This window comes from Nuphar pumila, chromosome 1 (assembly GCF_984573655.1).
Source record: "Nuphar pumila chromosome 1, dmNupPumi1.hap1.1, whole genome shotgun sequence".
Taxonomy (NCBI): domain Eukaryota; kingdom Viridiplantae; phylum Streptophyta; class Magnoliopsida; order Nymphaeales; family Nymphaeaceae; genus Nuphar; species Nuphar pumila.
The window spans coordinates 167,849,345-167,993,523 of record NC_143249.1 but is presented as its reverse complement, the minus strand read 5'-3'; the positions used below and the strand labels follow the sequence as shown (position 1 = coordinate 167,993,523).

The window sequence follows — 144,179 nt, the reverse complement described above, 5'->3', positions numbered from 1 at the left end:
AGATTAAAGGCATATAGACACAAAGTAGAAGGATTGTTAGACAGAAAGATCAAGATCATTAGATCTGATCGATGAGGAGTACACCTATGATGAGTTTAAAGCCTTTTGCTATGATGACTATATTACTCGTAATACTATAATGCCTGACGCACCTCAGCATAATGGTATAGCAGAAAGACGTAATCAAACCCTGATGGACATGACTTGGTCCAGGTTGGCACATGTGAACCTTCTAAAGATATTTGAGAGAGAGGCTATTTGCATTGTTTGTTAAGCTAACATCTTATGAGTTATGGACTAGTAAAAAATCATATTTGACTCACCTACATAAGTGGAGGGCCGATATAAGCTAGACAACAAAACACTAAGGTATATTTTTGTTGGTTATCTAGAAGGTTCAAAGGAGTATTGATTGTATAACCCTAAAAAAGGCTTTATAAAGAGTATGGATGTTAAATTCCTAAAAGAAAATGAATGAAGATTTGATCCTCATGGAGATGATGTCCAATTCGACATCTTAAATGGTGATGGTGAGTTATTGAATGAACCAAAAGTCTTTGTGTCATTTACAGAGGATTTAGAGTCAACTATAGATGACGAGCAGTCTTCATAGCGTATAACTAGACATAAAAGGTCTAAAGTTCTTTCATCCTATTTGAATGATTACTATGTGTACTTGGCTGAGAAACTATGTTACTCTATTGTTTTAGATAGATCTATTGATAATTTCAACTTTCAGGATGCGATTAGTTCGCATGAATCCAATGAATTTATTAAAGTAATGCAAAATTAAGATGATTCAATAAAAAAAATAAAGTATGAGAACTAGTAACATTGCTTGATAATCACAAGACAAATAGTTTCAATTGTCTTAAGAAAGAAATATAAAGTTGATGAGACTATTGATAAATTTAAAGAAATATTAGTTGCAAAAGAATATACTCAAGGTGAGGGCATCAATTATGAAAAATCTTACTCTTTGATGGTGAAATTTGCTTTCATTTGAATTATATTGACCTTAGTGTCATTCTTTAACCTTCAATTACATCAAATGAATGTAAAAACAACCTTTTTGAATGATGAGTTAAAAGAAACTATATATGCAACAACCAGAGGACTTTGTTATAAAAGGTCGAGAGGATAAAGTATATAGGTTGAAGAAATCCTTTTACGAGCTTAAGCAATCACACAATGGTATATGACATTTTATAAGGCAGATACCAAATTGGGTTACGTGACAAATATGTTGGACCATTGTATATATGTCAGAAAAAGTGAAAGTAAGTTTACCATTATGTTCTTATATGTTGATGATATTCTCATAGCAAAGCATGACATGAAAATAGTTATCGAAACCAAGACTTGACTATCTTCTTAGTTTGAGTGGGTGAAGCATTGCACATACTTGGAATTAAAATCACAAGAGACAAATAATTTAGATTGTTGTACCTAAGTCAAAAAATATATCTTGACTATATTTTGAAGAAATTCAAAATAGACACTTGTAAAGCCAAGTTAACTCATGTTGTGAATGAAATGAAATTAAGTAAGAATAATTATCCAAAAGATGAACAAGAAAAATTTGAAGGGCATCGGGGCAACCTGGGCCCATTTAAAGCTCAGCCCATCAGGCTTTAAGTGCGACTCGACCCAAAGATGGCCTGACCCATTTATTAACAAGCTAAACTTCGGCCCAGTTCTTAATGAGCTCGAGTTTGAAGAGTAGCCCATGACCCGACCAAAACCCCACTAATTAGATAAATAATAAATAATTAACAAGTTCCTATATACCCAACTAATTACCTTTCTTGTTTTCATAAAATTAATACAACTAATTAGGTAAATAATAATGGTTACCAAGTTACTATGTAATTAATTTTTAAAAAAAAATTATATTATTAAAAAGTAATAAATAGCTTAGGCTCGTTGGGTTGGCATGATTGTCTGCGGGCTGGCCTAGGCCTGGTCCACATATATAATAGGTTAGGTTTCAACATGATATCTAATGAACTCGGGCCTAAAACTTTGACCGAAACCCGGTCCATGGCGGATTGGGTCGGCTTGGCCCATCGGGCTGTCCAGCCAGTTTCCCACCCCTATGATCAGATGGTTGGTAGCCTAATATATGCTATTTTGTGCACTAGACCAATCATTAGTTTTGTTGTGAGTTTAGTAAGTAAATACCAAAGTAATACAAACAATTCTCGTTGGTAAGCAGTGAGAAGAATCTTTAAGTATCTTAAGAGAACTAAGGGACTTAAGTTATTTTACCAAGCAAAAAGTGACTTTGCAAGAAGCATTGATGATGAAAAATCTCCTTAATATGTCTTTACTTTGGGAGGTGGAGTTGTTTCTTGGTCATGCATGTAATACCCGAAAGAAATAGGTATATTTAATTGAATTGGATCTGGGACCGATATCCGGATCCGTGAAGGAATCAATAAATGGGTGTTAAACTATGCTTATAATAATAATTTTTAATTTAGTAAATAATTAAGCATTAGAAAAAAAAAGAGAGTCTTTGATCTTAGGGTCGGACCCACAGTTGGACCCACAAGGATCCAACTGAGGATCTGTTAGTTCAGAAAGACCCAGATCCATGCATATGCTGGATTGGGTATTGTGGGTCGCGGGGTTTGGACCCGGACCCAAGTACAAGTTTTAATGTAAATGAGAACAAGAATCGTGCCTTAAGCATGATTCTTGCCTTCAAGAACTAGAGAGGGTGAAAGGGGGGTTACACAAAACGTAACCAACCCCTCGTTTCTCGAAAGGAGGAGGGAAGGGGGAGCTCGGCATAAAAGGGCGGGGGGGGGGGGGGGATCCCCTCAGTCAGCCTTTTATTCTTTCCCACTCAATCTCCCTCCCTCTCACGATTGGTGCGCACATTAGAGGAAGGAGCCCATCAACAGCAGAGCTTCGGCCATCCGCTCCTGTCACGGGTCTTGCGAGTGTCTCCCTTCATGGCAGTAGGGGGGAAGCGCTATTATTCTGCATCTCTTCACGACAGCAGCCTCCAGCCACCGGAAAATCACCGTAAAAAGGTACGGCTATTCTTAGATATGGGTGAGGGATCGAACATGGGTTCGATCTTGTATGAGGGTTTGAGAAGAGAGAGGTCACGGGAATAAGATTTTAGGTTATTACTAGTGTTTTTTTTCAAGAAATCATGGAGGAAGGGGTGTTTAGGGGTAGCGATCTGGGTTGAGGAACAATGTCAGTCCAACCCTAAACCCTAAGGTTCCCAAATTAGGCCGACATGGGGTCAGTGAAGGGTGTAGACAACCGGTCATGGAAGCCTCAGTTTTCTTGCTTGGAATACCCAGGATTTGGGGGTTCTCTAGCTGTTAATCAATGAACACCGACTGAGTGAGTATGGAGTGTTTTGAACTCTTGTACCTTGATTAGTAGTAGATTACGGTATACATACCATGATATTTCTCTGGTTTATCTGAAATTGTCTATTTTTGAATATAACGTGGAAATGGTAATTTAAAATCAGGAAACTCGATGATCTTGCGAGTGGATTTAGATCTTGATTCTTGCTATTCACTTGAAAAAAAAGAACGTGGTTGTGGGATTGAATCTTCTTATTGCTACATGCATGAAATCTTGTTGTTTCTGAACTTAAATATTGAATTCTTGAAATCAGAGAACCAATGGAAGATTGTGGTTGCTGTTTCAATCTGTGTATCATATTGTAGAAAAATAAAAGGGGTAGGTGCAGGGGCTGCACAAATATGGTAACAGGCATAACAGCAGCCTGACTCGTTGGATACATTCACTGAGTACCTATGGTTGCCATCATCAACATTATTCCTAATGTTGTTACTGTTCCTTCATAATCGGTTGCTAGAGGTGTCTTTCTTTTGCTGTATAGACCATCAGTCGTAGGTGAACAGAGTGTTTGTTTCTTTTCTCTCTTTTTATGAAGGTGTATGTAGTTTAACATGATTGGTGGATGTGCTGGATGATCCATTCTAGCTAGTCCAGCCGGCAGTCTAAGTAGTATGGACTATTTAGACAATAGGATGAAGGTCCAGGATTGGCAAGCCCGACCACTCCTCCTAGTAGGTGTTGGAATTTACACATTTGCCGGTGATGGATGAATGATAACATTGCATTTCATGATACTTAAATGTGAGCATGATTAGAATATTGATTGTTCGTGTTAATCATGAATGTTTGTTGAACATGTGGAATGTTACATGAAGACATGCATTGGTTAACGTTCTCATGTGCATATATGGGATCAATGTGTGTTTAAAATGTGGTATCATGCATGGATTGTTGTCATGAACTTATGAATGATGGATGAATGCATAAGCGGTAGGTGGTGTCATGGAAACACTTGTACATGGATGGTACATGCATATGTGTGTGATAACTCATGCACATTGTTAAGAAGGTTGGTTTTGTTTCCACATTGACTGCATCACTTACACAACGTAAGATGGTATGACACACTACTACACTGTTCATATGGTACTCGTGGGCGGGAGTCCCATACGAGTTCTCGCAGGGGTGTATGCGAGCTTTGCACTTCACTTTTGCATAGGGTGTTGCAAACTTAAAAAACTGAATTTAATAAAAACATAATAAAGAATAATGTAACTTTTGATCTGGGGTCTTCCATCTGGAGAATGGAGATATTAGAATTCCAGTCCTGGGGAGGCTGTGAGGATACAAAAACTCCGTGTGCGCAAATTTGGTCCCCAGAACTCGATATGAAGGTTCTTTTTCCTGACCACGGTTTTAGGGAGAGTCTGCCACTTTACCCGGGAGTGGTGTGTTGGTTACAACTGTGAGTTTGTTTGGTACCAAGAAAGTGGCACTTGTGGGCGTGGGGTGTCTCTTGTGTCCCCGACATTAGATGTGGAGGTCTAATGTTCCGAGGGTGACTCGGTCGAGGGCTATGTTGAAACCCAGTAATAAAATACAAATTGTGTGTTAAGCTACCCTGAGAACCTACTTGACCTCAGAGATTTTACCCGTCTGGTGTATCCGCGGGCGATGAAAATTAAAAAGAGAAACTTAAAGATGTATGCATTAAATAAGGGCATGCATATGGAAAGGAAAAAAAATCAAACTTAAAGGTAAGATAATAAGGAAGTCATGCATTTTCCTTCTTTGCACTAGGTCATGCATAATTTGAAATGATCTCTAGTTCATGATATGGTAAAGGTATGTAATTCATTTCTTAAAAGCATGTTGAAAGGTTTTGTTATTGCTATGTGTTACTGTTTTACTGTTTTTTAGCTGTGAGTATACACAACCTGTCACATATATGCATGGTCAGATTTTGCACGTTTGTTGTATCTGCACTCACTCAAGTCAACATATGAAATCTTATTCATGTTCTTTATCTCACCTAATTTCCTTGAAATAGCAGTGCTCAGAATTTTTGTTCTGACCCCTTTACTTCGTTGGTTTTACAAGAAATGGTGAGCAGTGAGGGATGGGTTGTTCACTAAGGATGGATGAGGGTCACATTTTGGGTTAGACAGCTTCGACAGTGGCAGAGTGGTTTTGTTTTTTTTTGTTCTTGGTTCCATTGTTATCTTTCGGTTCATAAATAAAGGGTTGGTGTTACTACTCATGGATGGTGATTGTGAGTACATTTGTGGTGATGGGCTATCCAATGGAAAGTGGAACTGTGAGGACCCCAGATCCTTGGGAAGGTTTCTGCATTGAAAAAAAAAATTGCATTTTAAAAGAAGAAGGAGTTGGGGTCGTTATAATGCAAGAAACATAGTTGTGTGGCATTAAATACTCAAGAAGCCGAATATATAGCTAGTATGACATTCAGGAGTCTGGATTGGTCGCTTTTGGAGTGAGTTGAGACTAAATATCTCGAATGAACCAGTCCAAATATTTTGTGATAATAAAGTTGCAATAAACCTTATGAACTCTAGAATTGATAGCTTTGAATAAACATACTGAGGTAAAAATATTAGTATTCCATGATATGATAAAGAAAATAAAATCTCAGTTAGTTATTTACCTTAGTCAGACATGGCATCCGATTTATTGGCGAAGGCTATTAGTGAGGATGTCTTTGCAAGACACATGAGTCAAATGAGACTATGATATCTCTAAATTATCACGAATGACTAGTTTTCTTAGTGTGAAAGAAATCATCATGATAATCATATTAAGGTCCGCAACATGCGTGAAGGTGAGTGTACAAATGCAAAGCATATAAAAGTGGGTGTAGGATTTGTGACATTGAATGGCCCTACTTGACTTATGGCAAGTGGGTGATGTACGGATGTGTGTCCATAAAAAAGAAAACTGATCCTGGGTTAAGGAAGGGATAAATCCTTCTTAATGGGGGGATTCAGGACGGTTGATCTCAACAGCCTGAAATTCTAAATGGTCGGTCCAGATTTCATGTACATATATAGAAACTGACAAACTCATGACATTAAATTTAGAAATTAAATCAAATACATTTAATTTATTATAATTAAAAAAATTATTGTGACATGCATGACAGTTGATAAATAAGAGGATCAAGGGGTTCATTTCACTAAGATAGGGAAACAGATTCCAGCCCCTGGTCGTTAAAATGAGATCTCACTTGTTCTCAAAAGATATCCACATACACAGAAAAATGAGAACACACAGAGAGAGATTTCAATAACTGTATAGGTTGTCACTAGTTGAACTGGGTCTGGACCTCGTATCAATACCTTACATTCAGATCTGAGTTTGGACACACTTGTGTCTAGTATAGGTCCGAACCATTAACACCATTACATGAGAGTGGACTGCAATAACCCTGTGATATAGCCATTGACCAGGCTTGGTATTGTGAAAATTGGTTTCATGTGCCACACAATTTCAATGATGCAACTTGATTGCCTTAAGAGATTAGAGGTGTAAATGGATCGAATAAGGTCCAGAACTTGGATGATCCAAATCCAAAAACTGATGCTTAAATGAAAAGACTGAATTTGGATATGGATATAAATCAATTCCATAAGATACAGTTTAATCTGGAATGTATATGGTAACACAAAATTGTATAAAACTGAGTCCAACGTTTTTTTTTTTATGGGGTTAGGCAGACCCCTACCAGTTATACAACTATAACATTGGGTTTTGAACCTGCAATGTCCCAACACAAGGTGACGTGAACTAGCTGCTCCTACCAGACAACCGGAGCCCCCCGTTGATAACACATGCATTTTTTATATATAATAAACGGCACATATACCTTGGATTTGATATGGATGCAAAGACAGAAACAAATGTTGACTTGACCCTGAGCCTATATCCAAACACAATCATGTTAAATAAATTCAAATCTGGTCCTAAATATGGAGTCAGACCCTATTTAAAGATCCATGTTAAAATAAATAAAAAAATAAAAGAAGGGGGGGGGGGGGGAGGAGTTTGGTTGTTGAGGGATTGGTTGAATATGGATTGAAGGTCCAATAAACCTAATCCATTTTCTACCCTAGGCTACAATAAAGGCATTCCATGGATCCAATCGACCTTAAATGGAACCAAGTAACCGGGTGGCCCACCCTAGGGGAAAACGGGGCCTCACCCCGCCTCGCCCCGTTTGGACCGAGGATGAAGGACATGAAATGGTGATAGAGGCAGGGATAAAGGTTAAAATCAAAACCCGTGAGGGGATATACTTACGCTTTCTGCTTTCTGCTGCCCCGCCCCATCCCCGATCCCCGTTAGTAAAATAACTAAAATACCTGTAGGGATAGCAGTGGACCAGAGAGAAACGGGACCTCACTCCACCTCACCCCGTTTGGACCGGGGATGGAGGACATGAAACAGGGATGGAGGTTAGAATCAAAACCTGTGCGGGGATGAAAGCGAAAATGGAGGACAAAATTTTGAGACGAGGCAGGGGTGGAGACTTTGTCTCTCGCCTTCGCCCCGGTCCACTGTCATCCTTATGTTAGTCAAGCGAATCGTGGGAATCAGGTGAATGAACTGATCTGGACCATTGCAAAAGGATCTGTTCCAAAACAACCAGCACCGGTACTAAAGCATTGGGAGTAGCATCTCAGTTGGGTTCCACTCATCTCCTATGTCACCCCCATCATCATACCTCATCCAGGATCTCATTGTTACTAGTTCTTTTGATCAAATCTGACCCCATAGATGGATTCAGCCGAGGTCAATTTGAGATAAACCCCCCTTGAATTGCATTTCTTATTTTTGAAAAAAAAAGTCTTTTAAAATAACAAATGTTTGGCCATTTTAATAGCTAATGATTTTTTAATCGCCTGAAAATCCTACATAGGTTAGATTTTGGTGATTCAAATGTTGATATTCACTAAATGGGATGATATTTATGTGGTCAGATTTGATCAAAACAACTATCAATAAGGATGACACAGGGGGTGAGTTGAACGCAACTGATGATTTGCAAGTGGGTGAGGGGGCCTATCCCGAAGTGGGGCTTTGAAACCACCTGAAACACTCTCAATAGATTTTCTTGAAAAAGAAAAAAAATCCTTTTGATGCAAGACATTCAATTAGCATTAGGAAATGTGTGTGTGTGTGTGTTTAGTTTTTTATGTCGAAGTTCTCAGTCTAAGCAGGTGGAGTCACCGTCACCAAAACCCTTGAGGAGCACACCAGTGAAAGGCACCTACACACCCGATAAGAGTCGAACCTGAGACGAAAAGGTTAGCACCTTCTCCTCAGGCGTGCTATCACTCAGGCGGCACTCTCACCCTTACCAGTAAGAATATGAATTCCAACTTGTTTGAACTTTGGGGCCTGTTTGGAATCTAGGAACTGGGATAAGAGTTGATGCATTTGACAAAAAGTTGGTCAAACTACCACCTGGTGGCTGTTTGAAAAGTGGTAGCTGAGATGGGAGTTAATGCATTTGGGATGAGAAGTGGCATTGTATTTAAGCTAAAGCATGTACATAAGGCCACTTCCTCTAGGAGGTAGCAGCTGCCAAATCCACTTTTTGAAAAGCCACTTCCCATCCTAGATACTAGTTTCCAAACAGGGCCTTGAAATTTCTGAATTCTGTCATGTTTCAGACCAAACATGGCCAACTATAGTAAACCCTAATTTTGGTTTGTCCAAGGAAAGAATTTCCAGATTTTGGCTGTCCGTTCTGTGTAGCGTGTCCTTGTGAGATTGATTAAGAACAATTCGTACATGACATATCAAGTACAATGATGTTCTCACATAGACATCGCTGAAGTTGTTAGTGGGGGCCCATGCAACTAAACCACTAACTCCACAGATGGACGGTCCAAACTCAACCTGTCTCCTACTCAATTTATTCTGCATTCTATAATCCACAGAGGCACAGACGGCAGTGCATTTCACCATTAGTGGGTCCCACGTCTTGCATCAGATGCGGGACATGAAAGTTCCGCCAAAGCGGACAGTAGTAACACGTGTCCCGCTTTGATGGGAGAGGCGCGACAATTAATCGGGTACACAGTTGTTCGGTGGGTGGGCAGTTGGGGTGTCAACGGGTTGGGTTTGGTTCGGACCCAGATAGAACCAATCTTAGATCAGATTTTAGGGTATGGTATAGGATCCGAACTCAGGTCTGATCGGGTATACTATAAGATAAACCATACCCGGATCTGATAAGAATTACATGAACCATACCCAGCAAAATAATTTTTTATTTTTATTTTTACATTGAAAATTTGCAGGTCCCAATTTGAGCTCAGGTCAGGTCCGGGTCCTGTGTAAAATTTCACAAACTATACCCTAGACCATGTATTAATCGAACCTTCAGGTCTAGACTTGGGTCTTCTTATTTGTCACCATATCAGAACCCTATAGGTCAGGTCCGGGTCCGGTGTTTTATTTTTCACATGCACTGTCCAATATGTTACATGTAAATAGAGTTTGGTTGGGAGCCAGACTGAACCAAATTTAGATCAGATTTTCAGGTATGGTATCGGCTTCGAACTCAGGTCTAATAGGGCATACTATAAGAGAAACCATACCCGGATCTGATAAGAACTACATGAACCAGACTTGAACCATACCCAGTAAAATAATTTTTTTATCATTTTTACATTGAAAATTTGTGAGTCTTAATCAAAACTTGGGTCAGGTTCGGGTCTGGTCTAAAATTTTACAAACTATACCCTAGTCCATGTAATAATTGGACCTTTGGGTCTGGACCCAGGTCTTATTTGTCACCATATTCCGACTCTATAGGGTTTGGTCCGGGTCGGGTCTGAATAAACCCGACCCTTTGACACCCTAATGGGCATGGATCCCCTATTCTTTCTGACGTCACATATCGTGTAGGACGTGTAGGTCTTTTAAGAGCTTTACGGTACATTTTTGAGCATCACAGACACGAACGTGAACATCACAACGCAGGTGGAATCATTGTTCTTCACTGTTTTATTTTTCACATGTTACATGTAAATAGAGTTTGGTTGGGACCCAGACAGAACCAAATTTAGATCAGATTTTCAGGTATGGTATCGGCTCCGAACTCAGGTCTAATAGGGTATGCTATAAGAGAAACCATACCCGGATCTGATAAGAAGTACATGAACCAGACCCAGTAAAATATTTTTTTTTATCATTTTTACATTGAAAATTTGCGAGTCTTAATTGAAACTTGGGTCAGGTTCGGGTCTGGTGTAAAATTTTACAAACTATACCCTAGTCCATGTATTAATTGGACCTTTGGGTCTGGACCCAGGTCAAACTAACCATGGCAATGCTGTTAAAATCAGTCTGAATCGGCATTGAATCAGCTCAACAACGACTCTAAAAGGGTCGACTCAATTCGGTTTTTTAATATTCTTTTGAGGAGGTTAACACATTTTTAATATATTTTAATAGTTTTTATTTTTAAATGACATGTGTCATTTGATGATGAAAGTTGATCGATTCCACTCTTTTTTTTTCTTTTTTTTTAAGAAACTGATTCACTTAGTGGACCAATTTTAACCTCAAAGGAGGAGTGCTTTTGCAAACTATTTTGCAATCCTACCAACTGGGCTCGGCTTGTCTGGTAGGAGCAGCTGGTGCACGTCACCTTGTGTTGGGATGTTGCAGGTTCAAAACCCAATGGTATAGTTGTATAAATGGAATGGTTCTGCCTAACCCCAGCATGCATTTAAAAAAAACAAAACAAACTATTTTGCAATCCATCTTGACCATGAAAGGGATGAGGTGAGCGATACACCTAACCATACCATTTGTTCACGCAATGATAGTAGCCACGAGGGCTGTGCACTTATGGTTGGAGGGGGCTTGTGGAAGCCCCCAAGTGCTAGGATGTCACAGCTTCGACACCTACATGTATACAACTCGTTGTATGACTGGTAGTTGTTTGTGTAACCCCAGATCGCCGATCAAAAGAAAATTGTAAATAAGTCTAGCAAGCTTTTAAAGCTGTTAATGATCTAAAAAGCTTTTTAAAGCTTTTGAAATGGCTTTCATGTAGGGCTAGAAAATGAGATGATCAGCTTGTTCCGAAATTAGGCTTGAAGAGCTGAGCTATGAGCCAAATTGTTTAGGTATTTGTGTTGAGTATAATAGGGAAAACTCAACTTGTATAGACTTTGTGTGTGTGTGTGTCTATATATATATATATATATTATTGAAAAACATTGTGAAACGACATTAAAAAATAACCTATAAACTTTTATGAAATTCAAATAATATAATAAATATTATCACTCGAGTATGATATATCCATATATAATAGCAAGTATAGAATTTCATTACTTTATTTTATGATAAATAAACACATTCATCTTTTTTTATTTAAAATAATCATAATAATGAGATTAACTATACACTTTTATACATGATCCATATAACATGTCAATTTAAATATGCAAATAAAATCTTGATGATTAAATCAATGTTATCAATTAGAATATATAATTATAAAAATAATCAATTGAAATATCTAAGCTTATCTAGATGGATCAAATTTCAAATAATATACACTTGCAATTAAAAAAAAATATAATCATAAATAAGATCAAGTTTATTTAAATAAGCAATCAAAAGTACAAAATGAAATCATTTGATTATTATTCAATTTTAAATATAATAGAGAAAAAATTACAGAATTTAGAGAATTGAATAGGCTTTTTAACACATCAAAAATAACTGAATTAGGATATATAATTGTGAAGTTATGACTTCCGCAAGCTGACTATGTCATGTGTTACATGATTTTGGGTATGATCCATCCCAAATATATGGGGAGGATCCAAATATGAATTCGAATAAATAATATACATAAATTAACAATAACATCAAGAAAGAGAGAAAGAGAAAATGTACATTTCATTAGTGAAAGCTTTCAAAACCATGTTGATTGAAAAAAAATAAGACACAAGGCTAGATCAACCTATTTTAACTTGATTCATCATCAAAATAGAATCAAACTCAAGCTTTTGTGTTAACCATATGATTAGGAGCACACCAAAATGGGTTGGACCTGGGCTTTCCTTTTGACTACATGACATGATGCTACCTAGAAGGATTTTTAAATTGCTCATCCCTAGGGTGAGACCCACTATTTATAGAATATGGGGACTCCAGTCTTCCATTAAAAAAAAAAAGAGTCCCAGATGAAGCTAACCTCTAACCATATATTTCTAATTGACTCTAAAAGTTGTACTTATTTTAGGAAAATAAAAAATAAAATTTAACAAATATAATAATTATAAAATATACAAAAAACAAGATTTACAAAATTTTTGTTTAGCAAATCATGACTTTTGATACAGACTAAGTTGTGAAAGTGCTCGATCCAAATCCAAAGGCCTAATCTCCTCATATGGATCCAAGAGTGACAAGTATGAATCCAGGATCCAAGCTCTATGTGCTCCAAGTTTGGGACCCACTCATAGGATCCCACCTCAGCACTCCAACTAAGTAGGACAAGTGAGATCCATGCCTAGGGTGCACTCCCTTATTAATGCGGAGTCTAATACAAGTAGGACCCACATGTGGGACATCCCTCTTAAAAAAGGCCGCCCAAACCATTTTAATGCCCTAGGAGACTCATGCAGCCCACTTGAAGTCCCTCCCTAAATGGTCTTGGGAAAGATCAAGTGCTATCTTGTGAATTGAGCCCTATATTAAGTAAGTCCAAAAAGGTTCCATCTAGGATGAGGATAGGTTTATCTATGTTTTGGTTTTTTTCTATTTAATTTGTTTTGCATGATATCTTGCCTTAATGAGACCCCATTGGCCTATATAAGAGGTTCATTTTGTGTATTATGAAAATGAGAATGAAATTAAAACTTACTCTCTCTCTCTCTCTCTAAGGATGCCTCTCGCTTTTCTCTCTCTTTTCCTTTGCAAGTCCCAATCCCTTGACTCGTCTCTCTCTCTCTCACACACACACACATAGAGTCCCTATTCCTTACTCATATCTCTCTAAGGCTTTAACCCTCTAGTGCTGAGGTGTTTAGAACCCTTATGGGTATAGGCATCTTACTAAGACCGAGCAGCTACCTAGTTCAACTTGGTACAGTGGAGTCAACCTCAACAACATGGTGGACTCGATCATCTCAAGCATCATCAGTGAATCCATGGACTTCTTCAGCATATCCCAAGCCTTGGCATACCTCAAGACACCAAGCCCAAAGCCTGTGAGTCGTTTGAACCCCTGCCTTAACCCCTTTCCAAGTCAGAACCCTCCTTAGTCCAAATCTACCCAAACCCTATTTGCTGACGAAACCTAATTTTTTTCAGACTTCACTAAGCCACCTAGCCCAAACCGTGAATCCTCTAGGTCTAAAATTTTGATCCAACCTTCCTTAGAATATCTAGTTTAACCCCTAAAAAAATCTTGATTTATAAGGTCCATGTGCGAAGATATTAATTTTCCAAATCGGGTTTGTTTGAACCTAACCCAGTTCAGTCTGTAAAAACCCTAACCCTAACCCAACTTTTCACTTGCCTGAGCTCATAATTTTTGGTATATACCTTTCTTAGGGTGTCTAGTTAAATCCCTCAAAATTTTGGGATTTTCTATGGTACCATTTGAGCGTACTATTTTTTCAATCAAACTTTGTCAGAAAGCTCAGACCTTCTTCACCCATTTTGATCATTGACTTAATTCTATTCCTAACTGAGCCTACTCGCTGCTTAAAATTCGTAATCTGAGCCCAGGAATGCATCAAGTTATATCAGATCAAATAATCCTAATTCCTCTATTTTTTTAAAATAAGTTTTCCCTTCGTCAACAAATCTACAAAAAAATAAGCAACCCCAAGCCGGTTCATGTGGGAAACCACATGTCTGGGCTCATGGTGAGCTTCCAACACATGTCAAGCTTGTTGCAACAAATCCAGTGTGTTTCCAAGATGCACAACAACTCCTATCAGTAGCTCAAGGTGAAGAAGTTCTCAAAGTGCGTGTTAATTTTTTAACATGAGAATTAGCCTCGTTGCTGCAACATGTCGACCAAATCGGCGAGAGTGATCGTGTTGTCGCCCCCAAGATCGATACGATTCCTAAAGAGGAGGCACAATTAGACCCAAGAATGCAAGATCTTAGTGTTCCTCGCCAACAAGCAGTACAAGCTCATAATGTTGAGATCATCTCTGATCTTCTCCACTAATACCAGTCACCCCTTTCGGGTGTTCGCGAAGAGATTCCCAAGAACCTATAAGGAACCAATGGCAAGTTTTGTTGTCCCAAGAAGAAGGGAAACATGATGAAGGTGATATGGGTCACTGAACCCACCCCAAATTGTCATGAGTTGGACAAGCGTGAGAACTTATCCCTAGTTGATACATAAAAGATCATTAAGGGCCTTGTGATGGTGAATGTGTCCAAAGCTCAAAAAAGCTTGAAGAGAGTAATGGACAATACAAGGAGTGACTAAAAAATGTGAAAAAATAAAGATAAGAGGATAGTTCAACCACGGCCTCACTCCTCCACTAGGGTAGGCACACATCAAAGCACTGAGTTTGTATATCAATAAAAGCACCAACAAAGGGTTATCTAGATGATAGAGAAAAATGTGAGAATGCAACTCCTAGTGTTTAGAATTGATCAATTTACTATTTTTTATCATGACAAAAGCCAACAACAGATCCATCACTAGCGAAGTGAATTCCCTCTTCTAAAAGCTCAAATATGCAGATGGCTTGTGCGTTGAAAAGGCGCATGGGTGCCAACTGGTGCTAAGGGTTGAAAGATAGTCTGTCGAATAATACAAAGGGACACACCAACATTGGAGATCAACTACAACCTTCAATGACATCCTCTAGGATTCTTGCCTAAGGGACTAGAAAAATTTTAAGAGCGAGGGGATAATGCAGACCAAGTTGTGAAAGAGCTCGATCCAAATTCAAAGACTCAATCTCCTCATATAGATCTAAGAGTGATCCACCCATAGGAAGCTCCATGTGCTCCAAGTTGGGAGTACCACCCATAAGAAGCCACCTCAACACTCCAACCAAGTAGGACAGGTGGGACCTATGCCTAGGGCGCCCTCCCTTATTAATAAGGAGTTTAATACAAGTAGGACCCACATGTGGGACATCCTTCTTAAAGAAGGCCAAAGGATGTTAACTGGTGCATCAGCCATTTGAATGCCCCAGGGGACTCATGTAGCCTTCTTAAAGTGTAAGGACCAAATTGAAAATTCAAGCCATTTTTTTATATATAATAAGATTTGGCTATTTCAAAACATAGCAAAAGGAATACTATTCAAAAGGGGTTTTCTTTTGAAACCAACTAAATGGTAAAAAACTTATCCATAACAAGAGAATTCTTTGCACAACGGAAAAATACAAAACTATTTCATTCATTGAATATGCAAAGTTTCATACAAAAGTTCAATGAAGTATAAGTTGTTTACAAAGTCCAACGTTTGTTCACCTGAACAAAAACTTGGTGAACAACCAATATTGTTTACTAAAAATATACCTAACATGGGGTAACAGTACAAAAAGAATACAAGGGTCTAAACACACAATTGATCCATTATACAAAATAGTCTAAAATACAACTATGGTCCTAGAAAGAAGAGTCCAGAATCAGCTCCAAGGGTGTCTGAATCCTCAACATCCATCATCTTCGATGCAACCACATGTCTCAACAGGAACAAGACCACCCATCCCGCAATAGTGGATACAAATAGGTCACTAGCCGAATCAGACTCTAACTAAGTTTGTGGTTGAACACGGGTTTTGAACTCTTGACTCCCTGCAGGATCAACTCGACTCAACCTCTCACTAAGAGATTGAAACCACACATACATGTCTTAAATGCATGAACATATTTTATTGATCTTTCATTTATCTTATTTTTTTGCTCTCTACATGATGCATTACATTTATTATTCCAATTTATTTTCTTCTTCTCTATGGGGGCACCACGGCCTGGGATGCTATAGGCTCACTGATATACTTGGGAGTGTATTTTCATATACTCGTGTTTTCTTTATATTTTATTATTATCGTCCAAGAGCATTCAAGTTCACCAACACCAAGAGTCAATGATCCTTCGTCAAGTCATTTCTTAGAAAAATTGTAGTGCACTACCGTTAGTGTACATAGCTAGAACCTCCAACAACAAAAAAGTCTTCATCCCTAAGCCACTGTGGTTGGGGACTGATACATCCTCAGTGACCAGAATGGGACCTGCCAGAAATTGACACTGCCTCCAACTCAATATCCACGGGGTTGGTGCTAACTTGCACAATGAGCTGAGTCAATTTATAGGTTACCCCAACTTTTTGGGCATGACTTTCAATTATGTGAAACTTGTTTCATCTTTAATTAATATGCATTATTAATTTAATTCTCATAGTACCCCTTAGGTACATAGGGTTTTTCCCTAACAAGTTATATTAGTTCTTAACTTATAAGAGTATTTATTTCATATGCCAACTCACCGTTGCACACTTGGGTTCACCATCACGTCCCAACAACATCATGCCATTCTAAGCCTTATTTCGATTTATTATACTATATATGTCATCATTAATTCTAATAACTAAATAGAAAGTACAAAACAACACGATTCAAAACAAGATGAGGTAAAAAAATATTAAATTTCCAACATACATATATACACATCTTCATGCATTAAAGATTACATAAATCATTCTAAAATATACATAAATCTGCAAGTTCTCTAGATTTAGAAAAAACCTTTGAAAAACACACTAATATGGCAATTATTCTAAATCCCAAAGATTTTCTCAAGAACACATATACATATGTAAGGCTATAAGATTTTAGAAAGCATTTCTAAAAGTATATGTAAATTTGTAACCTTCAAGAATACAAAATCACTTCTGAAGTATTAAAAAATCCAATCTTTTAAGAATACCAAAATCATTTCCACAACACTAGCTTTGGCAAAACTTTAAAGGAAATATGGGTTTCTTTTTCTAAAATCACATGCTCATATATTGACAAGCAAAAACTCAAATACATTTTATCCAAAACTGGGTCAAAGAGTTGAAGAAATACTATTTAAGACATTAAAAATCCACTTACACAGTGCAAGGATAGACTCTTGTTCAACAAGAATCAACCTGTACACTTTAGGGTCAACAAAATTGAGCAACAGTAGACTCCTAGAACCAGAGGTTGACCCTCGTGGGTCTGGATCAACACCATAGCCTAGCAAAAGTCGACTTTTGAATCACAAGGGTTGACTCTCGTGGGTCTGCACAACAAACATTCAATTCTTTAAAGCAAGGGTCGACTTCTGAAAAGCATGGATCAACTCTTGGGTCTTAGAAACTCAAATAGAATAGCAAGGGTCAACTCTTTAAAGCAAGGGTCGACTCTTACTGACTTCAGTTCTTTCAACACACCCTGAGAGTCGTCTCTTCAAACTGAGGGTCAACCCTCGGGCTGCCTTATAACACTTGAACATGCAGGGGTTGACTCATGCAGATTGACTCCTGTGTTCACAGAACCCAAACCAAATGCTTAATACACATGGGGTCAACTCTTGTGCATTCCAAAACCCTCAACAACATATCAAAACCTGTTTTTTTTTTAATAAACACAATGCCCAAAAATCGCTCATAACATTCTTACAAAACATTCATGCCTTCATTCAACATGCATAGCATGCAAAAATAACATTTTCTAGCATGAATATTCATACAAAATGAATCCTTTCAGTATGTAAATGAATACATAATGATTCATATTTTCTGAAACATTTCAACATACAAATTTCAGAAAAATAATGGTTCAATCATGAGCATGCTTTACTGATATCATGTATGCATAACAAAAATTAATATGATACACATTTCATGTTTTCACAACAAATTCACATACAATAGAACATAGTTTGTGCCTATGCATGCCATTATCGCAAGAGGAAAGTCAAGCTTCTACCTTTGCTCGCTATTCCGACAGGTATAGGACCACAAACATAATAAATTGGACACTCTCGATCCATGCAACACCCACTAAGCTGCAACACGTCCTCCGCCCCGAGGACACCCAAAAAAGGAAAAACAAAGGAGAAAGATGAGAAGAGAAAAGAGAAAAGGAGTGGAGGAAGACAAAAATAAAGAAGGAGAGGACCGACCTACCTTGGTTGATCCTTCCTTGTGAATCCTCCACGCAGTTCCACTCTACCAACTGCAGCTCTACTAACTACAACGTCCTCCACCATGTAGTTCTATAAAGAATATGGGTGGAGGAGGAAGAAGCACTCCAACAATGGAGGAAGAGTAAGAGGGAGAGAGTTTGAATGAGAAAGAGAAGGGAGAGAGATGAAAAATTGCAGATTCGTGAAATGGGTTGAGAGACATTGGGTCAATTAAAAAGAGGTGAATTGAGTTAGCCCCTCTCTAAGGATGTATATAAGAGGCTCATTTTGTATATTATGGAAAGGAGAATGAAATTGGAATTTGCTCTCTTTTGCCCTCTCAAGGTCGTCCCTCTCTAAGGATGCCTCTCTCTCTTCTATCTCTTTCCATTTGTGAGTCCCTGCCCCTTTTCTCTCTCTACGAGTCCCTACCCCTTGATCCATCTCTCTCTCTAAGGGTTTAACCCTCTGATACTAAGGTGTTTAGAACCCTTGTAGGTCCAGACTTCTCACTAAGACTGAGCTACTACCTAGTTTAACTTGGTGTAGTGTGGTCAACCTCAATAACTTGGTGATCTCAAGCATCATCAGTGAATCCCTGGCCTTCCTCAACATAACCCAATCCTTGGGAAACCACAAGACACCTATCCCAAATCCTCTGAGTCGTTTAAACCCCTGCCTTAACCCTATTTCAAGTCAGAACCCTCCTTAGTCTAAATCTACCCAAACCCTATTTGCAAACAGAACCTGATTTTTCAGACTTCACTAAGCCGCCTAGCCCAAACCATGAATCTCTTGAGTCTAAAATTTTACTCAACCTTCCTTAAAATATCTTGTTTTATACCTAAAAAAATATCAATTTATTAAGGCCCCTATGTAGAGATATTAAGTTTCCAAATCAAGTCTGCCTGAACCTAATTCAATTTAGTCTACAGAAATCCTAACTCGACCAGCCACTTTCTCAAACCAGTTCTTCCAAAATACTGAGCCTCTGACCCTGATTTTTGGTTTGTACCTTCCTTAAGGTGTCTAGTTAAATTTTGGGATTTTTATGAGGCACCATTTGGGCATACTATTTTTTCTACTGAATCCTGTCAGAAAGACTAGACCCTATGCATTAGTTTTGACCATTGACTTAGACTTAGACCTAATCGAGCCTATCCATTGCCTAAAATTCTTAACTCAGGCCCAAGAATGCATCAACTTTGACTCAATATATGCATATTTACTACTATACCAACAGGGATCACATTAAAAGACATACTAGAGGTGTGGCCTTAATATAATGTGCTCACACTAGTTACCATTATGAGCATCAGAAAAGCTTTGTCACCCAATACATAGACCCGCGATACCAATATAGGATACACTGATTGTCTAAGACCAAAGTTCATGTATCCAATCCTATCTCTAAGGATACTAATGAGTGTGGTTATTAACCATTGCCTCTCAATAGGGCTACTTGCTATCATGTATATCAAATTTCTTAACTAACAGAGGGACAATGTTGGGTCTATTACAAGCATGTGTGATGCATGCTCTACGATCTCTGTCAGGTTCTCGAGTGATTTTTCCATACTGACATCGTATGTAGGTTTATCTCTTGAAGGTCCCATATTTAAGAGACCCTATTGCAGTAAAAGAATAAGTTACACTGCATCACCTCAATTCACTCAGTTATAACCCTAACCTGATTTATGAGAAATCAAAGATGGTGTATCTAAAGTTCTAAGGCTGGGGTTTTTTCTCCTATCCAAATTGACACAACTTATATAAGTTTTCAGATGAATTCATCCTGTAACCAAAACTGGTAAAACCATGATAAGATCTTGCATAAATCATGGTTGCATGCAGTACCAGAACAATAGTTCATAAACATAATCATGGTAATATTTGAATATCCATGGATTTCATTTAAAGTTATACAAGGTCATATAAATTTTCAACATCTCTCACTTGGCCTAATTAACTTTTTCAACACAACATAATTTCACATACATGTAAAATATATATCAATTGCTATAATTAACAAAATTTTAAGCATTGCTTTTGTACCCAAAGAAAGTAAGGCAACTTATCCCTTATATGTTTTGACATGCAACCACAACTCCTTATTATCTATATGAGGATTAGTAGTTGTGCACCCTCCAGATTAATTAAGGTGTGTACTAGCATGCACTCAGATCGACATGTTTCTTAGTCAATTACTATAGATATGTTTAATTTGTTTCATTTGCTAAGGATCACACCTTGGTTCATGTTTTTTTAATGCAAATTATGATTTTGTGATCTAATTGCAATATATTGTAGACTGTTAATTTTAGAGCTCTTGAAAAGTGTCATTTTCACATTGCAATCAAGTGATCCAAAACTTTTTTGCTGTTAATACATAAACCATATAGATCAAATCTGTGAGACTTTGGGACGAGCTGATCATTTGGTTTGACGGTCTAATATGGGGTACACAGCTACACCCCAAAACCTGTTGCAAACCTATCAATAGTAGATACTATAACCCAATATTAATTGTTTGGTAGAAATATGAGATCTAGATTATGTGATTGTGATCACGTGCATGTTGGTAGTTGAAATTAATTACATTTGATAATTTTTCCAATCTTCTCAGTGGATTTCCACTATTATTATTTGTGATGTTAGTAAGTGTTACAAATAAAGCCCTAGATGAAACCATTCACATCACTTGTTTTTCTTTCTCGATTTATAACCCTAAGAAAAGACCTGGTTGCACTGGTTATACCCAACTTTAGTGTCACAATAAGAAACTTTCACTTGTAAGTTTCAAACTTATGACATCCTTTAAACTTGATGATGTTCACATATTTTCCTTTCGAGGGCAAATCTCATATGAATCATCATAAAAGAATGATACATATAAATACATCTCATAGATATTCATGTCAATCATGCGATTCTAAATTCATGCTTGTAGATGCTTTTATAATTTCAAGTATGTATAATTTTTTGCTCTTATGGTGGATTAAACAATAATAGATTGCAAGAACATGTGGCTCCACCACAAAAATATCTATAATAAACAAAAGGATATAAAACTTATTTCAATAACTTTACCACTGTCATTTATATAATCCATGGATTTCAGGCCTTATATCTTTAATGCATTGTTATTTGGTTGTAGTCAAATGTTATAACTTTACATTACTTTAATATTGAATGATGATTAATCTACAAACTCTCATTTCATAGAAAAATTTTTGCATGTGAAAAATGTATAGAACCGATCAACTTAGTCCATTGACATTCTTTTTCCTTATAGCTAGAATCATCTAAAGGTCTTCGACACCCTTTTAGGTGTGTCTTACCTATCTTTGGTGCCCACTGTGGATGTGTTGCATCACATTTCATTGTGCGCACCTAGCGCATCACAATAGGGTCTCATCGTGTTCTATTGAGCCATCATCTTATGCGTGATACTTGGGTAGTGGGCCTAGGCTTGTTACAATTGTCATGGCGACTACAGAAGAGCCTATTAGCTAACAACACTCAGTCTCATTAAAATATATAACATACATGAGTTAACATACAATATTGACATATGAAACTTATGTTCATGATTATCTTTGATTTTTTGTCTTATCTCATCATTAGGATTCAAACTTTTATTGTTATTGCATTATGAGATTTTCAAAATGGTTATACCATATTTGTTTAATCCTAGCCCAATGAGCTTCTTTGAGATAAAAACAAAGAACTCAATAATTTTAACACAAGAAAACAATAAGCTCTATCAATTTTTTTATAAAATAAATAATAAATAGAAATTCTTTTTTTGTATTATTAATAGAGATCAAATGACTAATCATAATTCATCTACATAAAGACGAAGATAGATGATACTGCTCTAACTAAACTTGTTGTATATACAATATAATGATTCACAAAAGACATATGTTAATGTTTGCTTTATCCAAAAGAATTAAGTTGCATACCTTGTGTGTTTGTTGACAATTTTTGACAACTTTTAGTTTTGGCATATAATTTTTTAAAAATTATCCATAGAAAAAATAATTTCAACATGCATTGTATGCTACTCAAGATCACATAACAATAAAATTTGAAGTGATGTAAATTTTACATCTCAAAGAATATCACATTATAATCACTGGCTTACTAAACGAAATTTTTACATTTTTTAAATTTTAATAATTATCTTTATGTTGCATGGTGACTACTTGGGGGAAAGGGGTAAGCCCATGGAGTTTTACACTACTAGAACAATGACCATAGGTACGACAGATTGAGTCAATGCAGTTAGGTATCTCACTCTAGGAACAATTTTTTCGTGTAAATATTACAAAAAAATTACTTTTATGTTTCAACACATTTAAGCCAAAATATATCTTTTTAATACATCAAATAATTTTATATTATTATATTAATGTGGTTACAAATATTATTCATTGCATCCAACTGCTCTTTGCCATTAAGTAAATTCATAAACTTGTCATATATAGCAGACACATAATTAAACTTATCAATGATCATAAAATAATCTGTAGATCAATACAAGCTCCCACTAACTCCTGTATAGATTCTTACACATCCAACTAAATATTTTGCCTCCTAAAATCATAAATATCATTCTCAAAAATAAATTACTCTAAATTCAAATAATTCAAAATATTCTATATAATAAACTTATAAAATTTATAAATCTCTAATTTTCCTTTAATGAGATTAAATTAAATATAATCATGACATCTTTAAACCCTCAAATTCTTAACATGGAGCTTTTTGTAATTTTATAATTTAAGAGAAAATATTAGTGCATATTTTTATATGTAAGGGATTATTTCAAAATTTAAGATAAATAAAATTATCCAAATCACCTCATGATCTTGATAAAGATATGCATGGAAACATTATAAGAATATAAACAATTGATTATCTTGTTACTATACAACACGATTTAATTTCTTATATTATCATATTTGCACAAAACTTTGCACTAACAAACTTTTATGTAATATAATCATTCGATGATTTACAACTAACCAACACAATTCTAAGTAATGTAAGAATTTTAAAGTTGTGAATCTGCTATATTTGATATCTAATCTATTTCTTAAAAAAATATTAATTTATTATTTAAGACAATATCCATTTTTATCTTATCATGCATATGCAAGAACATCAATGAGGGTGAGAATTTTTTTTTTGCATAAAAATCATTTGTAATCAAATGCAAATAATTCATTATTTTTTCTCATGAATAAGAAAACGATATGTCACCCAGGACTGTCTTGAATAAATTGCTAGTGTTACTTATAATAGAAAACACATGTTAATTTTAATGATATGTAGGTTTTGAATCCTAAACCTTTAACAAGATCAAAAAATGAAAAAACCTAATTAAGATTAAATAAATAATTATTTAATTAGATCTAAATACATGATCAATTTGTGTCTTTATAAGATATCATAACATATAAAGCATAATTGAGAGATAAAAAATCTACTTGGACAATTATCCAATTTACTTTACATAAATTTTGCATTAGTACTGATCTAACTGCAGTTGCAACCAAAATGGGTTATCTCAAAATATCTTACTTGTATATAATATAAAAATGAAATAATTTACATCAATAATTAAATAAGTTGATAAATATTTTGTTTCAATAATAGATCATCAAATCATAAACTTGATCATGTCATATCACTCATTCGTATAATATGCAAAAACATTTGATATAAATTTAATAATCAATATGTTTATTATTGAATTATTATCATTGATGCAGAAGTCAAAAATATCTTCATAATTGCATCATTTGACAAATTTGAGTGAAATAACACACACATCATGCTCTAGAATTCAATGGGATGCAAAAATCATTTAATAAAACTTAATAATAAAATGTCTCTTTCTCGAAGACATGTTTGAAAAATAAACAACTATGCATATGCATCTTGTGTATAACCAAGTTTAATATGATATTTATTATTAACTTTAATGATAAAGTAAAAATATTAATAATCACACTATTGTAGCCAAACCACTGCTAGGAGAGGTTGCTCAAACCAATTGCAATAACTCTAAGATGATTCAAATAACTAATAAAAAAAACCTTAGATACATGCACACAATAGTACCGAGAAAATAAGAGAGCACAAATCTGTAGCTTATATTATTTTTTATTTTCATATTCATAATTCAATAAATATTATGGTGACAAACAATATAAAAATATAGCACATGCCATAGAAAACTGATGTAGAAAAGTTTACAAAAAAAACTTTAAGCATTAGGCTGACTCATATTTTCTTTATAATGATAATGAAGTCTCAACAAGATATTCTTTTTTAATAACTAAAAAAAAAATCCATTAACCTTAACAGATAAAAGATGGTGATTTCATCCATCACGCATTACATGACATGGTCAATGAAGCACACTAAAACATTGCCTCTTATAACTTGCCTTCTCGATAAATGACATATGCTAATTTTAATCACTATAAAATATCATTAAAGTTTTTTATAGTTTATTAAATAAATCTCTGATACTAATGTTGGAAAATGTGGTAGGACATAATCTAAAAATAATCTATAAACTTTTTGAAATTCAAATACTATAATGAATATTATTAATCGAGTATGACATATTCATATCTATAATGCATGCTCCAAAGTCTTTGTCGGGTCCTCGAGTGATTTTTCCATACTGGCATTATGTGTATGTCTATCTTTTGAAGGTCTCATCTTCAAGAGACCCTACTGCAGTAAAAGAATAAGATATATTGTATAACCCCAACTCACTCAGGATTATACCCCTAACCTGATTTGTGAGACATCAAAGATAGTGTATCTAAAGTTCTAAGGCTGGAGTTTTTTCCCATATCCAAATTGACACAACTTATATAAGTTTTCAACTCATCGTGCAACCCAAACTGGTTAGATCATGATAAGATCTTGCATGTCATAGTTACATGCAATACCATAATAGTTCATGAATATAATCACAACCATATTTGAATATCTAGGGATTTTATCAAAAGTTATGTAAGGTCATATAAAAATTTCAACCCACATATAGGGTAGGGAGACCGTTCAACCAAAGGAAGGTCCAAAATCTACAACTATTGACATACTGCTTCCCTTCTCCAATGTTTGAGTGTTTTATTGATCATAACTTATATATTTGTTCTTTATAATCTATTTAGTAAGAAATTTGCTTTACACGAACTTTACGACATCTAGACATATTTTTCGAAATGTGAAAATCTACAGCTCACAATGCATTTAATACTTTACAATACAAAGTATTGCAGACAATTTTTAATGCTTTAAAAAATACATCTAGATATAACAATTTCATAATCTAAAACATGTCACAGATAAAAATCTAATATGCAATATCCAAATATGGTCAGATCCAAGATAAATATGTTCCATTAAAGTATTTAATTTTTTTTCACACTAATTGAGACTAAAGAAGGGCATTTTTGTATTTTAAATTATTTCATTATTTAATGAGTTAAGTAGGGGAGCGTAAAGGTAGGTTAGATCATGTCCTTATTTGACCATAGAACTGTATTAGGGATTGCAGAAATAGTGGTACCTGACATGGAATTTCAGATAAATGACAGGCCTTTATCAGGAAAGCACCTTACAAAAGTAAATTATGTAGTACATGCCAAGCAGAACAAGTTTTTTTATTCTTTTTGTTGAGAGTAAAGAGAAATTGTATTAATCCGAAAAAAGTAGTATACAGCTTGAGATGCCAGATAAAGAGATTTCATCTGCAACAATGTTGTCACAAAACAGAGCTCTCTACACCAGACTGCACAGAGCCCTGAAACTGAAATATCGTGTATTTGTATCGAATCCCTGTCATGTGTGTGTGTTGTTCAACAAAGCCATCATTCATTGAGAGTTGAGACCAACAACACAGATCAACTATTAAACCCCAACCTTAGGACGAAACAATGCAACAAGGCCCAAAAAATTGACAAAAAAAAACTGCATAGTAAAGACCATGGATCACACTCTGGGTTACCAAAAACTCTACTTAAATGTGGGAAACTCGTTTCCTGGAAAACTGTTTTCAAAACTTAAAACCTAGTGTTTTAGGTTAGCCATAGAAGGAGAAACTTGTTTCACATCACATGAGAAATCTACTTTATGTGGGAAGCTTGTTTCCCTTGTTTGGAAAGCATGTTCCTATACATTTCTTTCAAGTTTTTCTTAAATAAGACATTATTTTTCAATAAAGGGTTGAGATACATGTGTTATTCAAAAATTTAATAACTTATTTAAAAATTAAATTTTATATCTATTAATATTAAAAGAATGTAATGTATTGGATGAAATTGAAAATTTCAAAAATTTAATGTAACTACATTATTTTTTCTTATTTCTTGAATTGATCTAAACCTATGTTGCATTTAAATGCTTTATTTATGAAATTTGATATTTTATTAAAAGCTAAAGATGCACTCGTTTATACAAAATATAGATAGCTTTACAATATTTTTATAGTTGTGGTCAATGTATTCATATATTTTATTAAAAAATTATTAATTCTTAGTATATATATATATATATATATATATATATATATATATATATATATATATATATATATATATATATATATATATATATATATATATATATATATAGGGTAAACATTGGCTACTAATGAAGGTAAGAAACTGATGAGTAGAAATCACTCTTTTCTTCAAAATTTTCTATTTTTTTGTCAATCAAATGTTGCAGATGTGATCTATGTAGTTTGATTAGTAGGAAACTTGTTTTGAATCATGTGATTATGACAAACAGTTAGGTTTTTAAAGGGAAAAAAAAATCATTGGCCCACAATGTGCCAAAATTTTATAACTCAAAAGATCACATTTTTACATCAGAACATGATCCAAGGCTTGATCCTTAGCAAAAAAAACATGTTGGATACATCTATGTGGTTAGATTGAGTCGATACAACTAGCACCTATGATTTCTAGCCCATTAGTTTCTTACCTACATTAGCAACAAATATTTTCTCATATATATATATATATATATATATATATATATATATATATATATATATATATATATATATATATATATATATATATATATATAGAGAGAGAGAGAGAGAGAGAGAGAGTAATACTTGGCATCTTTCAAAAAATTAATTTAGTGGTCATTTTAATAAGAATTCATTAATAATTAATTAATTAATATAATTTAATTAATAATATAGATTAGTGTATCACATTGGATCATGGAATGGATCCTATATTGGATCATGGACCCTTTAGATAGGATCCATAGTTCATGTAGGGTTCTATTATCCATAATAATAATTTAATTTTTTAGATAATTAAAAAATAGAAAATGTCAGTATTGTACGATAAATATGATGTATTTTCTGAAATGCCTCACAATTTCTGTTATTCTCTCCATGTCCAAAATCACAAATATCTGATTTTAAAAAGATTGTTTTACCCTTCACATATGCAATTTTCTAAATATATGCAAATTTCCTTTCAAATATGACTTTTTTTCAAAACATTTTCTATTTTCAGATTTGTATCTCTGACCCGACATCAAAAACTTGAGTTTTTACAATTGTTGGAAAGTTGAGAATAGGCCTATAACTTTCCTACTTTGAGTCATAGAAGGAAATCCATTTAGGGTTTCCTTTTTTAATCTCCAAAACTGAAATATAAGCATGCTTTGCAGACAGAAACAAGCGATGTTTTTATCTTTTTATGCTATTTTTCAGCCACATGCGTTGAAAATCTTGAAAAATAGAAAAAGTAACAGAAATAGTTCAAGGCGTTAGCTTTATAATGCCACTAAGATCACCTTAATCTGATAAGCAATTGAGGAGAAATGTCCTCTGGAACATAGATTATTTGATTGTTCTAGTTTGTATATCATGCTTCTATTAAGATATTTGAACTCAAAAAATGAAAACCCTACGTGGGTTTTGGGCTCAAACTCAAAACAAGAAAGTTATAGGTCTATGTCTCAGCTTTCCAACGACTATAAAAATGTAGGTTTTTAATATTGAAGCAGAGAGATACAAACTCGAGAATATAGATTGTTCTGTAAAAAATATATATACATTTTTTGCATATATTTTCTGCGATTTTCTCTTAAATATATGTGATTTTTCTCCTATATATGTGATTTTCCTCCCAAACATGCATTTTTTGCATATATTTTTTGCAATTTTTTCTTAAATATATGTGATTTTCTTCCTATATGCAATTTCCCTCCTATATATGTGATTTTTCTTCTACATATGCAATTTTCCTCCTATATATGTGATTTTTGCATATATTTTCTATGATTTCCTCTTAAATATATGTGATTTTCCTCTTATATATGCGATTTTCTCCAAAATATATGTGATTTTCTCCTACATATGCAATTTTTTGTTCATGAAAATCATATATATTTAGGAGAAAAATCACATATTTAAGCAAAAATCACATATAAAGGAGAAAAATTACATATATTTAAGAATAAAATCATATATATAGGAGAAAAATCACATATATTTAGGATAAAATCACATGTTTAGGAGAAAAATTGCATATATAGGAGAAAAATTGCATATATTTAGGACAAAATCACATATTTAGGAGAAAAATCGCATATATAGGAGAAAAATTGCATATATAGAAGAAAAATTGCACATATTTTAAGAGAAAACCGCAGAAAATATATGCGAAAACTACATACATATTTTTTGCAGAATAGTCTATGTTCTTAGGTTTGTATCTCTCTGCTTCAATGCTGAAAATCTACATTTTTATAGTCATTGAGAAGCTTAGACATAGGCCTATAACTTTTTTGTTTTGAGTCAGAGCCGAAAACTCCTCTACGATTCCTCTTTTTGAGCTCCAAAACTGAAATAGAAGCATGCTTTGCAGACTGAAACAACTGAATAGTCTATGTTCTAGATGATGTTTTTCCCAAACCACTCATCAGATCAAGGTGATCTTAGTAGAATTGGAAAGCTAATCTCTTGATTTATTTCTATTTTTTTTCTACTTCATCAAATTTTAGCCCATATAGCTAGAAAATAGCATAAAACAGACAAAAAAGGCGCAACCACGACTGTTTCAGTCTATAGAATATGTTTATATTTTAGTTTTGGAGCTTAAAAACAGGAACTCTAAATGGGTTTTTGACTTTGACTCAAAACAAGAAAGTTATATGTCTGTCTTAACTCTTCAACAACTATAAAAATGCAAGTTTTTGACATCGGATCAGAGAGATACAAATTTGAGAACATAGACTATTATGTAAAAGAAAATCACATATTTGAGAAAAAAATGCATATATTTTGGAAATCACATGTGCAAATGATAAAAAGGTCTTTTTAAAATTCTATATATGATTTTGAACATGTGATAAATAGCAAAAATTATAGGGCATTTCGGGAAATACATCATATTTGCCATATAGTACAATTATTTTTTTGATTAAAAAACCTAATTAGGGATTTAACTAATTAAGATTAGAATGAATATCTGTATCCATTGTGTAGAGTATTCTAGAGAGAGGAGGGGTGGACGTCCCCTAGGAAGATCTCTCTAAAAGAGTTGGGTACCACCTAAGATGTGGATAATTAGGAAGGTTAGATTCCAAATTTGATTAGGAAATAAATTAGGTAGTTAGTAGATTTTTTTTAACTTTTTCTTTTTTTAGAGTCCAACTAGGAAACTCTACCCAAGGTGGGGTGTTCCTAGTGGATCTCTCTAGGAAAGAGACAAAAAAAAATAGGAGACATAAGGGTGGGGCATCTCATAGAGGAATCCTCTAGAAAAGAGAAAGAAAAAAAGAGGAAGAAAAAAAGAGGAAAGTGTAGTTAGATCCAAGTAGGAGACCCAATCCTTGCTACTTAAGGGTGGATTTCTCTATAGAGAAAACACAATTCACATTTTTTCTAAGGGAGAGAGAGAGAGAAAAAAACCCAAATCACGTTTTTGGGAGAGGAAGAGAGAAAGGAAGGAGAGGAACCAACTAATGCTTATGTGAGTTTTTCTGTTATTTTTTTGGTGACCGATCGTAGGAGCCGATCACGTCCGTTTTCTTTTCTTTTTATTTGTTTTGGTTTGATACATGGTCTGTACCTTGGCCTTGGATAACAACCTTGCTTTAGAGAAGAGATTTAAGATCTCTTTCAGTTATTTGAAAGTTTTTCGTGGAGTTTCAATTTTCATTCGTGTGTCCGGTGTTTTATTTTTTCATATTTGCAACAAGGTACGAGATTTCTATATTATTCATCATGTTTAGGATTTAGTATAAGACGATTCAAGCATGAAACCAAGTTTTTGCAATTCAATTTAGGTTGGATTTGTTTTAAAAACCTTATTTCACTTTTGGAATAATCATTTTAGTTCATGAAAATAATTTAACTCATTTTTCAGTGAAAAATGATTTAGATTTGTGTTGAAATTCATATTATAAATTAGATTTGATATTTGCAGCATGCTAGATATATCCATGCCTAGATTTAATATAATTTTAATGTATTAGAAATTTGTTTGGAGGTTTTCATAAACTCGAAACCTTTTTTAAAAAATCGGTTTTGTGAAAAATGTGTTATGTAAACATGTTGAATATTATGTTTGATTTATGTTATAAATTAGATCTCTATATTTACAACATATTTAGATGTGTGTATGCATGATTATGATGCGTTTATAATGAATTAAATTTGTTGTATGCATGATCTTAAAGTTTTTGAGGAAAAACCTAAAGTTCTTGATATGTTTCATTAGAAACTATATTCTATCCTGTATTTTTATTCTGACCTGATGTAAAAAAAAATATGGTTCTCCAAATGAGTGAACCCATAAATCCTAAAAAAAATTGAAGATGTTTCAGACATATGGAAGCAATTCCTAAAAAAAATTGGGCTCAATTGAGTTTTAGGTTGGGAGATATAACTTTCGCAAGTCGACATATAAATTTTGTCTCGACATAAAATCTATGTAGGCAACATGTTTTTATAAAATTCATTGTTCCCAATATGTTCAAGATTTATAATTAAGATTTTTATGTATGTTAGTAGTTCATATATTAAAGAACACATGACAAAAACATTACATGCTGACTCATTTTGGTTTAAAAATTAAAAAACATGCAATATCATTTCAAAACCTATAATTTCTAGAACATAGTCTGTCAAAGAACAAAAATAACCTTAATTTTTAAAATTTTAATTCGCTACTAGGAAGGAGTGTTGTTCTGATTTTTTTTGAAACTTGTGTCAGACATACAAAGCTAGCTATAATAAAAGTTTCAAAATTTATTTCATTATGTATAATTATTAGCTGATGTTTCTTTGAAAGGACTGAACTAAACAAGACTATTCTGTGAACAAAAAACAATCAATAGTTTCAAAAATTTTATTTCCAGATCTTGAATGAGTTTAAATCAGAGTTTCTTTTTGCAGACAACTAACATGTATACGAATCTATATTAAAAATCTTAGAATTTATTTTATTTAGTGTGATGCATGACAAAATTTACATTGAGAGAAAAAAATCTATTTTTATAGTTTTTCATGTAAACTGTTTTGGATTGTTTGCATGTAATGTGTGAAATTACATGCATGTGATGGTTACAAATTTGAACAATGTATATTATGTGCAACATGTTGATAAGGTATAGCATGATGTGATGATTTATGTGCTCATGATAATAATGTACAACGTGTTGCCATGGTATATAGCTTGTGAGCATAATATGCCACATAATGTATAATGCTTATTTGAATGCATAAGACAGTTTGAAAGGTGAACCAAATTGTATCGTGGCTTATACGTAAGCTATATGTGTGTTAGTGCAATATAAATGTATTAATCATGTGAATGCATTGTTTGTATTATATTATGATGCATATGATTAATTACACTTGTTGGCACACAATAATACATTGTTATAATCGGGCGGATGATAGCCCAATCAGATGATGCATGATGAGGTGCATGTTATGGATATGTGAATCCATTTTGTTCTTGTAGTAAGAACATTTGATAATTTAAAAGTGATAAAAGAGACCTAAACAATGTTGTGGGATCCTTGGATGGCGGTCATGGGGGATCGTGAAGATATTGAACGTCGTGTACATTGTTTACCCCAAGAACCCAATATGGAGGTTCTTGTTCTTAGCCATGGTTGTAGGAATATTTCCACCATTTTGCCTGAGGATGGTAATGTTGGCTCAATCATAGCTTATTGGTATATAAAAAAAGTGAGGTGAAGATGTCCTTGTCGTTCTGGCATTGGTTGAGGATGCCCCTTGTCATACCAGCATTGGATGAGGATGCCCGATATTTTGGCCTAGGGTGAGGATGCTTAGCGGTGGTCGAGGAACATGTATGGGATTCCAGTTAATAATAAAATACAATTATATGATTAAAATATGTCTGAGATTTACCTTGAACCTCAGGGTTTAGTCATTTCAGTATTTGCGAAAACTGGTCAAGATGAGAACTTAAAGTTGATTTGCATTAAATATGTACATGCATTAAAAAACAATTTGTTAATAAAGGAGATAAAAACTATTCATGCAATTTGTGTTAGTTCATACATCATATATGCATTGATACATGTATGATATACATATTGGTCATATGATATTACAAGTATGATTAAATTTGTTCATATGATAAGCACATCTGAATTGTTATGTATGCATAAATATTTTTTAAACTTGATGTTTGGTTGACTTATGCTTTATTCTCTAATGTTGAATAATGTAAGATTTTGTATGAGAGATGTGAGCTCTCACCCGTTATTTAATATTTTTATATGGTGAGGCTCAAGTTTAACTTAACAACGTGATGGCAGAACTGACATGATTTATAATTGATTGAGGGGTTCTAAACATTGGGATTGATTTAAACTTTGCCAACTTAATGTTAGATTTTATTAAGTTAAATTATGGTTTAAATTATTTTATTTTAAATTATGGTTTGAAATGGATAGTTGGTGTGGTGGATGTAAATCTGTGATGTACCCCATATCCGTGGGATGTTTTCTGCATTAAAAAAATTATATTTTATTTTCGTTTTGACAAAAAAATCTTGTCTTTGGTATCTCTTTTTTGAACTAAGTTCTAATGAGCTATTAAACACTAGTGTTTGCGCACAAACTAGCTCTTTAAAGCTTAGTTCGGTTGGAGCAGGACCATAGATCAGTCCTGTTATCATTCACTTAAAAAAAACATTTATTTTTTTAAGTGAATTTGGAGGCATTACATAGTGTGCCTCTACGGTGGAACAATACCACCATAACTTATTGTGGTATACACTTGATTTATATAAATCTAAGATCCAAAAGCAAAATCTAACAATTAAATGATGTTTAACATGTTTTATTTTGTATTTTCATGTGTCAAAGTTGACTCAAATATGATATTTTGTGCCATTTTTGAACTACCTTTATTTTCATGAACGGTTTGCCATTGATTTTTCTAACATCTCAAAATGAACCTTGTGGTGTATTAGACATGATAAAACCTTCTAACATAGTAAATAAGTCATGTTACACATATTTATGGCTAGGAAAATGAAAACCTACATAATGAGTACAATGGTAAATGACTCATGCTAATGGATTTTCGATGTCTTTTTTTTCAAAATTCTGACCCTATAGACATGTTCAGCATGATTGATTTACTCAAAATTAACACTTGGATCATGCATTTTTTATGAAATAAATGATAATTTGAGCCTCAAAAATTTATGAAAATTGGCCATTGATTTTTGAAACCTATTCATGCATTGAAATCAAATGCTCTAAGAAGTGATTCCTATAAAAACAAGTACGCGGGTGCACACACACACACACACACACACACACACACACACACACACACACACATATATATATATATATATATATATATATATATATAACATGTACGGTCAAAATTTTGTAAAAACACAGCAAATCTAATAGCATGTTTCATTTAGTAGCCCCAAGGGGAGTTGGCATAGTGGGGGTGGGGCCTTGGTGGATAGACGGGCAGTCAAGGTTCGATTCCCATGGGCATCACCCCTTTGCGCAAGCCAACGCATAGCATAAGCCCCGAAGGCAGGGGTCCTAGCCTCAAAGTTTTACGCTGCTGGCACGACAACCGTAGGTATAGCAGGCTGAGCCTGCACGACTAGGTCTTCATGCTGGCTGCGGTTTCTTCAGGTTATAAATAAAAAAAAAAGTTTCATTTAGTATCGTGCCTATTTTGTAGGTTTTCATTTCCTTGTTCGACTAGAAATATATATAGAAAAACCTGTAATGTTGAACGGGTTTTCCATCGAATGAAAGTCAGACACTAATTCCCGCTTTAACTAGATTTTTTTCTGCCTCTGATCCAAGCACAATCAGCGACAGAAAAGCATCCTATAACAATGGATACTTTGTGGGCTTCTCTCTCTCTATATATATATAACATTTCCTATTTCACATGAACTTTAGAAATCTCGTTTCCCAACATGTTTCTCGTTTTCATTGCTCTTCCTGGCAACCTTGATCACACCATTGGTAGGACATGAAAAAACACAGCAATTCACTAATGCTAGTAGGAAGTACAACTCATGTAAAGCCACACCAGAAATGGTGCATTGTGTTACAAAACAGATGCATGCTATGAGAGATTTCAGGAATAAGCCCTTTCATGCAAACATGGTTGGTCATCTTTCTTTGCTACGACACATTATACGGATCGCAAGGTTCTGCAGACCTTCATCCCAAACGGGTCATGTAGATGCATGCTGAATTGCAAACTAAGTGGTGTGACTCTCCAGATTTAGAAAATATGCTTCCGAGGATGTCAAAGAAAAGTTTTTCTTCACCAAAGTGAGAGTCCGAAGCATCTGGACTGACCTATGATGAGTCTTTTACATGCGATCGATGTCCATCTGAACACAGTTCCTCCAGGTTTATAGAAAATACTTTGCCAGGCATTCTTAGCAAGCTCTCCTGAGTACAGTAAGGTGAACTCCCTACTTTTTATGCAAAAGCCAAAGCTAGTAAAAGATGAGGAATATTGGCAACATGAAGTAAGATGCGAATTCCTCATTCAAGAATTTCTTCATAGCAATTCTGATGAACTCTTTTCCCAAAGAACCTGCTTGTCAATCTGGCTCATTCTATCATCATCAAGTCGCTTCCATGTCCTGATTCTTTGCACTCCCATCCATCCTCTCTTTCCTTTCTCAAGTTCTACAGAGATAATCCTAGCCCGCCTTGGCCAACCAGCTTTACCATACGCATGATAACCAAGTCCACCTCCATAGCAAAACCAGATACCATTGATTGTTCCGCAGAAGTCATTGGTGTGGTCATGGCCTATAAATACTCCCTTCACATCTCCCATTGCAACCAGTGTACTCAAGACTCCAGAATTCACGGAAGAACAGGTGACACCCTCCTGAAACTGACCCAGGAAGCCAGAGTACCAGAGATGCCGGACTTCAGGAATTGGAATATGAAAGAATGCAAGGGCAGGTGCCATATCATCCCAGGAATCTTTCCTCTGCCTCCCCTGTTAGTAATAGAAAGTGAATTTATATTTGTACATAAGCATTAGAATAAAAACCAGGATGACACTCCAGCATTGCATTTGTATAGTGATGTCAAGCACAGAATCAAAGTCCAGTTATGTTGGTGGCATAGATATCAAAAAGGGGCAGCAAAATGATAAGTTCCAAACCAACATGGACATCTGTGCCAACCACTTTCAAATTCTCATGCTTAGACGTGGTGGAACAAAAATCACCAACATATACTTTGCCTGCCTGCCCAAATACAACTGTCACTGATGATTTCTGAGACTCCACAACAAATTAAGACTGTCTAGTCCATCAATATCCCAGTTTAGACATGAATTTTCCTCAATGGTCTGAGACCATATACGAGGCTTGATTAGAAAGTCACCATGATTTCATCACCATTAAGTTGGGTTAAGTTGGTAGCTACTAGTCAGAAACTAGTCAAACTTTTGACATCATGAAGAAATTCAATGCAGTGAGACAACAACTAGATAAACTGTGTTCAGAGTCTTCAGACTTCACTTATACAAGTTTCATTTATCAATATCCAGGTCCTACCAGTCATTTTGAGTTTAAAACATGAAAAACATATCTACCAAATATATAATCTAATTTCTCCAGGTTCAGGAGTTCAAGCTGATGCCTTGCAATTCCAAGATCTCAGATGATTAGAAGTAGTTGAAAGATGAAACCACATTTAATTTAAGATACAATTCAACCAAATCAGTTTAAGGATGTAACGACCCCAAATTATACCCTTTGAAAATGCGGATTTTTTTTTTCAATCAATGCATAAACCTTCCCAGAGATCCGGGGTCTTCACAGTTCCAATTAGGGATGGCAGTGGACCGGGGGAAAGCGGGGCCTCGCCCCGTTTGGACCGGGGATGAAGGGTATGAAACGGGGATGGAGGCGGGGGTGGAGGATAAAATCCATCCCCGCCGCGGAGGCGGGGCGGGGGTGGACGTGCACTTTTCCCCGCCCCGCCACGATCCCCGCCCCGACCACTTTTCCCCGCAATATCCCCGCCCCGCCTCATCCCCGTTTGGACCGGGGATGAAGGGTATGAAACGGGGATGGAGGCGGGGGTGGAGGATAAAATCCATCCCCGCCGCGGAGGCGGGGCGGGGGTGGAGGATAAAATTTTGAGGCGGGGCGGGGGTGGCAACCTTGTCCCCCGCCCCACTGCCATCCCTAGTTCCAATTTCCATTGGATAGCCCAAACACCACAAACGAACTTGCAACCATCATCCATAAGAACCAGAACAATTCCTTAATTTATGAATAAGAGTAAATTTCAGAGACAATTTTTATTCGATTGAAAATAAAGCAACTAAAAAAGCAAGAAGAACTGAAACAAAAGAAAGAGTCACTTTGTCCCATGCTGAAGCTGTCAAGCCCAAGTATGACTCTCATTCATTCTCAGTAGCCAGTCCAACCTCACTGTTCACCATTTTCTGTGAAAAACCAACAAAGTAGGGTGTCAGAACCGAAATTCTGAGCACATCTACTTCTAAAGAAACCAGGTGAGGTAAAGAACATTGATAAGATCCCGTATAATAATTTGAGTGAGTGCAAATATAACAATTTGCAGAATTTAAATAACCATACATGCAACCAGTTACCTATGCTAAGCAGGAAGAAGCGGTAACGCATGCGCATATACAAGAACTAAGTAACATGATCTTTCAGTATGCTTTTTAGGAAGTAAATAACATACCACCACCATATCATGTCATGATATAGAGAACAATTCAAATATGCATGATCTAGTACATACCAGGAAAATGCATGATCATGTGCAATACATGATTCCCTTTGTTATCTTTCATTTAAGTTTCTCTTTTTCCATATACATACCTTATTAAATGCACACAACTTTAAGTTCCTCTTTTTAATTTTCATCGCCCGCGGATACACCAAACGGGTAAAATCCCCGAGGTCAAGTAGAGGTTCCCAGGGTAGCTTAGCACACAATTTGTATTTTATTACTGGGTTCCAACTTAGCCCTCGACCGAATCACCTTCGGAACATTAGACCTCCGCATCTAATGTCGGGGACACAAGGGACACCCCATACCCAAAAGTGTCACTTCCTTGGTACCATAAACAACAGCTGTGTCAAACACACCACTTCTGGGTAAAGTAACGGACTCTCCCTAAAACCGTGGACAGGAGAAAGAACCTCAATATCGGGTTCAGGGGACAAAAATGACAGCACACGGAGTTTTTGTATCCTCATAGTCTCCCTAAGACCGGAACTCTAAGATTCTCATATTCCAGATGAGATATCCCAGAACGTATATTACACTGTTCTTATCCATTATATTTTTATTTAAGTCAATTCTTTAGGTTTGCAACACCACATGCAAAAGTAAAGTGAAAACCTGCATCCTCCCTTACGGGACTCCAGCCCGTGAGAACAACTAAAACAGTGTAGTAGTGTGTCATACAATCTTATGCGGTTTAAGTGATGCAGTTCAAAAATATATATGAAAGAAACCCAACCCACGGCTCTCCAGACCGGTGATGGTCCATTTAGGTCATCGATGCATCACATAATAAAACAAAGTAGTGTTTATTCATAACACTAGGCCAATAGTGCCAAAAGCATGTGTATTCATGCAAACATAACCCAACCATATGCATGTAATTACTCAATCATATGCATTTTCACTATGTGTGGTAACTACATTATATACGTGTATTAACCAATGCACATTTCTTTTGAGTGTGTGAGAGTACATGTAAAGTTTCATATATCCATAAAGCATACATGCTCAAGAAGAAACATTAACTAAGTCATACTCACAATCAAGATTACACAACTAGTATCATGAAATGCAAAAACAATATTTACAAAATTTCTAGGCAGAAGTGTAAGCTTGGACATATGCTAAGTCGGGTTTACCAATCCCAGACCCCATCCCCCTAGGTGAACAATCATTTTGACCCAGCCGACTACAAATCCACCGATCATACTGAAACTACACGGTCAATGTCATCAATGACTTCCCAATAGTTGCAGATCAGAGATATAAAGATGATCCCAACGACAATGGTGTTGGGGATAACACCACTACTTATAACCCTCAAGCTACAGGATATTAGATTGAGGTGCAACATTCTGTCAATGTGAAAGTGAAAAGTAAAGTGAAGAAATTCCAACTTCTATCAATAGATTGCCTAACAGAAAAACACTAATGAACCCATTCAAGATTCTGTTAATGAACAACCTGAAATATCAGCGCGGATGACCAATACTTCTGTAAATGGGTAACTTAGAACACATTAATGAAAACAGTCAAACTCACAATAAGATTTTGCAAACAAACAAAAATCCAGTGAGCTAATGATAACAAATGTGCCCAGTTTACATGTTATACCGAATATGAATGGGACTGAAAAAAAAGAAAAATATAAAGTTCACTCGCGTGTGCAGTTTACTGTTACACCCTCATTGCCTTATTATTCTAGAAGCACTGGTAAATCAACAATTCTTATGTAAATCTGGTGGTAACCCAAATTAGGTTTCCAGAATCTCATACTGCATCTCTTTCGTACCTTACACTATCATGTGTACAGGCTGCACACAAGGGTATGCTTGTGCACCTAATACGTCGGCCTTCACAGTTGACATATCATAGTATGAAACTTCAAAATAATTGACACAGATTTCTGAAATCATACATTCGGTCATGAATACGATACCCAAATTTCAGAAATAGCAAATTTCATGTAAGTCCAAAAGAAAACCAAGATTTCAACAAGAAAACAATCAGTTTCCCTCTTTTGTAAATTCATTTACATGCACAATAATCCCCTTTTTATCATAAATCAACCCCACTCTTCCGCATTTGGTTTATCGAGTCCCAAATAGGAAACCCCCAAAACCTGGGGTTGTCCACTTCAAGAAATCGGAAACCCCACGACTGGGGCTATCTGATACCTCAGCCGAACCCCAGATCGATTTGATTTAGGGATTTTGCAGGGTAGGGTTAGACAAGAAAATCCCCAAATCGATTAGGTTTGGATTTTTCGGTTTAGGGTTAGGCACAGAAAAACTCCGCCTGTGTATAACTGTTTAGTTATACACTGCCGGTCCCAAGCCCGGATAAAGGAGGAGGGTTGCGGTAGGCCTGTGACAGCCAGCATAAAAACTTTGTCATATCCTATGAAAATGAACCAATATGAGAATTTCGTTGGGGCGTTCCCTACTGAGCGACGCACTGTACTCTCTAGGCCCGGAGGCAGTGATAAATGGGCAAGGGTTGCTAGGTCGTCGCCCAGAAGCGACGTGTCACACCGGCGCCCGGGTGTGGTGTCAAATAGGCAAGGGTTCCCTCACTTTGTTGGACGGGTGGGGGTAAAGAAGTTAGTCCAAGACCATAAAATTAGGTTAGCCACTTGGAACATAGGGTCTTTAACTGGTATGTTGGTAGAGTTAGTAGATGTTATGTGTAGGAGAAAGATTGATATTTTATGTCTTCAAGAGACCAAATGGGTAGGTGAGAAAGCTAAAGTGATAGAACCTTGGGGATATAAGATTTGGTATACAGGAATAAATAGGAATAGGAATGGAGTAGGGATTGTTATGAGTCGTCAGTTTATAGATAATGTAGTTGAGGTCCGTAGGAAGGGTGATAGAATTTTACTTTTTAAATTAGTATTAGGTACAGATATTATTAATATTATTAGTGTTTATGCACCTCAAGTAGGTTTAGATGATTCCATTAAGCATCAATTTTGGGAAGATTTAGATGGAGTAGTACAAGGGATATCTTATGGAGAAAAGCTTTTTATCGGCGGTGACCTTAATGGACATGTAGGCATTAGTAGAGATGGATTTGAGAGTATCCATGGAGGCTATGGTATAGGAGAAAGAAATGAAAGTGGGGAAAGGATTTTAGATTTTTGTTTGTCCTATGATATGATCTTAGCAAACACTTGGTTTAGGAAGAGGGAGTCTCACCTAGTAACATTTAAAAATGGGGTTAATACGAGTCAGATAGATTTTTTCCTACTTAGAAAGAGAGATAGGGGTTGTTGCATCGATTGTAAGGTTATACCGGGAGAAAGTGTAGCTACACAACATAGAGTCTTAATTTTAGATCTTAGAATTAGACAATGCCGCAAAAGGGATAGACATAGGATAGATCCTAGAATTAAGTGGTGGGCACTGAAATGAGCTAAACAAGGAATGTTTGTAGAACAGGTAGTTAAGGAAGTTGATTGGTGTCTCGAGGAGGATTCAGAATCAATGTAGAATAAGATAGCGGGTGGCATGAGAAAAATGGCTAAGGAGGTATTGGGTGAGTCTAAAGGCGGTGCACCACTAGGTAAGGATACATCATGGTGGAACGAGCATGTCAAATTAGCTATTAAGGTTAAAAGAGAGTGTTATAGAAATCTAAGAGTCGTGATAATGAGAATTTGGAGAAGTATATGATAGCAAAGAAGGAAGCTAAAAAAGTTGTTCGAAACGCGAGGGCTAAGGTATATAAGGAGGTTTATGACAAGTTGGATACCAAAGAAGGCGAGAAGAATATTTATAGGCTTGCAAAGATGAGAGATAGGAAATCGAAGGATTTGGGTATGGTTAGATGTATCAAAGATGAAACGCAAAGGGTTTTAGTCATAGATGAGGAGATTAAGGAGAGATGGAAAGATTATTTTGATAAGCTATTTAATGATAGTCATACTCAAGATCTTGGAGACTTCTCCATTCCTTTTCATGAGATAAATCGTGACTTCATGCGCAAGATTCAAAAGAAAGAAATTGCAGAAGCTTTGAAGAAAATGAAATCAAGAAGGGCAGTTGGCCCAAATGGTATACCTATCGAGGCTTGGAAATGCTTGAAAGAGAAAGGTTTAGAATGGTTGACAAATCTTTTTAACTTGATTTGGCGAACAAATAAGATGCCTAATGAGTGGAAGAAGAGTACTTTGGTGCCTTTATATAAGAATAAGGGTGATATACAAGATTGCACAAACTATCGTGGTATAAAACTCATGAGTCATACTATGAAACTTTGGGAGAGGGTGATTGAGTCTAGGTTGAGGAAGATTGTCATGATATCGGAGAATCAGTTTGGTTTTATGCCTGGAAGATCAACTATGGAAGCTATACATCTTCTTAGACAACTTATTGAAAGATATAGAGAGAGGAACAAAGATTTGCATATGGTTTTTATTGATTTAGAAAAGGCATACGATAGAGTACCTAGGGACGTTCTCTGGTGGACAATGATGAAGAAAGGTGTTTCTCTCAAGTACATTAGTATAATTAAAGATATGTATGAAGGAGTAGTAACCAATGTCCGCACTTGTGGAGGGGTGACAACCAATTTTCCGATAACGGTTGGGTTACATCAAGGATCTGCTTTAAGCCCTTTCCTATTTGCAATAGTGATGGATGAGCTTACGAGATCAATTCAAGAAAATGTACCGTGGTGTATGTTGTTTGCTGATGATATTGTTTTGATTGAAGAGTCTAGAGCTGGGGTTAATGCTAAGTTAGAATTATGGAGACAGACATTGGAAGCTAGAGGTTTTAAGTTGAGTAAGAGTAAGACTGAATATATGGAATGTCGGTTTAGTAAGCAACGAAGTAGTGATGGGAGTGTAGTGAAGCTTGGTGAGCAAGAAATACCGGTGAATGATTATTTCAAATATTTGGGATCCATCATTCAAAAGTATGGAGAAATTGATGGAGATGTAAATCATAGGATAAAGGTTGGGTGGATGAAATGGAAAAGTGCAACTGGAGTGTTGTGCGATCGTAGAATGCCATTGCGGTTGAAGGGAAAGTTTTATAGGACGACTATTAGACCCGCTTTACTATATGGTACGGAATGTTGGGCTGCCAAGAGACATCATATTCAAAAAATGAGTGTAGCTGAGATGCGGATGCTTAGATGGATGTGTGGAAATACAATAAAAGATAAGATTCGGAACGAGGAGATACGTAAGAAGGTAGGTGTTGCACCCATTGAAAATAAGATGCGAGAGAATCGTTTACGGTGGTTTGGACATATTCGGCGAAGGCCTAATGATGCTCCAGTTAGAAGGTTGGAGAAATGGGAAAATATATTAGTTAAAAGAGGTCGGGGTAGGCCTAGGAAGACTTGGATGGAGATGATAGGAAAGGATATGAATGCTTTGAACCTCACCGAGGACATGGCATTGGATAGAAATGATTGGAGGAAAAGGATTCATGTGGAAGACCCAAAATGAATTTCTTTTTTGGTTCATATCGCTGACCCCAATTGTTTTGGGATGAAGGCGTAGTTGTTGTTGTTGTTGTAGGGTTAGGCACATAAACCCCAACCATTAAGTTGGGTTTCCGAAATGGGGTTGCCAGCAAAATCCCCAAATCGATTGTCGTTGCTACTGGAACCCCCGGGCTTTCTCATCTCGAAACCATACACGGAATCAAACCCCTGTTCGATCCCTCACCAAGATCCAATGAAGAACCGTACCTTTTTGGTGATTTTCCGGTGATCGGAGGCTACCGTGGCGGGAGTACCGAGCCAGCTGAAGTCGCCCCTCACTGCTGCCGTGACAGGGATGCTCGTCGTGGCCTTCAATGACAGCCGATAGCCCACGCTATCTGACGATGGCGTTTTGCCCTCCGACGTGCGCACACACACACACACAGGGAGAGAGAGAGAGAGCAAGGGTACCGACCTCTTACGAAGAAGGAGGAGGCCCTCCGAAAGTGGCGGAGGCCGTTACCACAACTCCGGCGGTTGCGGCTCATCCACCCCCTCTCTTCCTTGCGATCGGGGTTAGGGCTCTCTCTGAACCCTAACACCTGTAAAAAAAATATCGGGCAACCCTTATTGGGTTGCCTTATAAAAACCTACCCCCCCTTTTTTATCGTTTTAATGAGAGGGCCGGGTCCGTGACCTGTGACTCGGGATCCAAACCCGGTCGCGATTCTGGACCCGTGCCTCCCACTTGGTATGGATCCATGGATTGGATCCAAATGGATCCAATCGTGGGTCCCCTAAAAATACTTGTATAATATATATATATATATATATATATATATATATATATATATATATATATATATATATATACATACAATCATTTATATTCGTATATAGGGTATTTTACCCATATCCGTAAGAATCCTATCTGTTAAAATATATCTCCAAAACCTTGTTGTAAGTATAAATATATATACTTATATACTTAGAGATACATATACATATAATATATTATATGTATATGTATCTCTACATATATATATTTATACATATTTTATTTTCTTACCCGAAAAGGGTATTCTTGTAATCTTGCACATATTCCATTTTGTAATATGTTGTAATTTAGTTTTGTATTTTGCATTTCTTTATTTTTTATTTTTCATTTTTAATATTTTTCATAAAGGTGCATTGAGGGTCCCCCAATAGAGTCGTTGGGGGTCCCCAACGGTCACAAATGTGACCGTTAGGGGCTCCCCAACAACTCCTTTGGGAGCCCCCTTTGCACCCTTTTTGCTTTGTATAAATAGGGGTGTTCCTCCTTGTAATTTCCTAAGCTTGAGAGTCTCAAGCATTTGCTCCTTTTTATGAAATACATGCATTGTTGCATGTTTATTATTTTTACGCTTTTTGCGTATTTTGTTTAAGTGTTGTGAGAGTGTTTTCGTGCACTTCCTTTATAAAGTATTTATGCTTGTATGTGTATTGTCTCTTCATAGACAATTTCACATGGTATCAGAGCTTGGTTGGTGATAGAGGATCGTGGGATTCTCTTCCTTTCAAGTACCTCGAAAAGCGTGCCTTCGGATCTTTAGAAGTTGGAGTGGTGGATCTTGCTTCTCAAATATTTTAGAAGAATCTTGCGCAAGCTAGCATTTGAAAAATTGTGTTGGTACGCCATTTCTCCCTTTCTCTTTACTTCATAATGGGCGAAAAAGAGTCTCATTTTACTCTTGGCTTCAAATTAAATGGGTCAAACTATCATATTTGGGCCGGAAACACGGAGGCTCACATAAAAGGAAATGGGCTATGGGGTTATGTGCAAGGCAGAATTCCGGAACCAGAACCCAAAATAACTGTGGTTAACGGAAGTGAAATCAAGATTCTTGAAGGAGAAAAAAGGGTTAAAGCTCTTGAAGAGTATTCTAAGAAGCACGATGAATGGGAAATGAAGAATTTCAAGATTCTTTCTTGGTTCTTTTCATCCGTTGAAACTAAGATTAATGCCAACATTATTAAATTCAAAAAGGCATCGGAAGCTTGACATTATCTTCAGAAAATGTATACATCAAGGGATCTATCTCATAAGTATTATCTTCAAAAGAAGGCTCTCTCTCTTACTCAAGGGGGGAATATTTTGCCGATCTTTCCTCCATTTGGGATGAGCTTGCCATGCTTGAACCAAAATGGAGTGGAGAGGCAATTGAACTCCGTCACAAGCAACTTGAAGAAGATCGATTCTTCAATTTTTTGAATGGGCTAAGACCCGAATTTGAACAAATAAGGTCTTCTCTTCTATCCTCATTTACTCCTCCCTCTCTTGAAGATGTATTCACCAAATTGAGTGGTGAGGAGACTCGTATGAGCTTATGTAAGCAAGGATCAAGTGTTTTTGTGGTTCTTTGTAATCATGAAGAAAGCAATGAGGTCAATGCCGTATCAAGACCCGGGAACAATGTTAAAACGTATCGTCCCCCTCATTTTAAACCATAAAATCAAGGTGAAAATGGTGGACAAAGAGGAAAAATGGACTATAGCAAAATTATTTATCATTTTTGTAAAGAACCTGGACATATCAAACTCATATGTCACAAATGGAAAAAGCTTCTTGCAATGGCTACCACCGGTGTTCCACAAAAGGAGGAGGCATCATCAAGTGGGTCACTCTCTTTAAATCAAATAGTGGAAGCCCTTCAACCTCTTCTCAAGGGAGCTACCTCCGGTGCCGCCGTGTCTACTTCATCCTTTCCAGGTAAAGTCTCTTGGCTTTTGAACTCCGGTGCATCCTTTCATATGTCCCCAAACATGTTTTCACTTTCCGATTACTCAAAAAATGTTTCTCCCTCTTTTGTTTCCACTACGGATGGAACCTCTCTTGAAATTAAAGGAATAGGTAATTTTGAAACTCAAGATTTTTTTATTCCAAAAATTAGATTTATACCTAAACTAAACTTAAACCTTCTCTCTGTTTCTCAACTCTCGGACCATGGTTGCGATATTAAATTCTCTTATGATAAATGTTTAATACAGGATCGCCGGTCCGGGAAATTGATTGGGGAAGGCTTTAGAAAAAGAGACTTATACTATATGGAATCTCTTCAAGTTCCAAAATCTTTTTGTAATGTGGCCCCATAACAAAGATATAAATGTATGGCACAAGAGACTTGGTCATCCTAATATCACCAAGTTGTCTTATTTACATTTTGCAAAAAACCTATGTAAAAGTTCTTTTTCTTGTAATGATTGTATTCTAGGAAAAATACAAAGTTTGCCTTTTGAGCAAAGAACTATGTTCTCTTCTAAAACTTTCGAAATTATTCATTCGGATGTTTGGGGACCCACACCTGTTGCTTCAAAAGGAGGCTTTTCTTATTATGTCATTTTTGTGGATGATTTTTCCAGATATTCGTGGATTTATTTTCTTAAGTTCAAACATGAAGTTTTTTCGTGTTTTAAAACCTTCCATTCTATGATCAAGAATCAATTAACAGTAATATAAAGATATTTAAAAGTGATTCTGGAGGGGAATATCTCTCCAATCAATTTAAAGTATATCTTGAGGATCATGGAATTGTTCACCAAAGGTCTTGTCTTAAAACTCCTCAACAGAATGGGTTGGCCGAAAAAAAACATAGGCACATCATTGAGACTACTAGGACCCTTCTTATTTCCCAAAACATTCCTAAAAACTTTTGGGCAGTAACAACTCTTGCTTCTGTTTATCTGATAAATCGCTTACCATCTAGAATATTAGGAAAAATATCCTCTTTTGAGATTTTGTATAAGCTTGAACCTGATTATAGTAGATTACGAGTTTTTGGGTGTAAGTGTTTTAAACTTACGAATAAAAATGACAAACTCTCTCTCAAGGCTATCCCTTGCGCCTTTCTTGGATATTCCGAAACTCAAAAAGGGTTTCGTTGTTATGATCTTCGAGATGATAAGTTATATGTCTCTAGAAATGTGACCTTTTTAGAAAATGGAAGTGGCTTTGAAAAAAATGTTTCTCAACAAGAAAATTTTGATTATTCCTTCCTATTTGACTTATTGTCTAATAATGATGATATATCTAGTGATGATGATGTATCATCAAATCATGAGGAAAATGATGGTGATGTTGGTGAACATAACTCACTCAATGAACAAGAAAGTAGAATTTCAAGTGATCCAATAACCTACTCTCGTAGAAATCAAGACACCTTTAGAAGTGCTATGGACCAATATAGTGAGCTTGTTCCTACTCCCGATCACCGAAGATCTGAGAGAAATAGGAGACCTCCAACTCGCTTTGTTTCTTTTGATTCTTTCTCACCCCAGTATAGGGCTTGTCTTAGTACCATTCACTTTTATTTTGAGCCAAGGAATTTTGAAGAAGCTAAAAAATGTTTAGAATGGCAAGAAGCTATGCAAAATGAACTAAATGCTCTTAAAAAGGCTGAAACTTGGGATTTCCAAACTCTACCCATAGGAAAGAAAACTATAGGCTGTCGATGGGTTTTTAAGGTTAAAACTAAGAGCGACGGATCTCTGAAAAGGTATAAAGCTCGCTTAGTTGCTAAAGGGTATGGGCAAGTGTATGGAATTGATTATGAAGAAACTTTTGTTCCTGTAGCCCGAATGGTTACAGTTAGATGTCTTATTACTATTGCATCTATTAAAAATTGGAACATTTTTCAAATGGATGTGAAAAATGTTTTTTTAAATGGTGATCTTAATGAAGAAGTGTATATGGATGCTCCACCAGGCATGAAGATTCTTAAAGATAAAGTCATTCGTCTTCGAAAGACTCTCTATGGTTTAAAACAGGCCCCCAAAGCCTGGTATGACAGATTTACCAGTGTAATGCTGGAAAATGGTTTCTCCTCATGTTATACTGACACTGCCCTATTTACTAGAAAATCTAATGCAGGGATTATGATATTATTACTCTATGTTGATGATATGTTAATTACAGGTGACGATGTTCAAGGAGTCAAGGGTATTAAGTCCGTCTTGACTTCAAAATTTGAGATGTCAGACTTGGGTTTTCTGACATATTTTCTTGGAATTGAGGTTGCCTATTCGCAACGTGGTTATTTTCTATCTTAGTCTAAACTTGCTTGTGAGATTATTGACAGATCAGGAATTTCTGATGACAAAGTATGCGAAACTCCTGAAGTTGTGGGAGCAAAAATGAAGATTGACGACGGTGTCCCTCTAACCAATCCTATTCCTTACAATAAGTTGGTAGGTTCTTTAATGTATCTTAGCATTACTCGACCTGATTTGTCACATGCTATACACATCGCCAGTCAGTTTCAACACGCTCCTACGACCGTTCATATGAGTGTTGTGCTTCGCATCATCAGATATTTGAAGGGAACAATGAATAAGGGAGTATTTCTATCTTCTTCTTCTGAATTAAAATTACTTGCTTATACTGACTCAGATTGGGGAGGTGACCCTAGTAACCGTCACTCCACCACTGGTTTTGTATTTTCTTAGTTGAGTCTTTGATCTCATGGCGATGCAAAAAACAACAGAAGGTCTCTCTGTCATCCACTGAAGCCGAATATAGAGCCATGACATCTACCACCATGAAAATTGTATGGATTCGACGCCTTTTAGAAGATATGGGAGTGTTTATCAGAGAACCAACAAAGCTATGTTGTGACAATAAAAGTGCAATTTATATTGCCAAGAATCACACCTTTCACGAGCGAACAAAGCATATAGAAATGGACTGCCATTATGTCAGAGAAGAATATTTGAAGAAGGTCATTGATCTACCATACGTGACGTCTGAGTATCAACTTGCAGACTTCTTCACAAAAGCACTATGTTCGCCCAAATTTCATTTCCTTCTTGACAAACTTGCGGTTATCGCACCGTAAGTTTGAGGGGGGGTGTTAAAATGTTTCTCCAAAACCTTGTTGTAAGTATAAATATATATACTTATATACTTAGAGATACATATACATATAATATATTATATGTATATGTATCTCTACATATATAAATATATATTTTTATACATATTTTATTTTCTTACCCGAAAAGGGTATTCTTGTAATCTTGCGCATATTCCATTTTGGAATATGTTGTAATTTATTTTTGTATTTTGCATTTCTTTATTTTTTATTTTTCATTTTTAATATTTTTCATAAAGATGCATTGGGGGTCCCCCAATAGAGTCGTTGGGGGCTCCCCAACGACTCCTTTGGGAGCCCCCCTTTGCACCCTTTTTGCTTTGTATAAATAGGGGTGTTCCCCCTTGTAATTTCCTAAGCTTGAGAGTCTCAAGCATTTGCTCTTTTTATAAAATACATGCATTGTTGCATGTTTATTATTTTTACGCTTTTTGCGTATTTTGTTCAAGTGTTGTGAGAGTGTTTTCGTGCACTTCCTTTATAAAGTATTTATGCTTGTATGTATATTGTCTCTTCATAAACAATTTCACACTATCTGGGTCTTGGATCCGGAATGTGGATCCCAAGCCCATATGCCTCATATACATGGCTATCACATTGAATAATTCGCTTAATAAAAATTTTGCACTTATATATGTACATATAAGTTTATACGAGGTAAATTTATTTGTAAAAATCCCTTTATGGGTCCTGGATCCCAGGCCCAAATCACATAGAATCACTTAAATTTTTCGGGTATTACAAAGGATGCATCACAGCTCTAATAAATACCATGCTAGAATTTGATTTCTGTTCAAGACATGCTCGTTGTGAGAAGTACCAGGGACACAAACATGCAACCTCACACACACACAAGGAAAAGGTCAAGCAGTCTATGATATTACATAAAGATGAATCCCATGAGGAGCATATATAGAGGAAAGTTTACCCGCAATATTTTTGACAGATTCTGAAGCCAATTAAGTTGGGATTCTTTGATCCATCCATAACCACGAATTCCTGGAATAGTTGATCTGTCTCCACTGTCAAGAAAATAAAGATTAAGGATGCTTGTGTTTGATAATTCTGAACCAGCAGCACCATTTATTTGTACATGATAATTCCCAAACCCATCAATTTGAGAGAACCTTCCGTCCAAATTGGGTAAGTTGTCCATAAGTGGGTTAACCTGCGAGACAGAGAAGTCCATGGAAGATAGGAATGCCATAACCTCTTCACGCGTCATGGTGGATTCCTGGTCATGGTTGCCCAAAATTGCTGCCCATGGAATCTCGGATGCAATAGCAGGAGCAAAGGCTTCAATCATGGATTCTGCTGCATCTGTACTGCTTGGTCCAAATATATTGTCTCCTATTTTAAACAATAAACAAACACAGGTTATTCAAGTATTCAAAGTTAATTTTCTTGGTAACACAGAACGGAAAAGATGCCTCGACTTTTTATTCTTAAACATCATTATTTTCAAGGACTCAACCTCATCATAGACACCTACTATTGATAATATAGCTATACTATGTTAATCAAGCAGTCAAATGTATTGAAATAGCTGAAGATAAAGTCAAATTCTAATGCTCATAACATATAGTTACTGGCCAAGAATCATATTTTCAAAGGCATGGAATTTCGATAGCAGATGAATATGTTTGCTTTCATTAACAAAAACAGAAAGGTAGTTTCCTTGGATTGTTCATGTAACTCATCTGCAAGTACACATTTTAAATTAATGCAGTCTACAATAGCCTTTACACAAAAAATAATTTATTGACAACTTTTTCTTTTTTGCTTTCAACAATTTAGTCTCCCTAGAAATCAATGTGAAACTTTTGTCTACTTTAATGAGGCTCCATTACCTATTATAATTTAAGCAGCCAAAACACTATTTGAGAATGGGGCTTCATCTATCATAATGTTCCTACAATAAGTATTCTTCCATGTAGCAAGTACAAGAGAGCTACTTTTTTACTTTAATAATTGTCGACCAACTTTCGTTACTCCATTTTCCAGGGGCTTCAACCAAGGTCATGCAATTCTCTGAAGCTAAACAAATTGTCTTTTAGGTTAGGAACTTAAATAATTAAAAAAGTTTGACGTAGGTGCCAAAAAATCTTAATTAGGTGCTACCAATTATGCCAACCAGATAAAAGGTATTACTTTCATTAGAGTATTTCTGCACTTTGATTGTTCAAATATGAAGAACTAAACTTTGTTCAATAACATGCAAGAGACATCATAGTTGAGATAAATGGATATCATTATGAAGGTTGACAGGGAAAATGCTGAATTGTCCTCCTCTTTAGTAATCCATGCTTTTGGTGCCAAGCTAGTGTCAACACAAGCTTTTGTTTTTTTAATATGCATTAATGGATACAATGAATGTGCTCTCACTCAAGTAACCCATGCATTTGGTGTTAAGCTCGTTTTAGCTCTGACTTTTATTTCTTAAATATGCATTAACAGATACATGAATGTGCTTTCACTTTGGCGATAGATCCTTTTCTTCTATAAATCACAGCATTGACCTTCCTTGCTCATAAATGGGCATGGACATCTGGGTCCTTCTATTTACTTTATCCATCTCTCATCATGTATGCTACCAAACATACATTGCCTGGTGGAGCCCATGAGTACATTCTATTCCCTTCACTTGTCCTAGAAGATTGCAGCCTTCATTAATCAGGCATATTGTCTCATTCCAAAACATGCATCACCATGCATCTAGATGATCCAGAGCATAGGCAAAGAAGAAGAGAAGACATTGAGGCTGGGGCTGCTGCTCCTTTTATTCCATAATTCCCAATGAGGGAACGTGGGTCTATTGATTTCAATATATAGAAAATGTTACATGTTTGTGTAGCATACAAACTCTACAAGATAAAGTTTACAAGTAGACCCAATAAAATAAGGAAAAGAAAAACAAAGAGTCTCAACACAACAGGGAATCTCAGCACAGCAGGACAACAAGATGTCATGTCAGGTTGGGTCTCATGCCAGGTATATTGGATCGTTATTTGGATCCAGGTCCAGGTCCAAACCTAGATCCAAATAACGTCAACTTGGACTTCAAATAGCAAAATCTTTGCTTTGCCAAACCCTTGGTAAAGAGATCTACAATTTGATTTTCTGAACCAATGAATTTGGCCTCAAGTTCACTATCTTTAATTTTGCTTCTGATGAAGTCAGAAGTGCTGATCAATTTCTATATGCTTGGTCTTTGCATGATAAACATGATTTAATGAAATTTTGATGGCACTCTGATTGTCACAAAATAAAATTGATTTAGGGACTCACGTCTAGTTCAAGTAACAAACTTCTAATCTACATCAACTCTGAGGTTGTTGTTGTCATGGCTCGATATTCAACTTCTGTGCTTGATCGTGCTAAAGCCCATTGTTTAAGACCATACCAAAAAACTAGATTACCTCCAACAAATATACAATAGCTTGAAATTGATCTTCTTTCATCCGAATCCCCTGCTCAGTTAGCATCCGAATAGGTCATAACTATGAAAACATCTTCCCTACGATCTCTCTTCTTATAGAACAAATCATCCCCCAAGGTACCTTTTAAATACATGAGAATTCGTTTTATTACCTTCCATATGGGCAGTTCTTGGTTGATGCATGAACTGAGATACATGGTTTACTGCATGTACAACATCTGGTTGTGAAGGTTAGATACTGCAACATGCCAATAACACTCTTTTATTCAGGGGGATCACTATGCAGTTCTCCATCATTAACACTCAACTATTGGTGGTTTACAATAAGACATGCTTGCTTTGTGCAATAGATCCATAGTATACTTATGCTGAGTTAATATCAGAGTATCTTTTCCTTTATCAAATTCAACTCCCAATAAGTACTTCAACTAACCAAGATCCTTCATTTTGAAACGTTTATCAACACTTCTTTTATTTTTTGGATATGTTCATCTAAGCTCACTGTAAAAATGATGTGATCCACATAATATTAACAAAACAGTCATATATCTCTTACCTTTATAGATGAACAAAGAATGATTAAGGGAAGAAGCCATGTCTTTGTATTTCCAAAGAAAAGCTCTCGAACCAAGAACGAAAAGCTTGCTTTAAGCCATATATGGCCCTGTTAAGTTTACACATGTATTTAATTGAATCATTTTCAATGTATCCCTGTGGTTGTTTCATATAAACTTCATCTTTCAAGTCTCTATGTAAGAAAGCATTCTTAACATTGAGTTGATTTAACGTCCAGCCATAATCCACAGATATAGTCAAGATGATACCTATTGTCCTCATTTTTATCACAGAGTTGAACGTCTCATCATAATCCATGCCATATTCTTGCGTAAAACCCTTTGCAACAAGTCAAACCTTATACCTTTCAATAGTCCCATCTTATTTATATTTAATCTTATAAACCCACTTTGATCATTTCACATTCTTGTTTGGAGGCCTTTTAACAATTCCTCATGTTTGCCATTCATGTAATGCTTTCATTTCATCATTCATAGCTTCAATATACCTTTAATTTCGAATAGCTTAAGAATAAGAAACCGGTTCTTCTATTTGCACAAGGAAAGCCTAATGATCTACGCTAAAATTTTCATAACCTACCCATCTTTCAACAGGATGCCTAACCCTGTTTTATGTTCTGAACTCTAGCAACATTATAATTTCATCACACGGGCTGATGGTGTCACCATGATTGCCTACGTTTCCTGATTCCTGTTCTACTTCATTATTAGTTGTTCTTTGTATTCCAGTTTCAACATTAGTTGTCCTTGTACCTCTTCTAGTATATACATGTAAAACCCACGTTTCAAAAAAAAAATTGTAGCGGATCCGGGCCGGGTCGGGTCCGGACCCGACCCAGGCCCGTCATAGATAGGGTTTTAATAACTCGACACAGGAGAAAGGGGTTTGAGAAAACCCTTTCCCCTATGCGCCACAACCCTTCCCGCGCCTGTGACCCGATAAGGGAAGCCAATCGAGGCTTCCCCGATTTTTCGCCCCTCGAGCTCTTTAAGAGCACTGTAGGAAGGGCGAGGGGAGGCACGCCTCCCTCTCGAAGCCTTCGATCCCCTCGCGACGACCCCCCTCCTCCTTTGCTGCGCAAGTCGCCGACCACCGCCTCCCAGGTACGTCGTTCTCCTCCCTCTTCTCCTTACCCCCCCCCCCTCTCTGTCACCTCGCCGGGAGACCGACAGGCAGCTCACAGCCCCTGCTGCGGCCTCCCACCTCCCCTGTGCCCATCGGGGGCCCGACAGGTGGCCTACGGGGCCCCTGTCGTTCCCTTCTCCCTCTGGGATTCGCCGGAGTGCCGACAGGGGACCAATGGCCCCTGCGACACCCCCTCTCCCCTGTGGATGATAAGGCGACCGACGGGAGGTCGGTTTCCCTCCCTGTCACCCCCGTCCCAATCTCTTTCTCTCTGTCGGCAGGGGTTGGCCCCCTGCCGCCTCTCGGTTGTCGGCAGGGGCTGGCCCCTGCCACCTTCGTGCTGTCGGCAAGGGCTCAACCCCTGCCGTCTCGTGGCTGTCGGCAAAGGCTCAGCCCCTGCCGCTTCGATGCCGTCGACAAGGGCTGGCCCCCCTGCTGTCTTGTGCTTTCAGCAGAGGCTGCCGCCCCTACCGCTTCGATGCTGTCGGCAGGGGCTGGGCCCCTGCCGTCTCGTGCTGTCGACAGGGGCTGGCTCCCCTGCCACTTCGATGCTGTCGGCAGGGGCTGGCTCCCCTGCCGTCTCATGGCTGTCGGCAGGGGCTCAGCCCCTACCGCTTCGTGGCTGTCGGTAGGGGCTCAGCCCCTGCTGCTTCGTTGTTGTCGGCAGGGGTTGCCCCCTGCCGCCTCGCTGTTTTCGACAGAGGCTCATCCTCTGTCGCCCCGCTGTTGTCGGCAGGCAGGGGCTCGCCCCCTGTCGCTTGTCTGTTTTCGGCCAACAGGGGCACACCCCTGCTGCCTCTCTTTTTTTTCGATCGACAGGCCTGACTTTCTTTTCTTCGCATGATAAATATTCTAGCGCTGAATACTCACACTTTTGCAGACTTCGCATCGAACCCCGCTCTGGCTCCGCGGCCTGAGTCTCGTGTCATCTACACCCGTAGACGCACGCAGTTGCACGACATCCCGAGGTAGGGGAAAGTTGCACGAGGATTTTGGATGAATAAAATAAAATAAGACTCCTGAGATAGAATAGTTATTTTACATACTTGCTTATCTGAAGAAGTATTTAATTTATGAATTGCTAGTCAGTGTTTTACTCGTTCTGATTCTTTTGAAACTACATGCTTAGAGTAAATTTTATGGGTAAACTCATTCTAGAGAGAATCGAGTAGTTTAATTGGTATACCTGCTTACCTGTAGGATTACTTAACTTGTGATTGTCTGTTCTGCATGCTTATTCGTTTGAAATTGCATACTTAATGTAAACTTTGTGAATAGACTCATTTCTGGAGAGAAACCCACTGCAATTGCTATTGTAACCAAACCTTAAGGCATGTATGGTATAAATTTGACGAGAGGTCATGGAGTACCTTGAAGTGGGAAATCAACACTTTATTGATATAGATGAGATAATGTCGGCCTCCACAGGCCAATTGCTCAAAGAGCAATACATGTCATGTGTGAACCAAAAGAATTATAAAACATTATATTGTTACCCTCTCATCGTAGTCGTACCTCTAGGAAGGTACGATCGTACTTTTGGACAAGTACGTCTCATGTGTGTTACGATGGTTGGATGAGGAGGTTGTAGCAACCTCGATGCGTGCATTTAGCATAATGCTGAGATCACATAAATGGTGACAACTCGCCTTCACAGGCAAGATGCTTGAGTGGGTCTAATAGACCAGAGCATGTAGGATGGGGCGGCGGTTAAGAAACCCCCGTCGTACCCATTCGACCTTCACGGTTCATCAAGGAAGATGATGGATGGTACAAAAACTCTGATGGACAGGTTGTTAACAACCACCCCACGGGCAAAAGACTCGGCTTCCCCAGTCATCGGAGTTAGGGGAATTGAGATTACCATAAATTATCCTAGGTGGTAACTCTCAAGTACTTCTGCAGAAGTTGGATGCATCCATGGGCCACGAATGCCTTTGCGGATTTACTCGCTTGATCACTGACCATCCCCTTAGGAGCGGACTCAGTCAGCCATCCAGGTTAATGAAAACACCTGACATAATATACCCTCGGATCGGTCTCGGTTGTTTCTACGTTTCGCCTATGTGCATACCCACAGGCCAGTTAATATCAGAACTTAAAGAATATCTTTTTGAATAGTTGTAAATAGTTGAGACTTACACTGCTTGAAATGCTTCAAACAATAGCTCTTTGCACATAGTACACTTGTTAGAAAAGATTACAATTGTATTGATTGTTTTAATATAATAACTGTTTATCTCATGAATATCCACGTATGGCTTGGTGCTCAAGGTAGAATAAGTGGGTAGGGTATCCAATGCCCACGTTTGACTTGTAGAGCACTCAAAGCCCATGTAATTTCAGTTTCCTAGTTTATAGGATTTGCTTTTTGTTAGTAGGGTAAAAAGGTTGTGTACGTGTGTTTTTTATTTCCTACCTTTTAGCTAAAGTTTCTATTTTCATGTAAAGGCTTTGTCTTCTATAAATAGTTGTACCTCTCATGTTAAAAGTGGGTGCAGAGAGAGGAAAGGAAATTCGTGAATAGCAATATTTGAGGTTTTTACTTTTCAAGTCTTGTATTTTGTGTTATTTCATGTGTTGCACCTTTTGCCTTTTACCTCTATTTTCATCAATTCTTGGTATCAAAGCATAGATTCGAATCAGAGCTCGGCGTTCGAGAAAAAACGCAATAGGAGCATTGCAGAAGCAAGGAGTTCCTATAGATTGGAAATTTCTTTTGAAGGATAATTGTTGAGTAAGTTCGGTATGGCAAATAATTTTGACTCTCTCAATTTGTCACAATCATTAGTGCCAATTTTTAATGGTGAAAATTATGAATTCTGGAATATTAAGATGAAGACTTTCTTTATCTCACAAGACCTCTGGGAGTTGGTCGAAAATAGTTATACAGATGTTGAAGGATCAAAGGCAGCAGAAAAAATTGATGTCAAAGAAGCTCGAAAGAGATATGCAAAGGCATTGTTAGTACTACAGCAGGCTGTATCTGAAACCATTTTTTCAACTATTGTTGGTGCTACTAAGTCAAAAGAAGCCTGACAACTTCTGAAGCAAAAATTTCATGGTGATAAGATCACTACGGTTAAACTTCAAACTTTAAGAAGAGAGTTTGAAACGTTTTCTATGAAAACCAGTGAGTCAATTCAAACCTTCTTTTCTAGGCTCTCTACTATTGTAAATCAAATGAAGACCTTTGGTGAAATTTTAAATGATCAAAAAATAGTAGAAAAATTTTTAAGGTGTCTACCTTCTAAATTTGATCATGTTGTTATTGCAATTGAAGAGTTCAAGGATTTATCTGTGTATTCTATTGATGAACTAATGGGGTATCTTTTAGCCCATGAGCATCGCATAAACAGGTCTTCAAAAAAAAAAAATTTGATATTCAGAGAATCCATAGGCATGCAAGGCCTTTCACATTAAGGGGAAAAAATGTTGGTTAATGAAGGAGTTCTCATGGGCCCGCATATATCAGCATGAACTAATTCAAGAAGTTCTTTAGCTCTCCATGCTTTTCCAACTGGGAATGATAATTGGTGTTGTTTACCATAAACACACCCTTCACATATCTCATTTGTACAATTAATGGCTGGCAAACCAACTACCATATTTTTTTGATGCAAGAGTTTCAAACCATTAAAATAAAGATACCCAAACCTCAAATGTCACACTTTGGATTGATCAAGACCATTTGCCATAAAGGCACAATCATCTATCTTGATCATTTCAAGTGGAAACATTTTATTTTGAACCATATCTATTTTTACAAGAACTGTACCATTCTTGTTTTTAATCTCACAGATGTCGTTTTCAAATAAAAGAGTGTAACCCTTTTTAACCAATTGCCCTACACTCAATAAGTTCTGAGCCAAACCAGGAACATAATACACATCTTGAATGTATCGTTCATTACCTGATTTTGTCTTGATTGCAACTGTTCCTTTGCCATTGACGTCTACTTTATTGTTGTCCCCAAGCCACACATTCAACTTCACAGTCTCATCAATATTCTTAAAAAGACTTCTATCACCGGTCATATGATTACTGCAACCACTGTCTACAAACCACATTTCACTTTTGCAACTGTTAGTATTCATGCTTGCAAGAAACAAATTTTCATTTTCATCTGCAAAATTTGCTTGTTGCTTTGCCTTTTCAAAACATCGGGCTTCAATATGACCAAATTTCTTACAAAAATGACATTGTTTCCCTCTAAAGAACATATTTTGATTACCTTTTTCTGTTCCATCATTCCTTTGAGAGGAATCATAAAACCTTCCTCGACCTCTTCCACGTCCACGAAAGGATCCTCTAAAACCTCCTCGTCCTCGACCTCTACCTTCACCCTTTTGATCAAACTGAGTATTCTTTTCTTTTGGAATTTCAACTTTCGATTGAAAGCCTTTTTCCAATGTTTTTTCTGAAGACCTGTTTATGCGATGCTCATGGGCTAAAAGAGACCCCATTAGTTCATCAATAGAATACACAGATAAATCCTTGGACTCTTCAATTGCAATAACAACATGATCAAATTTAGAAGGTAGACACCTTAAAACTTTTTCTACTATTTTTTGATCATCTAAAATTCCACCAAAGGTCTTCATTTGATTTACAATAGTAGAGAGCCTAGAAAAGAAGGTTTGAATTGACTCACTTGTTTTCATAGAAAACGTTTCAAACTCTTTTCTTAAAGTTTGAAGTTTAACCGTAGTGATCTTCTTATCACCATGAAATTTTTGCTTCAGAAGTTGCCAGGCTTCTTTTGACTTAGTAGCACCGGCAATAGTTGAAAAAATGGTTTCAGATACAGCCTGCTGTAGTACTAACAATGCATTTGCATCTCTCTTTCGAGCTTCTTTGACATCAATTTTTTTTGCTGTCTTTAATCCTTCAACATCTGCATAACCATTTTCGACCAACTCCTAGAGGTCTTGTGAGATAAAGAAGTTCTTCATCTTAATATTCCAGAATTCATAATTTTCACCATTAAAAATTGACACTAATGATTGTGACAAATTGAAAGAGTTAGAATTATTTACCATACCGAACTTACTCAACAATTATCCTTCAAAAGAAATTTCGAATCTATAGGAACTCCTTGCTTCGGCAATGCTCCTATTGCGTTTTTCTCGAACGCCCAGCTCTGATTCGAACATGTGCTCTGATACCAAGAATTGAGGAAAATAGAGGTAAAAGGCAAAAGAAACATCAAAAATAGAATTTCATGTAAAGGAAAAACACACGTACACTACCTTGAGCATTAACCAACATTTTTCCCCCTTAATGTGAAAGGCCTTGCACGCCTATGGATTCTCTGAACATCAAAAATTTTTTAGATGACAAGGCTTTTGTGAAACCATCAGCAACTTGATCATTTATAGAGCAATGCTTTAGCACTACTTCACCTTTTTCCACTGCATCCCTTATAAAATGATATCTAAGCTCAATGTGCTTTGTCCTACCATGAAAAGTAGGATTTTTAGCAATAGAAATTGTAGACTGATTATCACAATAGAGCTTAGTTGGGAGATTTTGCTCTACATGCAGGTCCTTCATAACACGCCTCATCCACATTGCTTGACAGGTAGCAGATGTAGCCGCAATATATTTCGCTTCTGAAGATGATAGCGCTATTGAATTTTGTTTCTTTGAACACCACAACACAATGCCTGAACCAAAACTGAAAGCAAACCCGCTTGTGCTTTTTCGATCATCCATTGAACATGCCCAATCACTGTCAGTAAATCCAATCAAATTAAAGTCAGTAACATGATTATAAAAAATTTCATAATTGATTGTTGCCCGTATATAGCAGAGAATCCTTTTTGATGCGCCTAGATGTTGCACAGATGGATTGTGCATAAACCTTGAAATCATACTGACTGAGAATACAATGTCTGGCCGAGTGTGAGTTAAATACATTAATCCACCGACCAAGCTTCTAAAACATCTTTCATTTGCTTTTGCCATTCCATCTTCCAAACTCAATTTTTCATTCGCATTCATCGGAGTTTCACAAACTTTGCAATTCAACATCTTTGATTTTTTGAGCAGTTCCAAAGCATACTTTTCTTGAGACACGAAAATTCCTTCTTCAGATTGCACAACGTGAAGACCAAGAAAAAAACATAGCATCCCCAAATCTGACATTTCAAATTCCTTCATCATACTATGTTTAAATTCTGCAATAAGCTTAAATGAAGAACCAGTGTAGATAATATCATCTACATAGACACTTACAATGAGCAATTCATTCCCATTTACTTTGACATAGAGTGTAGGTTCACTATCACTTCTTTGAAAACCATTTTGGTGGGAGAATTTATCAAGGCAACTATACCATGCACGCGGGGCTTGTTTTAGCCCGTATAATGCCTTTTTTAACTTATAAACTTTTTCTTCCTTTCCTTTAACAACAAATCCAGGTGGTTGGTCAACATACACAACTTCATTTAGAAAACCATTTAAAAATGCAGCCTTAACGTCAAATTGATAAACTTTCCATTTGAATTGAGCTGCAATCGCAAGGATCATTCTCACAGTTTCAAATCTTGCAACAGGTGAAAACGTTTCAGTAAAATCAATTTCATACTTTTGCACAAACCCTTTAGCAACTAACCTTGCCTTATATTTTTTCACATTTCCACCAGCATCATACTTGACCTTATAAACCCACTTTACTCCAATTGATTCCTTTCCAGGTGGCAAGTTGGAAAGCTCCCATGTGTCATTCTTCTTAATGACCTCCATTTCTTCTTTCATTGTATCTATTCATTTCTTATCTGTGCATGCTTCATCATATGATGATGGTTCTAGAACAACAAAAGCAAAATCACATTTATAAATATCCTCTAGAGACCGTATCTTTTTCGGAGGAGTGTCCACATCAAGTGTGGACTCAATATTTTCTGTGAATTCATCTCCCATACTTGACGTTTCTGGAGATAATGCTTCAGTAGTATGATTTGATTGCGATGCCACTTCATCAATTTGCAACTTCACACTTTCATTGTTGGTCGATTCCCAACATGCTTTTTCATCAAAAATAACATCCCTTCTTATAATCAATTTTTTAGAAGAAGGATTATAAAGACGATATCTCTTAGTTTCATTACTATAACCAACAAAGATACACTTTTCACTTTTCTTATTTAACTTGGTTCTTTCTGAAGAGTCAATCAAAGCATATGCTATACTGCCAAATACCTTCAACATACTTACATTTGGCTTTCGATTCCACCAGACCTCATAAGGTGTTTTGTTTCGAACTGCCTTTGTTGGAGAAATATTCAAGATATGAACTGCAGTGTTAACGGCTTCTGCCCAAAACTCATTTGGCACCTTCTTTTCACTTAGCATGCTGCGTGTCATTTCTACCACAGTACGATTTTTCCTTTCTGTCACTCCATTCTGTTGTGGTATCTTTTTTACTGTCAGTTGCCTGCGAATACCATGATCTTTGCAAAACAAACCAAACTCATCAGATAAAAATTCTCATCCTCTATCTGTGCGTAATATTTTTATAATTTTTCTTCTCTCATTTTCAACAAGGAACTTAAATTCCTTAAATCTATCAAATGCATGAGATTTATGAGTAAGAAAGTACACCCAACTCATTCTAGTAAAATCGTCAGTTAAAAGCAAAAAGTATTTGCTATTGTTTGTTCTCATGGGCCCGCATATATCAGCATGAACTAATTCAAGAGGTTCTTTAGCTCTCCATGCTTTTCCAACTGGGAATGATAATTGGTGTTGTTTACCATAAACACACCCTTCACATATCTCATTTGTACAATTAATGGCTGGCAAACCAACTACCATATTTTTTTGATGCAAGAGTTTCAAACCATTAAAATAAAGATGCCCAAACCTCAAATGCCACAGTTTGGATTGATCAAGACCATTTGCCATAAAGGCACAATCATCTATCTTGATCATTTCAAGTGGAAACATTTTATTTTGAACCATATCTATTTTTACAAGAACTGTACCATTCTTGTTTTTAATCTCACAGATGTCATTTTCAAATAAAAGAGTGTAACCCTTTTTAACCAATTGCCCTACACTCAATAAGTTCTGAGCCAAACCGGGAACATAATACACATCTTGAATGCATCGTTCATTACCTGATTTTGTCTTGATTGCAACTGTTCATTTGCCATTGACGTCTACTTTATTGTTGTCCCCAAGCCACACATTCAACTTCACAGTCTCATCAACATTCTTAAAAAGAGTTCTATCACCAATCATATGATTACTGCAACCACTGTCTACAAACCACATTTCACTTTTGCAACTGTTAGTATTCATGCTTGCAAGAAACAAATTTTCATTTTCATCTGCAAAATTTGCTTGTTGCTTTGCCTTTTCAAAACATCGGGCTTCAATATGACCAAATTTCTTACAAAAATGACATTGTTTCCCTCTAAAGAACATATTTTGATTACCTTTTTCTGTTCCATCATTCCTTTGAGAGGAATCATAAAACCTTCCTCGACCTCTTCCACGTCCACGAAAGGATCATCTAAAACCTCCTCGACCTCTACCTTCACCCTTTTGATCAAACTGAGTATTCTTTTCTTTTGGAATTTCAACTTTCGATTGAAAGCCCTGTTCTAATGTTTTTTCTGAAGACCTGTTTATGCGATGCTCATGGGCTAAAAGATACCCCATTAGTTCATCAATAGAATACACAGATAAATCCTTGGACTCTTCAATTGCAATAACAACATGATCAAATTTAGAAGGTAGACACCTTAAAACTTTTTCTACTATTTTTTGATCATCTAAAATTTCACCAAAGGTCTTCATTTGATTTACAATAGTAGAGAGCCTAGAAAAGAAGGTTTGAATTGACTCACTTGTTTTCATAGAAAACGTTTCAAACTCTCTTCTTAAAGTTTGAAGTTTAACCGTAGTGATCTTCTTATCACCATGAAATTTTTGCTTCAGAAGTTGCCAGGCTTCTTTTGACTTAGTAGCACCGGCAATAGTTGAAAAAATGGTTTCAGATACAGCCTGCTGTAGTACTAACAATGCATTTGCATCTCTCTTTCGAGCTTCTTTGACATCAATTTTTTTTGCTGCCTTTAATCCTTCAACATCTGCATAACCATTTTCGACCAACTCCCAGAGGTCTTGTGAGATAAAGAAGTTCTTCATCTTAATATTCCAGAATTCATAATTTTCACCATTAAAAATTGACACTAATGATTGTGACAAATTGAAAGAGTTAGAATTATTTACCATACCGAACTTACTCAACAATTATCCTTCAAAAGAAATTTCGAATCTATAGGAACTCCTTGCTTCGGCAATGCTCCTATTGCGTTTTTCTCAAACGCCCAGCTCTGATTCGAACCTGTGCTCTGATACCAAGAATTGAGGAAAATAGAGGTAAAAGGCAAAAGGTACAACACATGAAGTAGCACAAAATACAAGACTTGAAAAGGTTTTTTACATTTAGGAACATTTTTGCAGAACAGTGAGGGAATTCATGAATGTCATTGAGGCACAGTTTGTGAGTTCAAACAAGGTCAGAGCCAGTACCCTGATGTCAAAACTGATATCTATGAAATATACTGGAGGGAGAAACATTCGCCAGCACATTTTGGAGATGAGAAACATAGCATCTCAGCTGAATGACATGAAGCTCACCATCTTTGATTCTTTCCTAGTGCATTTAGTCCTAACATCCTTACCCTTAGAATACGGACCTTTCAAAATCTCGTACAACACACATAATGATGAATGGACATTGAATAAACTTATGTTCAAGTGTGTTGAAGAAGAAGAGAGGATGAAAGGTGAGAAGGTGCAGAGTGCACATATGGCTTCTTATACGTCTAAGGTAGGACCAAGGAAGAATGCATTTAAGAGAAATGCTAGGAAGAAGCCAATTGGGGATAAGTCATCCCAAGACAAGCAATCTAACTCTGCTCCCATAAAGTGTTTATTTTGCAAGAAGAAGGGACACATAAAGGCAGATTGCATAAAGTACAAAAGGTGGTTGGAAAAAAGAGGTAATTTATCATTTGTTTCTCATAAATGTAATTTATTACAAATTCTTGAAAATAGCTGGTGGATTGATTCTGGTGCTATTATTCATATTTTCAACTGTCTACAGTTGTTCCTGAGCAGAAGGGAACCAACAATACATGAGAAAAGCATCTATTCGGGAAACAAGATGCGTTCACATGTGAAGGGTGTTGGAACCTGCAGGATTACTCTGGATACAGGCGTAGTTTTAGATGTTCATGATGTCTTTTATATTCCATCGTATAGTAGAAACTTAATTTCAATTTCAAAGTTGGATAAATTTGGATATTGTTTTAAGTTTGAAAATTTCAAATTGTTCATATATTCAGAAATTCAATTGAAATTGGTTCTGCATCAGTTTATGATGGTTTATATAGATTGAATGTGAAGATCCAAACTCAGGAATCTTTGACTTCTGAATACGCATTGGTTGGAAATAAACGTAGCATGACAGATGATAAATCTCATATGCTTTGGCATCGAAGGTTGGGTCATATCTCTGAAAAGAGAATAAAGAGACTGGTAAATGAAGGGATCTTGCAATCTCTAGATTTTACTGACAATGACCCATGTGTTGATTGCATAAAGGCTAAGCATACAAACACATATAGAGAGGGTGCCAAACGCAGTAGTGAGATATTAGAAATAGTCCATACGGATGTATGTGGACCGTTTTCTTTCTGTTACACAGGCGAAAAATATTTCGTCACATTTATTGATGACTATTCTCGGTATATGTATCTCTACTTGATTTTCGAAAAAACTGATGTTTTTCAGATGTTTAAGGAATTTAAGAAAGAAGTAGAGAAACAAACCGATAAGGTTATTAAAATAGTCAGGTCTGATAGAGGTGGCGAATATTATGGTAGGTTTACTGAGATGGGGCAAAAGAAAGGACCATTAGCGCGATTTCTTAAAGAGGAAGGCATTGTGCCTCAATATACCATGTCTGATAGTGCATATCAGAATGGTGTAGCGCAAAGAAGAAATCGTACGCTTAAAGAAATGGTCAGGGCCATGTTGAATTATTCAACATTTCTCATAAAGTTGTGGGGTGAAGCCTTAAGGACAGCTGTGCATATTTTGAATAAGGTTCCTACGAAATCTGTGTCTAAAACTCCTTACGAGTTGTGGACAGGTAGGAAACCATCACTGTCTTATATGCACATATGGGGATGTCCTGCAGAGGCTAAACTATATAACCCCCACATTAAAGCCTTTGATCCAAGAACAACCAGTGGATATTTCATTGGTTATCCAGAAAGATCAAAAGGGTACAGGTTTTATTGCCCATCTCACTCACCACAGATTATTGAAACGGATAAGGCTAAATTCCTAGAAGATGGTTCAGTAGGATTGAGTGCACTTCAAAGCATTGGTTTTGAGGAAATACAGGATCCAGTTTCATCACCTGTTAAGGAAAACATCGAAAGATACCACATTATTATTCCTAATGATGGTGTGGTTGATCATTCGATTGTTAATGCACAAATCCAAAGTGACCCTATTGTGGACAATGCGAAAGAGCACGAACAGGATGATCAGGTTCAATCTGAGCCTGAGGAACGACCTGTTTGGAGATCCACAAGGATTAGGAGATCTGCCATACATCATGATTATGTGGTGTACCTTCAGGAGCCTGGTGATTTCATAGATATGGATGATGACCCGTTGACTTTTATGGAAGCTGTTGAAAGCAAACAATCTTCACACTGGATAGAAGTCATGAAAGAAGAGTTAGACTCTATGGCTAAAAATCAAGTGTGGGATCTTGTCACGTTACCTAAAGGAGTAAAGCTCGTAGGGTGTAAATGGGTCTTTAAGACCAAGAAGGACTTCAAAGGTAACATAGAGAGACATAAAGCAAGATTGGTTGCTAAAGGATTCACCCAGATGAAAAGCATTGACTATAATGAGACATTTTCTCTTGTCTCAACTAAAGAGTCAATGAGGATTATTCTGGCCTTCGTAGCTCATTATGACTTAGAGCTACATCAGATGGGTGTGAAAACAACGTTCCTCAACGGGGATCTGAATGAAGAGGTATACATAGAACAACATCTTGGTTTCTCTAAAAATGATCGTTTGGTTTGTAAGCTTAACAAATCAATATATGGACTTAAACAGGCCTCCCGACAGTGGTATATTAAATTTTCCCAAGTCATTGTGACTTTCGGGTTTACAGAAAACATTATTGATCAATGTATATACCCTAAGAAAAGTGGGAGTAAGTTCATTATATTGATGTTGTATGTGGATGACATCTTACTTGCAACCAACGATATGAAGTTACTTTCAGAGACAAAACAGTTTCTTGCATCACATTTTGATATGAAAGATATGGGTGAGGCTGCTTACGTTCTTGGCATTGAGATTCATCGAGACCGAGCAAAAGGTTTTTTAGGCCTCTCCCAAAGATCCTATATAGAAAAGGTGTTAAAGCGATATGGGATGGAGAATTGTTCTCCTACTTCTACACCCATATCAAAAGGTGACAAGCTGAGCCTAAAGGATTGTCCACAGAACGATATTGACAAAACACAGATGAGTGCTTATCCATATGCATCAGTTGTTGGCAGCTTGCAGTACGCGCAGACATGTTCTCGACCAGATATTTCTTTTGCAGTAGGGGTACTTGGCAGATTTCAGTCTAACCCAGGTTTACCCCATTGGAAGGCTGCCAAGAAAGTCTTGCGGTACTTGCAAGGGACAAAAGACTACATGCTAACGTATCATAAAGTTGATCACCTCGAGGTCATTGGCTACTCAGATGCGGATTTAAGAGGATGCCTTGATAGTAGAAAGTCTACTACTGGGTATGTCTTCTTACTTACTGGGGGAGCGATCTCTTGGAGGAGTGGAAAGCAGACGACCATTGCTGCCCACACCATGGAGGCAGAATTCATTGCATTATACGAAACTACTTCGCAGGCTATATGGTTAAAGAACTTCATATCACAGTTAAAGGTGGTTGATTCCATTGGGAAGCCACTGAAGGTCTACTGTGATAATGAAGTTGCGGTGTCCTTTTCAAACAACAACAAAAGTACTACGTCATGCAAGCATATGGAATTGAAGTATTTTGTTGTTAAAGAAAGGACGGAGAATCATTTAGTGCATATTGTCAATATTGGTACCAAAGAGATGATCGTTGATCCTCTTACTAAAGGGCTAGCACCAGGATTATATTCCGAACATGTAATGAAGATGGGATTGTTAAACTATTTTTGACATATGTATATAAATAAAGTGATCACTTTCAGTTTTTTATTCTCATTATGGTTGTTGTCAATCTCCTAAGGATTAGAGATTCAACTAAGGACCTTTAAAATAGATTATAAAGGTCAATATATTCATCAAGTTATTTTGATAAGGTTTTCTGGTTAAAAAGATTTATCGTCGGATCAAGTGGGAGAATGTTGGATTAACCACCACGATTAACGTGGTGGTTATCCACAATGTGGATACATACCCATTGAGGGATGATCCTGTCAATAAATCAGCATAAGATAAAGGGGAACGGTGCGTAACCGTTCCCACCTTATGCTTATAAGAACAGGGTATCATGAGCGACCCTGTGTGACGGGAAATCGAAGGTCTACTCACCGACTGCATCTGGTAGCCGGGGCTCGTGAAGGGCTGCAGTCCAGCTGAGCAGAAAAACTCCGGCGACCACAGTAGCTCCATCAATGGCGGGATCAGGTACGCCTGCTGTTTTTTTTCTTTTTATGCAGGGCCATCGCCACGCTGCGGAACGCCGATTGAGGCTTTGCCGGAAAAACCCCCAGCCGTCCCAACATAACACTGATTCGATCACCACAACGATAGGATGGTATCTAAGGATAACAGAGGCGAAAATCCTGACCTGTAAAAGCTATGAAATCGGGCCGTTCCTCCCGAATCAGCCTTTTCACAAACTGGGTCGTGTTCAAATCAGAGCAGAAAGGGAACTCCGACGGCAAAACATCCATGCACCTCGTCTTAAAGCCATGCGCATAATGCATATCCGCAATCTGCAATACACCATCAATCCGAATCGATCGAACTCACATCCTAGAGAGAGAGAGAGAGTACCTGAAGGATCTTGAATGTACCATCGTAGCCGAATCGAAGGGGGAGATCTGCTGTCTTCTTGATTCTAACGGTGTGGTTTCCGACCATCAATCTTCCGAAGAGGCATTGAAGGAACGTGAGAGATATGCAGATGAAAAAACAATAAACGAGAAGATGAATGCAGGCTTTCAGATTCCATTGGTCTCTCGATTGCAGATCGTTCGGTGGCTGCTTATTCAGTGTCTCCATTAAAGGTGATTCAGAGTTCTTCCAGGCTCGACCTTGCCTCTCTTCTTCCCTCTTTCCTTTTCGATGGTATTATTTGTTACGATAGTGTCTGTTAGGCCGAGAATAGAGGAGAATGATTGCCTCACACACAGCAAGGTTAGTCTTACCAGCAGTTCAGGTGCTGAATGCTTACTGCCACTTGTAAAGTTGAGGTCGGATCTGGTGAAGTAATTTTGTTTAAGCATATTGGCCTTCTATTACACATGCTTGAGCCAGAGTGTTTTAGTTTTTTAATTTAGTAGAACCCAAACATTTGGCATCAATCAAATTAGGGTTATCAAGGAGTCAAAGATAACTTTAAAAAAATTCAAATCTTTGTAAGAATAATTTTTTAATCTTCTCCCACAAGGGCTTAGCTCATCTTCTAGAAGCAAACATATCAATGTCATCACCAACGGGGCTCCGGGTGGTGAGTCCTAATGGGGTGCAATATGATTGCACAATTTTTTGTTAAGCACTCCATCGCCCTCTATCAAGTCTTGGGTCTCACGCCTGTCAAGCTGATCAAGTCATGCTGAACATGATCGTTTTTGCTCATGCCGACATCGTGGCCATCCGATTTGCATTTTAAAAAAGGTCAAAAGTCAACAAAACCATGCGGCATTCATCCAAAATGCAAACAAACGGCCACGATGTCAGCATGAGAAAAAAAGCTCATATTCAGCATGACCTGATCGGCTTCCATGAGTATCACCCCTCCAGGGGATCCAGTCGGAGGATGATCTTTCCACGATTTGCTCAACTCCCCTTTAGCAAGATGAGCTGAGTATTTAGATACAAAATTCTAATTACAACTAGGTTTTTGTACAATGCACTTCTCAAAACTTTGCAAAATTTGCTTCGAGTCATGGAGAGGCTCCAAGGCCCAGTTCTCCCTAATGTTTCATGAGATAATCTTCATGAGCACTAAAGAAGGGATGTCTTCTATCATTTTAGACTGACAATTCTCTACTGTTTCAGGAGGTTCACCATTATTGGGGATCAAATACGATGGCTTTACCTGCCATTCATACTGGAAGCGTCCTTCCCAGGACATGTGAGTCGACCCAGAGAGTTGCCTACCCTCTATATGGATATCACCGAGAGGGAGCACCCTTTGTATTGAAAGAACCGTGGAGGGATTTAGCGTTCTCTTTGACGAGAAGAGGTCTTGGTGGATTTTATAGATCGGCCTGAACGATTTTGGGTCGCACAGAGTTGGGTCGGGCCCATGTTCTAGGATGAATCGAGGCAGAGGATGGGATCCATAGGAATTTTATGTGGAAAGCTGGGAGGTCTATCTGGTTCTTTGAGAACTAGATGGGCGTCGTTGGTAGTTACATTGGGAGTGGGAAAAGGTGGGAGTACATAAGGGCGTATCTGGGGGACTGAAAACAGCCTGCATGTGAGAACAGGTGTTGCTGTCTGCATGGAGCGAAGAGGACTACAGTAGAGGGAGGGAGGGTGTTGTGTGTTCTCCCCGAAACACAAATTAACGTGATCTGGTATGTACTATAGAATATATTGGGACTTATGATAATTCATATGCCAATGTTACCCACGATGACTTTATAATAAAATAACATATAAAAAAAGTAAATACGCTTTTGACAAAAATATCCTTCCGTAAAATAGATATGCGTTAGACGAAAATATCCTCTCGCTCCCTGTGTATATATTTGCATGTTCCACCTTTATTTTTAGTTTGTGTTACAACACATGGCCGCCTTCTCATCCTTGTGTCAGATAGTGTAAAACCCACGTTAAAAAAAAAAAAATCGGACCCAGGCCCGTCATCATTAGGGTTTCATAACCCGACACAAGAGGTCTTTCTCCTGTGTGCTGCACCCCACCGCGCCTTCGACCCGATAAGGGAAACCCATCGGGGTTTCCCCATTTGTCGCCCCTCCCCGAGCAATTTAAGAGCGTTGCGGGAGGGGAGGATCGATGCCCCGCCCCCCTTCTCGTTCCCTACAGGCGACAGCCTCGCCGACAACCCCGACCGACGCCTCCTCCCCCTCGCGCCCTCTTCCCTCGTCTGCCTGCCGACGCCTCCTCCTGCTGGTCCGATCGCCGCCGACGTTGCGACCACCGTCGGCGACCTCGAAGGTATGCCTTTTCACTGCCCTCTCCTCCTCCCTCTTCTCCTCCTCACCCCCCCCCCCCTCTGTCACCTCGCCGGAAGGCCGACAGGCGGCGCACGCCCCCCTGCCGCGTCCTCCCGCCCCTCTTGTGCTCTTCGAAGGCCCAACAGGTGGCCTACGAGGCCCATGTCGTCCCCTCTTCCCTTTGGGGGTGCGCCGGAGTGCCGGCAGGGGACCAATGGCCCCTGCGACACCTCCTCACCCCTGTGGGTGATAGGGAAACCAATGGGAGGTCGGTTGCCCCCTGTCACCCCCGTCCTGAGCTCTCTCTCTCTGGCAGGGGTTAGCCCCCCTACCGCATCTCAATCTCCGGTAGGCAAGGGCAATGCCCCTGTCGTTTCCTGTTTCCCCGGCAGGCAGGGGCTCGCCCCTGCTGCCAATAGGGTTTTGGCACGCAGGGGTAATGCCCCTGTCGCCTTCCCATCCCGGCTGGCAAGGGCGATGCCCCTGTCGCCCTTTGTTTTGCTGGGCTGGCAGAGGCTCGCCCCCTGCCGCCTCTTGGATTCTGGGAGGGCAGGGGATATCCCCCTGTTGCCCCTTGATTCTCGGCACGCAGGGGGCTTGTCACCCCCTGCGGCTCCGTGGATTTGTCAGGCAGGGGTCGAGGCCCCTGGCATTTGTTGGTTCTTCAGGCAAGGGCCGAGACCCTTGTCGTCCCTTGTTTCGTCAGGCAGGGGTTGGGGCCCCTGCCATTCCCTATTTTTGTCAGGCAGGGGCCAAGGCCCCTGCCATTCATTTTTGTGCCAGACAGAGGCCGAGGCCCCTGCCATTCCGTGTTCTTCAGGCAAGGGGGCTGAGGCCCCTGTCGTTCTCTGTTCTGCGAGGTAGGGGCTGATACCCCTGCCCTTTATTATTCTGTCTGGCAGGGGCTGAGACCCCTGCCATTCTGAGCTGGCATGCAGGGACCAGTGTCCCTGTCACTTGTTACCTTCGTGAGGCAGGGGCCGAGGCCCCTGTCGGCTGTTTTGTCAGGTAGAGGCCGAGACCCCTACCATGCGTGACCTTGTTTGGCAGGGGCAGATGCCTCTGCCCTTCGCTTCCTTGTCAGGCAGGTGCCGAGGCCCCTGCCATTCGCTATTTTGGCAGGCAGGGGCTGAAGCCTCTGCTATTTTATTATTCTGTCGAAAGGAGCCGAGGGCCCCTGCCGCCTTGCTGTTTTCGGCAGTGGCTCGTCCCTGTCGCCTAAACCTACCCATGTCCTCGTCGCACCATTAATTAGATTAGCATAATTAAATGTTTCACACTCTTGCAAATTTATGCAACGGGTCCCATTCGCGCTCCGCGGCCCGACCCTCGTATCATCTACACTCGTAGACGCACACAGCTGCACGACATCCTGAGGTAGGGTAAAGTCGCACAAAGGGCAATAAATGAACCTATTTAAGTTGAAATAATTAAGATGCCCATGCTAGATATGCTTAGATTTATATTGCTTTTGCATTGCATATTTTCTTGTATGCATATTTATGAGTCGAGGTATGATTTTACTCTTTGAGTATTAATTTGCGTATTTGCTTATGCGGTTGAAGGTGGTTTCGTACTTTTTGCAATACTTATGCCCTTAATTGCTTGCATATAGCTTGCCTGTTCATTCCTATGGGTCGATGTACAATTTCATTCTTCGATCATTATTTTGCATAAGTTGCTTATGAGTTGAGGTGTGGTTTTGTATTTCTTGAAATACATATGCCCTTGTTTGCTTGCATCCATTTTTGCCTGCACGTTTCCTTTGAGTGAGGTACGACTTCGTGTCTCGTGTATTACTTATGACCTTATGTGTTTGCCTATCTAAGTGGTCAATGTATGGTTTTGGTACCTCGTGTGTTACTTATGTGTTTTTCGCTCGATGTGCGGCATTGCAAGTCGATAGTTGCTTGTTGTCATGTTATAATCTGTATATGCTCACACCTATGGTAAATATGTACTTACATAAATGTAGTCTTGTGTCTAACCTGATTTCACTTGTTTTTAAAACACTAGAAGTTGTGCTTGTGCATTGCAGTTCTTTAAAAGCGAGTTTCCTTCTGCGAACCCGGTGCTCTTCAAAATATACAACTTTTGCAAAGTATGATTAAGTCTTGCAGGATTGCGAAGTCACATTTGGGACCTCCCAAGTCTACACACTTGGAAGAAATGTTTTATGACCTTGATTCAAGTTGCGGCTCAATTTGAATAACCCCGATTGGGGGCAAGAGCCTATGATCGAGTGAGGTTCTGTTGAAGGACCCATTCTTCATTTATTAAACCTAGTGTCGCGTGTCGTGTGAATCATGTCGATATTAAGATAAATTTTGGATGCAAGATTGATAGTGATGTGCCTTGTGTGAATTACTCAATGTGACATTATGGCTTTTAAGGATGAATCGTGCCAAATGAGCACTCCTATATTCTTTGGATTGTTATGAAGTTGTGTGTTGGGTGTTCCTTTTAAGAAGCCTACGCACCTCCCTTTTTGAGTGTCGCGTACTTTTAGTCATACATGACATGTTAAGTACTTTGTTGATCGGATGAGAGATCCGAGACGACCTCGTATCATGAAATATGCAAAATATTGTTAAAATGAATTCAAGACATATCTTGCCAAATTGTGTTGTGTTACTTCTTTTGCAGATAATATCTGTTGAGGTTTTTTTGGTGAAATCAAATCCCTTTCATCGTAGTCGTACTTTTGACGAGTACGTCTTCTTACGTTGTGATGATTGGATGAGTAGGTTGTGGCAACCTTGATGAGTGCAAATGACAAAATGTTGAGATCACCTAAATAAGTGATGATTCTGCATTCACCGACAAGATACTCGAGTTTGGTCGAAAGACCAAAGTATATAGAATGAGTCTTCAGTTAACTACCCCTGATGTACTCATTTGAACCGCTGACTCCTGTCAGGAGAGAGGACGGGAAGGTACAAAAACTTCGATGGACAAGCCATTAATGGCAGTTACGAGCAAAAGACTTGGCTTCCCCAGTCATCGGAGTTAGGGGAAAGGGACTACCATAATTATCCTAGGTGGTAGCTCTCCATGTTCGGGATGCATCCATTGTTTATGCTGCTTTGGGGATTTCTCTCTTGGTCATTGACTGACCCCTTAGGTGCGGACTCAGTCAGCTATCCGAGTTATCATAAAATACATAGCATAATAAACCCCTGGATCAGTTTAGGTTGTTTCTAGAGTCGTGCCTTATGCGTACCCACTTTGCCAGTTGATATTGAAACATAATTTAAATCTGATCACACAATTTGTTGAGTTATGCACGTATAAAAGCTATAGCATGCAACAGGTTTCAAAACTTATGAAATTGTGTGTGTGGTTGATATAGCATCATATTTTGCTGGCTTATGCAGTGTTTTGCTTATATTAATTAGCCTACTTGTGCCAGTGAAATGCTTGTAATAGTTTTAGCATTTTGCTCATGATAGTTGTTCCATGAATCTGTTGAAATTAAATCGTTGTATAATTGTGTGTCTACTTGACATATTAAATTATTTTGCTTAACTATGTTATATATCATCCTGTATGTGCACCTACCAGTTTTTACTGAAACTGACCCATTTTATGGGTAGGTGATGTATAGGTGGTACACTCTGCGATGACACGATGACGCGATGAGTTCAAGATTGAGCTCTTTCCGTGACGTTTCGCTCCTGAGAACATGTTGGTAAATTTGGTATAAAGTGTATTTCAAATTTCTCTTTTTATAAAACCTTGAGTTACTAAAACTGTTTTAGTAAACTTCTTCGTGGTTTCAACAAACAAATTCTAAATCATTAAAATTGCATTTTAAAACCCTTTTGATTTCAATAGTTGTGCAGAATTCGGTAAAGGAAAGTTTACGCTGTAATGCACTCAAGGTCCATCGACTTGTTTTAAAAATATCATTTTCCGCTGAAGTACTATTTAGACTCTGATAATTGTATGATTTCAAAGCTTTCTAAACTATTCTAAAAGTTACAAGTGCTGGATTTTTGGGGCGTTACAGATAGAAAACATTCTTGGGTCCGTTCCTATCTCGTCGAGATAAGTATAAATCGAACTACTGGTTCGATCATTGGTGGACATTATAGAAGGATTTGTTGGCCATCTCTTTTTACACTCATCTCTTCTTCTTCATTTTAGTTAGGCAGTATGAAAAAAACAATGACGCACAAGCATTCCAACAAGTGCCAATAAAGTGTGGTGAGTACCTTTCTATGTCATCATGCTATTATTGAAGAACGTATGTCGTCATGAGTGTCATTAACGCATTGTTTTGTTATTGCAGGTAGATTTTATCGTTTCGACGGTTGGAAACTTGAAAATATTTATAAGATGTTGGGATGTGCTAACAAGAATGCTTGGTTACAGATGCGAGCAAGGACCTCTAACCCATCCGGTATTGTTCATTCACTCATTATATGCAATGTAACTCAAATCGCGGTTGTAGTAACATACTACAAATTTGTGAGATATTGTTTTGTTTGTTAATATTGATTTGTAATATATTATGTTGAATTGTCGTATATCGATCTGTAAGATATTATGTGTTTTCTAGTGTCGATTTGTGAGATATTATTTTGTTTGTTAATATCGATTTGTAATATATTATGTTGAATTGTCGTATATCGATTTGTAAGATATTATGTATTTTCTAGTGTCAAATTGTGAGATTTTATTTTGATTATTAATATCGATTTATAATATATTATGTTAAATTGCCGTATATCGATTTGGAAGATATTATGTATTTTCTAGTGTCGAATTGTGAGATATTATTTTGTTTGTTAATATCAATTTGTAATATATTGTGCTGAATTGCCGTATATTAATTTGTAAGATATTATGTATTTTCTAGTGTCTATTTATGAGATATTGTTTCGGTTGTTAAGCTCGATTTATAATATATTATGTTGAATTTTCGTATATCGATTTGTAAGATGTTATATGTTTTCCAGTGTCGATTTGTGAGATATTGTTTTGTTTGTTAATATCGATTTGTAATATATTATGTTGAATTATCGTATATCGATCTGTAATATATCATGAGTTTTCTAGTATCGATTTGTGAGATGTCGTTTTGTTTATTATTATCATTTTGTTTATTAATATCGATTTATAATATATTATGTTGAATTATTGTATATAGATTTGTAAGATATTATGTATTTTCTAGTGTCGATTTGTGAGATATTATTTTGTTTGTTAATATCGATTTGTAATATATTACGCTGAATTGCCAAATATCGATTTGTAAGATATTATGTGTTTTCTAGTATCAATTTATGAGATATTGTCTCGGTTGTTAATCTCAATTTATAATATATTATGTTGAATTGTCGTATATCAATTTGTAAGATGTTAGGTATTTTCTAGTGTCGATTTGTGAGATATTGTTTTGTTTGTTAATATCGATTTGTAATATATTATACTGAATTGTCGTATATTGATTTGTAAGATATTATATATTTTTTAATATCGATTTATGAGATATTGTTTCGGTTGTTAAGTTCGATTTGTCATATATTATGTTGAATTTTTGTATATCGATTTGTAAGATGTTATGTGTTTTCCAGTATTGATTTGTGAGATATTATTTTGTTTGTTAATATCGATTTGTAATATATTATGTTGAATTGTCATATATCGATCTGTAAGATATTATGTGTTTTTTAGTGTCGATTTGTGAGATATTATTTTGTTTGTTAATCTCGATTTGTAATATATTATGTTGAATTGTTGTATATCGATTTGTAAGATATTATTATTTTCTAGTATCGATTTGTGAGATATTATTTTGTTTGTTAATATTGATTTATAATATATTATGCTGAATTGTCGTATATCGATTTGTAAGATATTATGTGTTTTTTAGTATCGATTTATGAGATATTATTTTGTTTGTTAATATCGATTTGTAATATATTTTACTGAATTGCCGTATATTAATTTGTAAGATATTGTGTATTTTCTAGTATCGATTTATGAGATATTGTTTTGGTTGTTAATCTCGATTTGTAATATATTATGTTGAATTTCTGTATATCGATTTGTAAGATATTATTTGTTTTTCAGTGTCGATTTGTGAGATATTGTTTTGTTTGTTAATATTGATTTGTAATATATTATGCTAAATTGCTTTAAATGTATGCACTGGCAACGCAAATTGATATTTTGCTCATGACAGTGTTGAGCATATCAACTAGTTGCAGTGAAGATGATGTGTCTCAATCACTGGAAAGTCATGGAGCAACGAAGATCCGTACTATCAATGCACCTGAAGAAGTAAATATGTGCACTAGTGATGCACATGATAAGAAGGGTGCAAGCATTGGATTCACTCTAGACTTGAATATTTCAGCAGATGAAATACAATTCGATAATGATATTCCATCAAACAAAATACAATTCGATAATGAGGTAGACGATCATGATAGTGCACTTGACAAAGCTGTAGGCACCTCAAGTCTACATGATAGTACACTTGACTCTGTTCCCGTAGAGGGAATGGAGTTTAATAATGAGGAAGTTGCATTCAAATTTTATAATGATTATGCCGTAAAACTTGGCTTCAGTGTTAGAAGGTATTCTTGGGCAAAAAATGCACAGGGTGTCGTGGTGAGAAAGGCATATGTTTATTCTAAGCAAGGTTGGAAGAAGTCAAGTGGAAATCCAACAAGGAGCAAGCCAGATTTAAAACGTGGTTGTCCAGCGAGAATGGTGTTAAGAAGACTTCCAAATGAAAAATATGTAGTTCGTACTGTAATCAATGATCATAACCATGAATTAGCCCCTTCATTTATGACTCCTATGTTAAGGTCACATCGTAAAGTAATCAAAGTGCATGTTGCAATTGCTGAAATAGCTGATAGCACTGACATTGCACCAAAGAAGATATACAATTTGTGCGCGTACATAGATAGTGGTCGTGAGAATGTATCATTCACACCTATGGATCTAAGAAACCATTTGAGAAGGAAGAGGTCAGACAAAGTGAAGAATGAATGAATATGTTCTTTGGTTGATTACCTACAGAAGAATTCAAGCAATGACCCTAGTTTCTTTAGTGCAATGCAACTGGATGAAGATGAGTATGCTGTGAATATGTTTTAGGCAGATTCAAAGTCAAGAGTAGATTATGAATGCTTCAATGATGTGCTTGTTTTTTATACGACAGTGAAGATTAATATGAAATAATGGTCATTTACGCAGTTTATCGGAGTGAACTATCATTCATGGAGTTGCATATTAGGCGTGTTTTTTTGTATGACCAAACCAAGGAAACCTTTGAGTGGTTGTTCAGAGTATTTATACAGGCAATGGATGGGAAGCACCCTGGACCTGTACTTATAGATGGTGATCATGCAATTGAAGCTGCAGTGTCTCATGTATGGTCATTTGCACATTATCACCTATGTTTGTGGCATATCTTTCAAAATGCAGCAAAGAACATATGACACATTTTTAATCAGAAGACATGGTTTGATAAAATGTTTAGAAAATGTGTACTTGAGAGTATGGATGAGGTCACTTTTCTGTCTGATTGGGAGCAAATGATTCAGATATACGACCTTAAAGACTGTGTGTGGTTACAAAATTTATATGCAGACAAAGAAAAGTGGCATTGGCATATGTAAAACAATATTTTTGTGCAGGTATGATAAGCACACAAAGAGCTGAATCTATGCATGTCACACTGAAAAAAAAACTTTGTATTCATGTTTAACAATGTTTCGCTTCATGAAGCAATATGAATTATTTGTAGACGGTCTTAGACAAAATGAGCTTGAACAAGATGTAAAATGCTTTAACACCCGCCCTGTAACTTTGGGCATGAAAATATTGACGTGACCTACATATCTGTATACACTAACTGTATTTGAATGGACTAAGAAGGAGGTTATACAGGTCATGAATTGCAACATAGAAGAACGTATGCAATGCGAAAATATGCATAAATACCATATTGTATGGGAGGGCGAAGAACAACCAAAAAAGAAAGAAGCACATGTTACATACAATATTGACAACAGAACAGTTGAATGTACGTGCAAAATATTTGAATTCAAAGGTATTTTATGTCGTCATGCATTAAAGGCACTTAATCAAGAGAAGATACAAGAAATACCTGAGTCATATATAATGCGAAAATGGATGAGACAAGCAAAGATTGAACTGGTGGATAGAAATAATGTCAGTCCATCTGGTGTTGATGAGAAGTGCCACATAGCCTCCCATTACCAACAACTATGTAGGTCACTTATGCATGTTGCAGACTTGACATCAAAAAGTGAAGAAGCCTATGTATGTTTGAAAAAAGTGTCAAGAAAATTATTTGAAAAAGTGCAATTAATTCACTATGAGTCTGTTGCAGCTCATAAAGACCAATCTAAGAAAACGGGATCGAACAGCGTAGGTGAAATTCATATTTTCCCTAACCCTTATGATAAGTTGTGTCGAAGTGTCAACATCATCTTCGACAAGTCAGGAGTAAACCTTGTAGATTATGATAAAAATATTCACCCAACGAAGGATATCAAAAGGAAACCTACCTCTGATCGCAGTCGTCGGAGGACAAAAGGTGCACTGGAATTGGTTTGCAAGAAAATGTATAAGAAACAACCAACCCTTAAGCAACCAAGCCCTTTGCATGAACAGGTATGTAATGCAGTATATTGCTCCACATGTAAATTGTATTACGTGCAACTTATCAATATCTAACTTGTGCAATTTCCAACATACAACAATACCCTATAGACGTGCATTACAACATTGAAACCTGCAACCTGTTTGAGGGGAACGATAGCATGAGTTTGACAAGTCTTTTGGTATGTAACAATTTTGGGAGGATGTTTGCATTTCTTGTTGAACTTAAAGTAGTGCCTGATATTGTTCTGTTTAATGACATGCTCAGTTCAATTCAAAAGTGAGCAATGCAACACTAGAATCACATGTGGATTCTTCAGCTACAAACTAATTGTAGCATTTAACTTTTATTAGTGTAAATGGTTGTAATGTTTAGCATTCTGTAATTCTTTGTTGTAATTCTATAATTCTTTGTTGTAAATCGATAATTCTTTCTAGTAATTCTATAATTCTTTATTGTAAATCTATACTTTTTTGTTTTAATGTTATAATTCTTTGTTGTAATTCTACAATAGAAATCATACTACAAATATCATAAAACTCATCTCTAGAAAACACATAATATCTTACAAATCGATATACAACAATTGAGCATAATATATTACAAATTGATATACGATAATTCAACATAATAGCTTACAAATCGATGTTAACAAACAAAATAATATATCACAAACCGACACTAGAAAACACATAACATCTTACAAATCGATATACGACAATTCAACATAATATATTACAAATTGATATTAACAAACAAAACAATATCACCAAATCGACACTATATCGGGAAGCTTCATTCTCAAAAAAGTGGGTTGCGGAGGCGGTTTTGCCTTATTCATTTGCTCAAGAAAAGAGAGGGTGTGTTGACAAAAATAGTAATAAGACTGACAGTAAGAAACCAAAGATTGAACCCGCTGATGAACCTTTCCCCATTTCATCAATTAATGACCCAAAAGTTCCCATTTTCAAGAAAGCTGGTAAGAATTTTCACTTTTCTTTGTCTTGATAACTTACAAAATCGATTTACAGCAATTCAGTATAATATATTACAAATTGATATTAACGAACAAAACAATATCTCACAAACTTGCTTGTTCCAAGAAAACACATAATATATGATTTGTCATCTCGGTAAGTTTCGTGTAACCATGTGTTTTTATGATTTATGGAGTTACAATTTCTCGTAAATCGATACTAGAATATACATAATATCTTATAAAACGATTTACATTAATTCAGCATAATATCTTACAAATCGATTTATGGCAATTCAGCATAATATCTTACAAATCGATATTAACAAATAAAACAATATCACCAAATCAACACTCGAAAACACATAATATCTTACAAATCGATATACGACAATTCAACATAATATATTACAAATAGATATTAACAAATAAAACAATATCTCACAAATCGACACTAGAAAACACATAACATCTTACAAATTGATATACGATAATTCAATATAATATATTATAAATTGATATTAACAAACAAAACAATACCACCAAATCGACACTATATCGGGAAGCTTCATTCTCAAGAAGGCGAGTTGCGGAGGCGGTTTCGCCTCATTCAATTGCTCAAGAAAAGAGAGGGTGTGTTGACAAAAACAGTAATCACACTGACATTAAAAAGCCAAAGATTGAACCCGTTGATGAACCTTTCCCTATTTCATCAATTAATGACCCAAAAGTTCCCATTTCTAAGAAAGCTGTTGAGAATTTTCACTTTTCTTTGGCTTGATAACTTATAAATTGATTTATGGCAATTCAACATAATATCTTCCAAATCGATATATGACAATTCAGCATAATATATTACAAATTGATATTAACAATCAAAACAATATCTTATAAATCGATTCTAGAAAACACATAATATCTTACAAATCGATATACATCAATTCAACATAATATATTACAAATCAATATTAACAAACAAAATAATATCACCAAATTGACACTATAAAATACATAATATCTTACAAATCAATATATGACAATTCAACATAATATATTATAAATCAAGATTAACAAACAAAATAATATCTCACAAATTGACACTAGAAAACACATAATATCTTACAAATCAATATACAACAATTCAGCATAATATATTACAAATCGATATTAACAAGTGCAAGCTGCGTAATTTTTGTAAGATGTTTTGATTTGTAAGATATTTGTATTATGATTTTAAAACGTGTGCCTGCGGAATTGACATTGTTGCGATTTGCGCGCTTGAGGTGGCGATTTGCGTATTCAACACACGTGTGTTAGTGCGTAATTTTAGTTTATGGATCAATGTGAATTTTGTACATAGTCTTATAAAATTTGTATACAAAGTTTATAAAATCTGTTACAAATGTCTGTACACAAAAAATTTGTCATGTTCGGGAAATTGAATGTTGAACCAAAAATTGCTCTCTCTCTCTCTCAGCAGTAGAACGTAACCCTCTTCATGTTATCCTTGAGAACGGGTAGACATTTAAAATTTCTTTCTCTTACTTCTGGGGGCCTCGCATCCTTCGTTGCTTTCTAGGTAATCTTGTAGTCTAGGTTTTTGTATCTTTCGCAATTAGAAAATCCATCAATTTTTTGCATAGTTCTGTGCGAAATCTAGGAATATCATCCTAAAAAAAAAGTCAGACCAATATAGAAATGCAGTCAACAATAATATAGGATAATAAAACATGTTTAAGTATATAACATACAGTGGTAAATTCTGGTACTCGTCCATAGTATATTGCTTCAATATATTTCATTACAAAGATGTCACAATCGATGCCATTATTTTGTAAAGGAGCATCATCGGCGACGTGAAGCCTCCACAAGCCAATGTCAACACCCAACATGTCTCTGAAAAATCCAACCTATGATTTATGCAAAAGCAAGTAAATTTCGGGCCACGATAGAAGATACAGTAATCTTATAGATAGAAAATTACCAAATGCACAATGTCACGGTCTACACCAATGTTATAGTCCAAGGAGTTATAAAACCATATTTTTTGTTTTCGTACATCCAACACGTATAAGACCCAATGCTTTTCTGATTGCCACAATGTAGGAATCAATATCTGAAAATCGATATTAAGAATCAGCATATAAATCGATATTAAGAATCAAAACAATATCTAAAATCAATATTAGGATTCGATATATAAATCAATATTAAGAATCAAAAAAATATCTTAAATCGATATGTAAATTCCAATTGATAGCTTAAAATAGATATTAAGAATCAACATAGAAATCGATATTAAGAATCAAAACAATATCTTAAATCGATATTAGAAATCAACATATAAATCAATATTAAGAATCAAAACAATATCTTAAATCAATATTAGGAATCAACATATAAATCAATATTAAGAATTAGAATAATATCTCAAATTGATATTAGGAATTAACATATAAATCGATATTAAGAATCAAAACAATATCTTAAATGGATATGTAAATTCCTATTGATAGCTTAAAATCAATATTAAGAATCAACATAGAAATAGATATTAAGAATCAAAACAATATCTTAAATCGATATTAGGAATCAACATATAAATCGATATTAAGAATCAGAACAATATCTTAAATTGATATGTAAATTCCTATTAATAGCTTAAAATAGATATTAAGAATCAAAATAATATCTTAAATCGATTTAACATCTTGCAAATCGATATGGTCATAAACCTTTTTACTTGACAAAAAGTCTGTCATTTTGTCATTGTCACCCCAGTATTGTAGTCCATCTAGAAATCCAGTCGTGTATGGCATTCGGTGGACGATACTTTGTTGAACGAAACAGTAATAATAGTAAGTTTAAAACATGCATGTACATTAGTAAATCAAAAAAGAAAATAAACATATAAGATAACTGATATACCATAAAATAAGAGGTGACGACGCGGATTGTCATGGATAATCCCTTGCTTTGAATATATATGATGAAATCGTGTATAGTCTGTTTACAACAAATATGCACTTGTTAATATACATGACGATGACATACGTAAATATATAACTGATAGTGGTTTCATACGTACAAAATTATTGATAGTGTGTACTTCTGCAAATTCATCTCGCATCCGGTCGATGTTCTTTTTTAGCACTTTATCGAGTTTTCTGGCACCTTATTTTGTGAATGTTGCACTGAAATTAGCTGAATATTCAATAAAAGAATTGTTGCATTATATTCAGTAAGCGAACTGTAAACGACATAAAAAAGATGAAGCAGGTTAAAGGAATTGAAGGTACCCTTTTTTGTGAATGGTTGACTGAATCGCAACATCCTTCTTCGACATCGATACAGTGTTTACGATGACGGTGGTTAACTGAAATGTCGATTTTTCTATTTGTTGCTCACGAAGCAGGAAAATAAAACAGCGCCTGTGCAAGTCCTTGCTCTTAAAGGAAACATCTTGTGTTCCTTGCAGAACACACTATCGAAGTTAAGCAATGTTTCATTTCACGTCCTGTTAGTTTTCAAAAATCATACCCAAAGATTATAATAAATAAATAACATACATTTCGCATTAATTAAAAGACATCGATTCATTTGTTAGTATCATCGAAATGACGTTAGTACATGTAAATGAATGACACGTCTCATAACATCAGCAGTATGTCAGATGACGTTTACCTAAACTCTAGGCCCTAAACTAATCTTATGCGACTTTCCTTGCATTTAAAGGAAACACTACAAATAATAAACCCTAAACCAGAAATCGCTTAACGGTTGAGCAAACCTACATACAAATCATAGTAACTTCATAATCATTATACCTAGTAATTACAGAAATTGCTATATATAATAAACTCAAAACTAGTAATCGCTATACGATTTAGCAAACGTAAGTACAATTCGTGATAACTTCATAATCGCTATACTAAGTAATCACTATCATAGGAAACACTATAAATAATAAACCGTAAAACAGTAATCGCTATACGATTTAGCAAACATAAGTACAAATCATGGTAACTGCATAATTGCTATACTGAGTAATCGCTATCACATGAAACACTATGAATAATAAACCCTAAACCAGTAATCGCTATACGATTTAACAAACGTAAGTACAAATCATGCTAACTTCATAATCGCTATACTGGGTAATCACTATTACAAGAATCACCATAAATAATAAACCCTAAACCAGTAATCACTATACGATTTAGCAAACGTAAGTAGAAATCATGTTAACTTCATAATCGCTATACCGAGTAATCGCTATTACAAGAATCACTATAAATAATAAACTCAAAACTAGTAATCGCTATACGATTTAGCAAACGTAAGTACAAATCCTGGTAACTTCATAATCGCTATACAGAGTAATCGCTATCACAGGAATCACAATACATAATAAACCCTAAGCTAGTGATGACTATATGATTTAGCAAACGTAAGTACAAATCATGAAAGAATTATATAATTACAAACTTAAGTTTATGTATTCTTATCAATTTTTCAGTGGCACTTCTGTGTTATACTTATTACAAAAAGAATTATATAATTACAACAAAGAATGATAGAATTACAACATAGAATTATCGGGATACACAAATCACATATGTTTATTCAGTGGCACTTGATTACTCAGATGGACATACAAATCGTCTCTTTATTTGCCTTGGTGGAGTCTCTTTATTTGGTGGCCTCTTCGTTCCCTTGATCTTATTAAACCCATTGGTAATCATCTCAATCAGTGACTCAATTTGCCTCCCTAAATTATAAGCGTCCTTCCGTAACTCCGTATTCTCTCTCTCCAGCAACACTAACCTTTTGTTAGACAATGCATTCTCCTTTAGGAGTAGTGTTTGCTCCTTATCATGTATTGTTGTTATCATCGCAATTTTTTTCCCTTCCCTGCGGAGGAGAGGGGAAAGATCTCGCAAGTCAAACTCGACCAAAGTTTGAAAATAGTTTTGAAAAAAAAACTCGCCTCCATTTTAAAAATAGTGAGAAAACTCCGTAGAATGGGACTTGCCTGTCAGTATGAGGTTCGACTGTTCCTGGCACCTTTACTAGGGGTAATCGAACCAAGGATCAAAAGTGTGTTTGACTTAGCTAAATTATCAAAATTTGTGTTCTATCCTAAATGCATAGGGAATTCAGACGTGTGCTATGAAACTTTTGTAAAATACACATTGGAAAATATGATATATGCTTTGAAAAATATCTTGGAATGAAAAACATTGCTGAAAAAAATGGGAATCGATTTCTCAGAGAAACCTTGATTAAATGTTTTTGAGGATCTTGAGAAAATCATGAAGAAATTTGGAAAATGAGTGAAAATCCTTGGAAAATGGAAGGAATTTTGAAAATAAACACTTGGAGAGAGACTACTTGTCGGAAAACTCCATCCTTGAAAATCGCTTTTGGAAAATCGCTGGAAATTCATAGGAAAACTCTATTAAGAAGGGAAATCAAACCTTAGAAAACTGAAATTCTGGGAAATCAAACCTTGAGGAATTGGAAATCGATTTTGACATGAAGATTTTCTTTGGAAAGTTGAGAAACGGATTCTAAGAAAGAATATTTTCTAGGAATTTCAACTTAGATGATTTGGAAAATCGTTGGAAATTCAAGGGAAAGCTTTTCAAGAAGAGAAAGTTCAAAATTTTTAGAAAATCAAAACTCTTTAAAATTTGCAGGATATCTTTGAGAAAGCGATTTTCTTGAAATGAGATTTTCTTGATTTTTATCAAAAAGAAATGATGAAAGCTATCCTAGATGAATGAATGCCATTTTAACAAGAAATTTTGAGAAAATATGCATTTTAGAATTGAATTAAGGCAAATTCACTACATATTCCGACTATGGCCGTAAATATTCTTGGAATTTAACTTAATTAATTCTAAAATATTTTTAAAATGGAAATATGCTATGAATTTTTTGGAAAATGGCCTAAGAGTGTAGGCTCAGTGTGGCTAATAGGAGGATGGCAAATCTAGGTCTCATCTGTATTCTAACTATGACCATAAATACGGACTCCACCGAGTTTGTCAACTCCCTAAGAGTTGGTGCACGTGCCATTCGTGTTCATCCATGGAGATTTTTAAAGAAAATGCATGAGTCAACATAAGGATAATATGATAATTTAAACTATATGATATGCATCCTAATCTAAGCAGGAAAATAACTCTTATTCCAAATTTACATTTAAAATTTTACATCAATAACATAAAAATAAAAGAAAAAGCAAGCTAACAAACTAAGCTCCTCCATTTGAATGCTCCTTCAAAACTTGAAATTAGGTTAGTGCAAATATGTAGGTTTTTCCAGATTTTCCAACAATATCTAAGAATTATTGGATTTAGCTGGATATAAACCCAATCTTATGCTTCCTTGAAATGATTTGAAATGATGCAAATGCAGATAAATAGGATAATAAAGACTTTGAAATTCGGAATTGGGGTCAAATTGACCAAAATGCCCTTAATAACAAAGGCGTAACTTTAAAATTAGGGGTTTTTAAAGGAATTTTAAGGAAACTCAGGAATTTTGAAATTCAAATGATGATGAAATGGGAAATAAAACATGATGATATGCTGCTAAACATAATAAAATATCAAAATCAGGGAAACTTAGCAGAACTTGGCTAAAAATATGAATTTCACTTTTATTTTCACGCGAGACAGGGTCCTGTGGGCACCCTGTTTTGATGATATGACTAAATCTAATATCAAATGAATGCAAAATCAAAACTTGATCCGTCCTACCATCCCCAGAAATAGAATAGTACTCGAAATTGGATTTATTGGCATTATTTTAATATAAAATTTTAATTTAAAACCTAAAATAAGCTAATTTTTGCCCACGGGCATGAATCAAACATGGTAATTAACATAAAATGCATATCAATTCACCATGGAAATTCTTCAAATTTGGCATGCTATTAATAGACATAAAAACCAGCAATTTTGACTTTTACATTCTCGGGGTTTGAGCCCTGATTAAAGAGATATAACTTCTTTTATCATGGATCGGGCTCTGACACGCTGGAATTTAGCTGAGTTCTGATATAAAATTCCTAGAAATTACTAATCTGTGTCTAAAATTTCTAAACTTTTAGGATCATAACACTGATAAATAGAGAAGCAAATCTGTTTTTGATGATTTTGGCAGACAACCTATAACTACTGCTAGAAAAATACGACAATCAGGACATCATTCAGAATATCAAAATAAACAGGAAAACCATAGATTTTGTCTTAAAATTATAAAAGAAATAGCAAACTTATTCTAAAAATTCGAAAATTCTAGAGACAGAAAGTATACATTCAGAGGATGAACTTCTTTTTTTACAGACCTGGATTTCGAGCTATACCCAGAGGGAAACAGTCGACTCAAGTCATTTCAGAGTCTCAGGAACTCGTATCAGACCCTGATAAGTGTCTGGTGGTCTCGGCTTTTTTTACAGTCAGTAAATTATTTCTAAAAATCTGATAAAATCAAGTTAAATACTATACTGAAGCCCAAGACTGCTGCATTTTTCAGATCAGTAATCGGATTTCTCATGAGGGAGATCTCGATTTTACAATCCAGGTCTGGGTATATCCATCATTTTCCTGACCCTAAAACCTGGTTCAATGTTTCGGACTTTGCATAAAGCAAACAATTTCAAAAGATTCCAAATTTTTTGAAGGATATCAGAGACGACTGTATGCATGCCATATGAATTTACCAGAATTTATGAAAGAAAACAGACACATGAAATCATGAGTGGACTAGGCGCCAAACTCAGAGTATTACAGAAATTAAAAAAAATGTTGAAGAAATTGCAAAACGCGGTCAATAGCATAAAATAAACTATGGGAATGATCCTAAATGATGCATCTACCATGAAAATCATGATGGTAATAATGGGATGACGTAGATTAATCAAGGAGGTCGATTACATCTGGTATTCGCCTTTGAAACAAGGGATTCGATCCATTGAGTGGATGAATCACCCTTTTATACGGTCCTTTGGATGCCAAAACTCACAATGTGATTTTTGCATCATTGTGAAACCAGTGTTAAAATGGATCTCATGTTGCATTTCAAGAAGACTGGTTATAAAACTAAGATTGTGCAATAAGAACACGAAGAAAGCAAATGAAAAAAGAGAAAAATAGATAGAGATTTTACCTTGATGCTCTTATATGCCGGTTGAAAGTGGTAGCAACAATGGAAGACGGCTCCTTGGGTACTTTGGCTGAAGGAAGAAGGATGGAGGAAGGCGGCTACACATGATAGATGGTGGAAAATGGAAGGAAATAAGGAGCTAGAAGAGATCATGTGGTAGGAGAGAGAAAGAGGAGGGAGAGCACCAACCAAAATTCCAGATGATTAGGTGGGTCGACCCTTGGAGTTTAAAAAGAAGATACTAAAGGTTAGGAAAAGCAAGGAATGAGTTTGCCTTTCCTAATTTTTGGGAAAAGCAAGTAGGACGATTTTGATTTTTGAAAATTTTCACTTGCTTTTACTAAAACTTAGCTAAAGGTTAGCTACTTTCAAGGGGAATCAAATGTGGCGCCATCCTAAAATGGGCCTCATGTGGCCTTTTTGAAATAATAAATAAAAAAAATAACAAAGAAAATATTTTTGGGGATGGCGCCACCTCAGAGGGGACAACTCCTACTTTTTTGGTCTTTTGAAAAAGCTAAAACAAAACCTAATTTAAAAGAAGCTAATGTGGCGCCACCTCAGGGTGGGGGCCACTTTTTATTTTGAGATAAAAACAAACAAAATAAAGAAAATCTCTTTTCTTTTTCTTTTTCTTTTTAGAGGTGCCACCTCAGAGGGGGACGACTCATCTTTTATTGGATTTTCAAATTTCAAGTAAAGTTTACCTTTTTGTGAGGAGGAGTACATGTGGCGCCACCTCAGGGTGGACCCACATTGCTTTTGGACAATAAAAGAAAGGAAAAGAGAAATCATCAAATGGTGCCACCTTAGGGTGGGCTCTTCATGGAATTCGAATTTTGGAGATGCCTTAGGGTGGCGCCACCTCAGAAGAGGAAGCTCCTACCTTTTAGGCTTTTTCAGAAAGCTTAAGCAAAAATCTAATTTTAAAGAAGGGCTAATGTGGCGCCACCTCATGGTGGACCCCACATTGCCTCTTTATTGGTTAATTTTCAAAAACAAAGACCAAAAAAAGGGAAAAGGCAAGATTTAAGACTTCTTTTTGGTATTTTCGTAAAACTCTGGACTAATTGGCAATTAAGAAACATTATTTGACCTAATTATGAATGTTTTTGAAAGAAGGTGGCCCTTCAGGGCAAATTTGTAAAATGATTTTGAAATTGTTGATAAGAGGGATGAACAAAGAGATTTTATGAAATTCAAATCCTTTTTGCAGAATTCGGAATAAAAATTCTAGGTTCAGAGTCTCGTCCCCTTCTTCAGGTAGAGCCGGTCCAGCTGACAAAATTTGAAAATCAATATTAAAAATTATCCAGATTGTTTTCCTCAAAAAACATCTTGAAATTCAGAGTCCTGGGGGTTAGAATGGGAAAAGATGGCAATTTTGAAGACCCAAGGGTTGGAAATTGATTTCAAAAGAGTTTGAAATTCAAATATGGACTAAGAATTTTAAAATCACAAGTTTCGGACCTCGAAATGACATGCTATGCAATGAAATATGGTGCAATGATATGCAATGACATGTCTTGGAAAATGCAATTCTGACTCAGAGATTGGAGATTCCAGTCTCCTGTTATGAGTAAAACTTTTAAAATTTGCGACTGAAAGTGAAGATTTGAGCGAGAATATGGAAATTTTGATAACTGTAAATGAAATTTGGACTTTTGCAGGGTCCAGGCTCAGAAATCGACCATTTTGCCTTCTGAAGATTTCAGAGGACAAGCTGTGATGACTGCTTGGAAGTGTTGTAGAAAGTGAGTGAAAATTTGGGGTGTTTACAACTACAATAGAGGGAATCACAGGAAGTGCTAAAGGGACACGAGGGACGTTACATCTATGCTGGAAGACGACATGATCAGAGACAAGAGTGTCCTTACTTTCAGGTTGCTTCTCATCAATCTGTTGATTTAGACGCATGAGTTGCCAATATTGTTTGAAATAGTTGGGGTCATATTAAAATTCTTTATAATCATATGGTATGGCACAAACACTTCCTTTATTCTAGCTATCCAATTGTTTCTTGAAGCGTTCGTGCCAATTTATGTTTCTGGCCCACCACTATTCATCTTCCTTCTCAATAGCGTAGGCACTTTTGGTACCGATTGTCCCAAGCCAGCTTGTAGGAGTACTCGACTAGCATGATGCAATTCAGCTTCACATTTGCTAAAAAGCTAAATATCACAGACAGACAGTCTCACAGCCACAACAACTTCTTTGTCCTCATCCTCACCATCTCCACACGGTCTCCAAACAACCTGTACAATCAAGATTGTGGTTTATATATAAACATAATTATTCATGTAAAATGCTGAATGCGATAACAATTTGTACTAAGGAAGACAAAATCCTAAAATGATGATTACTTAAGAATGCTAAACATTATAATGATTTACGCTAATAAATGTTAGATACTAAGGAGATAACGATTTGTACTAAGAAAGACAAAATCCTAAAGTGATGATTACTTAAGAATGATAAACATTATAACAATTTACACTAATGAAAGTTAGATGCTAAAGAGATAATGATTTATACTAAAAAAGACAAAATTCTAAAGCAATGACTACTTAAGAATGCTAAACATTATAACGATTTATGCTAATAAAAGTTAGATGCTAAGGAGATAATGATTTGTACTAAGAAAGACAAATTTCTAAAGCGATGATTACTTAAGAATGCTAAACATTATAACGATTTACGCTAATGAAAGTTAGATGCTAAAGAAATAACGATTTGTACTAAGAAAGACAAAATCCTAAAGCAATAATTACTTAAAAATGATAAACATTATAACGATTTACGCTAATGAAAGTTAGATGCTAAAGCGATAACGATTTGTACTAAGGAAGACAAAATCCTAAAGAGATGATTACTTAAGAATGCTAAACATTATAATAATTTACGCTAATGAAAATTAGATGCTAAAGAGATAACGATTTGTACTAAGAAAGACAACATCCTAAAGCGATAATTACTTAAGAATGCTCAACATTATAACGATTTTCGCCAATGAAAGTTAGATGCTAAAGAGATAACGATTTGTACTAAGGTAGACAAAATCTTAAAGCGACAATTACTTAAGAATGCTAAACATTACAATGATTTACGCTAATGAAAGTTAGATGCTAAGAAGATAACGTTTTGTACTAAAGAAAACAAAATCCTAAAGCGATGATTACTTAAGAATGTTAAACATTACAATGATTTTAAACCATTTACCTTATTTAATTACAATCCATCTAAAATGAACTGAGCATTTTCCTCCTTAACATTTATTAAAACCCACTGGCAGATATTGGAAAAACCACAAATTGCAGGGCCACACTGAGGACGCAAGGCAATAATATGCTCCCACGTCCAGGCCAACAAAAACAATATATTAGTAAGACTACAACCTTCAATGAGATTAGTCTACAAGTACTACATATTTAATAAACAAATACCTGAACAAATGGCCAAAACCCCCTGACGGTTTTTGTACCATTACTTGCACGGTAAAGTTGACTGTACAAGTGTGCAAGCATAGAAGCACCCCATGCCCAGTTGTCGACTTCATCTAAGTCTTCCTGGAACTGCAGCCACAAGTAACTTATTCTCGAACCAAAATAATCAAAAAATAAAGTAAGTCCAAAAAAATAAAGAAGGAAGTTGTGCAACTCTTGATCAGCTGCTTCAGATGCACATGCAACGGACCGACCTTCCCATTTATTACAGAAAAAATGAACTTTCAGCATTGAAGAATTGCCTCCACCAGAAATATACTCACTCCATTCCTCCATTGACATTTCTAGAAGGGTTGTGCAATTGTCCCTTGGGTTATAGTTTGAATCCCTTGTTAGGACAACACTTTCATGGCACTTGAGACCTATAATCCATGTCACATCTTCTAGGGTCATAGTCATCTCAAAAACCCCAAACTGGAACGTGTTCATCTTATGGTTCCACATATTGACCAGGTGGGTCATGGTGTTCCAGAAATTTTCAAAATAATGTTGGTCCAAAAGGCCGCCGAAGTGCATCTTTCGTAATCGGTCCTTCTGATATTCACTCAATTTTATGTACCACGACAAAACTACAGGATACTGACACCGCCCTTTTAGTTTTTCACCTACTGCTTTGTTTCTCTTATGACCTGCCTGTAACACAAAATATCAAATCACAATTAATCACTATACACAATAATCGCTATACATAGTAATCACTATAACAGTAATCGGTATACAGAGTAATTGATATTCATAGTAATCGTTATACAGAGTAATCACTATACATAATAATACTTACAATAATGCATCGTGACATCCAGTAGTGATTAACGTACCTTGGTCACACTTTTCTCCTCTTTATCCCCTCCCTTCCTTTGCTTTTGTACTTCTTCCTTCCTTTGCTCTTTCACGTCCATCCTCTGCTTTTTCATTTTCCTTATCTTCCTCCTCTTGCTTCTTCCTTTCTCTTTCTTTCTCTTCCTCGTCCTCCTTCTTCTTCCTTTGTCTTTCCTTCTCTTCCTCGTCCTCCTTCTTCTTCCTTTCTCTTTCCTTCTCTTTTTCGTTCTCCTTCTTCCTTGGTTTTTCCTTCTCTTACTCGTCCTTATTCTCCTTCCTTTGCCTTTCCTTCTCTTCCTCATCCTCCTTACTTTGTCTTTCCTTCTCTTCCTCGTCCTCCTCATTTGCCTTTCCTTCTCTTTCTCATCCTGAATCTGCTTCATTTGCCTTTCCTCTTCCTTCTTCTTCAATTGTCTTTGCTTTTCTTCCTCTTCCTTTTCCTTCTTTTTCAACTGTCTTTGCTTCTCTTCCTCCTCCTTTCTCTTCTACAATTACCTTCGCTACTCTTCTTCCTTCTCCTTGTTCTTCATTTGCTTTTCCTTCTCCTCCACCTCCTCCTTTTGCCTTCGCTTCTCTTCCTCCTCCTTATTCTTTCTTTGCTTTTTGTCTCCTCCTCCTCCTTCTTTTGCCTTCGCTTCTCTTCCTCCTCTTTATTCTTCCTTTATCTTTCTCTCTCCTCTTCCTCCTCCTTTTGCTTTCACTTCTCTTCCTCCTTCTCCTTATTCTTCCTTTGCCTTTCCCTATCGTCCACCTCTTCCTTTTTTTGCCTCTATTTTCTTTGTTTTTTTTTCATTATCCTCCTCCTTCCTTTCCTTTTGCTTCTCCTCGTCATCATTCTTTTTCTTTTTCATCTGTATTTCTTCCTCATCATTCTTTGTTGGATCATCATCTTCAATATCTGACGGATTAGGCTCCGCTCTATACTTTACTAACAATTGCTCTTTTTCTTTATCATTCTCAATTATCATTATTTTATAGTACGCTTCTAATTGCTAATATAAAGCATATTGTTCAACGATTTCATCAAGAGATTTTTCCTCTAACGATAAGTGTTTCTTCTCTTACTAATGTAAGTCATTGGTAACCTGCACAACACAAAAACTCACCGAGACGACAAAGGGTGCTTCGACGAAAGAAGACGAAGCGTTAGATTTTTTGTGGAACGTTTGTGGGGTAATATTGTGAGGATCTCCTTTTATAGCAAAGGAATTTAATGCTTATAGGACCTGCCAAAGATTTTATAATAAAATAACATATACCTTTAAGCGGTTCACAATTTAGGCGATTTACGCAATGACGTCTTTGTCGACATAAATCAATATAAAAATTCTTGTTGATAGCTTATAAATCGATATACAGAATCAGGATACAAATCGATAATAAGAATCAAAACAATATCTTAAATTGATATCAAGAATCAGCATAGAAATCGATATTAAGATTCAGAACAATATCTTAAATCAATTTGAAAATTCGTATTGATATCTTAAAAAATGATATTTAGAATCAAAATAATATTTTAAATCGATATAAAGAATCAAAACAATATCGTAAATCGATATTAAAAATCAGTATAGAAATCAATACTAAGATTCAGAACAATATCTTAAATCGATTTGGAAATTTGTATTGATATCTTAAACATCAATATTTAGAGTCAAAACAATATCTTAAATCGATATTAAGAATCAAAACATTATCTTAAATCGATATGGCAATTCCTATTGGTATCTTAAAAATCATTGTAATTTTTAGTTGATTTGCCTTTGTTACGAAAATATTGTCATAGTATCATGCAAATCGATGATCAAATATCATACAAATCGATATAAAATTTTTTTTTGACAACTTATAAATCGATATATAGAATCAGCATATAAATTGAGAGTTTAGGTTTAGGGTTTAGGGTTTAGGTTTTAAGGTTTTGGGTTTTGGGTTTAGTAATATATTAAGGATTTAAGGTTTAGCATTATAGTTTAGTAAGATATTAAAGGTTTAGGGTTTAGGGTTTAGGGTTAAGGGTTTAGATTTAGGGTTTAGGTTTTAGGGTTAGGGTTAGGGTTTAAGGTTTAGGGTTTAGTAATATATTAAGGGTTTAGGTTTTAGGGTTTAGTAATATATTAAGGCTTTAGAGTTTAGGGTTTAAGGTTTAGGGTTTAGGCATTAGGGTTTTTAGTTTAGGGTTAGTAATATATTATGGGTTTAGGATTAAGGTTTAGTAAGATATTAAGGGTTTAGGGTATAGGGTTAGGTATAATAATATATTATGGAATATATGTACCGATTTGTAAAATATTAAGTGCTTTCTAGTATCGATTTGTTACATATTGTAGTATGTAATTGAAAACTATGTGTGAGGAATTAACATTGTAGTGACATAAGGTGGCCATTTGCGTGTTCCAATCGTTGCTCATTTAGCGATTTCTATGGAAATTGCTTCAAAGCTTCGTACCTGTAATTAAATAGTTGTTACGTGAATCGCTATCGTCAACAAGTATAAATCACTATTTCATCAAACATATAAATCATTCCTACTTTAAATGTACAAATTGCTGCTTTAAACATACAAATCGTTGTTTCAAATCGTTGTAGAAACCACACCCTTCATAAGTACATATCGTTGTAATGTTTGGGCTTCAACAGTAAATGACATTCCACATTCCGCTCATTGTCAAAAATTGATATGCCTTGTGAGGCCTGGATTTCAGTTGACAATTTATGCAATTTACACAATAACGTATATATCAGCCACAACAATTTACCTTTATATAGAAATTATTGGAATAATATAACACAAATTGTGGTTGTAGTAACATACTATCGATTTGAGAGATATTGTTTTGTTTGTTAATATCGATTTGTAAGCTATTATGCTGAATTTTCATATCGATTTGTAATATATTATGAGATATGTATATCGATTTGTAACATATTATGTGTTTGCTAGTGTTGATTTGTAAGATATTTGTATTATGATATTGAAATGTGTGTGTGTGACACTTACATTGTTGCGCGATTGCGGTGGCGATTTGCGTATTCAAATCGTTGTTCATTTAGCGATTAAAATTGAAATCTCTTCACAACGTCATAGTTGTCATCAAATCGTTGTCACGTGAATCGCTATCGTAAATAACGATAAGTCATTTCTTTTATTAGCAAAGTAAATAACAACTCGATGCATAGTATAGTGTGATGCAACTGACAACCATGACAGATAACATAAAGAATGATGTGCATGTAGATTTAATTTTGCATGGTCAGCAGGAAGAAATCCTTTTGCCTCATAAGTGCGTGTAATTTTCATTCTCCTCCTCCCTCTTCCTTTTATTTTCCTTCTCTTCGTCATCCTTCTTCTTCTTCATCTTTAATATTTGATGGATCAGGCTCCGCATAATAAATATCCAACAATTTATTCCTGTCTTTTTCATTCTCAATGTTCATTATATTTTGGTACTTTAAGTAACCCTCATATATATCGGATTGGTGGATGATTTCTCCAAGAGTCATCCCTTCCAACGGCGAAGGCTTTCTTGTCTTGCGAATTGTTGTTATTGCTAACTTGCACAACACATAAATTTAACCGCAAATTGTTGTAGAAATCGAACCCTTTATAAATACCTATCGTTGTAAATCATAAATCGCTATTGCATTAAATATATAAATCATAAATCATAAATCGGCTAAATCGCTACTACTTGAAATGTATAAATCATTCTTGCATCGAACAAATCGCTACTGCATTAAATGTATAAATCATTGTTAAATTCAAACTTACAAATCATTGTAGAAATTTAGTCCTAATAAGTACATATCGTTGTAATGTTTGGCCTTCATAAGAACAAATCGTGCTAACTATTTTTCGATGCCTAGAAGGTGGATCGGTACAAATCGATTTGTTTCACTATGAAAATAGGTGTTATTTAGCAAGAATAGTATAACCAGTTGTAAGATTTAGCATTCAGATTTACATAACGAAAATCAATTTGTTTACATAACGAAACCTTACATAAAACTCACCCAAATGACACAAGTTTTGCTAATCCGACAGTGGAGGAGAAACACCTAGAAGGTAGATGCAGTCGATGGTGGCAACAGTGCTTCGACTACGCTCTGACGATAGTAGACAATGAAAAGGGGTGCTCTGGCGGCAGCAAACGACGTCAAAGGCTGTGTCATCAATGGAAGCTCTTGTTACAGCAGATGGTGCATCGTCAAAGGGTGAGCCAGAATGTTTAGGGTGACATATTGCGAGGAGCTTCAATTAAAGCAGAATCGTTTACTCCTTAGGAAAAAATGATGATGATTTTAACCCTTTTTCTCTTTTAGCGGAAGGACATTTTGGTTCTTTGCTCGAAACATCGTTTCATGGCGCTAATGGCGGGAAAGGGTAATTAAGTCTTTACAAAAAAAACAGACTCTGATGCTAAGTGGTGCCAACACACACGAGGAAACACGCCCCACGTGCTTACATATGTGGCGCTCATTCAGACCCGAGAACACGCACCTGCATGTTCCGGGGGGGGGGGACATATAACCTGCTTCGATAGTAAGTGTTCAACACATCTGCATATATTGTAGGAAGGGAAGCAGATCATGTCATGCTGAACATGAGCGTTTTTGCTCATGCCGGCATCATGGCCATCCAATTTGCATTTTAAAAAGCTCAAAAGTCAACAAAACCATGTGGCATTCATCCAAAATGCAAACAGGCGGCCACAATGTCGGAAGGTGATGTGCCCCTTCATTGCACCTTGCATGGGGTTTTTGAATCCTCGTGTCCTAACGAACACGACCTTATGTGATGTGCATGGAGGAAACAATCTATGCAAGGGGGCCAACGACTTCCTAATACGACCATGGGGAGTGGTAGCTACGATAACCGCTTGGGCCATTTGATGGGTGTGGCACAATTGGCACGGGGGCCTGGGTTGACCTGTGTGCAGAAGGGAAAGGTTGGTCTAGGTGGGGTGCCCAACTATGAACCTCCATAGGGGGAACCATCTCTCATCTTTTTGCGACAACTTTAGAAATGTTGCATAACGAAGGAGGAGGGGGTTGTTATGGATGACTCTGAGTGCAATGGCAGATCTTTACCAAGGTCCAACCACTGCTTTTTGGTTTTATTGGTTTTTTGGGGTTTATTAAGCATGCTCTGTAGCGGTCAGATGAGTGAGAAATGGAGCCGGAGTGAGAAATGGAGTCGCACCTGGTTATTGTACTCTAGCTGGGCCTAGGTTAGGTTTGGGGCTTAGGTAGGCTCAATTAGGTCTAGGTTTAGTCAAAGTCAAAATCAGGTAAGCAAAAAATAGCTTTGAAGGCTAATAAAAAAACAATTTTGATTTAGATATGATATGGACTAAACAAAAGGACTGTTGAACACCTAGGGACATGTATCAGGATTATGATAAGTTGATGGAGGTCAGGGATCACTAAAATATGATGTTAGGTAGATAGGATGCTGCAACGATAAAAACTATATATTTTATCGAATTGACAGGGTGTCTTTTGGTATTTTAGGTCATGAATGTGGGTAGAATCTTAGATAAAGTTGGAATCAGTTCTATGAATTATGTAGCAAGTCTACAGAGGCCCTAAAGGAGTCTACATGTTCAGGTATGGTTAAGGTATATGCAGAAGATCAGAAGAGGCAAAACAACCCATAGAACGGGATTGTATTGCTCTTTCAGATGTGGTCTTGGTCTAGACAACTTAGGCGGCCTTAGAGAAGACTAGGGACTGATCCTAGGGTACGATAAAAGTTTAGAGAGTAATGTAAATACCTGAGACACGTTCTTAAGGAAGGCTAATCAGTGGAACCACGATCGACAGGGCTCTTACATCGATTTACAAAATAGGGATCACTTCACAATGAAGATACGGGTATAAGACTGGCTTGAACCTTTGAAATGAATGAAGGACCAACTTAGAGAGGCCAGTTCTCACATGAATCACGAAGAGAAGATGAAGAAACTTGACAGAGGAGAGAGAAAAGAAGAAGAAGAGAGAGACGTACAAAGAGAGAGATTTAAAAACTTCAATATCTTATTTCATAATGTGTAAAGGGGAACCCCTAGACATCTTTTTATAGATGAAAAGCATAGGATATAGTTCATATCCAATCAACCTATCCTAAAGCATAAAGACTTCTACTAGAAAATAAAGAGCAAGGATCCTAGAGTTCTTCCTCTGACAGGACTCATTCTCTAAGAAAGACTCCTCAAAAGAACAAATCAACTAAAAACTTGTGTATAATTAATTAACTACCTAATTAAATTTAATCAACTTCTAGACTGAGAGATGTCCCTTAGGATTCTCCATCATGGCATGCCCCCTTAGGCGAACCCTGGTCCTTAATTGGCTTGCCCCCTCTGCTTGATAGGTACCCCACTTCTCCTTCTTTTACCCTAGACTCTGGATCTCTGACTTATCTCATATTAGAGAAGCCATGTTAGCTTCCATGTCATCAACCTAGGCCCCACCTAAGCCTGAACGACCCTCATTGTTTACAAAAAAAGGCATATGAATCATGAAGCTCGGATCCACACTATCTTTTGAAATTCGGGTTGTAACATAAATGAATTGTGTTTTCATACACAACTGCTTTGGTAGATCTACATTATGATTCTATCTGAATTTCAATCTCTGGTGAGGGTGAAAAAACTAGAGAGACATGTTAATCCTCACAAATTGTCTTCTTTTCTTTGACGTGGTGAAGGAGTCAACACCCACAAAGGATTCACCTAGAGAGGTTGCAATGCCCACAAAGATGTCCTCCGACCAAAGCTCGAGAGAGAGAATGGGAAGTCTTATCCATATGGAGTTATGGAAGTAACCTACAAGCAAATTGGAGATCAAGGCTTTCATTGGTTAGTCACGAGTGTTTTTTTGACAATTGTCAAGCGCCTTGTCGGGTGATGTCCTTAAAATGCTCTTCGTTATCGATAAAAATCAAGAAAAAACCATCTTTTAGGGTCAAGAAGGAGAGACGACATCGGAGGTCAGAGTGCTTGCAAAGTCTATCATAAACTTGTAATGCAAGTGCTTATCTTCTAAACCCTCTGGGAAGGCGGCAATGACCATCCAACGGAAGGGTTCCAAAAGTTGTAACAGTGCACATGTATGAGAATTCTTGGCTTGAGGTTTTTTGAATCCCTGGTGAAGAACTGAACCAGAGGCAATGTATCTTTGTTTCCTCCAGCTACCACCTATGTCTAAGGGTGTCAACGGGTCGAGTTTGGTTCAAACCCAAGTGAAACTAGACCTGTCATTGATTTTTGGGTATGGTATCGGCTCTAGACCCAGGTCTAATCAGACCCACCACAAGAGAAACCATACTTGGATCCGATAAGAACTACATGAACCAGACCTGAGTCATACCCGATAAAATAATATTTTTTATCATTTTACATTAAAAATTTGTGAGTCTTAATCCAAACTCGGGTTGGGCCTGGGTTTGGTATAAAACTTCACAAACTATACCCAGATCCATATATTAATCAGATCTTCAGGGGTCCGGACCCATATATTAATTAGGTCTTTTTGTTTATCACCATACCCGAACCCTATAAGGTTTGGTACAGGTCGGGTCCGGGTAAACTCAACTTGTTGGTACCCCTACCTGCGCACAAGAGATTGTGGGGGGTGGGAGACTCATAGACAAATCTTTTGGAGAGGCAGGGTGAAAAATTTCAGCAAATGGGAGGGCCACAAATTGGATGAGGCCTCTATGGGTCGGCGGCCAGCCATTGATAGGGTTCTTTAGGATGCTTGGGTCACCATCGCTCTCCACCTCCATCTCTTCAAGAGAGAAAGGTGTAACTATTTTCAAAAACACAACACATGCAATTATTAATATAGGGATGTGAAGAAAACGGGTTTGGGTACGAATCGAACCCGTTTACTTGAGTTTGGTAGGAAACTTAGGAACCGATTAATAATCAGATGTGGGTTTGGTTTTGAGTTTTGCATTCAAACCCAAACATGAATCTGACAAAACTCAGAACCCAATTACGATTAAGTGTAAATGTCGGGTTTTAAGCTAGTCGGTACCGAGTTTGGTTTTATATAATTCCATCCGAACCCAAATCCAAAACCGAACCCGATTAGGCCATACCCAATTAAGTCAGACTTGTAATGCCTAAACCCGACCCGAGTTCCACCTTTTTACATCCCTAGTTAAGACATTAAGGACCGTATCAACACTTGTATTCATGAAAAAAAAAGTCTTGCGGGAAATGAACCGGAGTTATGACGAACATGATGATAGTATTTTTTTTTTTGTTTGGGAGAATGTCAATAACTTTAGTTTTAGAGCATCTTGTACAATACAAGGACATTTCAAGGTCAGGTATTTTATAACAATAACAAATGGATTTTGAACGACACTGGTGAACTAATTCTATAGTGGTTTTTCTATCTTCTCTTTTTAAAAGAAGAAAAAAAAAGAAAAATAGATGAACAAAATAAAGGCAGAACAAATCCTGAAGTATGCTAATATATATAGCTCATTGTAGAGCAAAAAATCTGCATCTCTTGAGTGTTGGAAACCTTCTGCACCCACTAAAGTATTAGCAGCAACATATACAATCCCTGTAAAAAGTTAAAATAGCATAAAGCAATTCTGAGATATGATACGTCTTCTATTTTATTGTAAGCCACAAATACATGGGATGTGAACAATAATGATTTCTATATATCAAACAGATATGCGCAGAAATTTATAACTTTACTATCGTCAAACGCTTGACGAAGAATGGCCCTACTTCCAAATCAACACATATAATGAAGACTTAAAACGATAACCAACATATCAAAGTAATTATCAATGTCATGAAAATTCAACATTTTTTTCCAAGAAAGATCAATTTACACAACCTTAGGGTATATCAAACTCCATGTAAGCAGCCAACCGTGAATATAAAGACCAAAAAAGAAAAAGACTATCAACAATGACATGGAAATCACTACAAAAAAAAGCTCTTTTACTGGTGCGTCCCCCTTGCACACCAGTAAAAGAACATTTTCATTGGCGATATTTTACTAAGCACCAATGAAAAAGTGGGTTATATTGGTGCTAGAGATACTGTGCCAATGTAATAAACTTTTTCTGACGCACACAAAAAGTGCACCAGTAAAATAATATTTTTTGAGCAACAAAAAAGTGCACAAATTTTTTTTTTTGTTGAACATAAAAAGTGCGCTAGTAAAAAAGAAACACATTAAAAAAAACCCTTCTCTCCCTCTGTCTCTCGGCCACCACTGTCAGTGTCCTCTCTCTCTCTTTGTCTCTCTATCTATCGTTTTGTCTAGCACCATGTTCGACCGCCTGCCACCAACGCCGACATCCTATCTGACGTCCTCACTCAAGGTATACAACTCCATTTTTTTTATGTATGCTTTAGATTTTACGATTTTGGATTATAATATAATTTTTTGTAATTTATTGAGTGAATCCATGTTAAATCCATTTTTTTTGTATTCGTTAGATTTTAGAGGTTTTGCATTATAATTGTAATTTTTATAATTTATTGAGTGAATGCATGCTAAATCCATTTTTTTTATGTGTGCTTTATATTTTAAGGATTTTGGATTATAATATATAATTTTGCAACTTATTGAGTGAATGTATACTAAATCTGATTTGTTTCCCTCATGTATGCTTTAGATTTAGGAGTTTTGTATTTTAATTATTAATTTTATAATTTATTGAGTGAATGCATGCCAAATTTGATTTTTTTTTCTCATATATGATTTAGATTTTAGGGGTTTTGGATTATAATCCATAATTTTATAATTTATTGAGTAAATGCATGCTAAATCAGATTTTTTGTTTTAAGTATTCTTTAGATTTTAGAGATTTTTCATTTTAATCTATATTTTTATAATATATTGAATGAAAGCATGCTAAATTTAATTTTTTTCGCATGTATGCTTTAGATTTTAAAGGTTTGGATTATAATCTATATTTTGTGTAATTTTCTTACTGAATGCATGCTAAATCCGATTTTTTCCTCATGCATGATTTAGATTTTAAACGTTTTGCATTTTAATCAATAGTTTTGTGATTTATTGAGTAAATGCATGTTAAATTCATTTTTTTTATAGATGATTTAGATGTTTAAAGTTTTGTATTTTAATTCCTAATTTTGTAATCTATTTAGCAAAAGCATGCTAAATCTATGGTTTTTTTCTTATATATGATTTAAATCTTAACGGTTTTGCATTTTAATTCTTAATTTTATAATTTATTTAGTGAATACATGATAAATCTGATTTTTTTTGTTCAGGTGTGATTTAGATTTTAGGGGTTTTGTATTTTAATCGCTAATTTCAAATTTTATTTAGTGAATTCATGCTTAATCTGATTCTTTTTTTCAAGTATAATTTAGATTTTATGGGTTTTGTATTTTAATTACTAATTTAAAATTTTATTTAGTGAATGCATGATTAATTCATTTTTTTTCAAATATGATTTAAATTTTAGGGGTTTTGCATTTTAATTACTAATTTTGTAATTTATTTAGTGAATGCATGCTTAATTCAATTTTTTTTCTTAGTATGATTTATATTTTAGGGGTTTTGCATCTCATATATGACAAGTCTGATTTAGGGGCTTTGCATTTTAATTTATATGTTTATAATTATTATATATATATATATAACTAAATTGATGGGGTTTTCTATTTAATTTAATATATATAACTATATATATGTATATAGTACTTTAATATTTTTTACATGATATCCAGTTAGGCAAAACTCTTTGAAATTGCGCACATCTGAAGAAGTATGCAGACATCATGGACGACGAAAGTTGGATTCAAATTCGAAGGTAATTTTAAGTTTTTTTTGTTGCCTTATCTGCAAGTTAATATTGAATTTGGATGCAATAGTTTATGATAACATTTCCTTGATAACTTTTATTTCATAGGAAAGATCTTGATTACTATTTGAAAAGACTTAAGAATTTCTTAGAAGTCCAAAACAATAATGTAGTGAGCCAAGAGAATCTCAAGTACCCATGTCGAAAGTATGTCATCATCTTGTGTCAATCAATGCATGATGTGTTCGATCATATAATATGCATTGGATTTCTAAAAAGCTACGTCAACTAACATTTCCATGGTGAACCTATGGGACCACGCGCAAGTGATCCGCCAATTGAAACGTTTGAAGTACATTCAAATCTGTCTGCTGAAATGCGAGATGATATGGATGAGTTGATAGCCGATGGATTTGGAGTACATCAAAATCTGATAGTCGGTGATCATATATGAGGTACCTATTGGTGAAAGTCTAGAGGGCGATGCGTATTTGGGGTTGCTAAATGGCAACATAGATGAATTATATACTGGATGCTCAAAGTTGATTAAACTATCTTTTTTTGTGTGTTTGTTCCATCTGAAATGCATTAACAATTAGAGTAATAAGTTCTTTGATATGCTTTTGGAGCTATTGCATAAACCTTTTCCTTCAGATGTACAATTACCTAAGAATTATTACGAGACGAAGAAACACATTTGAAAACTAAGATTGAGTTATGCAAAAATAGATGCATATCCTAGAAATTTCATGTTATATTGGAAAGAAGGCAAAGAAAAAGAGAAATGTGTGCACTGTGAAATTTAAAGATGACGAGAGTGAAGTTGATGCGACACATCGCAAGAAAGTTATCAATATTCTTGCGAAGAGGCACAATACTAAATCTAATCAGATTTTTTTAAAATCAAATTGAATGCATCCTAAATCGATTTTTTTAAAGTATGATTTAAATTTTAGGGGTTTACATAATAATCCATATTTTTTGTAATTTTTTAGTGAATGCATGCTAGATCTAATCCATATTTTTTTAATATATTAATTAAATGCATGCTTATTTTGTCATAAATATTGTTAACTTATTGTTAAATTTTTAACAGATGACTCCAAGATGTGTATCAGAAGCATAAATATAAGGATAAAAGCTTAATGTTGGCATTAATATGTATAACCAACCCATAGGACGAGAGACATAATACCTAAGTAGCGTCATAGGAACAATCACATAAGATCTTGACTATACACCTTTACATTTTTTTCTTAGCATTATTACCAGATTTTTATAAAGAGGATGCTTGGACTTATGCGTTGGTATGTATATTTTTTATATTTATAGTGTATTTTAGCATTTATTCATTCAACTATAGGTTATATATATATATATATAATTGCAAAAAATGTTTGACATTCCTAAGATAATGAAAACATATGTATTGAATGAATACACACACACACACATATATATATATATATATATATATATATATATATATATATATATATATTATTACAAAAAATGTTTGACATTCCTGAGATGATGAAAGCATGTGTATTGAAGGAATACACAAAAGCCTGAAGAAACTTTAGGTGAAAGCTTAGAAAGATCATCAAGCAACATAATGTTCTCGATGAATGCCTGACAACACGTCCACCTTACATCCCTTCTCATCAGTGGAAAAGCCTGATGAGTTATTTTGAATTATAAAACTTCAGGTTATGAGATTTAATCATTTCCTTATTTCATGAACTATAAAATTGTTTGTACATATTTGAAACAAAACTTGTTTCTTTTTTTTATTAGCTGACATTGTCTAATATATTAATTCATAAATTTTTTTTTAATATTCTAAGTTTTTAAGTTCAAATATGAATGTTAGAGTTATGGACAGTTGAAGAAAAAAAAAATATACTTGTGTGTATGTATGCTTTAAATGTGTTTCTTGTAAGACTTCAAATACAAAGGTTGGAGTTATAAAAGTTCAAATATGAATGTTGGAGTTATGGAGGGTTAGAAGAATAAATATATATAGTTGTGTATATGTATGTTTTAAATGTTGTACTTATTATAGGGATTCAAATGTGAATGTTGGAGTTATCAAGGTTTATTATTGAATGAATGAAATAGACAAGAAGTATGATTTATAATGAATAAAATAAATTAATGTATGAACTACTTCAAGATAAATAAATTAATGAATATATGTATGAGCAAGCTTATTTTTTAATGAATATATGTACAAACATGATGACGAATAAATGAATAATAGTAAGAGTTGGTTTATATTGAATATAGAGCATGTTTATTTTAAAATGAATGAAATGAATGAGCAGGTTTATTTCGAATGAATAAAATGAATAAATGTATAAACTGATTTATTTTTAAATGAATGAATGAATGCACATATGAGCATATTCATTTTTTAATGAATGATGGAATATATGTATAAACATGTTATATGAACATGTTCATTTTTTAATGAATGTATGTATATGCATGTTCATTTGGTGATGATTGAATGAATGAATGATTATAAGAGTTGGTTCATATTGAATGCAAAAAATGAATGTATGTATGAACAAGTTCATTTTATAATAAATGAACTGAATGAGCAGGTTTATTTCAAATGAATAAATATATGAACTAATTTATTTTTAATTGAATAAATGAATGAATATACATATGAGTATATTCATTTTTTATGAATGTATACATGAGTAGGTTTATTTTTGAACAAATGAATGAATGTATGCATGAGTATATTCATTTTTTAATGAATGTATGTATAAACATGTTCATTTGATAATGAATGAATGATTGTAAGAATTGGTTCATATTGAACCCAAAAAATGAACGTATGTATGAGCATGTTCTTTTTAGAATGCATAAAATGCATGAGTGGATTCATTTCGAATGAATGAAATGAATAAATGCATGAATTGATTCATTTTTAAATGAATGAATGTATGTATACGTAGGTTCATTTTAGAATGAAGCAGGTTCATTATTGAATAATTGTATGAGTAAGTTATACATGAGAAAAAAATTAAATTAGCAAACAATAAAAAAAATATCAAAAAAGTTATTTTTTGTGCTATTTTAGTACTAGAAAAGACATTTTTTCTAGCACTATTTTAGCATTAGAAAAGACATTTTTCTTGGTGCATTTTTAGTGTCAGAAAAAGCTTTTTTTATGTTATTTTAGCACCCAAAAAAGTTTTTATGTTATTTTAGCGCCAATAAATGTATTACCGATGATACTTTTATTGGTGAAACTACTAGCACTGTGTTGGTGCCAGTAAAAGTCTTTATTGGTGCTAGGTAGACTTTTACTGGTGCTAATTTAGCAGCAGTAAAGGTCTGATTTCTTGTAGTGAATAGAGATATAATAATGACAAATATTTGCCAAGCTAGATGAAGTATTATTATTTCTCATAAAAAAAGCCCAAATTTAACACACACACACACACATATATATATATATATATATATATATATATATATATATATATATATATATATATATATATATATATATATATATATATATATATATATATATAACACTCTTTATTTACCCTCATTATAGAGAATAAATTGATAACTTTCCTCTTGTTCAACCTGATTATCGTCATATATCGGCACCCCTCATCTGAAAAAAAAATAGAAGATAAAACAAACAATTTAAAGTCTTCATTCAAATATAAGAGAAGTACCAACATGTAAATCAAATAAAATAGACGTGCATGATCATGTTTTCGGCATACAGGGGGCATCTATCATGTTTCAACCTTCCAAAAATTGTACAAATATATTTGGCATATGCGGTGCTTCATAGAAACCCTAGTGGATGCTAAATGTTCATGTTATATCCAATGAGAAAATGGCAAAAGCTTAATATTTGCAATCCTCAAGAGTCATGGTGCCTTTACATACATACATAGAATAGGATTGATGAGATGTCACAAATTCACAAGTTCAAAATTCATGGCCTAAAGGAAACTCAGGCACTGAAAGTGGGGGTGGATGAGTGCAAGACATCAAGGGTGCTAAGCTCTTAGTGGCGTTCTCTCATTGTTGGGGTGTTGCTCAGAGTATTACAGTTGAACAGCGATCCATGATGGACTACTTACTGTCTGGCCAGTGGAATTCATATGAATTATATTGAATCTGATTCCCATATAGTAATGAATGTTCTCACGAATCAATCTATAGTCCCATGGAAGATTTCACATTGAATTAGCAAATTTTGTCCAGTGTTCCTTGCTACAAGGTTAACCATGAATGTAACCCTGATGGATAGGAGGGATCTCAAGGGTTTTACAAACAGGTGGATTGCCAATATATGGTCGGCGATGGAGGGGTTCTCACTTGGCCTAACCAAAAGTTAAAAAAAATCAAAGTTCTAAAGACAACCATGAATACATTTTTCTTTTCAATTGTCAAAGGTTGAAAGCATGCATAGTATGGTGTGTCTAGGAGTGAGGGAAAACAGTAAAACAGCACAAAAATGGTTGATTGAATGTTTATAACAAGAAATTGGTATGGGGCATTCTGGTTTATGATTATTGAGATGTCAACGAATGGCATTCAGATCAAATTTTGACTGTATCAAAACCCTAAAGTACCAACCTATTCATAACTGGATTCAGATTTTGACATGTGATTTTACATTTGAATACGAAGCCAAATTTGCAAAAAAGAGATGCCAAAAATACCTTATCCAGCTTTAGTTCACTTAGTTTATAAAATAGATACTCCCATATATAGGGAATATGTTTGCTACAATCGGTTGTAAGTACAATCTTTTTTTTTTAGAGAAACATATTTAGATTCAGAAAAATGAGGAACTGGAAGAAGAGTGAGTGATGAGCAAGGCCTAAAACATATTACAGCAGAAAATAACAGGAAAAAAACAACAGAAAAATTGCCAGACGCCCAACCAACGAACTGGCACCAAAAAGCATGAATGACTTAACAGAAAATTATGTAGTTACCAGACAATTAAATGGACTGTTGAGGCCATTTTTTTTGCACCCTGCAGGACAGATCCCATTTCAGCTGTTCCAGGATGTGGTCAACAAAAGATATGGAATTCTGGAAAACACTGTTGTTCCAGTCCCACCATAGAAAGTGCCATGCCGATAAAACTCATGCTCGCCAGAGAAATAACCACTTCCTTTGGCGCGAAGGTGAGAAGCAATAAGGATCTACCTGGGAAAAGAAAGTCGATCCTAGTTATGATGAACATCACCCCAAGCCCGCTGCAACAAATGGCGCATAAAAGAGCACTCCCAAAACAGGTGCTCGGTGGACTCTTCACAGCATAGGCAAAGGGCACATCTGCTGCAAAGGTGAAAGCCTAGCCTTTTCAAATAAATTTCAGATTTAATTTTATCCTGCAAAATGAACCAACCCACCAATGAGCCCTGTAACGGCAGCCCACCACCCCAAAGAGAATTCTTCGGTAACCATTGTGTCGAGGTGATAGATAGCGCTCTGTAAAGGGACAAAGTACTGATTTCCCCGTCTGTGGTTAATGTCTTGCTCAACCGGTGCGGCTCTTGCTTCAAAGAAATTGATTCCAAAGCCAACATAAGCAGTTATCTAAAGGGTCTTGCCGCAAAATGATTTCCCACTCATTTGAAGAATGAGATAGAAATTCATAGACCCTTCCATATTGCTTAAGCGCAGCTGCATACAAGAGAGGGAACACCCTACTCAAAGGTCACTCTCCCCCCACCAAATATCTTGCCAAAACAGTGTGCTGCACCCATTTTCAAGAATCACCTTGACATGACTAGAGAAAGCCTCTATAAATGCCACCCATCCTTTCCACATACCCGCTGTATTTAGGGCTGACCCAGCGGACCTATTCAGGGCTTTCGGGTGAACCAGTTTTGAGCCCGACTTGGTGGCATTCGGTCTAGGACTCGGATCATGTACATGAGTTCTGGGTGGATCGGGTCTATCCCCGTTTCGCTCTGACTCAGTCCTGGACTCTAACCTATTTTGGGGGTTTCGAGTGGACCGGGTCTGTCCTCAACCCGATCAGACCCGATCTTGGACTCAAACCCATTTTAGGGTTCTAGGTGAACCGTGTATGTGCCTTAACCAGTCGGACTTGGTCCTCGACCCAGACCCATTTCGAGGTTCTGTGAGGACTAGGTTTGTCCTTGACCTTGTTGTACTCGATCCAAGACCTAGACTCAGTATTTGGGTTTTGGGTGGATCGAGTTTGTCCTCGATCCGATGTGACCCAATCTATGACCCGGGCCCATTACAGGGTTTCAGGTGAATCGGGTTTGAGGCCTTGCCACCTAGAACCCGTTCTGAACCTGATCTGGGTGCCTGGTTTACGGGTGACCCGGGTCTGGGTTTCTAGTTTGGAGGATTGGGTTTAGATCCAGCCCAAGTCACAAGTCTAATTTGGTGGACCAGGTCGGATCAGGTTCAAAACCAGACCTTGTTACCCCTTTATGAAACAGAACCGGTTCAGGAACTAATTCGATCCTTCTGGGACTGATTCATGCATCACAAGATCTATTCTGGACCCTTTAAAGATCGATTCAGTATTTTTTGGACTGATTTAAGACTTTTAGTGACCGATTTAAGGTCTTTAAGGACCCGCTCAGTCCATTTTTAGACTTAATCTCGAGTATTAATTGTAAATGTTGAGAAACTATATTTTGATGATGCATATGTGATGTAATATGATATGCTCATGCTTAACATGATGATATATGAAATGTTATATTATGACTTGATATGATTTGTCATGTATTTAACATGTATTTGATGCAAAGTTATTTCACTTAAGAAGAGTGAAGACAACTTGATCAAGTGCAACAATTTGATGCAATCATACTATTCTGAAGAAAAAGCTTGATGGGCTATACATTCATAAAGTCTCTTAAAAAAGATCGGCTACTTTAAGATCAAGATTTTTCTTCTTTAGAGTCATATTTAACAAAACCTTCAGAAGCATGCATATTTCATATTAGAGTATATGCTTTAAAATCATACAAAGTCATTCATATACAAAAAAACAAGCTTTCATAAAAAGAACCGTTATATATATTGTATTATTTCAAAAATACCTTTTTGAAACAAATCATTGTACTTCTAAAAGCATTTATAAAAAAGGCAAATTGACAAGATATAATAGCTCATGATTTCAAAAGCATTAATTGTACTTCCTACAAACATTTATGAAAAAGACAATTTGACAAGATATAAAAGCTCTGATTTCAAAAGCACTTATGTAAGAAAAGACAAAATGCATTGATAAACAAACATTTACGTAAGAAATTTTGGTTCATAATACATAAATATTTATGTAAGAAAAGACAAATTGTGAAAAGATATATTGGCTCATAATACACAAGCATTTATTTGAAAAATGATTATTTGTAATATAAGTATTACTCAAGCATTTATTGTACTTCAAATCATTCATTTTAGAAATGACGATTTGAGAAAATAAACATTACTTTTATAACACAAACATTTATCATCGAACAAAACATTTATTTAAGAAATGACCATTTGTGTTTATTTTATTTAAAGTATTTCAAAAACACTCACTCAAGAAGTGACGACTTATATTTGAAGACATCTTTCTTCACTCAAGCATTTATGGTACTTTAAAGTATTTACTCAAGAAAAGATCTTTTGCAAAATAAGTACTACATAAAGCATTTATTATTTAAACAATGAAGTGACGATTTGTAATATAAATATACTTAAACATTTAATGTACTACAGAACACTTATTTGAGGAATGACACATTACAAATTAAATCTCATTTATAAATATACCAACGTATATTGTACCTCAAAATATTTAATTTAGAAATGGCAATTTGAAGAAACTATCATTATTTAAATACACCAAACATTTATTACTTAACAATTATTTAATTTATGGAATGATGATTTTTAAAAGCTATATATAGTGCACACATTATTTCACACATTTTTCTTATAAAAGTTGTTTCTGAGATGACCTGGTAACTCACATCACAAAAGGACAATTATTTCAAAGCATTTCAAAAAGCAACGACTATTTTTTAAGATCTATATATACAGACAAAATAATTTTTCAAACACAGACATGTGAGCTTTCAAAGAGAAACATTCTTACACGACACACTTTAAAAGAGCTTAGAAAAAGAAAGAGAAAAAGACAAGAAAAGCTCTCTGACAAAAGAATCAAGTGTGTAAAGAAAAAGAGAAAAAGAACATTCTGTTCTCCTAAAAGATTATTCTACTTATTTTCAAAAGAGAGAACATTCTAAGAGAATCTTCATACGTGCATTCATACTTTGCATATCATTCTGAAGGTTCTATAGGAAAGTGTTGTAACTTTCTGTTTTCTGTTGTATTCCTTCTTGTTTAAAGAAGAAGACCTCTGTGTTAGAGGGTGTTTCCTTTCTCTGTTGAGAGAAGTAGACCTCTGAGGAAGAGGGTGTTGTACTATTTATCCCATAACACGGATTATATAATGAAAGGCTCAAGTGATTTACTTGGGGACTGAATGTAGGTCAGTAACTCGGCTGAACCAATATAAATCATGTGTTTATTGTGCTGTGCATAATTGTCTTATTTTTTATATTATCGATCTGCAACGAATTTCACTATTCACCCCCCCTTCTAGTGGAATTTCAGTAAAAGCAAGCTTTTGTCATTTCTCTCATACTTTTATATGGTATTTTTATCATAGATGGTGACTTTAGCATGATATTATGCTTATTTAAGGTTGTTTTGAGTTATCCATGATATTTAAGCATGAGATTATGACTGAATTCGAAGTATATGTGTTGTATCATGCTTTGCAATATGAATATACTTACGATAAAAGATCGCGATCAAGTCACTCTTGTAATCACCAAAGCAATCTGAGTTGTGTTGATTGAGGGTTCTTTGGACCGTGTTGAGACCGAAATTTGGTATTACGATTGAGTGTGATTTTATGAAGCAATAATTCTACCAAAAGGCAAGTCATTGTGTTCTACCCATAAAGCATGTTCATACCCAAAGATACAGTGCCAAATTGCTTCTAGTTACATGATCTATTAGTTTCACCAATTAAGTGTCAATCTTTTGAGAATTGAGGAGGCGAAATAACTTTGAGTTTTATCGTTTTCACCAAAGTAGACCAATAATGACCCTATTATGCTTGCTTTAGAAAAAGTGAATAATAGAAGGTTGCATGTTTACCTTTTTTATATGAATCTTGTATGAACATTTATTTGGCTTTGAGAACTGACGAACCTCCCACTCCTACAGAGAATAGCACAACTGATTCGAAGGCTAACTATGAGAAGTGAGAGTGCTCAAATAGGCTTAGCCGGTAGCCTTTGTAATCACGAGTGACTAAGAATATTTGAAGCGACAACCCTCACTACAGGACAATAAATAAATTTCTGAAAGTCATTTAGGCTCAATTCGTTAGTTCTAATAAGGCTAAGATCATTTATTGCTCTATATGAGACTTCATCTTATACCATATGGATTATAAACTTTATTTTGAGTCTTGATATAATCAACTCTATTAAGTGGCTATTGAAGATCTTTTATGATAATGAAGCTACTGTGTCTTTTTCTAATAACAACAACAGCTCCACTTCGTGTAGACACGTGGAGTTAAAGCACTTTGTTGTTAAAGAAAAAACTAAGAATCATTTAGTATGTATTGATATAATCAACATAAAGAAAATAATTGTAGATCCTTTTATTAAAGGGCTAGCACCGGGATTGTATTCCCAATATGTAATGAGGATGGGTCTATTTGATTCCTTGTGATGTATGACAATGCATTATAGTTTTATATGAACATATTTTTTAAATTTAATTGATTATATTTATTTTGTGCATTGTTGATTTTGTGTAAAGTGTCTCTCATTTGTGAAGAGAGAATAACAAAATAACAATACTAAAATGAATAGGTAAGAGATCAACCTATTAATAAAAGTACTCTTAACATGCCAAATACTTAAAATCAATAATATTTTAGTACTTGAAAATATGACATCTCATATAGAGATGTTCATGTCATGACTCGTATGATTCATTCTTGTGATTCAGTATAACATGTGAACCCAAATGAAAATTGAATAGTGATAACAATACAAAACCTCAATAATGTGTTTTTCTGTGTCCATGGGTCAAGAGGGAGAATGTTGGATTTTTGAATCGGATCTAGCCTAGATATAACCCATATTGACCCAAGCACATCAAGGGATTAAGTGGCTTATTAGTTTTTGGGGTTTTGCTGGTTACAGGACAATTATAGGAATGTGAAGAGATCTCATAATTGTCCATGCATGATAATCACCCATTATGAGCCTCCCACCAATCTTCTACTATAAGTAAGCCACCATGGGAGCTTGATGAGAGCAATATGAGTGATACTAGTTTCTCACTCTCTGGGGTTCAAGGGTCTTGCTCAGCCCTCCACTTGGGAGTTTGGGTTCATCGAGGGTGTCGATTGGCTGAGGAGAATGCCGACAACCCACCACCACTGAAGCTTCATTCGAATTGGCCATGGTCGCTTTTGTTAAGTAGTGTTCACCCCGACCATTTATGCTAATACTAAGTGGTTCTTCAACCCTTTTTCTAGCACCCACCAATTTACAATAAATTTTTAGCACTAAGTTTACAATAGATAATTATATGCTATTAGAGTCACAATTTACTCCCTTGTTCTTATCGTATGACCTTTATGGTTTCATAGATGGGTCAAAACCATGTCCTCCTCAGCTTCTCATACCTAGTTAAACCATTTGAGTTAAGCATGTAATGTGTTTCTCATACCTAGTTGACCATCACGTTGCTCGAGCTTGTAATGTTTATAAATCTGACTTGAGTAGATGCTCAAGCATTATCCATAATCTTGTTTTTCCTAGCTTGAATGAATTGAGTTGAGGCAGATTTGTTCTTTAACTGCCATATGTTTGGCTTAAAGTTATAAGCTTCATGAATCTGAGATATCATGGTTGTGGATCAGATTAGTGAGACTTGTAGACTGGAAGAGGCATACCATCCTCACAAGCAATGCAATATTTTCAGTCGCTGATTAAAATGGTCAATATATCATGATACTTCCAAAGTATCACCAACATCACCATTGATGATAACATCACAACTTTGGCATGGTATTTGTGTTTATATTGGCATTACGTAGGGAAAATAATTGTTATTTTGCTTTTTTAAACAACTCTTGTACTCACATTATATTCTTTGTACATTATTTTCATCAGGATCTTGAAGTAGACATTAAAAACAAATTTAAAATGTCATGATAGTTTAATGGCATGTTAAGTGCCACATTGGCCACTATGATCTAGATAAGACATTTAATCAAGTGAATATCCATCCATTATTTATTTACTTATTTTATCTCAATAAGCAACCTTAGAGCAAAGGCCCTAGATTTTTTATAATGTATAACATGTCCAACTATGGACAATAGTTACATTTAAATGCTTAGGTTTGACATGATTTTCCTTAAAGTTAGCCCTTGTTAAGTTGTGATCAGATTGGAAGTATGAAAGCTGACAAATGAGAGCATTTATAATAGAAATGTGAGATCAGATCTTATCATGTGTACAACATGGTGGTTGATATAACAACAGGGCGAATCTCACCTAACTGGGTTCCTAACCGAATACAGGCCGGTTAAGTTGTGTGAAGTATAAACTTCTGATGTTAATGCATGGTTTTGAGTGATAAGTTAACAAGAATTTATAACATGTAGTGTTGTGTAAATGCCTGCTTAAAAGTTAATTGAGCATGATATTAGATGAATTGTTATTGCATGCCACTGAATAAATGCTTTTACTAAATTTCAAATGCAAGTGCATTAAAGTGTGTGTGACATATAATGATGTATAGATGCATGATAAGAATTGTATTTAATGCCTATGAATGAATATATAAATGTATGTGAATATTTTAAAATTATCATGCATGGCATGAAAGTGATAATGGCATTAGATCATGCATCAAAGCACCAAAAATGGAGGCACAAATCCTTTAGATAGATTTTTTATGTATGTGCATAAAAGATCCATTGTTCTGCATTGGTAAGTGCATACATTTTTACCTGTTCATGCATAAAACTATTATTGACTTCTAAAATTTAATCTTGTTATGCTATTGTGATATCAAGTATATCTGAAATGGATAATTGTCTGAAATGATGTTTGAATTTATTAGAGTATGTTTCACGTATATTGGTTTTAGTTTACTTATATTAGTTTAATAACTTCTATTGGGGTTCGATGAGTAACTGATTGAGGAGGTCTTATGATGGCAGGATGTTGCGGCAGGTTAAGAGCCAATCCTTTTTTTTTCTTGAAGATTTTTTTATTGACATTAAATTTAACTCTAATGCTATTTTAAATGTATAGGACTGAATTAAGTTATTTATGTGATTGATAAATTCAATTTAATTCAACATATGGTTTGATAAATCTATAACCCGCCCAATCTTTTTAACCAATCTTTTTAGCAAATGATTTTCATTGTTAATTTTAAAAATATTAAAAAATCTCATAATTTTTGGGTTAAAATTTTAGGGCATTACACTTATGATCTCAATAACCTGTCTTTACATGCTCCATATGAAGGCAAGGGCTCAATCAAAATTGTGAATGGTTCAGGTTTGGGTATTAGTCATATCGACTCCTCAAAGTTTCTATTTTGAATTCTCAGTATTAACTTAGAGATGTATTGCATGCATATTTTGTTACTCAAAATTTGCTTTCTGTCAATAAATTCACTAGAGATAATCATGTTATTTTTTAGTTTCGTCCAGATTTTTGTTGTATTAAGGATCAGTAAATAAGGAAAGAGCTCATACGTGGGAAGAGTGAACATGGTCTTTATCAAATGAAGTTTCCAATACATAAGAGATTTAGTAGGATGTCAACCAAAGAAGTTTTGATTAGAGAAACAGTAGGTATTGACCATTGGCATCAAGGCTTTGGTCATCCTATTTTACAAACAATGAATTAAGTAGTTAGACATTTTGAACTCCTTTTCTTCTATAAAATTAAAAATTATATTTGTCATGCTTATCAACATGGCAAAAGACATACTTTTCCTTTTTCTTCTTCTTTGCATAGAGTTTTGTACTCTTAGATTTGATACATTTTGATGTTTCGGGACCAATCCTTGTGATTAGATTGGATAGATATCATTACTATGTTATTTTTGTGGATGTGTTTTCTAAGTACATGTTGGTTTATATTATTGCACTTAATCTGATGTAGAGCATGTTTTTCGATTGTTCAAAAGTAGTGTGAAAAATATTTTTGATAGAAAAAATCAAGCTTTTACAAAGAGATGGTGGTGGTGGGTATCAGGCATTAGATCATGTTCTTTGTAGTTATGAAATTGGCTATAGAGTGTCATGTCCTCACACTCATGAGCACAAATGGTGCCATTGAACACAAGCATCCTTGTATTGTTGACACAAAACTTTGTCTTATGAGCCAAGCTGGAGTTCCAACCAAATATTGGACCTCTGCTTTTAGTGCAATTGTGTATTTGATTAACTAGTTGCCTTCATCTGTCATCAAACATAGATCACCATATGAAGTGTTGTTTAAGCGAAGTACTGATTATGAATTTCTTAGGGCCTTTGGTTGTGCATGTTACCCATGTTTTATGACCATACTGAGATCATAAACTTGACTACCATCTCAATGTCATGTATTTGTTGGATATAGCCCCTCTTATCATGGTTATGAATGCTTAAACATATAGATAAGGGAAATTTTTGTTTCTCGCAATGTGGTTTTTGATGAGAATAGATTTTTTTTCAAGTGTCAAGAGAGCATTGCTAAAGCCCTTGAGCCTGAAATAGAGCGAGTTCCATTAATTGTCTCACTCAACCAAGTTTGTCTTTAACCTCAAGAGTCAAGTAGCCATAGTTCTATGCCACCACCTATTGTTATCACACCACCTCTTTATACACACCATATGGTGACACAATCTCAAGATGGGAAATGTGTTTCCAAGGTTTACCTCTCCACACTACACCTTTTTCCATGTGTTTTGTTAATGAATTTATTCGTGACCAAGAACCAAAAACTTTTCAATGAGCTATCCAACATTCACACTAGAAAGAAGCTATAGAAAAAGAGATGTTGGCCATCAAGCAAAATAAAACTTGGACCTTTGAACCTCCATCACTGTCACATGTTATTGGTTGTAAGTGAGTGTTCAAAATTAAGAGAAAATTTGCTAGTAACTTGGAGAGATGTAAACCGTGTTTGGTTGCAAAGGGATATGATCAAGAAGAGGGGATTGCTTTTTTTGAGACATTTAGTCATGTTGTCAACTCTAACAACAATGTTATCTTTGTTGTTAGTTATAAGTGGTCTATCAAACAGTTAGATGTTAATAATGCTTTCTTGAATGGTGATTTGAATAGAGTTATTTAAATGGTTCAAGCACTAGGTTTTTAAAAACTCCAAAATTTCATATTATGAGTGTAGACTCTTCTCTATATGGTTTAAAATAGGATCCTCAAGCCTGATACCAACATTTAGTCATGTTGTCAAGCCTAACAACAATGTTATCTTTGTTGTTAGTTATAAGTGGTCTATCAGACAGTTAGATGTTAATAATGCTTTTTTGAATGGTGATTTGAATAGAGTTATTTACATGGTTCAAGCACTAGGTTGTGAAAACTCCAAAATTTCATATTATGAGTGTAGACTCTTCTCTATATGGTTTAAAACAGGATCCTCAAGCCTGGTACCAACATTTGAGTCATGCATTGTTATTTATGGACTTTGTTGGATCCTGTACTGACATTTCACTATATACCCTTCGACAACCAAACCTGACTCTGTAAGTATTAGTGTATGTTGATGATATCTCGATTACAAGGACTACACAATAAGTTATGAAGCTTATTAATCATCTGAGTCATGAATTTGCTTTGAAAGATCTTAGAGAAATCACTTCTTCTTAAGAGTTAAGGTTCTCAAATGTGGTCAAGGATTACTCTTGCCTAAGAAGAAATACATGAGGGGTATTATGCAGTATGCTATTATGATGGGGGCAAAGCCTTTGAATACTCCACTATCCATGTTTATGATTCTTTCTACTTATTCTGGACCAAAATTTCATGATCCCATATTGTACCATATCATCATTGACAAAATTTATCAATCAGTGTTAACAACTTTTGTCAGGAAGAATGTTAGAGTGTGGTTAAACACATCCTATGTTATATAAAGCACACTATTCACTATGGTTTGGTTATTAAACTTGAGACTCAGTTTGTCCTAACTGCATATTCTGATGCAGATTGGGTAGGGTATCCCGATGACCATAAGTCTACAGGTGGATACAAGGTTTATCTTGGATTCAATATCATGTCGTATAGCTCCAAGAAGCAAAATAATGTGGCCCATTCAAACACTAAGGTTGAATACATGGTTGTTGCCAATGCTACTACAAAGTTAATTTGGATACAATATCTTCTTAAAGAAGTGGGAGTGTCATATAATATTCCTCTTATACTTTGGTGTGACAATGTGAGTGCTACATACAAGGCATCAACTTAGTAAGCATGTAAAGATAGATGTGCACTTTGTTCATGACCATGTAGTCAAAAAGAAAATTATGGTTGAACATCTATCTTCATACGATCAACTGGCTAATATATTGACTAAAGCATTACTTGTTTAGCAGTTACACATATCTCAGATCCAAACTCAATGTTCTACCCAAACCTTTGAGTTTGAGGGGAGATATGAAAGACCCGCATCCGATTAAGTGTTTGGATATGTTAATGAGCTTGGAAGATCCTAAATCAATGAAATATGTATCCAAAATCAAAGAGGAGTCTAAGAAAGAAAAACTTGTAAACAAATCTTTATTTAACCGAACCTCTTCTTCATGTTAAAATTTGAGAGAGGAAGAGAGTAATTTGAGGATCGTAGATTTAGGCAATATCTACCGAACCTCATTATATTGTATTTATTGTGCATGTTGGTGCTCTAATTTTACTAAAAACATGTTCGTTCATTAAAAAAAAAATCCTAGAGTAGATTCCTAAATCAAGCATGTTGAATGCATCTATGAGGTTAGATTGTGTCAAAACAATTCTCATCATGAGATTTCAACTCAATTCTAGCAAATGTAAATCCTCATATATATATAAATATATATATATAGAGAGAGAGAGAGAGAGAGAGACTCATAGGTTCCAACCGAGATGGAAATCTCATTTTTTATTTTTTCTTAAATTGAACCCTCTATGTATGATTGGTATATTTGGTTTATTAAACGATGGCCGCTCGAATGATGGTTTTCAGACATGTTAGTAGGATTTTTGGGGTTGAAAACCAACAATGACTATACATCAAGATTCACTCCTCAAAAAACATGTTTTCACATAAAAAAAAGTCTATCCCTATCAAAGTACCTTATCAAATGCATATTTCAGGTCAGTTTTGTCTTACAAAATTTGTCCACATATATATATATATATATATATATATATATATATATATATATATATATATATATATATATATATATTTGTACCTATAACTAGTTGGGATCTCACAATGCAAACTCTTTTTGTTAAGGTATCATGGGTCGACCACACGATAGATTCATGCATGTCAACACGATAATGCATGCATGCACAATAGATACATTCGCACGATAACATCAGAATACCGTGGTTTGACTTAATGATAGCCTACGCCCATTACCAAGGTTTTATCTCCTCTCCCTCTCTCTCTCTCACTCCTTTACAAGAGAGGAGTTTATATTTATAATATATAGAGATGTTACAAGCTGGATGTAGATGGTCTCCAACCAATTTCAAAGTTCTACTATGGTTGGGTCTCCCTTGGTTACAAGAAACCCAAATGGGTTTGATTTCTATGTTTTTTCTCAACATGATCCTTATTGAGTTCTTTAAGTTGGAGACATTTGGACTGATCCTTTTTATATGACTCTGGATTGAATGTGGCACTTGGATATGATGTGGTAGGGTCTGACATGGCATTAGGAAAAAGTCCTTCAACACACCCCTCAAGCCAATCTCCTTGAGATTGATCTTGTCTCTTAGAAAACTGAATTGTGGTCCTACAAGGAGCTTTGTCAATATATTTACAACTTTATTTTAATTTCCTATCTGACCATGGAACTTGGGATTTGCTGCCAAGTAGGTTGCTCCTATATTGTCGCACCATAGGGTAGGAGGGTTGTGATAATGGATTCCAAGTTCCTTAACAAGTTGACTTTGCAACTGAGTTTTGTTTGGTTCAGCTCCAAGATAATAGATTAGATCCTATAAATGTAAGATAGTCATTGTTAAACCTTCTATTATCTGAGTACCCTGCCTAGTTTGCATATGTATAAGCTTCAAGTTTGAAAAACTTAGAACATGTCATATGAAGTTCCATAATTATGGTACCCTTAAGGTAAGTTAGGATTCATTTGGCATGAGTCTAGTGCACTTTTATGGGTTGGTGCATGAACTGACATGCTTTATTGACAGAGTATGTGATATCAATTCTTGAGAATGTTGCAAATTATAATGCACCTACAATGCTTCGATACTTTAACCAGTCATCCAGGAGCTTTCCTTTAAACCTTGATTATTGAACATTTGTTACAGCAGGTGTAGTGTAAGGCTTTGCATTTTCCATCTCAATTTTAACTAAGAGATCATAGATGCACTTCCTTTAAGATCAAATAATTTCACTATCATTGGGTATGACTTCTGTAACTCCAAAACCTATAATTTTTAAGGATTATAAATAAATAAAGGAAACATTTTTATCATCAAGTTAGAAATGTATTTCTGGCTTCTAAATTTTATTTATTGATACATGCTAAATTACTTATTTATGGCCAATAAGGGTATAATTGATATTTTTAAAATTATTTCCGACAATTAACTATTAAAAATACTTAATTTATACTTAAATATAAATATTTAAATGAGTCTAAGACTTATCATGTGTTTTTACAATGTTTTGAGCTTAACTAGATGCATTTAAGTAGTTTACGCTTGAATTTTTATCAAAAGGGTATTTTAGTAAAAATAATTTAAGTGGATATTTTAATCTAATATAATTATTAATTAAGGAATTGCTAAAACAAGAGTTTATATAAAGTTAGAATAGTTTATTTTGTTTTACTCAAACTTAGGACTTGGTTTAGTAAAAGAAAGGGATTTTTAATATGGACCCATAGTTCATATGGGTTTGGACCCCATGAGTCGACCCAAATTAGAGTTTTATGGATTTTTTAATAGTTAAAAAGATTTACATTTATTTATATTTTGAAAATTTAAAATGATATACATCCAGGATCCGGTTTGGGAGAGCGCATAGGGAGACTTAAAGATAGGCTAGGTGAGGCCCACTAGGGCACCCGACCCCCATTATTCTCCTTTCTTTCCTAATCTCAATAGTCAACACCCCCCATTTTCCTCATTTCTCTTTTTGGGGTTTTGAGAGAAAACCTCTCTCTTCTTCTATACCATAGCCGACCTCCTTACATTGAGATTCATGCTGGGTTTTCTTGGGATCGGTGCCTGCTACAGAAACTCCTCATCCTCCATTGATGCTCATAGGTGAGTGTTTCTATTTTCTTTTTCATCTCCCTCTTCATCTTTTTCTATCTACTTCTTCTTTGGATTTTTGAGAGGAAAGTTCTCTCTCCCACACTTTTTTTCTTATAGCCGAATTCCCAATTCCTGATTTTTCTTGGGTTCTATGCATAATGTCCCAACATAGAGAGTCATGCCCAGCATTTTCCTTGGCTTCACCTCTTGCATCCCTTTTCATCTTCACCTTCTCCTCCTTCCCTTTCTATAGGTTTGGGGTTTTTCACCATAGTCGATTATCAAGAAGAGAGTTGCCCCATTTTGGGGAGGCATGAAGCAATGAAGGGAGTGTGGGAAACCATGTAGACCTCATGATTCATGTCTATCTATTGAAAACACCTCAGCTGACCAGCCCACTATACCCAATTATTTTGTTTGTGTGCCAATTTGGGGAAAATCGCACGAATCACTCAATTATTGGCAATTCTCTTGCATGTTGAAGCAACATAGCCACCTTGAATTTTGTGTAGTACTGTAGCACTCTCCGTTAGCGTGAGAATGCCCCAGTTGAACCCATTTTGTTGTCTTCTTGGTGTTGCACTTGCACGCCAAATGTTCGACTATTTGCTTGTGTTGTGGTTCGTTGTGGATTTGCAAAACCCTTAGGAATTTTGGGTTTCACCACATTTATTTATTGGATTTACAAGGGTAGAAACCCTTAACTGGTTTTTTAGAAATCTAGGTTGTTTTGGTGCAATTTTATGTGTTTTAGCGTTAAGTTAGCTGATGAATATAGTGTAGTATCGTGTTAGCGTAATTAGTTTTTTGATATGCCTATTAGTGGATTGTGTTAATTTGTGATTAATCAGTGAGTTGAGAATGTAATTAGAATTATTTAATTAAAATATTTAATTATGTTTTACATGTTAAAAATTTTAGAATTTTAGTTTTGCCTTGGGAATTGTGCTGGCATGCTAAGTGTTCGGTAAAATGTCTAAGAGAGAAAATTTTCCAATTTTAGATGCAATTTTAAACATGTTTCAAAACTAGTTTTAAAATATTGATTATGTGTATTTAAAACTCAGTTTTGAAGTGGTTTTATACACATTTATATTAAGGTTTTGATTATGTTGTGAATGTGTCATAAACGCAAATGAGCAAGTGTGAATTTACGTAGTTAACTAGGTTGATACACATATCATAATTTTAATTATGTGCAAGTGCTCAGGTATTGTTTATATTCGCAATTGAAATTGCATAGATATATGTTTTCTCTCTTGTCTTTTCTCATCCTTCTCTTTACATCATCCCTTGTGTCTCCTCCTTGTAGGAGAGCTTTTAAAGTTTTTTACACCCCTAACCAATCTAGTGTAGAAAAGAGTGTATTCAAACTCTTCTCTACACCATCTTGGAAGGGGGTTTTTCAATTTTCTTATTATGTTTATCTCTCCCTATACGGATGTAAGGCTCTTACCATGTTCATATGGATTTGTTTTTGTTAGAATATTTATCTAGGAGTTTGTTTTTTTTTAATTTGTTATCATGTTAATCCATGTTATTATGATGCATGCATGATGATTAAATCAAGATTAAGCATACATAGTTTCATATTAAGCTTCCTAGAATATTTAGTCATTACTTTGTTTAATTTCAGCTTGGATATTAAATCTGTAACTTGTTATTTTTCAATATTTGTCCATTAAATCTTGATATTTTCTTCTTTTTTTTGTTATTTCTAGCTTATATTTAAATCTAGAATGTTCTTTCATTCCCATGTATTTATGTTATTAATCTGGATGCTTTTGTTGTTTCCAGCATGCATGTATAGACCATGTAAACCTATCAAAAAATTGGACCATGTAAACTTGTTAAAAAAAAATTTATTTGTGACCTTTTCAGTTTAAGACCTTTTTCAAGGTCTGCATTATTTTTTAAAACAATTGAGACCTTTTTCAAGGCCTACATTAAAAAAGTAGTTGCGACCCTTTTCCAAGGCGGGTGCATTTTTTTTAAAATCAGTTAAGTTTGCATTTTTTTAAGAACCAGTTAAGTCCGCATTTTTTTTTTAAGAATCAGTTAAGTTTGTATTTTTTTTAGAATTAGTTAAGTCTATCTTTGTTTTTTTTCAATTAGTTAAGTCTGTGTTCCTTTTGAATCAGTTGAAACCTATTTCAAGGTCTGCATTTTTTTCAAGAAATCATTGCGGCCTTGTACAATAATTTTCCAAGTTTTGTGATCATTTTTTAGAAAATCATTAAGGCCTTGTATAATGTATCTCCCAAGGTCTGCGATTTTTCAGACCTCATTGGTGGCCTTGTACAACGTTTCTTTTTAAGTCTGTGATTTTTCAAAAAAAATAGTTTGTGGATAGATACAACAATTTTTTAAGTTCTACAAATTTTTCATAAATTAGTTTGTGGACTAAGGCAACTATTTTTAAAAGTCCATGATTTTTTTTCAAAGAAAAAAAATCTGTTAAGGCATTGTGTAGTGAGTTAAAAAACAATCTGAGCAGTGCATGTATGCATACCTATGTCTGATTCGATCTGAACCATTAAGCACACTATTTATAAAATATATACATATAGTTGCGAAAATGTTGTATATGCTATTTGGGCGCATATATGCAGTTCAAAGAGTATATTGTTGAGAATAGTTTCGAAATGCACATGCATATATATATATATATATATATATATATATGTGTGTGTGTGTGTGTGTGTGTGTGTGTGTGTGTGTGTGTGTTCAACACAACTGAACCATGGTTGTCCATGCATGAGTCCCAACTAGACCATGCGTATGGTTGTGTGAGCCAAGTGTGTTCGGTTTATATATATAGCTAAACCGAGCACACATGTGTAAAATGTATAGTACCCGTCATACAATGTGATAAGCTATGTCGCACGTGAGGTCATGAAGGATTGATAAAGTATCATACCTATGTTAATTCTATGATTTGTAAAATAACTATGCTATCATGATTTGAGTTACATTTCTGGCCGAATGCATGCTATGTTAAAATTGGCATGATGACCTATATAGGGGATGTTTGCAAGCTTTGTTACTGCTCGTATGTGAGTATTGTGGTTCAATAAACCTTAACTGTGCTTTTGTCCACACTTGTGTAGATATGAATGTTGTTGCACTAAATACTGTGTCACATGTAAACCATATTGGTATGTATGAGAGCTCATGTACAAGCTTGGGTTTGTTAAGAGCTCGTGAGGTGTGTAAGGAAGCACCGTACTTTAATAGCATATGAATAAATCCACACATGTAAATTTTTGGTTGCCTTCACCAATGGATAGCTCATGTTGGTTGAAAGTGCCTGAGCATTTAGATTGAGTTGGTTTCATATAATCACAAAATAATATGATAGTTGCTCTGAGAAGGTACTTAAGCTTCTAAGCCCTAATTTGGCTCATGGAATGAGGTACATGATATAATAAATTACTTAATAAGAAGAAAATCATGTAACCCATTCCCACATGGTCTACTCGAAGAAAGTAGATGGTACATTGTCGAGTGAAAATTGGGGCACTTAGGTTCACTTGTCCAATGTTATTATTATAGGAACAAGGCATCTCTTTTGGTCTCCAGTCACTCAAAGTTAGGGAGGCCGAGGTTATCCATGAGTCCTATGTTATATACCTCACTATTGCAGTAGTCTTGGATGTCATCCCTATTGTTTGGTCTCCACTTGAGATTCTCTCGATCATGAATTGCCCATTTGTGACATGTCGGTTAGGTGGACACTTCGGTTAATTAAAATACTTAGAATAATACATGTTGGAATGATCTTCACTTATTTGGTGATACCCTGAGTATCCGAGGACACTTTTTAACTAAAGAAAAATTAAAGGTTTATTGTCACAACTTTGAAATTGTCCTTGAGTGTTGATATTCATCATATGTATATCATATTGTGGATATGTTATTTGATGAATTATGATTGTCTATGCATTTGCTGAACTATGATATAATTCTTTTTTGTTGAATTATGACATTGTGAATAAGATGACTATTCTAGCTTGTGAGATATTTATGTTTGTGGTATTACCTTACCTCCTCGAAAGAGTTTGATCCCATTTTATGAGGATATAGGTGATGAATGACAGATGGTGTAATGACGCAACATGGTGGTGGGGTTGTTGAACCATGACTCTACATTTTAGCGATCTTAGGAATTTTGGGATTTCAGTTAGATCGAAATCTTTTAACTCTACATACTTTGGAACTTGTTAATTTATACTTTGATCATGTCACCGCCTAATTTAATTACCACTTATCATTTTAATTTTTTTTATGTATGAGGAGTCAATTCCCCAAGAAAATCTCAGGTGGTATGGACCTGGATCCATCTCCTAAAAGGAAATTGATTCAATCCACTTTTGTGTTTCCTTTATGTAAGTCATCCAAAATTATCTTATTTCAAAATAATTTCGATGTTTAACAATTCCCTCATTTGAGGTGTATCATAAATTTTTAGGTTAAAATTTTTAGGGCATTACACATGATCCTATAAAAAAGATGAGTTTGGTGACAGAAGCCACCAAAACTTGAAAAAAACACAAAAATATTAAAATATATAATTAGGGTTATCAAAACTTTAAAAAAATACATAAAAATGAATGAAATACGAATTAAAACAAATCAAATCTCACCTCAAGCTTAGGTAGCCCTTTCTATGTTTAGTGAGTGCGGGAGCATAAGCGACACTTTGACTTAGCACATACTCCAAATATATATGACATTGGGGATATGGGTCATAGACTAAACTTGATATGAGCTTGTACTAGGCTAGGTAGGTTATCGTAGGACATCTAGGCTAGGTTCTGCAAGAATTTCAATAAAGTAAGGATGTGTTAGGATGACAAATACCAGATTCCTCGTAGGGTGTGTGGCCCCCTTATTTTATAAATTTTCCAATAGATCCGGATATGTTTCTGTGTATCCAAGATTCAAAATAGATTGACGATTCCTATTGAATTTATTTGAAATAAAGGGCTAGGATTTTATCAAGGCATGTTGCTTTGGACAAAGGTTTTATTTTTGCAAAAAGAATTTGGAAAGAAGGATATTCAGTTTTAAGTTTGGAAGGAAAAATGGCGTGGATAGGGGCGAGACAGGGTTTCTGAAATGTGATTAGAATCTATTGATGACAAATTGTGTTGATGACGCATTTTTCGTTAACGACAAATTAATGGGTTGTTAACCCATTTGATAATGACAAATTATAGGGGTGATCGACTCTTGACGACAATGGAATGTGTCGTCAAGAGAGGCTGACATCACAGCCCAAAAAATGGTTGATTTTAATGATAATTCAAAAGAGTTGACAGTAATTCAAGACATGAAATAGACAATTCAAGGTATGATAATAACAACTGAAAGTATAATAATGATAATTAAATGTGGTTATCACCTAATAACTTATTTTGGTCGTAACTTTTGATCTTAGGTTTGAGCTGATTTTTAGTGAGTTGGAAAGCTAAAAACCTTTTCTTTTGGTTAAAAAGCTTAGAGGTTATTTTGAGGGTAAAAAATCTAAATTAAGTTAACTTTAGTGAAGAAATTTAAGGATATTGATATGAAAAATATCTTTGTTCTAAATGGGGATGTCTACAAATAACCCCTGGGTGATTCCCTTGGGCACTCAACAGCTGCAGCGAGCAGAGTGAGCAACAGAAGGAACACACTACAGAGGAGAGACGCAACACCGTGAATGCAGCATAGCGCAGTAGCGGCAGGCACAGGCACATACGCACAGCACCTGCGCACCGTGTAAACATGCCACAAGTTGTGCAGTGTTTTGACCGAACCGGATTCTCTCGTGCACTGAGCAAGTTTGACGTATGTGTTTGCTTTCATTTTTTTATATCTTATGGACGAAGGACCTGCACGTCCAATTTGGCCCATATGTGAGGCTTGTAAGTAAGGTTTTTAAACCTGAATTTGATTCAACTTGTACCCTAGCCTTGGGCTAGCTGAAACCCACTTTTGGAGGCCTTGTACTTTTTTGTGTCCAGCTTTGTAAGGCTGGACTTTCTCTCCCACCACGTTCCCTGTGCGCCAAGAAGGTAGAGAAGTCCTAGGCCGCTTTGGGCTTGTGTTGATCGACAAGACCCCATCCGGTTCCCGCGAAGCCCTAGCCCTGGAACGCATGTCACTGCCTTGTGATCCTAGAGGAGTCCCATCACATGCAACAATTGTCAGTATAAAACATAGGCACGAAAAATCTCTATCGCGATCACTGGATCTGCTCTTCATCTGGCCACGCCTAGCTTAAGTTACTTAAGGGGGGTGTTTGAATCGCAAACAACAAACACCATGCCAGTACATTTTGTCTTGTATTGTCTGCATACAAGACAGACGCGTTGTCCTGCCCAATCCACGTGCCCCCAAATTTTTTTTTTATCGTCTGTGCCTGTTTGTCCTTCGCTATTCCTTGGGGGCATTGAAACAACGGTAGACACCATTATGCGTATGCCATCTGTGGGGTGCACCAAGCGGGTGTCCCACGTTTGCGTGGGTGTTTGGATTTGCAAAGAGCTACGCACTTGGCAGCCCACATATGTGCGCGGACAACGTATGTTTGAATTACAGATAGCGCTGGGCAGCACAATGCATCCTGTTCTGTACTATCAACGGATGTTTCAGGACGCACTGTCCTGCCACGTTCACGCACCTTTAAAAATAACAATAAAAATTTTATTGTCCATTCCTGTCCGTCCTCCACTGTTCCGTGGGGGCAAGGAACTGTGCAAACATTGTTTTCACGTCCGCAGGATTCACCAAATCAGTGTCCACGTGTCCTGCATTTGCATGGATGCACGGACAAGCCTAGGGCCCGCACTCAGTGCAGCCCGCGATCGTTGCGTCCCGCGGACAGGCACGGATGGGAATTTAAACAACCCCTAGACATGTCAGTCAATCAACAAACAGTGGTCCTACATGTGAGGGCCCATCCAGGCCAGACAAAGCTGGTCGAACCTCGTGCCCTGCACAAGTGGATGACCCGAAACATACTTGAGAAGGGAACGGTATAGGTCTCACTCGTAAGTTGACACGTTCAATATGTAGTGATATATAGTGGGTCTAGTTGGATTGCTCTATGATGAAATAGATACGGGTGTGGTCCAAGTGTAAATCAGACATATCGTGCCAATCAGACCAGTCACATCCAAGTAAGGGAGCAAATATATTGGTTACTGGCCCGATTATAACTAAATCAAATCGTAATTTCATTTTAAGCAACATGCAAGTCCAGATTCAAATCTGGATCTGATTGAACATTTGGATCGTATTTCAAGGTCCATATCCAAGTGACTTATGACATAACAGAACAAAGGTCTGATCAAATTGGATCCATTTGCGACCCTGTATCCAAGCATTGTGCTGTTGGTATTCTTTGTTTTGTTTATACAAAATGTGGGCTGAAAATGGGTCCAACATGAATTCATGTTTGACTCGACCAATATCAACATGAACTGGTATCCAAACTCATCTTTGGTTGGATACCACAAATTGCATCCTCACCTAGCCCATTTTCTACGTTGTGATGAATATGAGATTTGATGCAAAGAAGTACGTCAAATTTGTATGTCATGCATGTAGGTGTGTATTGAACTGTCAATGGTTTGGGTTTGTATCCAGTAACCCAACCCGAATTCTCAAGCATGGACATGAAAAATGCCAACCCAAATAATATTTAAGTCATGCCGAACCCAACCCGAGCATTATGAGGGCCGAGTTTGGCTCGGGTACCCAACCAAACCCAGAAATTCCAGAAGACCCAACCAGACCTGGTTTTTTTGCCAAGTAACCCACCCAACCTAACTATTATATATATATATAAAAGAAAAAATAAAATTATGAAATAATGAAGATATGGGTCTGGGATCCCATTTTCGTGACTCGACGATTTGTTGTTTGGGTAGGTTCAGGTACCCGATCCTATAATATCGGGTATTTTCTCACTTAGTTAAATTTGAGATTTTGCAAAAATTGGGCTAAGTCTGAGAGAAAAATTATTTGAGCCTCGGTTTTAGACCGATGTTTTTTAGTCTAGGTTGGGCCCAGGTCTCATCGACAAGGTTGAGGCGAGTCAATTGAAGTGTACGAAAGAGTTTTATTTTTTACCTTTAAATTCAAGCAAACTTTGAGTTATTTTCAGACAAAATTCAAAATTTGATATTCGTGTAATATGTCGTTGGATGCGTCTCGGAATTTTGAGAGCAACAATATTTTACTTTTTTGAATTTGAGTTCCGGTTGGCCTGAAAATTGTATTTTTTCATAAATTGAGCAATTTATCGAACTAGATCCGATGTTGGATCGGATAGAATCCAACACATATGATCCGAATTATTATCGATTTGGATCTTATTCAAGACCTATTTAAATATGGATTTAATCCAGATCAAGATCCAATTTCGTTTTGAATACGGATTTGGATCTTGGATTCAGATTCAAACCCAAATCTATGTCCAATAAAAATTTAGCTTTAAATTTTGTTTAAAGCTTTAAATTAAAGCTAGTTGGGGTTAAGAAGACTCCTAAAGTAATTAAACCAACTTTGGAAATTCAAAAATATATAATTAATAATTATTTAATTAAATTTTATTAATTCTAAAATTTTAACTGGAGAAGGGGGGAGAGTGGGGGCGTCACTCACTCTATTTAAGAGGGGGGAAAAAGGGAAAAGGGGAAAGAAAAGAGAGAAGAGGGAGAAAGAGAGAAAAGAAAGAGAAAGAGAGTAAGAAGGAGGAAGAAGAAGGAAGACTTTCTTCTATAGCCAATTCAATCTTTTTTCATTATTATTTTTTCTTATTCTTTCAATTTTTGTAAAGGTATGGGTCGCTTCTTTTGGATAAAAGTGAGAAATCGAACACTGGTTCGATTCTATGCAATATTTTGGATAAAAATCCATGGAAAAACGTTTATATGGCTGATTTCTTAAAAACGCAAGAAGGATGATCCATGGATCTTCCTCCATGGCTGAATTCTTGTTTTTCTTTCATCTTTTTCATAAAAAAAAATTGTACATGTTATAACCGAATTTTTTTAGTGATGTAGGAGAGGTTCTTTTAGAACCCTCTTTGATGAATATCGATTTCTATGGATGGGGATGGATCATGATATGGACTGAGTATATGCATGAAAATATATGATGAAGTCATGTTGTATGCATGTATTTTTTAGAAAACGTGTGTGCAATGGTGTGCAATAAGTATTTTCAAGAAAGCTTATTGCTCATATGATATTTCTGAACATGTATAGGTTTTAATTCATTTTGGTAAGCATATGTGAACGTGATCATGTTTACAACATGTTTTTTTTCATTCATGTAACTACGCATAGTTCACACATAACTGGAAAAAAAAAGATTCATATATTTGTTATTGTGGGGAAGTCGACCCAAACCGATTGAGTCAGCTGGGATAGGGCTGACCCAGCCGACTGGGTGCAACCGACTGTACATTTAAAAAAAAGAAAAGGTTGTTAAACTGTTGGGCCCAGCCAACCTGTAGTCGCCTAAGTCGTGGGCAGTCATCCCCACCGACCATTCGACTGGGCCTGCCAGTCGGTTGGGCTGGGAGACTGGCCCATCCGACTGGGTGGGTTTGGTCATATGCCAGACCCAACCGACTGGGTCACAGGTGGTCAAAATCTTTTTTTATGGGTTACATGTATTAAAAAATAAAAAAGGAATTTTACATATGGTTGGCATGTACAGATGGATACTTGTGAATGTTGTTGATGCTGATATGATATGTTTCAGTTAATCTAAAAATGATATGTTAAGTTTGCATGTAGATTTCCAAGTTGGTTATGTGCATTAGACCTGGTTGTATGCATATAGAAGAATAAAAGTTCTGTATGCTTACACATTATTATATCATGCTCAGTTAAAGTGTTGATACAAGGTGGCTTTTATGTGCATTTGCATACGTGAGATAGACAGGTTTTGCACGTACATAATGGCATGCATGTTTAAATGTTTCAAATAAGGTGAATTCATGAATCAAAGCCTGCTTACGACATGCATACATGCATTCAAGAAAACATATTTTGGACATGAATATGGGTATTGAATAAAAACATATGTGTGGCATGAGTACATGAATACGTGTACATAAATAGTGTGGACACGTGCATATGAATGTTGTGGTCCTTGCACATTGTTAATTTGGCATATGTGGATGCACATTGAAAAGCATGTGACTCTATTGCATATATGACATGTTGTTATGGTTTTTGCATATGATGCATCAATGGTCGAAATGGATCATTGCAGGACGGGAGAGCCTCGAGTTTTGGGTTGCTCATTCTTTATTTATTTTAAATACATCACAAAAATCACATTAATATTATTGCACTATATTGCATTGTTCTATATTTTTTTGTGGGCGGTGGTCCCGTGATGGTTCTCGCAGAAAAATATGCGAACTTGTGCCTTTGCTTTTGCATGTTGTATTGCAAACTAAATAATTAGCTTTTAATAACAAGATAAAAAAGGAACAATGTAATATACGTTCTAAGATCGCTCGTCGTTAGAATGAGAATATTAGAGTTTCGGTTTTGGGGGACCACGAGGATACAAAAACTTTGTGTCGATTATTGAGTACCCTTGAACCCGATATTGAGGTTCTTTTTTCTGGCCACAGTTTTAAGGATAATCTGCCACTTTACTTGGAGGTGGTGTGTAGACACAATTATTGTTTTGGTATGCCAAGAAAGTGACACTATTGGATGTGGAGGTCTAATGTTCTGAAGGTGATTTGGTTGAGGGTTAAGTTTGGAATCCAGTAATAAAATACAACTCGTGTGCTAAGTTACCATAGAAACCCTACTTACCTTAAAAAATTTACCCATTTAGTGTATCCGCGGGCAACGATAATAAAAGGAGTAACTTAAATTGTGCGCATTCTAATAGGGGCATGCATATAATAAGAGAACTTGATCAAAGATAATAAAGTATTCATATATGTTTACAGACATCATGCATTTTTCTGTTATGCATTAGATCATGTATATTTACTTGCTTTTTTACTTCTTCTGTATGATTGAATGCATAATGTTTTATCTTGTTACATGTTGAATATTTTAAATGCTTATTCGAACTATGTTCTTATTGCAATAGTATTCCTCTAAATTATTGCATGAATTCTTATATGTATTTTTTATGCTCATTTATTTCACTAGAGGGATTCGTACACATAATTTCTCAGATTTCTGACACCCCTACTTTTATAGTTTTTCGCAACCTCAGAGGATCAATGAAGTGATTTGCTTCTGGGAGAGATACGAGTGTTACATGTTTGCTAGACAGCTTCACAGATGGACAACGTGGCTATGCTTTTCTTTATTTTTTTTTAAATCTAATTGTCTATGCACTCTGATTTTCTTATGTTGTCTTGAGGCCATTATTACTTATTTAATAAAATTTGGCTTGCTATGGTGTGAATGATAAATATATGATCTCTGGTGGTTTGTTTAGTTATCTAACTGTGAGTGGAACTGTAAAGGCCCCGAGTCTCTGGGAATATTTTTGCAATGGTTTAAAAAAAATTGCATTTTTTAAGAGGTAAGAGTTGGGGTCGTTATAGGTTTGGTATCAGAGCCACCACAAAATCTTACACTTTTATAATCTTTTTAGCATTAAGTTTTTAATTTTGGTAAATGAGTCTTATCCTAAAGTGTCAGCAAGTCGTGCCTCGTGCTCCAGAGCAGTCTCCTTCACTGGTAAGGCTATTTAATACTTTTATTTAAACATATAAATTTCTTGTGCTTAATTGTAGCTATAGTTTAATTCTCTTCTAGTGTGAATTAATATCCTTGGTGTGATTGTATGAATGTAATTGTTCTGGATTAATCCTAAGGGGGCATGATCGATCGGGTATAACTTTGTAATTTTCATGTTTTAGATATATTGCCGCAACCATGCTTTGATTTCCACTAGTGCTCCCACGAATTGGCAGGAGAAACAAATTTTTATGATGAATGCCTTCAACACTCTGACCGAGATGATGACAGTGTAGACGACACAGGAAGCATAGGCTGCACAAGCAGCTACTTGTGTCCACCCGCTCGAGGTCGTTCTGAACACAGGTGGCGTTTCCTTTGAGAGATTTCTGCAGTTGGACCCGCCAACTTTTTTAGGAAAGGCCGATCCAGAGGCAACTGAGAGCTTGGTTCAGGAGATTAAGCAGAAGTTCGATGTCCTACCTGTCCCCAAGGATAGGAAGACCCCTTTTGGCATGTACCATTTGAAGGGTGATGCCAAGAAATGGTAGGACACCCTACAAAGGGTGAAGTACGCTGATTTGAATGTGATTCTCTGGAAGGTGTTTAGGGAGGAGTTCCTAGACACCTACTTCCCTTCCTATGCTCGGAAGCGGATGCAACAACGATTTCTTGAGCTTACTCAGAGAAACATGAGTTTGGTGGATTACGCCACCAAATTTAGGAGCTTGGAGTGGTACTGTCTGAACTTGCTCACTGGTGAGAAGGCGAGGGTGGCTAAGTTCATGCGTTGACTGAAAGACGGACTGCGGACCCAAGTGTTGATGAACCCACCTACTGATCATGCATAATATTTGTACTTTATTCATCTTAATTTATGCATGATCCAATAAAAAATCGCTTTAAAAACCTATTGTTATTGTTCGTTTTGAGAAACCGCATTGAAATTGAATTTATCAAAAAATTGCATATTTCAAAGCTTACCCTGCGCTATAGTGTTTTTATTAGTTTTAGATTTTCTTAATTATATTTTAATTAGGCTAGGTTCTATTAGCCAATATTAATTACTTTAGGAATTTGTGTTTTTCAGAAAAACATGTTTTTCATAAGAGACCTTGTTTTGGAAATTATAAAAAATCTTTACTCTTTTTTAACAATCTTTTTTAACCTAATTAGAGCAATATAAATACATATTTTCTAGAAATAGGAGACATTTTTTCAGATTGAAAAACACCCCCTCTCCTTCTTGCCCCTCTCTTCTCTCTCTCCCTTGCTCTCTCTCTCTCTCGCTTTTTTGCCTCTTTCTTTCTCTCCTTGTTCTTCCCTTCTTCCTTTTCTTCCTTTTTTTCTTTCTCGTTTTCTTCAAGCTTTGAACCCTTTCGTCATTGGCAACTTTTTTCTCTTTGTCAGGGTAGCGTGAATGCAGCTGGATTGACCATCTTCTCTCCTCAACCCTTCGATTGGAGGCAATCCGTGACAGGTCATTTCTTTCTCTTTTTTTCACCGTAGTTTTAGGTTTTGCATTGCATAGCATATAGCTTTAGTAGATCATCATAGCATCTGTATATTCATCATGTTTAGTTTAGATGTAGCATTTGAAATATAAAAATCTAAAAATATATAAATAGTTTAGTCAATGCGTGTTAATTGATTTTTTTATTCATTGAACATGCATAGTATTTTATTCAGTCGATTTGTTTTAACCATTAACTCCGGCGTGATTTGGTTATTAGTTTCAACATACAAAGTTTTTAGCTTCTTTGTTTTATTAGTCATTTTGTTTAGTTGGTTGGCTTCTTTATTTTTTTTATCATTAGTTTTAATTCACATCGAATATTTGTTTTCGTTGCTTTCAGTCATAGCATGATCAACGCTAATAGAGTGTTATTTTGATTCTGCATTCTTAGCAAAGTTAGATTAGTCTTGTATATTATTTTTTTTACACAGTTCGATATAGCATCAGCCCATTATTTGATACCATATGGTGGTCATTGCAACATAGCCGAGTCCTTTTTTTTTTTAACATCTTTTTGAAAGTAAAGTAGATTATATAACATAGTTTGTTTATTCCAGATTTTATTCCTTATTCAGTTTAGAAGGTCGTACAATACCCTTGTTAGTTGTTTGCAAGTTAGTATGTTAATTAATCTTTAATTCAATGTGGTCGGTTATAGCCTTTATTTTTTTTAGCTAGTTGGTTATTAATCTTGTTATTTAGTTTGATAGGTAGTTTCCATTCTTATTATATGATTAGCTTTTCTTAATTGCTAGTTAGATAGTTAAGATAGTTAGTCTGTTCATTGTTAATTAATTTAATTATGGTAGATAAAATACATTAGTTTATTCACTAGCTAGTTATATGCTATTCTGTGTTAAGTTGTTCCACTGGTGAGTCAACGATTCATAAGTTTACATAGTTAGGCTTTTTGCTTCAGCCATAGTAAGTGTTTCACATTAACTCTAGCCAATTAGATTAACATATTTTGTCTTTAGGTAGTTTGGCATCTACGTGTTTTGAAATTTTAGTCATTTAGGACTTTATTTAGCTTCAACCATGTTTAGTTAAATTAGTATGGTTCACGTTGTTTTTAGTTCATAATTAGACCAATCAATTGTTATTTGAATTCTTCTTTATTTAGTTAGTTTGTCAAGAGTAATTAAATTTAAGATTTGCATTTTTTTTGGTTGATTAAGTAGTTTGGTTTTCCTGTTCAAGTAATTAGTTTGTTACATCATTTAGAGCCTTATTGATTTGTTAGTTAGGTAGTTTTACTATTTTGTCTTTTAGTGTTAGGTTTTTACAAGTTTGCTATTAGGTTAGTTCATGTTAATCCGTTCATGGTTTTATGATTTTTCTTCATTTTCATCTTTGATTTTCTCGTAGATTTTTTTTTCTGTTGTTTGTTTTGTTTTTGTATTTTGTAGAGAAGCGTTGAAACGTACAGTGAACCCCTTTTTGTACACTCGAAGTGCCCTCTGAGGTCTCCTCAAGCCCTCAGAAGTGCCTTCAGAAAGCCCTTAGAAAGCCATTAATCAAAGGCATATGACAAGAGGATACACAAAGAGGCAAAGAAGGGACACAAGGGCACAATGACTCAAGCACTGAAGACTTTTGCTTTTCTTTTTAGATTAGGTTTTTATTTTTAATTCAATTCAATTCATTTAGGTTGTAATAAGGCACTTTAATTATTTGTTTAAGCCCTCTGCGTAAGGCAGTATTCGCTTGTTTATTTTAATTAATTAATTCTTTAATTTTTGACAATAAAGAGTAGTTTAAGCTGTGTGTTGAATACGAAGTATTTCTCGTTCTCTGAGATCGACCTGGACTCCACCACTCGTGCGAGCCAATTTTTATATTTTTGGTGTCTGGCTTTTACTTGATTTTGATTAAAAATATTATTTTAAAAATATATTTTTCAAAACTAACACCAATTTTTTGGCGTCGTTGCCTAGGAACATCGATTGATACGAGAATTTACTTTATTGTCAGTGTTTGTTCGCGTTTTGATAGGTTGCTAGTTTATTTTCTATCTTTACTTAGGACTATTTGGTTTCTTTTTTTTCCCTGTTCACATAGTTAGGCTTTTTGCTTCAACCATAGTAAGTGTTTCACATTAACTCTAGCCAATTAGATTAACATATTTTGTCTTTAGGTAGTTTGGCATCTACGTGTTTTGAAATTTTAGTTATTTAGGACTTTATTTAGCTTCATCCGTGTTTAGTTAAATTAGTATGGTTCACGTTGTTTTTAGTTTATAATTAGACCAAACAATTGTTATTTGAATTCTTCCTTATATAGTTAGTTTGTCAAGAGTAATTAAATTTAAGATTTGTATTTTTTTGGTTGATTAAGTAGTTAGTTTTTCCTGTTCAAGTAATTAGTTTGTTACATCATTTAGAGCCTTATTGATTTGTTAGGTAGGTAGTTTTACTATTTTGTCTTTTAGTGTTAGGTTGTTACAAGTTTGCTATTAGGTTAGTTCATAGTGTTGTGATTTTTCTTCATTTTCACCTTTGATTTTCTCGTAGATTTTTTTTTCTGTTGTTTGTTTTGTTTTTGTATTTTGCAGGGAAGCGTTGGAACGTGTGATGAGCCCCTTTTTGTGCCCTCGAAGTGCCCTCTGAGGTCCCCTCAACCCCTTAGAAGTGTTCTTAGGGAGCCCTCAGAAAGCCATTAATCAAAGGCACACGATAAGAAGATACACAAAGAGGTAAAGAAGGGACACAAGGGCACAAGGACTCAAGCAATAAAGACTTTTGCTTTTCTTTTTAGATTAGGTTTTTATTTTTAATTCAATTCAATTCATTTGGGTTATAATAAGGCACATTAATTATTGGTTTAATCCCTCTGCGTAGGGTAGTACTCGCTTGTTTATTTTAATTAATTAATTCTTTTATTTTTGTCAATAAATAGTATTTTAGACTATGTGTTGAATACAAAGTATTTCCCGTTCCGTAAGATCGACCTAGACTCCACCACTCGTGCAAGCTGGTTTTTATATTTTTGGTGTCTGGCTTTCACTTGATTTTGATTAAAAATATTGTTTTAAAAAAAACGTTTTCCAAAACTCACACCACCTACTACCTTAGCCGACGTGATAGAGTCTGCTACAGTCCTGACAGAGGTCCAAAAGTACATTTCAGAAGGAAGGCGGCAACAAAGGTGGTTTTTTGGATGGAACGAGAAAGAACCCATCTTGAGGTGGAAAGATGCAAGGTGACGAGGCAGCGGACCCGTGAGGGGCGACAGTAGGGTACACAGCGGGGTTGACCCCAACAATAGAGACAACAGGGAAAGGCCGAGTCAGTATGTCGTAAGTGCGGAAAGCGCCATCCTTTGGGCTTTTGTCTGATGTTCAAGGGGGTCTGCTACCAGTCTGGGCACAATGCTCTATATTATCCGAACAAGCCAGCGTTTTAGGGAGGACAACAACAACAACAACAACAACAGAGACCTCAACAATGACAAGGTTAGCGCAGGACCAATGGGCGAATCTACGCAGCTACAGCAGGCACTCAGGGCAATCAAACTGACCTGATCGAAGGTATCTTCTTAGTCGCTGATCACTTTGTACGTGTGATGTTTGATTCAGGCATGACCCATAGATTTGTTTCAGCTTCATTTTCGAATTCGCTCGAATTTGTTTCTTCTAGCCTTGATAAGGATTTTGATGTGATGTCATCTATGGGTGCATCATCTTCCTACAAAAAGTTTTTTCCAGCAGTTAGCATTGTTATCAAGGGGCATGAGTTGTCTGCCGACTTGGTCATACTAGATATGACGTTTTATGATATCATTTTGGGTATGGACTGGTTGTCCAGACATAATGCTACCCTTCAGTGTCGGGGCAAGAAAGTGATCTTGGAGTGTCCCGATTTGTCTGTGTTATTATTTCATTCAACAAGATCGGTGAGCAACGTGAGGATTGTTTCAGCCTTGAAGATCTCCAAATACCACAAGCAGGGTTGTATGGTGTTCTTGGATAGTGTGTCTGATGGGACAGTCAAGCGACACCCTTTGAGCAGTCAGACATTGTTCACGAGTTTTCGAATATCTTTTTTGAGGACTTGCCTGGATTGCCACCGCATCAAGAGATTGAGTTCTCGATCGAACTAGTGCCTGGTATGACACCGGTTTCTCAAGCTCCATATTGCATGACACCTTCAGAGCTAGTGGAGTTGAAGAAGCAGATGCAAGGAGCTTCTTGATAAAGGTTTTATCAGGCTGAGTGTATCTCTCTAGGGTGCACTAGTTCTCTTTGTCAAGAAGAAGGATGATTCAATGCGGCTTTGTATTGATTACCACATGTTGAACCAAGTGATAGTGAAGAACAAGTATCCCTTACCTAGGATCGATGATTTGTTCGATCAACTGAGGAAGGCAAAGGTGTTCTCGAAGATCGACCTTCATTCTAGGTATCATCACTTGAGAATCAAGGTGGAAGATATTTCGAAGACTGCATTCAGGTTCAGATACAGGCATTATGAGTTTTTGGTGATGTCCTTTGGACTCAACAATGCCCCTACAACATTTATGGACCTGATGAATTGGGTTTTTAGTTTGTAGCTGAATTTCTTTGTTATCGTGTTTATTGATGACATTTTTATCTACTCTGAGAGTGTCGAAGAGCACCGAGAACATCTACAGATCATATTACAAACACTGAGAGAATATTAGCTCTATGCTAAGTTCTCAAAATGTGAATTCTGGCTTGATAGGATGATATTTCTGAGCTACGTGATATCCGAGAGAGGCATGGAGGTCGATCCAACCAAGGTGAAGGTCGTGTTGTCTTGGGAACAACCGAAGATGGTGACTGACATCAAGAGTTTCTTGGGATTGGTGCGCTAATACCATCGATTCATCAAAGACTTCTCGCATATAGCTACCCGGATGACTCGACTATTGTAGAAAGGTGTGAAATTCGAGTGGTCACCTCAATGCGATGATAGCTTTCAGGAGCTGAAGAGAAGGTTGACCACGATACCGGTTTTGACATTGCCTTTTGGAATTGGTGGATTCGTTGTGTACAATGATGCTTCAGACACCAGATTGGGTTGTGTTCTTATGCAACACAGAAAGGTCATCGCGTATGGTTCTCAACAGTTGAATGTGTACGAGAAGAATTACCCCACGCATGACTTAGAGTTAGCAGTAGTGGTCTTCGCATTGAAGATCTGGCACCACTACCTTTATGGGGAGCAGTTTGAGGTCCTGTTTGATCACAAGAGCCTCAACTACATATTCACTCGGCGTGTTTTGAATTTGAGATAGCGTAGGTGGTTGGAGTTCTTGAAGAACTACAACTTCTCCTTCGCTTACCATCCTGGTAAAGTGAATATGGTGGCAGAGGCACTTAGTAGAAAGACGTTAATCACAACAGATAGCCTGATTGGACGCAGTTGGGATCTCGTCGAGGAGTTCATTAGATGACAGGCTTTTGTTGATGACTCTGGACACATCTTTTGTGCTGGGATGCAGGCACGACCAAAGATCATAGATCAGATCGAGGAGCTTTAGTCAACCAATCTAGACTTTGAGAAGTTATATGTGAGTGCTCATAAGCCAGAGGCGTAGTTTCGTTACGAGGAGAATGGGACTATCATGTTCGAGGAGTTGATGAGTGAGGCCCACAGGTCTAGATATTCCGTTCACTCTGGCTCCACCAAGATGTTTAAAGATCTTCAGATAACCAATTGGTGGAATGGGATGAAGCAGAACATCATTGAGTTCATGTCGCGGTGTCTCACCTGTCAGCAAGTGAAGATCGAGCACCAGAGACCTGATGGATTTTTGCAGCCACTTGAGATCCCAAAGTGGAAGTGGGATGATATCTCAATGGATTTCATCGTAGGGTTGCCGAAGACTTGACGATAGCGTGATGCTATTTGGGTGATAGTTGATCGTTTAACGAAGAGTACCCATTTTCTTCTGATCAAGATCAGTCAGAGCTTGGAGAGTTTGGTCGATCTCTATATGGATGAGATCGTTAGACTTCATAGAGTGTCGTGTTAGATAGTGTCAGATCAAGATCCGAATTTCATATCTTGATTCTGATACCAGTTACAGAAGGCTTTAGGCACTACATTGAAGTTCAACGCAGTTTTTTATGCACAGACGGATGAACAGTCGGAGCGCACGATTCAGACGCTCGAGGACATGTTGAGAGCATGTGCTTTGGATTGGGCATGTGATTGGGATAAGCATATGAAGCTTGTAGAGTTTTTGTATAACAACTTTCATGCCAGTATTGATATGGCCTCGTATGAAGCTCTGTATGGTCGACCATGTAGATCCCCCGTGTGCTGGGATAAGGTTAGAGTGAGAGTAGTGAAGTCTTCAGAGGTCATCCAACATTATGCAGATCAGGTGTGTTTGATCTGACAGAGGCTGGTCGCAACACAGAGCAGGCAGAAGAGCTATGCTGATCGGTGGCATAGAGAGCTCAAATTTGAGCTAGGCGATCACGTGTTCGTATGGATTTTGCCTATGAAGAGTGTCTTTCGATTCAGAAAAAAGGGGAAGTTGAGTCCTTGATATGTCAGACCCTTTGAGGTTCTTGGACGAGTTGGGGAGATTGCATACCGAGTAGCACTTCCTTCTTAGTTTTCGCAGATCCATGATGTGTTCTATGTCTTGATGTCGAGGAAGTATGTACTTGACCCCTCACATGTGATTCACTATGAGGCGATCGAGGTAGAACCTGACTTGACGACGGAGGAGAGACCTGTTAAGATTACGCACCGTCAGGAGAAGACGCTGTGGAGTAACGATTCTATTCGTAAAGGTGCGATGGCAACATCATGGACTGGATGAATGCACATGAGAGCCTGAGGCAGATATGCGTCAACACTACCCACACTTATTTAGTACCTTCTAATTTTGTGAATGAAATTCTTTTAAGGAGGTAGGGATGTAATATCACGTATTTTCACACTTAGTTAAATTTAAGACTTTACGAAAATTTGGCTAAGTTTGAGAGAAAAATCATTTGAGCCTCGATTTTAGACCGATATTTTTAAGTCTGGGTTGGGCTTAGGTCTCATCAATAAGGTCGAGGCGAGCCAATCGAAGCGTACGAAAGAGTTTTATTTTTGACCTTTAAATTCAAGCAAAATTTAGGTTATTTTCTAACAAAATTCAGAACTTGATATTCGTGTAATATGTCATTGGATGCGTCTCAAAATTTTAAGCGCAATGATATTTTACTTTTTTGAATTCGAGTTTCGGTTGGCCTGAAAAACATATTTTTTAAAAAATTAAGCAATTTATTGAACTGAAACCAAAGTTGGATCAGACTAGATCCAATGCATATGATCCGAATTATTATAGATTTGGATCTTATTCAATACGTATTTTAATCTGGATTTAATCCAGATCATGATCCAATTTCGTTTTGGATATAGATTTAGATCTTAGATTCGAATCTGAACCCAAATCCATATCCAATAAAAAATTAGCTTTAAATTCAGTTTAAAGCTTTAAATTAAAGCTAGTTGAAGTTAAAAAGACTCCTAAAGTAATTAAACCAACTTTGAAAATTCAAAAATATTTAATTATTAATTAATTAATTAATTAATTAATTAATTAATTAATAACTAATTATTTAATTAAATTTTATCAATTCCAAAATTTTAATTTAGGGTTGATTAAGACTTCTTAAAAGAGTCTTCATTCTTACCTAAGAAGGATTAAGAAAGACTTTTAAAAAATACCAAATGTACAAAAGTCAACTTTTGAAGAGTTTCGAAAAATTTGGAAACTTGAGAAAAGAGTTACATTTTTTGGAAGCTCTCCTTCTCCAGTCCTTTTAGAAAGGGCGGGAAAGGGGAGAGGGCATCACCCCCCTCTCACTCTATTTAAGAGAAAAAAAGGGGAAAGAGGAAAGCAAAGAGAGAAGAGGGAGAAAGAGAGAAAAGAAAGAGAAAAAGAGGAAAAAGAACTTTCTTTTCTAGTCAATCCAATCTTTTTCCACCATTGTTTTTCCTTGTTCTCTCAATTTTTGCAAAGGTACGGGTCTCCTCTTTTGGATACAAGTGAAAAATCGAATGCTGGTTCGATTCTATGTAATATCTTGGATGAAAATTCATGAAAAACGTTTATATGGCGGATTTCTCAAAAATGCATGGAGGATGATCCATGGATCTTTCTTCGTGGCTGAATTCTTGTTTTTCTTTAATCTTTTTCATGGAAAAAAAATTATACATGTTATAACAGAATTTTTTTATTGATGTAAGAGTGGTTCTTTTAGAACCCTCTTTGATGAATATTGATTTCTATGGATGAATCATGATATGGACTGAGTATATGCATGAGAATATATGATGAAGTCATGTTGTGTGCATGTATTTTTTAGAAAACATGTCTGCAATGATGTGCTTATTGAAAACATTGAATATATATGCATTCTTGAATAAGTATTTTCAAGAAAGCTTATTGCTCATATGATATTTTTGAACATGTATAGGTTTTAATTCATTTTGGTAAACATATGTGAACATGATCATGTTTACAATATGTTTTTTTTCATTCATGTAATTACACTAGTTCACG

The 144,179-nt window shown here is 35.9% G+C and overlaps 2 protein-coding genes across 2 annotated transcripts; one reads left to right on the top strand and one right to left on the bottom strand.

The window, feature by feature from the left end:
- Positions 1 to 35,647: 35,647 nt before the first annotated feature.
- On the bottom strand, positions 35,648 to 68,615 carry PAP28 (purple acid phosphatase 28). Its single transcript, XM_090008015.1, has 4 exons — positions 68,482 to 68,615; positions 68,273 to 68,420; positions 50,158 to 50,579; positions 35,648 to 36,100 (listed from the first exon to the last, which is right to left on the bottom strand). The coding sequence occupies exons 1-4, from the start codon at positions 68,566 to 68,568 to the stop codon at positions 35,648 to 35,650; spliced, it is 1,110 nt and encodes a 369-aa protein (XP_089864141.1). The 5' UTR covers positions 68,569 to 68,615.
- Positions 68,616 to 68,634: 19 nt separating this feature from the next.
- On the top strand, positions 68,635 to 141,059 carry LOC149851224 (uncharacterized). The gene is made up of 13 exons (XM_090008009.1): positions 68,635 to 68,701; positions 68,795 to 68,910; positions 69,709 to 69,784; positions 70,705 to 70,836; positions 134,492 to 134,672; positions 134,736 to 134,898; positions 135,536 to 135,605; positions 139,219 to 139,438; positions 139,630 to 139,759; positions 139,869 to 139,960; positions 140,345 to 140,468; positions 140,538 to 140,786; positions 140,901 to 141,059. The coding sequence occupies exons 1-13, from the start codon at positions 68,635 to 68,637 to the stop codon at positions 141,057 to 141,059; spliced, it is 1,779 nt and encodes a 592-aa protein (XP_089864135.1).
- The last annotated feature ends 3,120 nt before the right edge of the window (positions 141,060 to 144,179 follow it).

Bases quoted from the DNA above. Each gene is read 5' to 3' on its own strand.
- LOC149851224 (XM_090008009.1), top strand. From the start codon at position 68,635: ATGAATGCAGGCTTTCAGATTCCATTGGTCTCTCGATTGCAGATCGTT. The intron at 70,837-134,491 runs GTATGCCTTTTC...TTCTGAACACAG, and splicing joins CACCGTCGGCGACCTCGAAG to GTGGCGTTTCCTTTGAGAGA. The intron at 139,961-140,344 runs GTATCCCTTACC...CTGGCTTGATAG, and splicing joins CAAGTGATAGTGAAGAACAA to GATGATATTTCTGAGCTACG.
- PAP28 (XM_090008015.1), bottom strand. From the start codon at position 68,568: ATGGTCGGAAACCACACCGTTAGAATCAAGAAGACAGCAGATCTCCCC. The intron at 50,580-68,272 runs GTCAGGATTTTC...TGTTTAAAATAG, and splicing joins CGATTTCATAGCTTTTACAG to GAGACAATATATTTGGACCA. The intron at 36,101-50,157 runs GTAAACTTTCCT...TATTACTAACAG, and splicing joins ATCTGTCAAAAATATTGCGG to GGGAGGCAGAGGAAAGATTC.